The sequence below is a fragment of the Sminthopsis crassicaudata genome, chromosome 3 (assembly GCF_048593235.1).
Source record: "Sminthopsis crassicaudata isolate SCR6 chromosome 3, ASM4859323v1, whole genome shotgun sequence".
NCBI classification, from domain to species: Eukaryota; Metazoa; Chordata; class Mammalia; order Dasyuromorphia; family Dasyuridae; genus Sminthopsis; species Sminthopsis crassicaudata.
The window spans coordinates 37,978,603-38,122,781 of record NC_133619.1 but is presented as its reverse complement, the minus strand read 5'-3'; the positions used below and the strand labels follow the sequence as shown (position 1 = coordinate 38,122,781).

At 36.7% G+C, this 144,179-nt stretch overlaps 2 protein-coding genes across 7 annotated transcripts; one reads left to right on the top strand and one right to left on the bottom strand.

Moving 5' to 3' along the window:
• Nucleotides 1-7,061: 7,061 nt before the first annotated feature.
• DNAJC19 (DnaJ heat shock protein family (Hsp40) member C19) lies at nt 7,062-17,718 on the top strand. Its single transcript, XM_074298279.1, has 6 exons — nt 7,062-7,198; nt 10,213-10,264; nt 10,353-10,426; nt 12,711-12,790; nt 14,309-14,379; nt 16,769-17,718. The coding sequence occupies exons 1-6, from the start codon at nt 7,196-7,198 to the stop codon at nt 16,837-16,839; spliced, it is 351 nt and encodes a 116-aa protein (XP_074154380.1). The 5' UTR covers nt 7,062-7,195; the 3' UTR covers nt 16,840-17,718.
• A 17,261-nt stretch (nt 17,719-34,979) lies between these two features.
• On the bottom strand, nt 34,980-94,495 carry FXR1 (FMR1 autosomal homolog 1). Of its 6 annotated transcripts, XM_074298274.1 has the most exons (18): nt 94,250-94,494; nt 66,319-66,371; nt 65,099-65,192; nt 61,986-62,057; nt 60,173-60,321; nt 59,821-59,914; nt 59,071-59,187; nt 58,172-58,342; nt 56,756-56,834; nt 52,559-52,668; nt 50,069-50,155; nt 48,882-48,939; nt 48,732-48,794; nt 43,789-43,992; nt 42,412-42,612; nt 41,613-41,693; nt 37,270-37,361; nt 34,980-35,996 (listed from the first exon to the last, which is right to left on the bottom strand). In XM_074298274.1, the coding sequence occupies exons 1-18, from the start codon at nt 94,298-94,300 to the stop codon at nt 35,820-35,822; spliced, it is 1,953 nt and encodes a 650-aa protein (XP_074154375.1). In that variant the 5' UTR covers nt 94,301-94,494; the 3' UTR covers nt 34,980-35,819. The 6 variants fall into 6 exon arrangements, with proteins under 6 accessions (XP_074154375.1, XP_074154378.1, XP_074154376.1 ...); XM_074298277.1 differs by having other exon boundaries at nt 48,732-48,939; nt 94,250-94,495; XM_074298275.1 differs by lacking the exon at nt 41,613-41,693.
• Between the last annotated feature and the right edge of the window lie 49,684 nt (nt 94,496-144,179).

The following is a 144,179-nucleotide window of genomic DNA, read 5'->3' as shown; positions in this document are numbered from 1 at the left end:
CCCTGCAACTAAGACAGACTTTTCCTGAAGTCCTTCTGAGATATCTTAAGCTGGAAAATTATTACACTCTGAATATTTATGGATTTTCTCATTCCAAAATCCATTCAAAGGCTTGATCTAGAATTGATTTTGAGGAAAGCTGGGGAGAGCTCTTGTCTACTCTCCTTCTTTGACATCACATTACTCTGGAACAAAAGGACTATATTTGTACTCAGACAACTTATAGTTTTGGGCAATCTTGATAGAGGATCTGCCTTAAACCATATTATTTAGAATAGAACACAAAAGGTAAGAATTCATTTTAGATTACAAGTTGATCCAGTTGAATGGATTAGCAATACCCAGAGAATTTTAATCTTATCTATCATCATCCTTGTCCTTGGGAGACTGGACTTTGGACAAGGAAATAAGACAGGGAAATTGGGTTTCACCAATTTTAATAATTGGCTATTAATAGGAGAGTGAAATGGAATGGAGGCATCCATTGATGATGATTTTAATCTGGCAGAGAGTTATCTAATTCTAATCTAATATCTAAGACAAGGTTCTCTATCCTAGGCTATCCAAGACTTCTTAAACCTTTTATAATGTGATCCCTTTTCACCCAAGAAATTTTCACATGATTCTAGATATATATATATATATATATATATATATATATATATATATATATATATAAAATACTTTATATATGTTAAGTAGATGCTTAATAAGTGCTTGGTTGATATTGATTGTCAGGGATGTTGCAGAACTTCAGCATCCTGTGATTCTATTAACCAAATACTTCCCTCTGGAACTCACAACAAAGAGACCCATTTAAGGGCCAAGATGGTTTCTTCAAGCCAACTGGACCGGTTTCCCTCAGACTGAGATGAGTCCCTGTTTCCTACTAGCCACCAATGTTGTTTCTGACCACAATGTTTGATCTCCCCAATTCCAGCTGATGCTGAGACAATTGCTCAAGAGCTTTTTGCCTCATCCCACTTCAGCATCCCTGCCATCCAGCCCCCATCCAGCATAACATGACATGGTACTTTAGACAAACCCTAGAGGACAGCTTTGTTTTATGTGACATGATGTTATTAATACATGACACGATATTATTAATATTTCTCACAAACAAGTTGCAGACCACCTATTTCACCCTCGTTAAGCTGCCATCACCAGCAATCAAGTCATCAAACTTGTCTGTCAGCCCCCATGCATCCCAGTCTCTCTGTTCGTGGTCAGTTCCACTTGGTGACAGCCCAGCAGGGAAGCCTCCATTTATGCAGAGTAGAAAACCAATGAATCTGAGGGGAATTGAAGCTGGGAAAAGAAAAGGACAGAGATGAAGGAGAGAGATGCTCAGAGAGGGGGAAAGAAGTGTTCACCGGCCAGATCAGAATTAAAGGAAGGAGAGATAAGCTCCCAGCTTGGACACTGTGTGACCCTAGGCAAGTTCCCTCTGCAAATCCTACTTTCCTCATTTATAAAGGGGACTAATAAGAGCAACTACCTGGTTTGTTGTAAGATTTAAATGAAATAATATACATAAAGCACTTTATAAATCTTGAAATGATAATGTGTCATCATTATTATTATCATTCTCATCAGAGTTGAGATAGAAATAGTGGTGAGATAAGTCACTAAACTTGATCATTCTCTTAAGCTGAACATTCAATGGATATTGAACAGGTGGCTCAAATGACTTGTTTATGTATGCAATTGAACAGAAGTGTTGGGATTTAAATCCATCTTCTCTACAATCACTGAAAGCATCTTTGGGTGCACCCCAGGGGCAGAGGACAACAGGGATACTTATTATATAGTAGGCACTGTGTTGGGATATGTCAGGATCCAAGACCACCCCTCTCTTTTGACTATTAGGAAACACCCTGATTTCTAGAGCCACAGCCCAGCAAGCAAATTGTGCCCTGAGGTTGACATAACAATAATCCTTTGCACTCAGTCTCAGCATGAACTTTGCCACAACTAAATCACAGAACTGAAAGTCCCTGAGCTCAAGCAAGCACCTAAAGACCCAGACATAAAGTCCTCTTACATATGGATTTTTTGTCATTAGACAATCTTTGACTATTGTCATTACACCTTACCACTATGTTGTAGTATACTGTTTGTATTTCCCTCCTCCAATGGAATAAATAAATCTTTTTGCTAAAAATCTGTGAGCACTTGCAAAATGTCTGTGATCTTTGGTCATTTGTTACCCAGAGTTGACAGATACAAAAACATAATGAGAAATAACTCTTGCTTTCAAGGACTATTGAAATTATTTGGTTATTCTTATTGTTGTTCATCCTTTGTTTTTAAAGATGGCCAATAATATCATGATGTTGGAGTAAAACAGAAGATGATGGATAATGTCTTGATTTGTCCATGAATTGGCTTTAAGTGAGGCAGAATTGCACAAAGTTTCTAGCCTCACTCTTTCTTTTAGAGACACTTTTGGAAAGATCTAATTGTTTGGAGGTTTATCCTGACATCAAACTGAAATTCGCCTCTTTGCCACTTCTCACTATTCCCATGTCTGCCCTCTGAGATTAAGCAGAATGTGTCTTATCCTTTTTCTAAATGATAACTATTCAAAAGCTTGAAAATAGATATGATATAGTATTTTCATCTTCTGTGGTTGTTTGCTTTTTTTTTTCTTTCTCATGTTTTTTTCCTCTTTTGATCTGATTTTTCTTGCATAGCATGACAAATAGGGAAATATATTTTTAAAAATTGCACACCTTTAACCTGTATCAGATTGCTTGCTCTCGCTTGGATAGAACAGTGAGAAATATTTGGGGAAAAAAAAAGTTTTACAAAAATGAATGTTGAATGTAAAGGGCTTGAACTGAGCAGATGTACTTGACCTAGATGCAAGGTATCTAGCACTTAGGGCTAATTACCAATTGGACAATTCTCTATTAGCATGTTTGGAGGACGACCTTACTGCTGGCTCGATCTGTGGATGTGGACAAAGAAGGAAAAGAGAGAGATGAGTGGGTGGAGTAGGACAGGCAATATCATTTTTCTCTTGGTGGTGGTGAGAGAGGAAGGAGGTGTGGAGATTGCCAGATCTAATCCCCTATGGTGACCCCAAAAGACCAGGAATAAAGATTTTTGCTTATCCTGACTCTGGCTGATTCTAAGATATCCAGGGTCTCAACAGTTGAAAACTATCTTTTACATATATTTAGAAAAATAAAAATACTATTTAAAATAAATAAATTCATAAATATAAGACAAAAAAAATAGCTATGAGATCATCTCCAAGTCTTCTCTAAGCTCAACATATCTGGTTCCTCCAACCAATCCTTAAATGGTATGACATCGACAACTTTTGTCATCTTGATATCCCTCCTCTTGACAAGCTCTGGCTTAGTGTCTTTCTTAAAATGTGGTACCTAGATGAAAAGATTCTGCTGGTCTATTGAAGGAATAAAAGGCTCAGTACTCTTAAATCTTCCTCTTGCTCCCACTTTTGGAATTTTGTCATCACTAAGTAGTTTTTGTTTGTTTTTGTTTGGTTTTTTTTTTGTTGTTTTTTCCCAGCCACTATCCTTTTCCTCCTGATTGTGACTTTCTCTCTAATCACCACTCTTGCTTCTATTTTTTGGAAAGAGTCTCCTTGATCATGAATTAGAGTAGAATATGGAAAATAACATAACCAGCTAGGGCAGATTTCTCTAACCCCACTACAAACAAGAAATTAGTGATAAGCTTACTTACTTACTAAGGGCAATTTGAACTAACAATTTTATCCCACTTTAAAGAAGTCATGAAACATAAATCAATAAAATTCTCTTTTATTTATTTCCTGAGCCCTCAGAAGAAATTGTTCAATGTTCAGTCTTGTCTGACTCTTTGGGACCCTGGATGGGGCTTTCTTGGCAAAGATACTGAAGGGATTTAACATTTCTCTAGCTCATTTTACAGATAAGGAAACTGAGACAAACAAGGAGAAATAACTTTTCAGGGTTACACAGCTGATAACTGTCTGAAGTCAGACCTGAACTCACAAAGATTAATCTTCCTGACTCTAGGTCTGGCATTCTACCTACTGTGTCACTTAATTGCTCATAAAGAAGAAAAGATCCTGGAATTCTTTAACAGAATCTAATTCTTTTATTTCACTGTGTGTGTATGTGTGTTTGTGATATACCAGTCATTGCCTCTCTCTCTGACATCTTACTTCCAATCATGAAACACATCCAAATCAGAAATAGATAATCAGCCATATTTGTATCTCATGCTAATTTTCAATATTAATTAAATGAAAATGGAAATGAACTTTTAAAAACACATAACCTTTGAACTTAATATGATCTCCTAAGCAGAAAAACAGAGAGAAGAAACAGGCAAATAATACAGATCAGTTCTTTTTGTTTTGGTCCATAGGTTAATCTGGGTTTGGCTGAGAGTGGGCAGCAAATGGCTGTGTCTTGTGTTCCATGGATACTCAAATGTTAGTTACATCACCTACCTCTTCTAGACATCTATATAGGATGGGCACTGGACTTGTGATGTCATTGATTTGGGTCTCTGGTGCAGTTCAGAATTTGCAACATATATAGAACAGTCTAACAGAGTACCTTGCAGCACTCAGAAGTTTCCTTACTTATACAGGGTCAAATAAATATGGGCTATATACCCAGAATTAGTATTTGAACCATGATCTTCTTGGATACATGCACACATACACACACACATTGTATAAATGTGTGTGTATGTATATCAGGTGGCATAGAGGATAGAGCACTAGGACTGGAGTCAGGAAGACCTGAGTTCAGATCCATCCTTGGACAATTACTTAGCTGCATGATTCTGGGCAAGTCTCTTAACTTGCACTGAAAAATGAAATCGCAAGCTACTTTGATATCTTTGCTAAGAAAATCCCATGAAATCACAGTCTATGGCAGTGGTCCTCAAACTTTTTAAATGGGGGGCCAGTTCACTGTCCCTCAGACTGTTGGAGGGCCAGACTATAGTAAAAACAAAGGCTCACACTCTGTCTCTGCCCCTCAGCCCATTTGCCATAACCTGGCGGGGGCATAAATGTCCTCAACGCGCCTCATCTGGCCCACGGCTGTAGTGTGAGAACCCCTGGTCTATGGGATCAGGAAGAGTTGGACATGTGAGAATAACTATATATAATATACATATATATATATGTAGTTTTTTTTCCCTTTCTTTTTCCTTTTTAATTTAAAACATTTTTTTTAAAATTAGATTTACAAGACTTCAGGTAAATATTTTCTTGCTAGTCATTATTAGTATACTCCATACCTGGCCAGCTAGCTGCCTGTCATTCTTACATTTTAAGTTATGGTTCAGAAATCTAAATCCCATTCTTAGATGCCATCTTCTTACCAGTTCTAAATCTGTTTTTCTCTTCCGAACACCTTTCCTTTGAGGAGCTGAGTAACAGTGATGAAAATAGTGCTCATTCCCCCTAGGCTCTTCACATAAAATTGAGCAATGGCTCCTCATACAGCAGGGAATGAGCCTGCTGGGATTCAGTCCTGGAAACTGAGGGATACGGTTTCCACCAAGTACCGGATACTTCCCAGCTGGCTGCAGTGACTTCACAGCCTAGATTGGCATTCACTTGTGGGAACGAGTCGAGGTGCTGGAGTAGGGCTTTTAAGGAGAGAAGGATAAGGTAACAGTAGCTGCCTGTACTGTACTCCCTTGCCCCATTCTGCTGGTCTGGCAGTGGATTCTAGTCGTTAGTATATTTGCACAGCGCCTCTTTAAGGTGCTGTATATGCAGGGATGACAGGTGCACAAGGCAGACACGGTGGAGTCTCTGGGCTCCTGAAACTAGAAATCCTGATGTCCTTTCTGTGCACACACTAGCTACCCAGATAATCCCTGAAGGCTCCTGTAGCACTCCCTGGTTCTTGGCCAGCAACCATTTGTGCTCTGAGATTTCATCTACCCTTTATAAAGAGACTCTTACTCTATACTCACAGCCATTCTATCCTGATTTCACAATGACTTCTCAACACTTTACAACTTCGGTTCTGAGCCCACTACTCATCCAGAACCATTTCCTCCAAGTTTACCAACCATCACTCAATTGCTGGCCTTTTCTGTCTTTATTTCCCACTTCACCCCACCCGGCCTTTGTCTGGACCGCCCCCCACCTTATACCTAGAATGCTTTTCCATCTTTTACAATCCCTAGCTTCCTCCAAAACCTACTTCAACATGTATTGGTCAACCTGCCATCTGGGGGAGGGGGGAGGGGAGGGAGGGGAAAATTGGAACAGAAGGTTTTGCAATTGTCAATGATGGAAAATTACCCATGGTTCCCAATCTGAGACCCCAGGGAACTCGATGCGGGAAGTTCGGTTTCCTCGGAGCGAAGTTAGGAAGGAACGAACGAAGTGAGCGCTTAGTGAGACAGACCTTGCTCTCCAAGAGCTCCCATCCTAACTCTTTCACATTTTATTTGATGCATTAAAAACCCTTATTCTGAAAGTTTCCAGACTGCCAAAGAGGGCCATGACCGAGCCCCAAGATAGGAAGTCACGGATAAGGCCCTGGGCTCCCCAACCCCCGGCTTACACAGACGCGCTCCTGTTTGGGGAGACCTGTGGGGATTTTAATTTGAATCCTATGGTTTTAATAACTGAAGAATCTCATTTTTGGTTCGCTGGCTGCTTTTAACATATAAACACCTATGCATATATAACGTATATGTATAATATACTTACGACATTTCACAATACCTGTGCATTATATAATGTTATTTGTTACACGGTATTGTGCAATTTGTGCGGTGATATATACAATCATATGTTACACTATGTATCATTACGTGTTACACATTAGCTACTTTGGCTCCCTAGTGCGGAAGCTCCCCCTCCCCCGGGAAGAGCCCGGCGTGGGGCGGGACAGCGGCCGCGGCGCGCCCCTCTCGCCCGCCCAATAGGAACCCGCGCTGCCCCGGCCGCAGCCAATCCGCAGCAGACGCCGCACCCCGTGTTCCCGGCCTAGCGCTCGGCTCCCTTTCACGACAGTTGGGTCCCGGCGCTTTACGGCAGCCGCTGTTGGTATTCGCGTGCTCCCTCTTCGCCGTGCCCGGCCTGAGGCGGCGCCTGCCGGGCGGGGGCTGGGCCTGGGGCTGAATCGGACGCGTGGTCTCTGGGCTGGGATGACCTGCGGCCTTGCAGGCTCAGGGCAGCGCCGGCCGAGCCATGGTGAGCGACCTAAGAGCCGGAGGGCAGACTGAGGCAGCGGCGGCGGGGTTTCATTCGAACCCAGGCCCTGTCGGTCCTCGAGGCGGGAGGGACTTCATGTCTGGCTGTGGGAAGGGGAGTGGGGGGAGGGGAGGCGTAAAAGGGAGCGTGATCAAGGTCACGCGGGCATGGGGGAAGGACAGAGCTGGGATTCGAACCCAGGTCTCCAACCCCCGGGTGAAGGGCATCCCCCGGTGTTTTACGGACGAGGAAACAGACCTAGTAGGGAAGGCGGCTTATTTTAAGTCATTTAGCCTGGCTCCTAGTAGTACTTCCTAAGGGCTTGTTCCCCCAAGATCTGAGGCTGCCGAGCCCAGTCCTCTCATTTTACAGATGAGGAAACTGAGACCCTCGAAGGTAAAGTGGGCAGAGGTCAAATGTTACCTCCGACCCCAGTTAGCAGGAGCACTCGTAGTCCTTTGCACCTTGGGGATGAAGAAGCCGCGGGAATCCAGGGCCTCGAGCTCTGCCCCTCCCCCTCCATTTAGCTCATCTGTGAAATGGGTTTGAACCAGATGAAAAAGGAATTGGGAAATATTTGGTGAAATTGACAAAAATTAACCTGAACTGGGACCGCTTGGAGCCAGGATCTCCTGCTTATGGGGTCCTAGCTGTGGCTGTCACTGGTTGCCTTGTTTGGCATGCTGTAGATGCTTAATAAATGCTTATTGAGTCTTCAGTTCTGGTTCTAAATCTCAGTCTGTTTATTATGGAGGTGTGTATGTATGCAGATATTGTGTGTGTACACATGGGTTATATATGTGTACATTTCTTTGTATAAATGCACATATATGTATTTGTGCATTACTGCATGGTATATGCACATGTGTGCATGTTTATGAGCCCGAATCTGAATATTTGTGTATGTACACATTACAGCATTGTGTATGCCCACCTGTATGCATGCCTGTGCACCTTTATCTGGGCTTGTTGCATTATGTGTATACACGTGTCTACATCTGTATCTGGATATGTATATGGATGTACATTACGGCATCGTGTGTCCACATGTATGCATGTGTGGGCACCACTATATAGGGGTATGTGTTTGTGCATATACACAGGTATGTACGTGTACACATATTCCTTTTGTGTGGTGGGTATATGTGTGTTACACATACATAGAATGGGCAAAACTTGGAGCAAAGTGAAGCAGTCGCAAAGTGAGGGATTGGGGCTCTAGAGTAAAAACTGACCGTTGCAAGTGTCCTTGGGGATGACAGTCTGTCTAGGGAGAGGGGTCTTTGAAGGAAGGCCAGCTGACCATCCCTCAACATTGTGGTCAGAGAATCCTTGTTCTGCCTTCATTCAGTGGCCCCTTCTGCTTCCTTTCACTTCTGGAATTCCAAAGCCTTCTTAACTTTGACATTTGAATTCTTCCCTTGTCTTTTTTTTTTTTTTTTTTTTTGGTTAATGAGCTCAGGTCCAGAGTCCTCTCAGTGCAGATGGAGTGGGAGGGGCTCCTATAGATGGAAACCTTCCATGCTTTGGCCTTTCAAGGACTTTCCCTTGGTGATAAATGTTTTCTCCTAGGGTTTGGAGAGGCTGCTGTTTGAGGAACTCTCCCTGCCTTAGGTTTTTGGTTTGTCCCTGGTGCCCTTGTTTCAACCTTGATGGTCTTTCCTTAGGCAAGGGCAAATTATTCTTCTAGCAAATGTCTCCATTGACTAGCCCCGTTCTTTTGCAGCTAATAACTGTCCCAATGATAAATTCTACCTGTAGCATTAAAACTACACTGATTTTACTTTTTTCTCAATAGTATTTTTTTAAAAATACACGTAAAGATAATTTTCAATATTGATTTTTCTAACACTTTGTTCCACATTTTTCTCCCTCCCTCATCCCCAAGACAACAAAAAATCTGATAGAAACTAAATATGTGTAGTCTTTGAAAACATAACTCTATATCTGTCATGTTGTACAAGAAAAATCAGATCAAGAGAAAGAAACAAGATAAAAATACTATGCTTTGATCCACATTCAATCTCCATAGTTCTCTCCATGGATGCGAATGGCATTTTCCTTCCCAAGTCTATTGGAAGTGTCTTGGATCAGTGTTTTGTTGAGAAGAGCCGAGTTCATTATAGTTGATCATCACATGATCTGGTTGTTGCTGTGTACAATGTTCTCTTGGCTTTATTCACTCAGAATCAGATCATAAAAGTTTTTTCAGGCTTTTCTGAAATCTCATCATTTCTTATAGAACAGTAATATTCTATTACATTTATAAACTATAACTTTTTCAGCAGTTCTCCAACTGATGGACATCCACTCAGGTTCCATCTCCTTGTTACTACGAAAAGAGCTGCTACAAACATTTTTGCACATGTGGGTCCTTTTCCCTCTTTTATGATCTCTTTGGGATACCGACCCAGTAGAGACACTGCTGGATCAAAGGGCATATACAGCTTGATAGCTTTTTAGACATAGTTCCAATTTGCTCTCCAGAATGGCTGGATCAATTGACAACTCCCCCAACAATGTATTAGTGTCCCAATTTTCCCACATCCCTCCATCATTTATCATTATCTTTTTCTGTCATCTTAGCCTATCTGAGAGATATATAGTGGTGCCTCAAGAATTGCCTTAGTTTGCATTTCTCTAATCAATAGTGATTCAGAGTATTTTTGACTAGAAATGGCTTTAATTTCTTCATCTGAAAATTATCTGTTCATATCCTTTAACCATTTATCGATTAGAAAACAAATCCTCATTTTAAAAGTCAAAAAGAAATAAGCATTTAAGTATCAGAGGCATAGATTTAGAATTGGAAGAATCATTAGGGAAGTTTTAGAAATGTTCATAACATTGTAGATTAAAGCTAAGACCATGTTATTACTTAAAAAAAAAAAAAGTTTTACTACTGAAATAAAAACTGACAATTGTGAAGAAAGATTGGGGATAGGAAGATGTGGAAGAAGTGAAGGATTAGGGAAAGGAATATGTGGAAGAAGTAACTCTTTTCTCCCTTCTAGGCCAGCACAATGGTAGCACTTGGACTGACAATTGCTGCTGCAGGATTTGCAGGTTTGTGGCTGATGGGAGAGTGTAAGGGACCTGGGGGGCCTGGGGTTTTATTATGTCAAGTTCTGTTCACTGTTTTGTTTGTTTTAAGGCCGATATGTTTTGCAAACAATGAAGCATATGGAGCCTCAAGTAAAGCAAGCTATTCGAAGTCTGCCAAAATGTGTAAGATTTCTTCTTTTATGCCTTTACTGCCTTTTCATTAAACTATTTCAGATTATGATTATTGAGAGGTGGGAGGGATATTTCTAGATGATTGTTGGATTCATTTAGGTCAAAAAATGCTATTATTTTTCTCCTTCGTTAAGAGACAATTTGGGTTCCTGAAAGGATCCTATGCCTCTAGAGCAATCAGACAAGGTGATATCTGTACCAAGCTGCAAGAACAGTACCTGAAAGCTCCTGATCTAGAACAGGGGTCCTTAATCTAGATTTCAACAGGTCTCTGAACCTGGATGGGGGAAAAAATTATTTTCTGTGCAATCCTCTGTATTTTGCTTTATGCATTTAAATACATGATTCTGAAGGGTGCATAGACTTTATCGTACTGCCAAAGGTGTGTGTGGGACAGAATTTTTTAATAATCTGATCTAGAAGATTCTCTAAAAGGTAGGTGGATTCCAACTGAAAGCATGTCTTTTTGATCAAAATTAATATTAGCAGCCTTTGTCCACACTTGTTTTCCTCATTTTCATTTCCAAAAAGGTTGGTAGCCCAAGCATAGGGTATTGTGGTCAGATAGCTTGTGCCCCCAGCTTTCAGATAAGTTATCATTTTTCTACCCACAGACTACTCTCTGTGTGACTGGGCTATATAAGCCATGTGGTAGATGCTAGTACAAGTAAAGTACCTGGTTCTAAACTCTTACATTCTAAAATGCAGAATAGTATAAAACACCTCTTCCCCCTAAGATGACTGGATTCTGAAAATCAATTATTAGAATAGAAGGATGTTAGCTTCCTACACATAGAAAGTGACACTGTTCTTTCCTAAAGGAAAGAGTCTATACAGAATCTGTCACTATGATAGTGTATTTTGTCAGGGTGTTTCACAAAGACAGTCTTTGTGATACAACTTGAATAACTAAATTTCCATTTTCCTCTTCTATAAAATGAGGGGTTGCATTAGATTCAAAGAATCTTCTCTGCTCCACCTTTATTGCTGTCATGACCAGTGCTCCTCCCATAGAAACCATACTCAGGTATACATGGCTGATAGTATGGGGAATGCACTTTAGAACTCAGCTACTTCCCAGGAGTCTTACCTTCAGAAGCATGTACTCTAAAATTACCATGGTCAATGTCCTACCGCAGGAGGTCGAGAAAACTTTCTTTTGAGATACCATGCTTTTCTGTCCGTGAGATTTGCCATCATCCCCAAAATTGGGTTTCTAAAGTTGCAAGGGGCATTCTTAAAGCTGTAGTCTAGACTTAATCCTTACTAGTACACACCTTCTCTGCTGGTTCTGAAAAGTGATCCTCTATATCTAATAATAGAAAATTCACTATTACCTCAGGCCTTCCTCAGTTCCTACCTTAGCTCTTAAAAGTCTTCTCATTAGAATAATTTGTAAAGGAGAGGTCTCCATACTTAGCCTCCCAGCCTCAGAACTCCCCGCTCTCCAAGCTTTTCTCTACATAGCTGCCAAAATGATGCTTTTCAAGCTGTTGCAGAAATGTGATCAGCACCTGTAACCTCCAGGAGAAGGCTCAGAACCCTGCATCTTTCAGTTCTCGATATCTCTCTCTTTTTCCCTCCTCTTCTTCTTCCTACCCTCTCTTCCCATCTCTCCATCCCTTCTTCTGATATCAAGATAAGTGAAGCTTTTCTCCCATGCTCTGCTTTTAGGAGAAAGCAGTGAATTGGAGTCTCAAATCAAAATAAAGCCAGTACATAGTACAGAGTATGTATGTGCTTACTAAATATAATTGCTTTCTTGACTGATAGCTGTTGTCCAAGTACAGTTTTGTGATTACCCTGAATTGATACAGACTGCAGCACACCCCTGTAGCATGCAATAATGTTTTCTTCTTATTGTCCTAGAGCTTCCTTCCTCCATCCCAGCCTCCTTGTGCCTGCTTGATTGTCTTTGTGTTTTCCATTTGAATTTCAGTTTGGCAGCATCTAGTTGAAGATGTTCCCGAAAGGATCCTATGCCTCACTTCCAATGTAGGTTCATTGGTTCTGTCAGTGTAGTGCTAGATGCAAGACTCATCAGGTTATCTTTTGGATTGGTTCTCATATCTTGAGTATCAGCTAAACTAGGATTTACTGCTGTTTGTAAAGCTAAGAAATTTCATTTCAATTTCTCTGAAACAAAAATAAGGTGTTTCAGTGAAATGCTATTTTTTGCTAATCTGTTTTAAAGATTCATTTGAAGACTTTCTACAGAGTCATTCTCCATTCTTCCTAGTTCATTTATTTTGCTACTGATGCTTTCCCCTTTCAGGCCTTCACTGGTGGCTATTACAGAGGTGGGTTTGAACCCAAAATGACAAAACGAGAAGCCGCACTAATATTAGGAGTAAGGTAAGTTCAGTACCTCCTATAAGTGTCTTGCTTGGAAGTCACTTGGGCCCACTGGGTTACTGAGCAAGTGAAACTTCCACCATTGAAAGAGAAGAGAGGTGAGAGTCTGATTGTTATAGCTTGGAAAAGTCAGGCTCATCAGTTCATTGATGCACTTGTTACCACCATGACCATTGTAACCATCTGGTTCCCTTCCTTACACAGTTTTAAAGCTGCTACAGCCTACAGGAAGCATTTATGTGTGGGCTGAGAAACATCTTATTCACCTAACTACTTCCACAGTCTTAGAACTGAACAGTTGGGATGAATGTAGGAGACAGCATGATTCACATCATTTTTATCATTAAATTCAGGATATATGAGTCTTATATTAGCCTTCTCTATTAATATAATTGTGCAGTAAAATTTAGTACAATTTTGTGATAGGCTTTTTTTTTTTTTTTTTTTTTTTATGGGGGAGGTGAGATGTCATTCTCCATTACAGTGTCATGGTGGGAATTGGACTAAAAGTATCAAACCAGGACTTTGGAAGAAAGAGTGTTGAATTTGGTGTCCAGGACCTGGTCAAATCCCAGCTGTCATTCATAATCTGTCTTTGGCCAATCTTACCTTACTGGGACTTAGTTTTCTTATCTAAATTGCCTCTCATATCCTTCATACCTCTAAATTTTTGATTCTGGGATCTGCAACTTTATGCTTTTGGTTCCAGCATGTTTTTTAATAGGGTCTTGTCATTTTGACAGCATAATGATTGTAATAGGTTTATGAAATGTAATTAGATTATATCTATGGTAATCTTATGAATACAATTTTATTGTCTTTATTTCATAAATAAGACTGCTGAAGTAAAAAAAAAAAAAAAAAAGTTATCTCTAACCAGAATTTAGTCTACAATTACAACATACAGCATTTTCATTTTGATCATGTCTGTATGTCAGAAGAACTATTTTATAAGATTACTCATTCTTTGTCATGAAAATTTTCTCCAAAGACATTCAAAATGTCTTTTCCCTTTTTCCAGGTCAGTGAGATAGTCTTAGTCTTGGCAAAAATCAATTGGGCGACATGACAAAGAACTAGATTATTTTTAGAATATAGTTGTTTTTAACAGTTCTTTATGTCATTATGCCAATTTCTGTATTAGGAAGTTTTCTATCGTGCAAACTTCCTTTCCTTTAATTTCCAAGGACTGAAATATTAAGCAGTTTTTTGAGAATATATATATTGCTAAAACATCCACTTGAATGAAATTCATCACTCTTCTAAGGAACTATTTGTTTTTCATATTCAAAAGATTCCTTTTGTTGACTTTGTCTAAGAAAATTACCATTTTGCTTGATTAATTTGAAGTTTTACTCATATTTTAATGAATCCCAGCAATTGGATTATATAAGACTATGCAGTTGACTCACAAACTACATTTTAATTATTTCTATATATACTTGATGTGACACGTATTCATTAGTAATGGTTTTAAAAGAGGTTGGTGGGTTTGTTTTTGTTTTTTGTTTTTTTAAGCCCTACAGCTAATAAAGGGAAAATTAGGGATGCTCACCGACGAATCATGCTTTTAAACCACCCAGACAAGGGTAAGTAGTCATTATACTCTTAATGTAAAATTTACTGTAAATTGTGATTTTTAAACTATAAAATGAAGAGCAGAATTCACTCTCTGTTCTTGGTGTGGTTTTTTTTTGTTGTTGTTTTTTGTTTTGTTTTTGTTTTGTTTTGTTTTGTTTTTGTTTTTGTTGGTTTTTTTGCAAGGCCAGGCTTTAATGATTTGTCCAGAGTCACACAGTGAGTATTAAGTTTCTGATTGAATTCAGATCTTCCCAATTCCATTGTACTCTTTGGTGCTTTTTCCAAGGGAAAAAGCTTTAAGTTAGTTATATCTTTCAGGTAGAATGTCATAAGTTGAGTATTTTTCAGAATGTGTTTTCAGTCATGTCCAGTGCTTCATGATCCATTTAGGGTTTTTTTGGCAAAGATTTTGGAGCAGTATACCATTTCTTTCTCCAGCTCATTTTACAGATGAGGAAACTAAGGCAAAAAGGGTAAAATGACTGGTGCAGGGTCACATAGCTAGTAAGTGTCTGCGGCCAGATTTGAACTTAGGAAGATAAGCATCTAACTCCAGGCCTGGCATTTTATCCACTGTGTCAGTATTTTCAGAATAATGTCTGGTTATTAAAATTCAAAATGCCTCAATAAACACTTAAAAATTGGTAACCAGCTGTCATTTTAAATTGTCCCTTTGTGGCCTCCTTGTCACATTAAACACTTCGTGCCTCTCCTTGTCTTGTTTGAAAAACATAATTTTTCAAATGGTCTTGATCAGATGTAGGTAAATGTTCCATGACCTCACTTCCTATCAAGCCTTCTGAGTTTTTTAAGTCATCTTTGTTTCAGGGAAGAGTTATTCCAGAATATCAACCTTTCTTTGGTTGCAGCATGGCAAGTCCTACACATAAAAACTCCTTCCTTTCAATCTCTCAGTGTTTCTTAAATGATCATTCAGAATGATGCTTGGGGAAAACTATTGAGGTGTGAAAAATAAACTCCTCCAGGGACCTTAAGTATCATTTAGTATTCTGGACCCCTCTAAAGTTAGGCAGCTGAGGACCTAAATGTTGTTTCATGTTTTTGCTCTTCGGCAAGCAACTTGGACCCTTGATTCTGAGCTTGTAACCTCGGCATATTAACCCATATTTAGAGTCTTCAGAAAACAGAAATATACACCTCATGAGGAGGCAATTCATTTGTGGACTAGTTACTTGTAAGCATAATTATTTTTAAATCTATATTTTCTAGATGGGAAGAAAACATCCCTCTGTATGATAATTCAGTAAATAGATTTGAGAGAAAACATTTCCGCTATTAGAAGTAACTTTTATATAAGTTTTCATATAAGTAACCAAGGGAATATAAATTGAGATAAGTTACAAATGAAATAATAACAGGTTTCTTTACATGTATTTGATAACAGTGACAAATCATTTCTCCATCACTTCAGTTGTAAAACCATAGGTCTAAATCAAAAAGATGTTTTCGTTTCTACCTTTTCTTCACATTTAGAATAATGACAAACATAAATCTTGTTTCTTTGAACAAGCAACTGAATATTAGGTAACAATATCAAACCTTGGAATTAAGATTAAACTTGAAACACAGGTAAGAATTCAGCAGTAGCAAAAAGGTTTCTCATCCATAAGAAAGGCTCAAAAGGAATTCCTTACTTTGCTTTTTTGCTGGTTACTTTAAGCACAGTAATATGGACTGGTTATCTAGTTTCCTAAACTGTAACATATTAGGAACCCCAAAAGAGTACACATTGGCTACTAGGAAATGAGGAATAATTTTAAAAAGCATACACAGGTACTCAGAAGACCTCTGAGATCTTTTTATATAGAGGCAGACAGATATTAGAGTTTATAATATGTAATAGCGATTAATGTTTGTAATGATGACCAAGTCATCAAGAATACCTCTAATGTATTCCCCAGATTGCATTTATCACAGTACATATGCAAGTGTACTGAATCACCTCATTGTTGAAAAGAGCCAAGTCTTTTCCAGTTAATCTTGTTGTTGTGTACTGTTCACTTTACTTAGCATCAGTTTATATAAGTCTTTTCAGGCTTTGTAAAGTCATCCTGTTTAAAGTCGGCTTTTTTTATAGGAAAATTTTCATCACTATTGCTAATGTGTTCTTAAAAGGACAGACTTTCTTTTATTTTGAAAATTCAGTTTTATGGAAAGTCTGGTTTTTTGTTTTGTTTTGTTTTTGCTAATGCTAGCTAAAAGGAATATTATATATAATTTTTGAAGTAAATATTTTGTGTTGCTATAATATATATGAGGATATATAATTTCAATGTTATATAGTGCCAAAAGAAAAAGGACATGTAATATTCTGTGGTCAGCTGAGACATGTGTTTGCCTAACCTCCCTAACTATTCTTTTTCTTTTCTCTTCTAGGAGGATCTCCTTATGTAGCAGCTAAAATCAATGAAGCTAAAGATTTATTAGAAAGTCAAGCTAAGAAGTAAAATTAATACAGATAGAATTTTAAATTTATATATACATCAATTTATATAATAGGAATCCTGATGTTTTCTAATAATTTCATAAAAGCTGTAATATTTCTTTACTGGTTGCATTAGTTGATATAATTTGTTTTTTTCTTTTTATTAATTTTGATTCTATTATAATTATTAGGTTACAAATATTATGGTCTTACAAGTTATGAATGTGCTTCCTATTGGGAATTGACTACAACTTGAAACATGATTCCTTAGTTAACTTAGCTATATTTAGAATCCTGCAGAAACAAATCATTATTCCTGTGACCTAACATTGGTACACATTTTCCTGCAAGTGCTTTATATTAATATACCATATTGATTCCCACAAGGCTTAAATAATTTAAAGTTTAATGAATCGTACATCAAAAATACAATCACTATAATAAGTCATTTAAGGGGAAGTGTCAATAGAGATCCTAGTTTATCATGACTTTTTTTTGCATTAAGTATACTGTCCCATAATTTTATAAACTTTTGTTCTTTAGAATTTTTTAAAGTTTCTGTAGAGCACTTTTAACTTAAAAACAAAAAATCAGTCTTATTTCATTGTTTAGTCATGCAAAATTCATTTATATGTAAAATTCCCCTTCCCAGGGATCCATAAGAGCTTGAACAATACTAGGGAAAACGAGAAAACAAAACTTGTCAAATTTATGCTACTGGAATCACAAAATTTATTGGTACTATCTTTTGGGATTTGTGATATTCAATGCATCTAATCTCCTCAATGTGAATATTCCCTCTGGTGATAAAGAGCCCACTCTGTGCAGCTCCTACATGTCATTCAACAGACATAGGTAACGGGTGAAAATAACTTGAGAAATTATAAAGCTTGGCCTCCCTCTCCCCCCATGTCAATTATTGTGAGTGTCTCTTACTGGATTCATGAGGAACCATTACAATCTGGTATTACTCCAATCTTTTGAAACTAGTGCCTCTCATGCAAGTGGATCTCTGCGATATGCAAAGGATAATGATGAACTTCTCCAATTGACCTGTACAAACATAGGTATTCGAATTTGGGTAGCAATATTTTCTGTGGTATATCTGAGTTATCTTTTACTTTCCAACACTTAAACATAATTAGCTATAGAATTTATTAAAACAGATTATCCAGAATTGGAAGAAACAATACTTGGAGAATGCACAGAAAAAGTCATTTTTGTTTTGCAAACTTTGAATTAGGATGTATCCGATCTGAGAATTCACAATATTTTATTGACTTAATTCTAAAAGGTTAGGAAAACTCTAGCTTTTCCATCTTGTTTCTATGTTCAGTTTGTACTTTGGAGACATACAGAACTTATAACCTATAACCTATGGTTATAGGTCCAAATCAAAAAGATGTTTTGGTTTCTACCTTTTCTTCACATCTAGGATAATGACAAACATAAATCTTGTTTCTTTGAACAAGCAACTGAATATTAGGTAACAATATCAAACCTTGGAATTAAGATTAAACTTAATATAGAAAAAACATAATAAATCAAAATTAAGGATTAGTTAATCCAAAATCTGATAATTAGGCAGTTCATGGAGACATATATACACTTATACTAGCAGGAGCAGGCTTAAAATAAAGGTGATTCAGCAGAGGTTAGTGAATGTGCATGTAATACCACAGAAAATCATGTTTCCTTTCACTGCAACATTTTTCAAGAAGAAATCCCATCTTCAACAAAAATATAGAGTAAATGGACAAAATGTCCGGGAAGATCTTGGGAAATCCCAAAGTCGTACTTAATGAATCACAGTATGTCAGGTTATTGGCTGTTGTGAGGAATAGTATGTACTTAAAGGATTAGTAAGTATCTGTGAGTTCAGGCATTGTTTCCACTGGTGCCAGCCTTTGATGATGAAACCAGAACATTTCATCTTTTCCTCATCCTGTAGCCAATCTCATGATGAACTTTTCTGAAATCTCAAGTCAGGCCATGATGAAGCATCAGATTATAACTTTAGTGGAGATTTCTGTAATAGTTATGATTATAAGATCATAGAATTTTTACTAGTGGAAAGAACTTACATAGAGATCAAGGCCATTTCAGTAGAGGTGGGGGTTCTTGTTTGTAGTTTTAAGCTTTTAAAATGCGACTGCCCGATGCCTTTGTAGAGGAGGCTCACTGTTAGCGCATATTGATTTGTATCCTTAGAAAGGATTTTTGTAGAAACCCAGATGAGGAGAGTCTCCAGGGTTGAGATGCTATCTCTGTGGGCAAAACGGAATCTGAATTTAACAGCATGAGCTGTTTCATAATTCCAACTCACTGTAAGTCTCAACCTCTGTTCCTCTTCCCTCCTTGCAGGGCTCTTACAAGGAGCCTAAATTTCCAGAACCCACAGCAGAAAATACTCTAGGCACAGCTATTGGCCAAGGCTCCCTACACTACACAAAAGCCAGTAGCTTCTTCATGGCATGCAAAATGCACTTCCTGCAAGCAGCCTTTATCTGCTGAGACTACATAGCTAGCCTGTCTATCCATTGAGGGGCCACCTGGGGACTTCAGGCATCTTAAGCATGGTAGAAATGTTGAACTAGGGAGCCCAAAGCCCTGGGTTCCTGAAAAACCTTCATCTCTGATTCCTCATTTTAAAAGAAGGGGCTTGGACTAGGTAAGGTCCATACCAATCAGCAAGCATGTTAGTGCAAGCTGAGCTGAGCTGAGCTGAACCTGAACGGAAGAAGGTAAGTGACCAGCCATTAAAAAGGTTTGTTGCTCAAACATTTCTGGCTTTAATGAATCAAGACAGTCATGTCTTCTCGTATGTTTCTATGAGTGCTTAAATAAAGATAGTAATATAATTATTGAGCAAATCCTGCTAGGAGATGGAGAGGGGAAGAAAGTGGTGATTTTGATCATTCAAAGGACCCTTGAAAATCAGCAAAAAGCAGAATGCTGTCCCAAAACCTAGTGTCAAGTGCCATATGAAAAATGAATGTTAACTGGTAACCCAACTGGAAATTACTGATGGCTCAAACTTCTTTGTTTGGCTTTTACTAACAGCCAAATCTAGCTGCTGCTAGCGGTCTGACCAGTGACAGTGGAAACAGAAAGCAAAGTAAGACTCATCTAGGAAGGGACAGCTATCTGAGATGTTTTAGTATGGGAGCAACGTCACTGTTCCCTCAGTAACCACAGTAGCCTCTTGGAACACACAGCAGCTGGTTGGTGTTCATGATGACCTGGGCAGTATACTGATTACGTCTTCAGAGAAACCCCCTCTGACACAGGGTCTTGTATCCTGGAGGTGATCTTATGCTCACAGAGGCCATGATGGCAGACAAACTCTACACGTCCTGCCATCAAGAGCTTCCTATGAGTCAGGCATTGTGCTGGGGCCTAAGGATACAGCTTTGAAAAAGAGCAAACCCTCAAGTCGTTTAACTGAGGAAAAGGCTCTGGTAAAGGAAGGCTCAAAATGGCCTGATCTAGAAGATGGAGTCAAGCTTTGAAGTAAATGAGGGCTTCTAAGGCAATAGAAAGAGCTTCATAGACCGAAGCAGTAAAGATGCTGCTATGTGTGGGAAATAGCAAAACAGGGCTAGAGTGCAGGAAGAGGAGGAAAAGTAGGCTGGGGGCAGGTTGTAAAAGGCCTCGAGGATCACGCAGGATTTTGTATTTGACCTCAGAGCTAGTAAGGAGCCACTGGGATTTGTTGAGTAGGAAGATGACAAGATCAAATCTGGGATTTAGGAAAAACTGCTTAGTAGCTATGTGAAGGACCGATTAGGCTGCTGGTGTGTGAGTGGACATGGCTTTGCCAGGGTGGTAGCCGCATGAGTGCAGAGACAGGATACATGATATGGAGGTAGCAAAGGTCAAGCTAGAAAGGAAGGGGTGGATTTCATTTCTGCCACGTAAGGATCAGTTTAGCAAAGCTGGAGAAGCCAGTTCAGGACCAGTTTGGTCACAAAGCCATCACTAGTTATGACTTGTCAGGGCCCAAAGTAGCCTAAGTTTGAGATTTGCACTGCTTGAGAACTTCCCCAGTGGGATTTTTATGTTTAAAAGTAAACATTTTGTAATGTTGGTGCTACAAAGGGCAAAACATATTTGGAAAAAAACAAAAAAAAAATCACTCTCCTGGAATACTAGAGTTAAAAGTTAACTCGTGTTTATTGTTTACTTTTAAATAGCATGGAACATCAAAGTATATTTCACTAGTTACAGTAACAATTATTCTGTAATTTTGTCAGTGAGCCTATAATTGAAACATTTCACTTTCTGATTCTCAAAGGCATGGTGTTCAGATGAAATTATCTGATACACCTTATTAATAAAATTTCAAGGTAAAATCAAGAAGAAATCTGGGGGTATATAAAGAATGGATTTTTTAGGGGGAGGGAAGCAAGGAATGAAGGAGATCAGGTAAAAAGAATACAAATTCAGGGCAAACAAAACAAAAACCTAATGGATGCTATAGTGAGTTCTTGGTTACCCAAGGAATTCTGGGCTGAGGGTAACCTTGGATACCAGGAACCTCAGATAACCTGAGCCCAGTTGTTCCTGTTTCTTGTTGCTAGGGTTACAGAATCTAGGCTGGATGGGGAGTGCTGTGCACCTGCCTAGGGTCTGTTACCCTAGCAACAGGACATAGGAAACCAGGGCTGGAGGCTTACATTATCCATTAGTCCTGACCCTGGGGTTTGAGCCCTCGTGTTTGAAGGGCCATTAGGAACATGTTAACAATTTGGCCCTTGCTGCCCCCTTAGCCAGAACTCTATAGAGTCAATGATATGGAGCCCTAATGTTGCCATGACATTTGCCTTAAAACTTCCAAACATTTCTTAAATTGCATCTCGCTAGCAAGTTCTAAAGGAAAACAGATTCGGGGCTTAAACAATTCCCTTCTAAGAATAACAGTAACTGACATTTATAGTACCTTGTCTCATCTGATCTTATAACAAGCTAGTGATGGTGTTGCAGGTATTTTTAATAATAGTCAATTTTTTAGTGTTTTTGGAGCTCCCAGGAGTCAATTCCCTCAACCAATGCAGATCAGCATTTGTTCTGAAATTTATAGCCCTATATATGTTGTCTAGGGAATTGAAAAGTTAAGTATTTTTTGTAAGATAGATACAAATTATTAACTCATGATAATATCCATTTGAGCATCAAGTCTGTTTTTGGTCAAGGCATATGAGATGGAAGAAAGCAGGTTTTTGCAAACAGTAATCTATAGCAACCTAGCTCTGTCCAGTTAGTCATATGATTGACTAAAAAGTCTAGGAAATGCAGCAGCTCACTGCACTTACTGTTTGTGAACCATTTAAAAAAAGGCATTTGATTACAAAATGCCAACTTGAAGGCATTCCTCTGACATAGTGTCTTCCATTGTTTCTTGAAAGATGTGAAAGAGAAAACTTTGTCTACCCCTGATTATTGTCGAGCAAGAAACAAAATGGAGATAGAGGCTCATCAAACATAATTACTGCCATTATAGAGGGTGTCTAACACAGAGTCCAAATAGAAAAGACATTCCCTAGTTCATGAAATCCTCCAGATGTTTTCTGTTTGTCAGTGACATTGTACTGATTGCATTAAGCCCCGGAACATTGTAGAGCTTCCTAAATGAGGACCAGAATTACTCCACAGAGTGACCTATCGGTACTAGAAGAATCCAGTGAGAATGAAAAACGTCTATTGTCCAGACCAACCTGGACAATTCATAAAACTCCCACCTGTAACACAGAATTGAACAGGACAAACTGGTTTGCCTTTGGGGAATTGGGCCTTGTTTTTAATGAGCCCAAAGGATTTCCTGAAACTTTTTTAACATCATTCTGGTGATACAATATAGCTACTTTATGGTACCCTGAAACTTGAGAAATGGAATTGCACATTGTCTGGAGCAAATGTGGTATGAGAAAGCTTCACACATTAAAAGGGAGGAATTGTGCAAAAGAAAGGGTATAAAGGATGTAATAAGGTATTTAGGAAAACAGAGAACTTCATGCTTTAGTGTTGAGAGGGAGATATGAGGATACTGGTAGACCTTCTCCTGTGGAAAATTCCCAGGAAAATATGAACAAGAGTTCTGTGGTACAAAAAGGTATAATTGGGCTATCATGTGCAGCACTGGAAATGGTTACCACATTGTTGAGAATACCAGTAAATATATAAGTGAATGTTGTTTCAAGTCTTCCATACTATAGCAAAACCTTAATACCACACACACACACACACAAACACACAAGCACTTTCTAAATTCAGCAAACTAGCAAAGAATGTAATTTGTGCAGTGAAACCTTCAGCAGTGATGTTTAGTTTTTTAACATTCATGTTTTAACTTGAGTAAATTATTGCAACTATCCATTAGATTTTATTTTTTTTTTTTGCTGCCACTTAAAGTTTTATTGATATTTAGATGAGTAAGCTGAGGCACAGAGGAGTTAAATGACATATGGGAATACTATTTACTTGTCAGTTTATACCCTTAAATATAAATGATATTGATCACCAACAGTCATAGTTGAATACATGAGAAAGGTAGAACTGGCTTGAATAGAGAGAACCAATTGTAAAATTTTCTGTGTGAGCACTTACACCTCAGAAATGAGAAAACACTACAAATCCAGGCTTAACCTATTTTGTTGATTTTTGGGATTTAAGAAAGTAATTGAAAAATGTTAACTTAGGTTCAATTTAAAAGTATGGTGCATTGTTTTTTTGTTTTTGTTTTTTTAAGAGCGCCAATTGTTAAACATTGGCCCCACTAGAAATACATAAGCTAGTGGATAGAGCATCAACCCTGAAGTCAGGAGGACCTGACTTCGAATCTGGCCTCAGACACTTAACACGTCTTATCTGTGTGACCCTAGGCAAGTCACTGAACCCCAATTGCCTCAACAAAAAAAAGAAAAAGTAAAGAAAAGAAATACATGAGCTTTGTATACAGGGGGTTTTGTTTGTTTTGCAGCAGACATCTTAATAATCACACATCTTACTGAGAGACTGCATAGTCCCTATGATCTGATAATTACAAAAAAGCAGTTGATAATGCAAATTTCCATATTTTCTTTGAAGAAGTATTACTCTTTTCTCTGGGAAGCATTTAAAGGTTATACAAGATTCCATACCAGATCTAATTCCAGAAATAAGTATTCAGGGATCTACTAGTAAAACCATTAAGATAGCCATAAAATAAAAACTGTAATATCCTGTGCTGCTTGCCACTGTAATGAAGGAGCTTTTATACCCAATTCAAAGAGAGACTTCTTTGTAGAGATTCTACGGATGCACTTGAGGGTGACTTGCATCAAAATCTGTTATCAATACAGAGCCTCTTCAAGGAAATCCATAGTCACTCAGACATCACCCTCCTGATTTCATTGGTCCTCTTCAAGAATGGAGGACAAACAAGAGTCACTCAAAAGATAGCAGACTACCCATTCACAAGAGAAAAATAAAGTGAATTTTTTAAAAATGAGTATTAACCAGATAATGACAGGCAGGTGGCTGGGCAACCCAATGAATTAATGTACTGGTACATCTATCTTAATCTTTGAAACCTGATATGAGTTAAGTCTAAGATTAAACAGGACAAACACACTTAGATTATACTGGCACACCTGCATGCTCCTATCTCCCCCCACATTGACACGTCTGAGTGCATGTTGGTTCTGTTCCTTTTGTGTTTATTGTTTTCAGAATTTAAGTGAATAGATATCCTGGTTAAACAAAAAGATAAAAACTATCAGATGATGGTCTCTCCAACCCTCATACCCATATCTGTAAGAGCAGCAGCTTAGCCTGGTGAGGCACCAGAGTAGCCACCAAGCAATCTGCTTGACCCAACCCAGAAGATCAACGGGTGACTCGCCTATTTATCACCAATGTTTCACTTCAAATTAATTTTGTGGGGACTCCCTTCAAAGTTTAAATTTGTGAGATTCTATGTGTTTGTACCTCACTACCTTTGTACTCTAAATTTGAGCCCACGTACCTTTGTACTCTAATTTTGAGCCCACGTACACTCCCAAGGGACTATATTATGTGCAGAGGGGGAAATGAGTCTCATCTGTGGGGACGTCAATCAGTCAACAACCATTTATTAAATTTTTAAGATGTGTCAGCACTAAGGATGGTCCCTCCCTTCAAGGAGCTTATTTTCCCAACTAGGGGGGTTTGTCACAGATCTGGATTTTGGGGAAATCACTTTGGCAGCTGAGAAGAGGATGAACTGGAGTGGGGAAACAAGAGGCAGGAAAACCAACCAGAAAGTTCCTGGTAATCATCCAGAGCCAATCCAAGATGATGGCTATGTGAGTAGAGAAAAGGGAACATACATGAGGCACATTGTGAATGCAGGAACGAGACTTGGCCATAGAATAGAGAGAAAGGCATTGGGGATGATGGTGAAAATGTGAAATCTGTTTAACTGAGATCAGGATGGTGTGTCCTCAGCAGTGATAGGGCATCAGTTACGGTGTTCTACTTTTACTAGAGAATAGTAAAAGTTTATAAAATGGGAGGCTTTGGGGCAGAGGGGATGAGTATATTTTGGATATGTTAATTTTAAGTTGCCTATAGGGCATCCAATTTGAGATGTCTAATAGGTGATTGGTGATAGGAGATTAGAGCTGAGGAGAAAAGATAAGGTTCTAAAATTACAACTGAGAATCATCTCCATAGGGGTGATCATTGAACCCATAAGAGCTTGATAAGATCGCTAAGTGATCTAGTATACAGGGAAAAGAGAAGAGATCCCAGGGCAGATCCTTAGAGGAAAGCCACAGTTAATCGCCATTGTATGGAATATCAAGCAAAGGCATCTGAAAAAGAGCAGTCAAATAGGTGGACAACCAGGAGAAAATAGTGTCAAAAATCTAGAGGTGAGAACTCTGGGAAAGAGCCCTATTAGGCTATACAGAAGTCATGAAAGATGAAGATAAAGCAAAAGATCAACAAATTTGGCAAATGAGAATTCATAGGAAACTTTAGAGAGAACAAGGCTAATTGCATGTTTTGTAACTTGTGTCCTTGCAATATTTTCCCAATCAACACCCTTTCATAGAAACAAAAAAATGACCAAACGTAAATAAGTATGTGGTTTTTCATTGATGTCACACCATTTCCTCTTGAAAAGATCAGTATTCTCTTGATGCTGCCATATTGGTATGAAACATAGAAAATCCTCAATCAGAAGAGTTGCAAAGGAAAGGTGTGTGCTGTTTGTAAAAGGCTGTAGATGATTAACAAGATCGACTTGCTTCAGAGAACTGTTATAAAATACTTGATATCAAGGACAAGTGTGGTCAAAAATGATGAGCCTCTATTACCAGAGCTAGGACTGAAATCATGGTCCATGCTCTTTTCTGTTATACTACAGTTGCCTAATTTACTTAAAGAAGTTGAAAACAGCAGATGAATAAATGAAAAAACATTTCTAAAATGCTTACAATGTGCCTAGGTCCTGTGCTCTCAAGGAGCTCACGTTCTATTGGGGAAGACTACAAGTAAACAACTACATACAAGCAAAATGTAGTTGAGATCAATTGGGAATCATTCAGAGGGAAGGTACTAAGATTTAGGAGGACTTGGAAAGGATTCTTGCAGAAGGTGGGTCTTCAATTAAGACTTGAAACCAACAAGTGATGGTAAGGGAGGAGAGGTTTCTGGGGGCATTGGGGAGATAGCCTGTGAAAATGCACAGATTGGGAGGTGATTGAGTTTTCTTGAATCAGAGTGGAAAGAAGTGAAGTGTAAGAAGGCTGGAAAATTAGGAAGGACTTTGAATGCCAAACAGAGCCTTTTGTGTTTGATTCTGGAAGTGAGGGGGAGCCATTTTTTTATGACTAGGAGGTGATAATGGTTTTAGGAATACTGGCTGACCCTGTTTGTTGATCACTCAGTTAGCCATCAAGGTGCAGAGAGCCAAAGTCATCTTCCTGATCTGTCAAGGAAGCTGTCACAGGCTCTGAAACTTGCTTTTTTTTTTTGGTAAACAAAGCGTATGATATCATCTGTCTTTTTGGTCACAAAGTAGAGGGTAAACTATGTTCATAACAAAACTGCCATTCTCTAAGTCTGACTTTCCACATTTGGAAAATAAAGTGTGGCCCTGGAAGGCCGGGCATCCAGACACTCCCGGTGCCACTTGGACATTGGCTCTGAGGGACCCGCTTGCGGGCCTCGGCATTCTGAGGACAGAGGTCAGAACTGGCCTTGACAAGTATCAGGTTCCTTGAGCCAGCTAGCTCCTGGCTGGGCCTCCCATCGGGTCACCTTTCATCTCTGCCTGCAGCTCAGCAAGCGGCATGCTCCTATCCGGGAGAGTGGTCCAAGTCACTTCCAGCGCTGCTCTGGTGGCATAACATTCCCAAAGTAGAATCCCCAGGTCTCCATGCTTGGGATCATGGCCTGTGTCTAGGCCCTGATGGCACCCATCAGCTATCCCTTGAAAAAAGGGCCTCAGCCCCTCAGATGAAAGGGCATAATGACTTCCAAGGCACTTGAAGGAGCCACGATTTCATGGAGGTGGGTAAGACCTCCCTACCCATGAACAGACCTCTAGTCACCTCTCTTTGGGCTTCTCCATATGCATTATATCCCTGAGCCTAGTGACGGCTTCCTTGCCAGAAGGCACTCCATCTCCTAATTCTAGCTTCTCTAATGGCTCCTCCCATGCCTGGAAGTCCAGCTTCTCTGGTGGTGTTCAGTCATTCAGTCCTACCTATCTCGCAACCCCATGGACCACACAGCAAACCAACACTGTCGGAGGGCTTTTCTGGACAAGGATCTTGGATTCTTTCTCTAGTAGATTAAGGCAAATGGAGATCTGACTTGTCCAAGATCACAGAGCTAGAGAGTATCTGAGATAGGGAACTCTTTCCCCCAAGCATGTGAAGACTTCCCCTGGTTGAGTGGGGATTGGGATCATGGCCAAACTCCTTCCCAATGGCCGCCTTGACAGCTTTGATGTCTGACCATGCTCTAAAGTGCTCCCAAGCACTTGCTTCAGTGGCCTTCGTGGCCATTAGACATCCCCTTGATTGAAGCATGATGTTCCATGACTTCTTATAGCCTCTGGGCTTAAACGGTCACAGACTCCCGTTTGACTTTTCTAAGTCTTCACCAACTGGCTCCAGTCTGCGTTACTCCAGATTTACTAAACATAAGTCCCTTTCACACATTCTGTGTCCAGTCACACTGGCTTCTCTGCTATCCCTTGTGAACATTGCATTTACCCTCTCACTACCTTAAGCAGGCCCGAAGGCCAGCTATGTCTGGATTCTGATGTTCTTTTACCTCTTATCTGTTAGAATCTCTAGCTTCACAAATCACTCGGCCAGTCCCACCTCTGACAATAAGGTCTTTTCTGACTCCTGTCAGTTGTTACACACTTCCCCTCCCATACTCCTTTGCATTTATTCTGCAGGAATTTTGCATTTCTCATCATACATGTTATTTTCTCCCAGAAGAGTGTTAGCACCTTGAGGGGAGGGTTTTAATATTTTGTTTGGTTTTGTCTTTATATCTGGAGCACTTAGCACAGTGCTTGGTGCTTAATACATTAGCAATGAGTGGTAAATGCTGGAAAGAAATCAGTGTCTTCGTTTTTTTTTTCAAGTAATTCCTGGAGGCGATTTACTGACTAAGTGTACAAAGAGCTCCTCACCTGAGAGGGTTTCCTTCTTTAAATTTTCCAAGAGCACTTTGAGCTCATTTCTTGGAATCCATCCAATCCAATGTGATTGGTGCCCTTTACAAATCCCTGTTACAACTCCAAGGTCATGGATAGTAGGCACTTTTTATTCTTCAGTTTTAGACCTCCTGGACCTTGCACAGGGGGATTCATATAATTAGGCCCCAGATGAGAGGGGGAGAAAAGTCTCATGTTGCTGGTTGGGAGTGGGTACTCGATTGATCAGAAGAAAAACTCCAGTTACTTCTCATCTCCAGGATCAAATATGAAATTGTGACTGGCTTTCCAAGCTCTTTATAAGCTGGCTCATTCAACATTTTTAGTCTTTTTATATTTTACATCCTACATGTAATTCTTTGATACAGGGATTAGATCCTGGCTTCCTTATAGTTCCTCAATTTTGATAGGCAGGCTACCAAATCCGTGCATTTTCAGTGATTGTTCCTCATACCTAGAATGTTCTTAACCTTCATCTCTGTCTCCTTTCAAGTCTGAGTTTAAATCTCACTTTCTGTGAGAGGCTTCTCCTGATCTCTTCCTCCTCCCCCACTCTCATCTCTCTTCTCTGAGATAATAATAATAATAATAATAATAATAATAAATAGCTAGCATTTATATATTGTGTTAAGGTTTCCAAAGTGCTTTGCAAATATCTCATTTTATCCTCATTAACTCTGGCAGATGTCTGATACCTAGAAAATGCTTAATAAACGCTTACTTAATAAACTGCTTAATTCAGTAGGCAATGGGCAGCTAGTCACAGCTTTTGACAGCCCATTCAGGTCACATTTAGGATGGATTATGGAGTCACAATTATTTCAAAGTTGAAAGACAGTAAGACCTCAAGACCTTCAGTGAAGGGGAACTTGATATATTATATATATATATCTTTTTCCCTGAGGCAATTAGGGTTAAGTGACTTGCCCAGGGTCACACTGCTAGGAAGTATTAAGTGTCTGAACTCAGATTTGAATTCAGGTCTTTATGAGAACCCGATACCTTTAATGCAGTCCATTCCACTTGGGGTCCTGCTCTTCCTCCAAAGGTTTCCCTCCCTTCGACTCTCAGTCTTCCACATTTCCTAGTTATGAAAAAATCCAGTAATTCTTCTACATATAGCAACCCTTTAAATGCTTGAAATAGCTCTTCCCTTTTCCAGGCTAGATGTGCCAGGTGCCTGAAAAGATCATTTGACACGGCCTCTGGGTCCCCGGGGCTTCCTTAGTCTTGGACTTCTGAGTCCCAAGGACAGATTTCTTTCTAAGCTGTGCCCGGTGTGGCCTGGGCCATCTGGTTCAGATGTCCAAGGACCCAGGTACTGTGACTGACTGTTGAAGGGAAGGCAGGAGCAGAGACTACCACAGAGGTAACATCCCTAGGCTGTGTGAACTATTTTGGTGAAAACCTGGCAAGGTCCCACATCAGGTCACAAAGAAAAGCTAGTTTGGGGGCGCATTAAGTTTGGATCGTGCCACGCCAGCCAGTATGGAGCAGCGAGCTGGCAGCCATGCCCGGCTCCCCAGAGGTGACTTAGGAGGGACCTCAGACATTGGACGCCTCCTCGACCCTAGGACAGTCACTTAGCCTAACACCTCGAAAACCAAACCAAAGCGAGCCTGTGGGTCACAATTGTGGAAATGATGGCTACAGTGAAGTACAGGAGTTAATGACCTGAAAGGAGCCAAACAAGTAAAGATGGTAACATACACCGTGACCACAACAGTGTAAAAGGAACCATCACCATAAAACAACTGCCTGTGATGGTTCGAGCTCACCAACAAGAAGCCTGGCCCCATTGAAGGGACAGGACAAAAGCCTAGCTCCTTTGCAGAGGTTGGGGCAGAGGAGGAGAGGTGGGTGGCCCAGATCCAGAACACTGCCCATGCTGTCAGATTTTTGGATGGGCTGGTTCTGCTGTTTCATTTTTTTTCCTTTTAAAAAGAAATTCCATTATATGGAAAAGATAGTTAGAATTATGGAAGATGAGGAAATGACCAGAAAATCTTCTCTCCAGGAAACAGAAAGAGAATTTCTGAGATTTCAGAGATGGAAGAATTTGAAATCGGAGCATTCAACTTGGCGACCAACTCTTTGGTTAACAGAGCAAACCCAATGTCAGCAGTGCTGGGTAGAGAAGCCAGAAAAATGCATGGGGGTGAAGAAACAGAGCAAAAGGTGGGGGACATTTTTCAGCATGTATCACCACAGAGAAACACGGCAAGACATGGGCCAACTTAGGACCACCATCAAGGAAATAAGCAGAAAGCAGAATAGAAAATGACCACATGATAAAGACCAGAACCTTTAACCTAAAAGAAGCTGTGGCAGAAATGATGACCCAACTCAAGGAGAGAAGGCCTTGCTAAAATGGACGGCTATGGGAATAGCACTGCTTTGGCCTTTTCTAACACACACCCCCTCCCCCACATATATAATTCTTTACTATAAAGGGATGATTTATTATAAAAGGGAGACAAGGAAAGGAAGACAAAAGATTCTGAGATGGAGAGTTCATATGATTTACAAAATGAGATAAGGCTCACTTTGGTCTAAGGTAAGGGCTTAGGAAGTCAAGAACGGGATAAAGGGATGGAATATAACTATCTGGAAGCGGACTTGGGGGGAAAGAAGGAAGGACTAAATAAAAAGGATTATGAAATAGCTGACCAAAAGCACACTTCAATTCTTCAAAGCGAAGACAGTCGACCTAGAGTGGGAGTGGCCCAGGGAGGGTGAAAGGCAGCAGGTAAAAGCAAAGAAGGGTCACTAGGACAAAGCTGATCTTGCTGATCAAGGGTTCTCTGGCTGGAGAGGGTTTGTAGAGCCATCAAATGATTTCAAATTCGTCTCTGAGTTTCAAGCCTAAAGTTTGAATCTTTGTAGGCACTGAATTAAAACCCTTTTTTTCCTTTTTTTGGGAAATGAGGAAATTGAAGGCTTGGAGAGATTGTGGAATCAACAATACGTATCACATAACAGAACCAGGATTTGAAACCGCATTCTCCAAAACCCATTTACTGTAATAAATACTACCGTTGTGAATGGGATAAATGGAAAATATTTGCTGTCAGGAGAATTTTCGAGATGTTTGTGGCTCCCAAGGAGGCAGTAGAGCCAAGAGAACTCCCAGAATTCAAGTCCCACTCCCGACATCTTGGCTTACACTTTCAATTCCTTAACCAACTACCAGAGCAGCAGCATTTGTGGAGGAAGGCTTCAGACAAATAAAGTTAATAGCTCAAGGAAATAAAACAAAGCTCCCACAAATATCAAGGTCCAAGGAAGATAGACTTCTCTCCCCCACTGCCCTGGATGCACCATTTCCTCTGGGTATTCATTAACTGTCCCTTTTCAGGGCAGTTTTCTCTGTTGGCCTTCTGTGAAGCTTCAGATCAGTGAAGGCCCTTTCTCTAAATCCTTCCTGGACCTCCTTCATTTTAGGGATTTCCTTCTGGGATATTATCTCATTTACCTTGTATAAATTTATAAATGTTCGCATGTTGTTTCTTCCATTTAACAATGGGATCTTATACGCAAAGTTTATTTTTTGCCTTTTATTGGGGGGAAGGGGATACCCCTTAATTGGAGTGAATTCCTTAGTGATCTTACAAACAATGCCAATAGATATTTAAGTCCCACCACCTATGATGTCCTGTCATTTGCTTCCTTGAAAGTTCAGAGAGGTGGGGGTCACCACAAAGATATGTCCTAAGCATATTTTTCCAGCGTAGGATTCCCGGACCCATCGATTCTAATTTAGGGATAGGAAATAACCAACCAATGGAACAAAGGGATATGGATGGCATTTGATGTGGGACATGAAGGAGACCAATCAGTTACTAGTCAACACCCCAAACTAACTAAATTATACTATTTCAGCACTGAAAAGCTAGGTAAAGACCTCCTGTGGGATAGCCACTCCAAGCCCTCCCCACACTCCACAATTTTTAAAAGACCACTCTCTCCAAAATACAAAACCAAGGAAATGCAGTCCTCTTTTGCACTGTAACAATTTTCACAAGTTTGATTTGAGGTTCAATATTTTAGCTCTGATTTCACTGAGTGCTACGTCAAGGCTTGTTAAGCTTTACTCAGATAGCCATCTGTAGCTGAAGCATTCATGTCTTACGTTTGACCATCCAAGGTGGATAATTTATTGGTTTAAAAGCTGTCCTACAATTTCCTTAATCCAATTTTTCACATTAGATACAAACCCCACCCCCTCACAATTTTTCCCAGGCTTGATACCCACGAGGTTAGACGATTCACAGCTAGAAGTAATCTTGGTGATATTCTAATCTCTCATTTTAGGCCGAAGGGAGGTTTTAATCTGGGGTTCACGGTAACATTTCAATAGGATGTTTCTTATGTATTTCGTATTCTGAATTTACCAACATTCTTTCTTTGAACTGAACTTCTTCATTTTGACAGGAGTATCCTATGAGGGAAAAAAAAAAAGCTGAGTGTGTTGTGGCAGAGATGGTGGTGTTCCCTGTTTGAGGTGATCTAAATGAGTTCTCTGAATCCAGATCTAACATACTATAAACCATGGAGAACTGAGGGGAGTGGGAGGGGGGAAAATTCAGTAATACTTTCTAATTAAGGACCCCCTATCCATTTTATAGCTCATTTATAACTTGGGAAGTGGAGAGCAAAGAGGGAGAATGGGAATAAAAACTAACAAGTAAAATGAACTTTGTCAAAATTTCAGTGGGAAAACTTAAGACAGATTACATATTTAGTTTTCCTCTTATCCATAACTGTAAAGAACTTCCCCTCCCCATTCCCAACCCTCCTGAAATCAAGTGCAGTCTTTGCAGTCAGTAGTAACCCAGTCTGTTTAAATAGTGTAAACATGTCTATCAATTGTTTTGTCAAGAAAATTGTGACTTTTTTTTTTCTTGAGGCAACTGGGATTGTGACTTGCCCAGGGTCACACAGCTAGGAAGTGTTAAGTGTCTGACACTACTACATTTGAACTTAGGTCCTTCTGACTTCAGGGCTGGTGCTCTATCCACTCTGCCAACTAGCTGCCCCATGACCATAAATTTTTAACTGGGACAAATTAAAGATTTATTTATTTTTTTTAAACCAAGTTAGTAGCCTTAGCTTTAAATAAATAACTGAAGCTTTTAAAGTCCAGCTTAAAGTCATCACGTTTTCCAAGCATGCAAAAAAGTGCAAATCACATAGCATCAATGATAGACCTCAAGAGCCCAGGAAAAAGTGACTTGAGTGATCCAAGCACAATAAGTAGCAAAGCCAGACATCAAGCCCTCATTTGATTGCCAGTGTGGTTTCCACTTTTGCAGCTACGTCATGTACCCTGGAAAACTTGCCTCTATAAAACCCTAACAATTTCCAAAGATCCATTTCATAAGTGCATTTTCTGATAGTTTTAGAAAGATTATCAAAGATTAAGTGGCTTAAGAGGTAGAAAGACTTTAAAAGTATATTTGGCAACTGAAAAATAAGTCAAAAATTCCTTTTTAATAAAAAGGAAAAATATGGGGCAGTTGAATAGAGAACCCAATATAAAGTCTCAAAATTCTCTGAAGTCTGATTAACTTGTTTTAAGACTATTTCTAGCATAATAATTCAAATATTCATGTGAAGAAACTGAAAAAGCATTAAACTGTCTACAGCTTAATCAGGTTATCTTCCTAACAGAGGATAGTGAAGGAAAAAAAAATTACATGAGATTAAGCTATTGATTTACAGATGGGTCATCTCCCAATCAATGATCTCAAAAATATCTGCTTCACTTATTAAATCAAATATAAACTTTTGTTTCAAAATAACTTTCACATACTTTCTAAAAAAAATTAAATTCTTTTATCCTAATATGAAATTTATTTCAGAAGAATAGGTGAAAGAGAATGGGGGTGGGAGAAAAAGCGACCCAAATCAGATTCAGCCCAATTAAAATGACTAATTTTCCAATTTAATCTAAAAGAAATGAAAATGGGATTTCTTCCATTAGGCTTGCAAAATGAATTTGAATTTGCTGGATTGCAATGCTACTATAAAAATAATTTTCACCAAGATGTAAATTATTTTCTGGGACTGAAAAGGGAAGAGTGTGAGGGAGGAGAAAGTCACAATTTCAATATAAATAGAATCTCTTTAAGGTTATGTCATACTCAAATCTTCAAATTTGCTCTTTGGAATAAAATTTTCAAGTCAATTTTTCATGGCACAAATTACATAACTATCTTGAGGGCACTCAAAAATCGTTTTTAAATTCAATAGAAAATTAAATCTGGATTTAAATTTATAATTCATGTCCATAATTGCATAAAAGGCATTGTATTTTAAGTTAAATTTAGAAATTAGTTTTTATGATTAGCAAAGGGGAAGCTTCTCTAGGCCTATTCAGTTTTTTTGTTTTGTTTTGTTTTTCTTTTTGACTTTGAACAACTGGGATAGAAAAGTAAAAGTTAAAATCCAGCAAATGGAAGATCAAAGTTTATTTTTTACTACCTGCATACAAAAACATATTGCACATCAAACAACCAAAACAAAAATAAAAATACTCTACTAAGGACTAACATATGTAGTTTATACAGAATAAACCTTCTGGAAATTGATCTTTTCAGTAGTTCAGGTTATGTCTGAATGGACATGACTAATTCAGCTTAGTGTTTTAACTAAAGCTATGTTTGATTTTTAAATACTGTACAGTTTAATAAATAAACCAAACAAAGCCTCAATGTAGAACAGTCACTGCCAATATCACCCAGTGTCCCTGCAGTTTGAGAATTTAACAAATGTATTCCAGTGGTCTGCAGCTTTTCTTCTACATACAGCATTTAAAAAACATGTATTAAAACAGACCAGTTTCCAGACTAAACTAATGGAGAAATTACAATTCAGTGCAAAATATTTTAGACTGCATTTCGTTCTAGTTTTCCTCAGGTGAAGAAGTGGTTGCATATTATTAAAAATGTAACAAAAGCAGCTAATGCTTTCATAAAGAATATTACGTTAGGGATCCCCCCTCCCCCCATCTCTGCCATATTTCGAAAACAAAATAACATTTCCTATAGCCAGCAATTCTTTTTAATGTTACATATACTATCTCAAGGCACATCTGATGATATATTTATAACACAGTAGGTGTCAAAGAATGTTTTAACATATGATTTCTTCAGGATCCCTCCCCTTTCTGTATTCCAAATGGAGGAACTGAAAGTGCGGTGTCAAGACTGGCGATCCATATCCTATCTTTGGCAAGCTGTACGAGCACTATTGTAAAATGTAATGTAAAAGAACTGTAAACTAGCAACTTCAGTTTATGACACGCCGTTGAGCACAGCGGCTTCCTCAGGAGAATTCTCTTCTTCTTTCAAGATGCTGGACTTCTCTTCTTCAGGGCCGTGCTGCAGTTTAGATGCTTCATCACCAGATGCACTCGTTGGGCCATTGACGGCCTTTTCTGAAGGAGCATGTTCTTCAATCACGTCTTTTGCCTGCCAAAGGGAGACAACTTTTTCAGCTTTGTTATGTCATCTAGGGCGGTGGAGGAACAGAGCTACGTGAAAGTGTCCTAGGCACCAGGAAAAGCATAGAGGAGCTTCACTTCCCTGTCTCTACCTGATACCAAGCTTAATGAAAACCAAGAGACAATCTAGTCTGCTCTCCAAACAAAGTCTGTTTCAAATGCTTGTGATTTACACCACTTTCTCATAGCCTAATAGAACCTGGGACCGCCTCTTCACTAAGGAAGTCTAGGGCCAAGAAGCTCTCTCTGCCCAGCTCAGGCCCCCCCCTAAGCCACACCCTCCACTGGGGCAGTCACATCTGCTCAAACCCTCAATGATCCAATCTACCTCAGTACAAAGGCCTTTTTATCTTTCACAAGATTCGAAGTGACCATAACTTGTAAGTCTTAAGACTTATCACAATGCATATATAGTAAGGAACTCACTGTTAAAAGGAATCACAACTTTTATTAACTGGATAATCTTCCTCTCATTCATCTGGTTTGTAAATCCAAACTATGTTCAAATTCGGTTAATGCAGGATACACATATTTAAGATCTAAAATCTAAGATTTCAAGATTCCTAAGATTCATTATTTAAGAAAGTTGTACAGAAATACTTTGACGCATAGATCATTAAGAGCTAGAAGGGAATTTACAGATCACCTCCTCCAATGTCCTCACAAACAAGGAAACTGAGGCCCAGAGAGATCAAGTCACTTGTCCCAAGTAACACCATTAATTAGTGATGCAAATGAATCATGGCTCTGAATTATGCCCCTGAATACCATCAGTTCGGTGCTCTGTGACTCCAAAAAACTGCCTCCCCTTTTCATATAGCTTATTTCCCAAATCAAGGATGGGACATTTCCTCACTAAGAGGTTTTTTTGGTTTGTTTGTTGGTTTGGTTTGGTTTTGTTTTGGTAACCAAGTTGATAAATTAAATCAGGTTTTAACTCAATGACAAACACACAGTGCTTTAATAAAATTAACTGCACTTTTTTTCAAATTCTCACTTCATAAGTCATTAATTACCTGATGTTAAGCACAATAGCAAAGAATCCTTTCCTGAGGGAAAGGAAGTTATGTAGGCTTTAAATTATTAAATAAACTTCATGAGGGCACAGAATATATAACACATGTGGATTTGTAATCTCAGTGCCCAGCATATAGTAGGTGCTCATCAACCTATTGTTTCTAAGTTTACAACAAAGAATTAAAGAGGAAAGGGGGAGGGGCTACAGATTTAATTCTGCTTACCATTTCTTTCTTGTTTTTAGTCAAAGTTTCCCTTGGCAAGTTTCTTTGTCTGCTCTGAGACTCAGCTCTGGATATATAATCTGCAACTGTGACTGTTAGAGATGAGAGAGAAAAATTACAGGTACTGAAATATAACAGAACATCCCAAAATGTTCTGGATTTAAAGGGCAGTTCCACTACTGAAGGAGGACTAATAATAGATTTCCCATTTCTCTATGACTAAGTAGAATGGATCATATACCAACATTAATGGAATGTAAAACTTATCTACACTGGCTTATGGCAGTTGAAGAAAATGTGGGCAAGACATTCCTCAGCCAGAGTTTTGTTGCTGATGCTGCTCAGATAGGCAAGGGTTTGGGGACTGAGGACTATAGTATAAAAACAACCCTCACAACCTCAGATCCCACAGGGAAGAAGAAAAAATAGTTGACATAAGTGTGTGAAGGCAGTAGAAATTGCCAATCTCTTTTTGAACCTCCCCCACTAATTTCAACTGTTGAGCAGAACACAAAAATTAATAAACTAATAATTCACCTCCTACACCCTACAGCAAAATCAAAAGAACAAATTTCTATGAATACTAATTGATGAATTTAAAAAATGAGACATTTTTAAAAGCTGAAAACCTCCATTCAACTTTAAGGAATAAATTATATAGCTAAATCCTGCACAATGTTTTGCAAATTTACACTTGTCAAAAAATAATGATGCAGGAACAATATTCTTGTAAGTGGAGATATTTAATCAGAAAACTCAAATTGTCACAGATAGGAAAGTTTGTTTTTTTAAAATGGCTTTTGAAAAAGCACAAATGAAACATTTGCATGTATATTTTTACCATTTAATGCCAACATACTGTATCCAAATCAGGGAATATAGGAACACCAATGAAAAGCATCATGGGGAATTATGTAACTCACAAGCAGTTGCAGAACAACATGCTAATAAATGGGCCAACACTGGGCAAAGCACACATCCTTGAAGAGAAAGAAAGGTGCAAAAGGGAATCCTGGAATCACTCTCCTGGTCCTGTCACCTGTGGCTGGCGTGGGGATGATGGGAATAAAAAAGTACCAGCACTGTACATCCAGTGATCTCATATGAAGCAAACCTGAACTCTTGAGGAAGACGACCATGAAGGTCACCCTTGGTTCTGTGCACAGAGGGTAGCCTAGAAATACCGAGATATAACCAAAATAACTGAGCCAACTTCATAGGCAATGGTTTACCCACAACTGTTGACCCCTCAAAGGGGATGTGTACGTATGCTATGTATATGTAGGAAACTAGACACCAAAGCTCAGAAACTCTTATTTACCATGGCTGTTAAAACCTGGGGGGGGGGGGGGGGGGGGCATCAACTCTAAGTGAACAATGAAAACCAAAACCACATAAAAATCAGTTACAATCCTCTTAAATAAAACTGAATATGGGGCATATGTCAATAAATCTCAGGTTCAAACAATGTCCGGAGTGGATGATCCATTAGGAAGATTAGGGGTGTCTAGAACTGTTTTCGTCACTGCAAGGGAATGCCCAGGGCAAAAATCTGCCTTGGCTCATTTATGAGATTAGCAATCCTATCTTCTCTAATTTAAGATCAAGGCACAGAGATTAGGTGGCCTGTCCAATTAGAGACTGTTGTTACATGGTAGAAGTAAAAAAACCCATGTCTTCTGATACACATCAGTTTTTTCTATAAGCTGTGCCACAACGACTATCTCGAAAACACTAACTGAAGAAACACTTCCCAATTTCAAGGAAAATTTCCCCAAAATGTTAAATTTCTGGTTCACTTTCACAAAGTCTTCATTGTGATTACTTCAACCTAATTATTTACAAACTTTAACTGGCTAATTTCAAGTATTTTTTAAAAAAATTGTGTGTTGGTGTTTTTGTCGTTTATTCCAAACTCTGAAATAGGAATTTACAAATTAAAGATAGAGGAAAGGTCCCAAATATTTTTGCTCACAAATACCTTTGAAATCAAGATTTCTATTTTGAAATTATCTCCTTTTTCCATTTCAAATGTGCAACTAAAAAGAAGACTTTTGAGATATAATGCTTTCTGTTCTTAAAAGGGCTCCATATGTGCACACATGCATGTATTTACACATGCATTTCTTCACAAGTGCATCAATTGTAAAAAGATTCCCAAAATTATTTTAATCTTGCTTCTGAGTAAAACTAGTCAGCAGCTTAGGAGTTTTCACACTGGCTCCATTCTCGGCCATAGGAAAGGAACATTGCTCTCATATTACTAGGTTCAACAGCAAGTTTTTGGAATTATTTTTCCCTTTAAATGCATAGATAGGATATACATGAAGTTCTGATATTAGATCAGTTAGAGAAAGAGAGCCAGGCACTTTTCTGTTGATCATCCAAGGAAAGGGAGTCATGTGCAAAGAAGCTAAATATACTGTACTGGGTCCTCTCAAAAACAGCTAAAATCCAGTTTCCAAAGCCTAAGAAATAGATAATTATATCTCCTTATGATAATCTAACTCTGCTTGGTCTGAAGTACAATTTCAAAAGTGAGCTGATACACATTTTCGAGAAACCTTTGAGATGAGCTCTATCCCTAGTCCATCTTTTGCCTAGTTTAAAATCCATGCTGAAGGAGGAGGAGATAGGGAATTATGAATGAGGTAGGGAAAGCAGGAAATTGTTTCATTTTACTGTAAATGAGAGATGCGAACGTCCATGTCATTCTTAGTGTATTTTTCAACTAGGCCTGTGATTTGATAGTGAAAGAAGAGGAGGGAGGACCTCAGACTCTTAAGCCTGCCTGGGTCATGAGGAGACCGGCCCCAGGTCACACAAGCCAGGACCTCTCAGAGAGCATTAGAGCCCAGCTTGTCCATAAGGCCAGGCTGATTCAATCCACTACATCAAGCTGGCAAAACATTTCCAGACTATTTTCAATAAAATGCATGTCAGAGTTCAATGCCAACGGCTGTGTATCAATTTACTGGACTGCACTAGCAGGGAACTTCCTTCTCCCGGGGCTGGCTCCTGGGCCTGGAATTCAGGCCGCCAGGCGCTTCTCCTCTGTGGGGTGAGGTGGGGCCCAGAGAGTGAGGACAGGCCCTCAAGAGTGGGGGGAGGGGAGGAGGGAAGGGGAGGCCAGTGGGACCAAAGGGCAGGCCAGATAATAAAGCACCTGGACCAATGATCACAGATTTAACATAAATGGGGGTGGAAATGGTTTTAATAGTCTTCCCAAATTTGGGGACAGCTACAGAAGAATGGAGGACCTTGGAATAATACCCTGTGATTGATAAAAAGGATTTGCTGTAGGCGTGTAGTGTCCAATGCCCTTTAGTCTACCAAAACCCAACTGCATCACAAAATTAAAGGTTATTAAAAGGACCCGAATCCACATAAAACTTCTGATTTCATGAACTGCATTTAAGTCCTTCTTTTGATGTTTCAACTAATTTTAAAAGCTTTATCAGTTTTGCAATGGATTTTTATGCCCACGATATTTAGATTAAATAATAAGGGTACTGGCATTTTCAGGTTTTATTTGGGGAGAACCACGAAAGGCTGTTATGAAAAAAATCAAAAATTGCTGAATTTAAAAGGGTTTATTTCTGGCTTACACAATTTCTTCACTGGAACTATACATGTGATTTCTCTGAACATAAGAAATAGAAATGTGCTCAAAACAACAGACAGAGCAAATAATTTCCTTTAACGTACAAATCATGATCATTTCTTTTAAAATAAGTTAGCATTCTTTAAATTAGGTTAAGTATTATTAATTTGTAAAAGGTTAGTAAGTATAAAGGAAGGGAATCACACACACCATAATAACAGAACATGCATTTGCCTTGTTAGAAAAAAGGGACACTTTATATTTGGTTCAAAAAATTCATCATAATGGCCCATAAAAATGAGGTGTTGGATCCAGGTCCAATAAACAGGCACCACCATGCAAGCTGCCCACACGTCAGTCCATCTCAATCACAATCTAGAACACACTCCTGAGGACCAGAGCAGACTTCCTTCCATCTCAAATGTGAAGAGTCTGACAATTATGTCAAAATTGGAGGAAAGGGGTGATGGAGTGGGGAGAGATATTCTTCTTATAAAATTTATTTGTATAGGGCTGGGACATGGAGGAGAACAAGACAAAATATTAGTTCAATTAGACAGGTTATTAAACACTTATTGTGTCTTATTAGTTGAGTCAACAATTTATGCAATGCAAATCTTCAACGTATATGCACACACGTGTGCACTGTTAAGTAGAAAATAGATATTTTTAAAAAGCAGACATGACATTTTTTCATGCTTGTGACCTGATGTTATCAACAGGTCCACACTCAAGTTACCTGGCTGTCTATCTTCTGCCTGACCCCTGAAGCGACGCCTGCGGCTACGATTGCGTCGCTGGGGTTTTTTTTCACTATCATCTGCAATTGCAAAGTTTACCATGAACTATTCTGACAATAAAAAGTCTTTCCTTCAAAGATTTAAGGGGGAAAGAAAAATTGTTTAAACAAACACCAATGATAAACATTATACAGTACTTTTATGAAATACACTGCTATACAGTAAACACTCTACAAAGAGATGATAAATTGAATATAGTCTACAGATTATGGGATGCACAACATTTAAGAATCACATATATTCCTCAGACTAATGAGGAGGTAAGGCCATATCATCTAGGGGATTAGGGGCTGAGGAATATTTTCCTATAATACTGACATTTTAACCTGCTCTTACAACCACATACATAAATATGGACAGAGATCTATACACCTGCACAAGTGAGGTGTTAACAGAAATATCAATTAAAGTTCCAATTCTGAGGTTTTGCTCTCTACCTTGGGGTGGTATCTTACAAGAGCAATGAGAACAGGGTGTGCCTTATATTGCTTTAGTACTTCACTGTTTGAAGAGCAGCTCTGATAGGCACTCCAGCTACCCCCACCCACACTGACACAGCCATGGCATCTGGCTATAAAATGGGCTTTAAAAGCTGAGAACTAGAGTCACATGGGTTTCTACTTAGGTCAGACAAGTTACCAATGCTGCTTACAATAAGTTCTCAACTAAAATACAACTTGTAAATCACATTTGAAATGTCACATCTTAATGATAATATGTACCTAAGCGTTTACATACCTAGACCATTTTCATTAACAGAAGCAGTGTCTGACTCTGTCATCCCATCCATAAGGACAGCATCGTCATCAGTCCTCCGTCTGCGAGACCGCCGGCGGCGGTTAGTGCTGTGATGAGACTCACTGGCATCAGTGTCTGCAGTCTGGTCAGATTCTGTGTTGTCCAGCAGGCTGTAAGGATTGCTGTCCGGATCTTTAAGCACTATGTTGTTTTGAAGAAAAAAATTATGCTCCAGTTAGGACTTTTACTTGCACTATAAACAATTTCACCAAAGATAAAATATTTGAAAATAAAACGATGAAAGAAAAAAAAAAAAAAGACATCACACTATCCAGAAGTGCAAAATTCTAAAGTTCAGAATCCAAAATCCAACTATTACTGAAATAACTTTTTCTTTTGCCAATTACAGGCTCATGATGGCTACTATGATGTTGCTCTAAACAGAAACTATCAGAACTACAGACAAAAACAGAAAGAAGGCTGAAGCTGGGAAAAGTCTATTGCTACAGTAACTGGTAAACTACAAAACTAGTTCAAATCATCGCTATAACCAGGAAAGAAAATACCAATGAGTAATTGGACTATTTATAGCCCTTTTACATTTTTAAAGCAATTTACCTACAAATAAGGATTGCCTCCCAGAAATCTGGTGAAGTTGCTGCTCTATTATTCCTATTCCCATTCCAGAGACGAGAAAAAGAAGAAGCTCAGAGGTGTTAAGTGACTTGGTCATTCCACTTTGACTTGAGGTTGAAATTCAAATCTAGGTCTTTCCTAATTCTAAGTACAGCATTCATATGATGCTATCTTGAGATCACCACAATAATATATTCCAGTGAACTAAAGAAAAAACCTCATGAGCTAGGTCACAAGAGGAAAGATATTCAACACTTCTCTCACCCCAAATCAAAAACATCACAGACAAATTTTCTTATAGTAACTAAGAGTACACCGACACAACACTGAGTGGGCTAAAGGATACTGCTGAGGACCATCATGGAGAGTAAAAAAAGACTAGGGGACTTGGATATAAAAGGTCTGAATGGTGCTGAATTATCTTCATATTTAATATAGAAATTATACACCTTAAGCTCACTTTCTGGTTCATATCCTTCCAACAAAAAAGCTTGACACTCACTCACACTACTTAATTAACCTAGTGCAGACACGACTCTGCTAAATGGAGACGGTGTTAAGGTGTCTTATGAGCATCCCTTGCCTTTAAGAAACATACCCCTGGGGTGACCCTCACCTGGTATTTATGAGAATACAGCAGAAGCAGCTGTACAAAGTTACAGCTTTGTAACAAGAAACTAAAAAGTGCCAGGCTCACATAGCTTTTGAGAGAAATGACCCTAACGTCGCAGAGCATATTACCGGAGCTAATTGATGACTTTCCACCACGGGGCCCCCCACGCCCTCGACCCCCTGAAACACTTCGGCCTCTCCCTCCAGGGCGTCTCCGGCTGTCCCGCTGGTGCCTGCTCTCTCGGTCATCTTCTCCTGCCAGTGACCAATCACTCAGCTCATCTTTACGCTCGGATTCTGTTTCGGAGGGATTAGAGAGTTCGGAGTTTGTGCCTGAAGGAAAAAAACAAAACAAAGCAAAACAAAACACATAAACTAGTTGGATTAAGCCAATACATCCACAGCACAATCAATATTTGCTTAGATATCAATAGCTACCTCTGAACAAAATATAATAAGCTGTCCAACATATTGAAACAGCAACTAAACTCTGCCAAATTAAAAATGCCACCAACAGCAAATTCTGAAAAACTTACCTTTCTTGGGTGGCAAATCTGATATCAAAAGTCAAAATGTGCAAAAATGTCACATCACTAGAATGTGATATTTAAGAATTTTTAGATGTAAAAGTTCATAAAGATGTTGTATGATGGGAATTTTAATATTTTACATTCGTTTTATCATACCTATAAAAAGTCAATAATATTTTCTATATTATATTCTCATTGCCAAATTTTTCTCCAAAGTTCTCTCCATTAAGAAGAATGTGCCTAAAACCAAAACCCATTCTTTAATAGTTCATACATAGTTGTTCCTACTCTTAGCCCAGCACTATCCTAAAGAATATAGTGTATTCACATAGAAAAGTTAGTACTTAAATGTGTTATAATTCAGATTTATTTTATGGGCTAGAAATCCTGTCCCCTAAAATAGAACATAGACTCCAGGAGGATATGAACATCTCTATTTTCAAAATTGCTGGTGTTCCAAACTGCAAAGTGCCACACAAACATTTAAAATGGACCACAGGATATAAAGGGCTAATGAGTCTTATCAGCTGCATATATTTTTCAGACATCTTCTTTGAATAAGTCTAAGCCTCTTCAGCCATACAAAATGGACAATTTATAAATAATGAAGTTGCTTAGCAACTACTTTCAATTATGCATCTATTATATAAAAGGTTTAACTATTTTTAACAAGCTTTAGTAAAGATCCAAGAAAATCTCCTTTTCTACTTTCCCTTTTTAAACAAAATTCTCAAAAGATCCTTCTTTCCCTTCCCATCCCAAGCAGCTCAATGTTTGAGTAGAGCACAATTCAGCAGTAACACATCAAGAGAAGGTGGCCAAGGTTCTAAAGCACTATAAGAAAAACTGGAGATTATACCAATTTAAAAATAATTTTACTTGAGAATGACAATATGGACCTCAAAAACCCCAAATATTCCCAAATCTCAATGGTAGAGTAAATAGCTACATAACTTGAGAACTTTTATCATAAGGCTATCTGGTTAACAAACATAACAAAGGAAAGATAACCTGAAAAGGAAAAGATGAGTCTTGGAGGTTCTATAATACTTTACCCAGTATTAAGATAATTATTAGCATACAGCATATACAGGTGGCCTTCAATGCATTTCAATCAAGCCATTTCTTTGCTCCACCTTTTAGTCAAGAAAATACAGGGGAATCTATGTAGTTTTCAAAGGTATTCAAAAAACAAACAACAAAAAACAAGTGACATTTAAAGTGGAGTATAAGGGACACATACATCCCCCCCCATCACAGTGAATCACCTTCAGACGTCTCAGAAAAGCCTTCAAGTCACAGGTGGGGCAGAGAAGTGGTTAGTAAAGAAAGTCTATTGTGGAAAACATGAAACCATACTGGAAGGTAGAAGACTGGATACAAGGGAAAAGCGAAGCTATATAGCAAAGAAACTGAACAGATCTACAGGACAGAAATGTAGTGACTGGGATAAAGCTATGACAAATTCAAAATCTCACTTAGCCAATTAAGCTAACTGCAAAGTCTTATAGCTTTAACTACACTTACTGCTCCTCTCATTTAAACTGTGCCTCTAAACTTAACTCGGATTAACATTACTTTTAAAATTTGACTAGTTGAATTTGAAAACCTCTTTCTCAGCTAGAATAAAGAATAAATAAATAATTTTTGCATCGATTAACTCTGGTAAAATCTGATATGCAGCAGTATATAATAGTAAGAACCATTTCCCAACTGACATGATCAAGGATATATGATCAATTTTAAAACAAACCATAAATTGTCAGCCACAAGACTACTGCAAATTGTCAAAATACAAAATACAGGAAAGCATGACAACAAAACCCAATATACTATTATGACTACCAAGTACAGTAAACAATAAAATAAGTCTGATCATTGTCTTAGCTATCTGAATTTGCTTTGAAAAAAAAAATCTTTGTCACAAGGTATAACCTGAATAGGGAAGAGAAGTTGAAAGAAGGCCTATTGGCTAAATATAAAGCAGAACATTTTATTTTATTTTTTGTTAAAATTATGATTTGAAAATTCAAAGGAAAAGTACAGCTATAACAAACAACAAAGTTCAAATAAAAGATAATTTTGCTTTCACATTATTAGTCTAAAACCACTCTACCATAAATAATTATCAGAAAAACAATAGTACTTTTTTTTGGGAGGGGGGAAGTTTTAAAATAATTTCTTGTGAATATGTAAGGTTCAGTTGTCCATACTTTAAAATTCCTTAAAAATAAAATAAAATAAATCACAGGAACCTTTTTTTCTAATCTTCCACAAAAAGTAACAGCATAAAAATGTGCCCTGTCATAGGTATGCTAAGAAGCAAACTTTACAGACGAATTCAATTCAAAAATAACCAGACATGATAAGGCTATGAATTGTTTCTAAAGTGATTTAAATGAAAGAGTGCCACCTACTGAATAATCCAAAAAACTTTCTAGTTGTAGTAATTTCCCCAAATTATTAGAGGGGGAAAAAGACAAAGTGTGCATAAATAATGAGGAGGAGGTATTGAGGTTTGGGGGGGAAATTCAGCAACACTTCATGCCTATAGTAGGCTATTGAAAGCTCATGGGGTAAAGGTGGGATGGAAGTACAAATGAAAGCTCATGGGGTAGGGGTGGAGAAGGACATAGGCAACTGGGAATTAACTTGAAGAGGAGCTGGCAAAGGAGTGGCAAAAGCAATCCATTTGATTGGCATGTAGATGGTGGGTACAGGGGCAGTGAGGACTAAGTAGGAATCAGATGGGAATTCACTAGCCATCCAACAAATAAAAGGCCAACTACACTGTACCTAGGGATTCCTGCAGGCTGTATGTTGACTTATTAACACTACTTTATAAAACATTTCCAAATGACATTTTGATTTGCCTTAGACCTGCATGGACTCTGCACTAAGGAGTACTGGGTCAGGTTCAGAAAAGCATTTTGGCAGCTCTGTGGCGATTATAAAGAGGGAATATTTGAGAATGGTGGGGTCAATAATACAGGTGATAGATATGGAAGCTTCAACTCTGGTGATCAATGATTGAGACTGGAATTCACTCTGAACTTTTTTAGATTTCAGAAATAATTAAAAGGGCAAGAAGTGACTGGAGATAAGAAAAGCATCTCTCGTGAGAAAACGAACACCCCTAACTCATAATATTTTTCAAACTATGGTCTTGGGTTTAAATGGCTAGTAGATAAAAGTGTTCTATCACATGCATGGGCATTGTATGTGACCCAAAATAAATGTAAAATAGTTGAAAGAAGTTAACTCATTAGTGTCAATACATTTTTATGACAAAATAATAAAAATTTGGTAATAATTGTTATGTGAACACATGGTTCCTGATTTGTCAAAAACAAACAACTTATAATTGGGGGGCAGAAGGGGATGAGTCAAAGCATATTTGTGATAAATTTTGCATCACTTGAACAAAAGGCTAATAAAAACAATGTCCATGGTAACAACATTTCTTTTTTTTTTTTCTCTGCAAAAATATAACTAAAATACTTTCCCTTTGATGTGTGTTGGAAGGAAACAAGGAATCTATGGAAAAAATTTTTGTTTTATAGTCTTTGTAAACAGTCTATACAGAGTTCCATTTCTTTTCTTTTTTCAGAAAACAGCTACAAAAATAAGTTTTCTTTATGCCATGACCAGGAAAATATCAAACCAATTCGGTGCCAAGAAACAACCTAAGGTAATAGTGACTAAATTACCTTTAAAATATACATTTTTGACAATTAAAAAAAAAAAAAAAAAAAAAAAAAAAAAAAAAAAAAAAAAAACCAACAACTTTAAAATCATCTTTCTAAGTAAAACCTCCAGGTTATCTTCTACAAAGGAGAACTTGATGATAAACAAAGATACTCTGGGCTCCTAAGTAGTAAAGCATGAAGAGAGGGTCTACATCTAGTGTGATAGCTAGCTATGCAAGCACTAGAGAACCAGTAGTTGATAATAAATGCCTTTCCTGGCCAATTTTTATAAATGTAGATTAGGTTAATATAATGAAGTAGAAAGAAAAAGGAGAAGAATGAAATTGGTAATGAGCAAAAAGGACAGGAAAAGAAATCACCACCCCAAACCCCAAGTTCTCCTGTTTGGAATTCCCAGAAGCTCCAGGCACAAGACACCTTTGCAAGAGGGCAGAGGTCTTACCAACCTTGGCTGACCAGCGCTCCAGCAGTGATACATAGGGGAAGCCTGTCATACAGTCATATACTTCAGCCTGTACAATGTCTACATAAGCAATTAATCCAGAGGAGACTCCTTTCTCATAGAAATCCTGATGTATAGATTCTTCGTGTTTCCAATCTGCCCTCTGCAAATTACTATCAGTCATTATGCTGAACTATCCATTCAATTAGTTTTTCATAGTCACTCTACCTTTAAGACCAATTGGCAAATCACTTGCTATTTAAGGGAATATTTAAGATTTTCTGCCAAATATTGAAATTTTAAGTTTCGTGAAATATGTGACACAGACAGGTACATTTAATCCAAAAAACAGAACGGAGCACATCAATAAATACAAATCATTCTTTTTACCATAACCAGATGTATAATTAGGGCCCCGACGACCTCTGCCTCTTCCACTATAAGACCTAGAACCTTGTACAGAAGAAACGGTACTCTCATCAGTGGCATATCCTTTTTCCTTTTCAGGCCCTCGGGTGGAGGAGGGTCTGAAACCCATACCGATCTGCCGGAGCTGCTCGTCAATCTGGAGTCTCTCCATTCGTAGCTGCTCTACTTCCTGCAAAGAAAGGTGGAACCCCGTCAGTCCCTGGCCTCCAGAGCCTGCGCATCCATTCCATTCTTTCCTACCCTGAGAGAAGCTGGGCTACCAGAGTGTGAATGTATTCAGTCCTCAAAAAACCACTGGGTCTCATCCCTGCTATTTGGAATAGCTACTAAAAAGTTTTACTTTATGGAAAAATAATTCCAATACTTTTTTTTTTTTTTTTAAACAACTGACTTTAGCAGCTCAGTTTCCAAGCCATGTTATCAAGAATGAATTTCTAATAATGCATCTTAGAATATCTTAACAATGCTTTTGAACAGAATGACTAAAGCCAGAGAAAAAAACCTTTGGCTTTATTTAAAAAAATTTAAGGGTATATTTCCATTATCAAGTTCCTCAGATACTATATTCAACTCCTTAATCAGTTGATTATTGGCACAAAGATGACCTGGAAAAGTTATATGGAATTTAAAAGAAATTTTCAAGCAATGCCAGAAAATGTGAGAGCACAAAAGTATCCAGTTTATGTTGAACTCAGAAGCATCTGTATCTACGAATTTTCTACATTAAAGATACACGTTATTTTCAATTCTCTTTCTGTCATAGAGAGAAAGGAGCAGAACTCCTTTGGTACGGTATGGTAGCTAATACAAATGTTATAATATACAGACACTAAGATTATACTTTCCCCTAATTCTCTCAGCTTAGCACAGTACTAGATTTCCCCTGTAACCAGAACAAATTTTGATTGAAGGCACATGATTCAAGAACTTTAAGTGCCTGATAAAACGAGGTTTCAGAAGCTTTGAAACAAATACCTTACATAAAAGTCTGAAGTCAAGAATCAGAGATTAGAAATAAAAGCAAGTAAAATGTTCAAGAGGAAAGTACAGAATTACACAAGCCTATCTGTGTTCATTACACCTTAATTTTTATGTATCAAATCACTTTGCATTACTGCCAAAGAAGAGAGATGGTAGTGACAAAACAAATTCTTAATTAGGAGCAGAATTTCTACGTAATATGAAACAGATTAGACTCAACATGTCTCAACCCCCCCCCCCACAAAAAAAACTTATCAACAAAAAACAAAAACACACCTCAGTAAAATAAAATTGGTATTTTGATTTAGAGTACATACCTTTAGGTAAGCAATATGATATTCTAGAAGAACTTGCACATTTCCAATGCTTTCTTTAGTGCCAACAAACACAAATGGGACCATTCCCTGGAAAGAAAAGGGATAAAGGGAGTGTGTGGAAAAGAAAAAAAAAATCTTCATTATAAAAATTCCAAAGTGAAACTGGATAGCAATATTCAAATAAAATTAAATTAACAAAAACAAAACAAACACATTCACCTGTTTTTATAAATTGATGGAAACAAAATTAAAAGTTTTATAAAGAATCTAAAATGTAAAACATTTAGTTCCCTTTCTAACTTCTTAAAAATCCTATTTTTTGTATTCAAAGACTTAGAATACCAGTTGTTTCTCCCTCTTTAAAGCAAGACTTGTTTCCCCATTTGATTCAATTTTCAAAAGCTAGAAAACTTCCCTATTCCTTCAATAGCAGGAATTCATAGAACCAACAAAGATCTCTCCATAAAAAGTACTCAATTTGCCTACAGCAAGGTAGAGTCCTCCACTTTGGACTAGCTCAAATTGTTACAAAGGCTCAAGGTAGCAAGGACATCCATAAAACATATATACAAAATGGATGAAATTCAGGTTGACCTCAATGCATAACATATATACTATGGCATACAGTGTACTTAAGGGTATTTCTTAACTATTCTTCAATTTTAAAATATCTAAAAGGACCCAATAAATTTAAGAGCATTGGACATGCACTCTAGGGAGGGAGAGGAGAGAAATGGGTGAGTTGGTTCAGCATTACTGGTGGATGCCTCTGCCCTCCATTTTGCTCAATGGATGGGGTAAAGAAGTTGCATTTTGTTACTGAAACTTTTGAACCAATTTGAATTAATGCCTCAAATCTGAAAGGTAAAAAGCAGGGGAAAGGAGGGGAAAGAATGTAAAGTATTCTCCAATAATGGCAGAATAACCAAATGTTGCTACGAATGTTTTTTATATTACCTTTTAAAAAAATAGCATTTTTAATTTTCAATCCAACAATTCAAGAACTAAAATCACTGCCTAAAGCCTATAAAGGTTTTAAATAACTGTTCATCTCAAGAGAATCACTGAGCAATTTAACTCGTCAGTAGCCAATCACTATTTATAAAGCAATGACTATGATAGAAACTGATGTTTTTTACACTTAAAAAAGGATAAATACACTCACTGCCTGCAGGAAGGTTTATAATCTAGTTGAAATAACACACGATCAAGTAAAATACAAGACATAAATAATAATTAAATGCAGTTACATAAGCAATGCCACTAGATATATATTACTGTTTAATTAGGGAACAAATGAAAAGATAACTGCGATAGAAGTCAGAAGCGATAGGCTTGCCAAGCAGAGGAGCTCTGCAGGCCCTTGAATGACATAGGAGGAAGCCAAGAAGAGAGCTGGAGATGTGATATCATCGAGTTTGTTAAGTGGAAGGCACATAATTAAGGTGGAGTTATGTCCCTTTGACTTAATTTCAGACTGAGGGAAAAGCCAGGCTGAGGTTGGAGTGGAGAGGAACTTGAGGAAATGAGAGAAAGGACAATGGAGCTGGATGATGATTAAGAGAATGTCACTGGATTCCTGGGATGTGCATGATTTACTCCCAAAGAGGAATAAATGCAAGTTTGATGATTGGTGTGCATGGAGGATTGAAGGATAAAGAGCAGTCAAGCATTAAATTGTTGATTTTAATCAGTTACTAATAGATAGGCATCAACAGGCAAATGGGGGAGGTGAGGAACGGCTTGGGGAACATAAAGTTGTGTTTAAAGTGAGTGACCTGTATGTGTAGCAGGCAATTGAAAAAGAAGTATAGCTGCTCTGGGAACAAGTGAAAAGTTGAGGACAATAAACTATACAGAAAAGAGAGATGAAGCCACAGGAGCATAGGAGCTCTCCAAGGGAAAGAGGAGGAGAAAAACAGAAAGCTCATGACAACATTAGGGAATATTTATGTATATTATTGAAGCAAGCCAAAAAAAAAAAAAAAAAAAAAAAAAAAAAAAAAAAAAAGACACTGAAAAGCAAAAGGTATTATGCAAAAGCAATTTTCAAAGTGAAGGTAAAAAAATATTCCCAAATGAAATTCAGAGGCAAATAAATGCCTTAAGCAGAGAACCAGGACCCATGTTGTGCCATCAATTGTTACTTTCACCAATAAAGCATTTTTATTGACAGGTTTCTCAAAATCTCCTAAAAGAAAAATTTCATGTCAGTAGACAGACTTAGCTCTCCAAACCTAAAATACCACCAAATTCTCAAAGGGTCCACTCTTCTACTACTTAGTTAATTCTCTAAAATATTCTACCATTTCCTTAAATTTCAACATTGTTCAGTATAAGCAATACTAAGGCAGCCTTATTAGGGAAACACAACACATATAACAAATTAGAGTAATTGCAAATTTAAAAAATATATTTTTAAATTAGGAAAAGCATGTGAAAGTAAAGTTTCAAATAAAGAAATACTTAAAAAAAAAAAAATCAACTTACATCTTCTCTTGGGAGTTTATTTTCATTGTCTCCTTCAATTCTCACCCTAACTACTCCAGATTTGTCCACAATCTCTTGAATCACCTTGCCATTTTTCCCAATAACTTTTCCTTTAATGAGAAAACAAGGACATAACTTAATAAAATGCCATTTTTGTAACTGTACCAGCAACAAAAACAAATTATTACTAGCTCTAAGCTTGTAAACCAAACTAACCCTTGCTTCATTGCCAATTCACCAGAAATCAGAAGATTCGCCAACAAAACAAGAGGCAGTCCAAAGTCCTCAGTGAAAAAGGACATAAACTTCTACAATATTGTTATTACACAGAAATCAGTTGTGAGACCACATGGACATTCCTTACAAGTCACTACTAGAATAGACTTGTTTTTATTTAAAATATAAATTCCTATGGACTTAGCTTTCATAAAGCTTAAATAATATGCTTGGAAGGTCAGCAAGTGTCTGGCATTATCCAGCTAACAATTGAAGGATATACATTTACTTTATTTTTATTTAGAAGGTACCTGGATACCTGTAATTTCCTGTAATTTGATCAATGTGTAAACTCTAATCCTACATTGGTCAAAAAAATCTTTCGAATTAAGAATTTAAATTGCTTTGCACATATATCCAGTGTGAGAAATGCAGGAGCTTGGTACCAGGTCTTCCTGGAACTTACTGCACGTTATGACACAGATATATTTATGACATGTATATATTGACAATATTGGTGTGATTATTAGTAAATGATCACATTTCCTCAAGGCACTGGGAATCCTCCCATGCCAGTGCTTCATTAAAGGAATCTGGCTTTTCAAAGATTATATAACTATAATAATACAATAAAGGAATCTTCAAAAAGAAATTGTCTGTTGTCTATGGAATAGATAGGTTCATCACAAGAAGGCTGACCCTACCAGATGGAGCCCCACACCAATGTTCACTGCTATCCTTCAGTACAATCAAGTGTTCTATTTCGACAAATCTTGTGACTTACACCACGAAGGCAGCTTTCTACTTAAAGCAGCACAGAGAACATGAAGCATGATTAAGCTAACTGTTTTCCTGATTCATACATTGGCTGGTGGTGGAACACAAAAAACATCATGAATCCATTTCTGTGATTTTTCACATGTTTAATTTATATTTCAGTCATTTGTTGAAGACCCATTGTGAACAGGATACTATTCACAGTACTGTGGGGAAAACATAAAAAGAGGGTATCTCTCTGTCTTAAGATAACTCAAAAACTAGTTTGCTAACTAGACAAGCCTATGGAAAAAGGGAATATCACTTAGCATGCTCCCAACTTCAGTTGCCAGTGGTATCTTAACGGTTCACAAAACATTTCCTCACAACAACCCTGTGAGGTAGGTTGGGCAATGACCACTCCTCCCTCCCTTTAAAGATGGTTAAAAAAAATGTGGCCCAGAAATATTAAAGGATATGTCCCATGTTACACAACTACTGGTAGGTCAAAGAAATAGAAATCAAGTCAGGACTCCTCTCTCAAAGTCCAGCACAATTTCCACCATGCTATCCTCCAGCAAATCAAATCCGGAATTAGGAATTGTTTAATAAACCTATACAAAGAATATTATGCAAATTCCACTTCCCCCTTTAATAAATATAAATTAATAATAAATCATATTCATTCTCTCAGAATTATCATTGACCTGGATCCATGACTGTAGAAACCCCATCTTTTGCCACAGCATGCAGGGAAAGTTGGACCCAATACAAAAGGGTAAATAATAGGGCAGTGGCAGCACCAGGCCAGCCTGCAGCCAAGCGGTGAAAAGGTCCATCTCCTCCAGCTTCATCCCCCACCAGAATAATCAGAGAAGGCAACATCAACCCAAGAGTCGTCAGCAGCAGCAGTAGCAGCAGCAGCAGCCAGGCATTAAATCAAGGAGAAACGCTGATGGGACAGCTCCTCTCAGTCCTGAGTAGCATCCCCAACAGGAAGTCAGCAGGTTAATCCAATGGCAGCCTTTCTTTGCCAATTCTGTGGAGTCCTACCAGGGATTCCATCCTTGGCTCCAAGATGCAGGCAATTTATTGAGGAGAAAGCAAGCCCCTTTTTTGCAATCTCCCAGCCCCATTTTCTCCCCAAATCCTAAGGTCTCTGACCCTCCCTCCCCTCCCATGTGAGCTATAGCAGCAGTAGGTGAATTCAAATCACCATTCTTGGGGCCAGTGGCAGGAACCTACCTGCAAGTTTAATCAGCCCCACCACAGACTGAATCTGTACCTTAATTGATCATTTCCATAGGTATAAATTCCACAGAGCAGACTGACAAAGTGAAGCATACCTGCAGTACAAATTGAGCATAAGTGCTGGGGGGGACACAGAGTGGAGAGGTGAACTGGATGTAGGGAAATTGGGAAACATAAGGCTGTCATGGGGGAAATTCACAACCTAGATAATTTGAGCTATGATTTGCCAAACATCAGTGTTGGACTTAATTTCCTGGTGGTCATGACCAAGAAATAACAAAATCCATTTCTCATCTCACTACTCTGTTTCTTTTTCTCATGTGCCATGAATATTCAGAATTTAAAGAAAAATGGCTAAGGGCAATGCTGCATGCATGTCATAGAAAAGTCTCTTCTACAAGCCTGGGGGCAGTCTCTAGGTTCCACTATTTTCCAGTCCTGCTCAGGATCATGCAAAACAACACAAGGGTCAATCCAAGCTGAATGGGAGAAGAGACTTAAAAAACCGAGAGAGATAGGCACTCAAAAAAGCTATTTCTAAGCAAGAGGAATTCCCAGGCACTTGTCAATCCTGGAAACCTTTTAAGGAAGGTCAATACAGCAATTTAAAACAAGCTTAGAAGAACTCACTATGACGATGAGATTATTGAAGCTGCTATAGAGGAATACATGGCAGCTACTTCTTTAATTAGGCCCATTATCAAATGTCAAATATCAGCCTGTCAAACAAACTAGCAGGGAATAAAAATATATCCCATCAAGTTTTTTTGTTTTTGGATTGTATTTTTACCCTTCAATGCCTTTTGCTACAGAATAAATAGGCCATTCAACCAAAGATGGATATAGCATCACATGAAATGACTTTACTTTTTTAATTTAAAAAAAAAAAATGCTAAAATCCCAATACCATGGAATTCAAAGATATGTCCCAAATATCTGATTGTAAAAATAAAATATTCTAATATTTTAAAATAAATTATACAAAATTGAGCTACTGAGTACAGATCATGTAGTACAGCCTTGTCTTTTTTGCTGGTAAGGAAAGGAATTCCGGAAATGAAATATTTTGCTCAAAGCCCTAGGAGAGAACCAGAATCTGAAGCCAGCTTCTCTGACTCCAAATTCAATGTCCTTATTGCTGTTGCCTTTGAGATTCAGGCACCAGTTGCCTGTAGTAACTTTAGATTCCAAACTTAAATTCAGAAAGACTCCTTTAAATTCTATTTTTAAAATACCACCTTAAATCAATCATTTTTATTTCAAACAGTTCAATACACTATTGTTTATATCAAAATCAGAAATGGAGATCATTACAAAGGGAAAAGAAACTAAAGCACCAAGAAGGATTATGCCCTAAATGACGCTGTTACCCCAACTCTATTAATTATCTTCTTGATTCTAATCCAAACATCCCTTTGAAATCAGGGCTGCTTCAATAGTATCAAATGGGAGCTACAAGAGCCAAGTTTCTCTCCCCCAATTTCAATTTTTAAGTCTTCTCAGTTTTTCTCACTCTAAGCGAAAGAGCAAATTTATTTTCACATACTAAACAAAAATGAAATGTTACAACTTTTCAGAAACATGGGGGCAATGAGCTCAACATAAATGAAATCCTACAACAGGGGAAGAGGTATGGGGGAGGGGGGGAGGGGAGGGGCATGCCCCATTAGTAATCTGAAAGGATGAGGCAAGTACAGGAAGTAGTAGTAGTTCATTTCCAAAAACTGACTTCTGTAGTGCTTCATACACAATACAGAAAACAAATTTTTTACTTTTCTTTTTCACCGAGTAGATAACAAGAATTAGGGACAAAGTAGCAAGGTGCAAAATACAATTCTATAGATATTAAATTCTCACTATAGATGTGAACACAAGTGTTATCTCCAAAAGTTTATGCAGCCTAAATACAAGAAAAGTATCATCACATATTTGATTTAATATAAAATAAATTTAAGATTTAACAGAATTACATACCGACTAGATTTCTAGGAACCTGAATAAAATCCTCCACAAATTCCAAGAAACCTCTAGCCTTTTTTACAGCATCAGCACTCTAGGAAAGGGAAAAAAAACAAAGTTTTAGAGCTATTCAGCCACACCTGAAATGCTGTGTGAGAAAAAAGACCATTTTTTAAATGGCCTATTACCACTCCTCTAAAAGGTAAGCTAAACACTATTCTCAATGGGATTGTGATTAAGTATTAAATGACATTCTAAGATTAACATTAGATAAAACGTAACCCCAATGTTATATGCCTCTAAGAATCAAAAATTTGTGTTATAGACACAGCACAAATACCATCATCTATTCCAATTTAACAAATGAGATTAAGTCATTGTATCAGGACAAGGAAAGCATGACTTTGAATCCAAGACTAAAGACCGCAGATCTAAGTTTTTCTTCCAATAATAGTATAGAAATGGCTTTAAAATATACTATGCCTAAAATGCTTTTCCAAAGAGAGAGTAAAAGTATTTTAACCTGACAATATTAAGATTTTATTTAATTGAGATGACTTTAAAATTATTTAACCACTTGCTTTTCAACCTGAGTGCTCTAAATTTTAAGGGAAAGTTAAGAGTTGCAGAGTTGAAAGAAACAAAGCTAAGTGACACCAAGGTTTATCTAAAAGAGAACACTGCTTTCACTTCTGAAAAAAGTCTTAATAATCAGAGTAAAACCAATAATTAAAAAAAAAAAAAAATGGAGCACATTAATGAGCTTGTATCACTTAAAAGTACCAAAAATGAAATTTAAAAAATTGTCAATATGATTTCAACCATTCATGTTTGGAATAATGACTTGGGTAAAATTCAAATTTTAATTAGCATACCCTCTCTGGTATAGAAGGAAATAAATTGGCTAGTATGTTGTAACATCACTCATGCTTTTCATTAAAAGACTATAAGAATCAACACTATGAAGAAACCGGTTTGGCGCACGTACCCAAACACAGACAATCAAAGCATCATACATTTCTAGGAGGTGGAATATCATATCTGTATATACGTAATATTATTAGTTAATTATCAATATAAATTATTAATACTTATAATATACACATACATATAATAACATATTATATAAAGTAGAAGATACATTTCCAAATTACTTATAAAGTCTGCCTTCCAAAAAACCCTAATACTTAAAAATTTATATCTTATGTTAACATATTACTTACTCTCTACAACATTGACTTGAAAAATTCTTCCTTGGGTTATAATAAAATGATAAATATCCAAATTTGGGTTAAGATGAATAATCATTTAGCCATTATAAGGAAAAAGGATTTTTAAAGTTAGTAAATATGAATATTTACTATTAATATGAATAAATATAAATATAAAGGCTTAAGATGTAATCATTATGGAAAAACCGATAAAGTTCACCTCTCCGTAGATCCTAAATGTTCCAGTATCCTCATCCAGTTCAATTGCTGTGACTCCTGGAACCTTTCTAGCTTGCTGGATATTACTACCATGGGTTCCTATTGCTAGACCCATTAAGTCTTCTCTCACAATAAATTCTTCATGAAATGCTGCTGCCAATTGTTTTGTACACTAGAAGACATAAAAATAATAATAATAATAATAATTACTGTATAGCATCACAGAAAAAAGTCAAACAATTACAATCAGTAATTCTCAAGATAATCCAATAATTAGCAAAAGTAGCATTTTCTTCTACTCTATGGTACAGAGTCCCCAAAATCAAATGGATGTTAAAGTTTGATTATACATTGATTGGAATTTAGAAATCATTAAAAAAATAAATAAATAAATAAATTACAAATAGAAACCATTAGCAGAATGGCCCAAGCAAATGTCTCAGTTATGTTATGGGCTAATTTTGTTTGATGAAACCATGGTAATGTATTAACCCACATTTCAGCCATCACAGAAAACAAGGAACACTAAGAGGGAGAGATGAGATTTCTCTACTTTGTACAATCACGGAACAGTTTGGTTACTGTATGCTTAGAAGAAAAAGAAAACAACTACCATCAAAGGAAAACCCTGGTCCCATACGTCCTTTCTTCATGTACATGAAAATCATGTACCATATTCAAATAAGCAAAATAACATAGGAAAATTTATTTAGATTTAGGATGTTTTTCATATTTCTGTTAAACATTCCCCAGATACCTCTTAAGCTGTTTAGGGGGTTCTTAGACAGAATTTTTACAACTTTTGCTCTGGACTCACTAATCAGATAACCATTTCCCACAGTTGAGCAAATAACGATTTATGATATTGAAATAACTGGACATTAAATAAAACCTACTTACTTCTAAATGTTTGGTGGCTTCTTCATTTCTTGACATAAGCATCAGCTTGGTACGAATACTTCGCAAATGCATATCACTTAAAATATTGACCCTCTTCACAGTTGCTTCACTGGCAGACTACAAAATAAAAACATGCAAGTGGAAATGTTCACAACATATGTTCACATCATAAGTAAATATATTCAGAAATGAGATAATCATGTACTTAATGCCATTTTACTTAAGTGCTGGATATACAAAAAAGAAAAAGCTGGTCTTGCCCTAATATACACAAAGAAAAATGTACAAAATGCAGGGTTCTGTGATTCCATCATCAGGAAAATAGATTATAAAAACGTAATATATAATATGTAACAAAGTATAAAAAACTAAAAAAGATCATTATCAGATTTAAAAAAAACTCAGTTTTGCTCATCTTTTCCCCCTACTCTTTCTTTGGTTTTCTTCTCCCTTAGAAAAAGGAAAAAAAAAAAAGACAATATGAAATTTTCTTTCCTAAATATAATGTCAATGTTACAGGAATTAGAAAGTGGCCTGGATGAATCAGGTGAATCAGGAAGACTAAGAGTTCTTAAGAATGAAGGCGTGGAAGGTTAGGTAACATCTGCATTACTGCAAGTAGTATCCTTTCCCCCTCACTTCTCTCCACTTCCCAAAGGATCCTTGATGGAGAAGCATCACTGTTTACCATAGTTATAAAGACATTATTTAAATTGGAGATGTTCTGTTTAAAATATAGTAAGAGCTTACCAGTATCATTAACTGTGTGGTTTCAGCATGGTAAAAAATCCGGCATGCTCCCACCGCTTTTTTAAAATCTTTATGTGCATTTTCATTAGCACACCTAGCGAGGGAAAAAAAAAAAAAAGGATGTATAGGTTTTTATTAATAGGTAATATTACAAAGGCAGTAACTAAATATCACAAGGAAACCATAATGAATAGGATTCTAAATATTATATTTTTCACCATAATAATTCTGTTTCACAGAAATCTTTTCTTCTAAAGGATTCTAATGGGCATTTAGAGAAAGGGGATTTATGCAGCAAGAGGTAGTCATTTTAAACACTTAAAATGATTGAATAGTAAACAGAATTACTCACGCCTCCCTTAAATCCTCAGGAACATCTACTGTGCATTTAAAGAAGGTGTTTTTTTTGACAGTTTTGTTTTGATTGACAGGTCGAAGTCGTTCAAAGGTGACGATTTCATTGTAAGTAGCATCACAAGCAGCATATTCAATGACATAAAACTGGAAAAAAATAAGATAGACTAAAACACTCTCATATGAAAAGATACAAATATTCTCCTGCAAAACTTCCCTGAATGCTGTTCAACTTTTGTGTGTTGTAATTTGTGTACTCATGACCTAAGTGTAGCTCAACTGTTTTTGCTTAAGATTAAAAGATTAAAGTATCTACATTTGTATGCCTTATTGGATTTCCTCATGCTGTTTCTAATCCCTAGATTCCCAAAACTTGTGGCATTTCAGATTAGATTAGATGTGGGTGCTTTTCATGATTACCATTATCATCTCAATAATGATCTTGTGTTTAAGAGCAACAGACACAGCAATCAACACTTACATGTATTGTATGCTATGACATCAGACACAATTTCCTTATAACAATATATTAATGTCTACCTCTTTTTCAGGCCCAGAAAAGTCATTAGGGACCATGGTTACAACAGTAGCTGGCACAGAGGACCTAACACTTTTAATTCCAATTTCAGTGCTCTCTCCACTGTTTTGCAGTTTTACCTATATGAAGATTAGAAGCATTATACAGTTGAAGAGAAATCCTACTTGCAATTTAAATCTCTTTACAAACCATATTTAAAAAAAAAAATCCCTTCTACATTGGCATTTTTGCATATTAATAGATTAATTCTTAAGATTTTCTTATTTTTTAACTTACTCCCCCCTTTTCCCCCACTATATCACTAATTCCAAAGGTATGGAAAGGAAGTTTTAATTTGAAAATCAATGAGGTCATTCTGTCAGTCTAGAGAATTACCAGAGAATTGGAAATCAGAACCGTTATTCTTCCTCCTAAATATGGCTTTGTACATTTTATGTGAAATTATATGAATTATCAAATTAGTAGCCCCAATCCAACAAAGTAAGAAACACTTTTAACTAGTGGTATGCAATACAGATCCTGCAAGGAAGCAGACTTACTAGTGAAATTATTAACTTGTCGATGGTCACAAAAGTTCAAGAAGTCAGAACATAGAACCCAGATTGGTAGACTGACCACTGAAGTGCTGATGGAATGAGCCTAGGCCAGCTGATCCAAAGTGGACTATTCTGAGTACCTCTTGATACAGCAGTCCTTGGAACATTACACTTTTAAACAATTTTCTCTTTATCTCTTTCCCATTTCATGCACTGCCCCCTGCCAAGGATGCATCCACCCATCTTAAATTTAGATATTCCTGGTGGTTCTACTGTGAGTATACAGGGGTATTTTCATGGTGAAGCTGATAACTGATTGTATGTTAGCTAGTGGCAGTGCCCAACTATTCAAGAGCTCTTCTTGAGAAATCCTCATTTCTGTACATATCTCCAAAGTGTGATCTGCAGAACACTCAAATGGAACCCTCTTTCTAAAGGTACTTGGTTCTAGGTATATTATTACTTACTAAAGATTTCAACTATCTAAATGAATGACTGCAAAATACCTACTTCTTACTGCTACCTCTCTCATTCTTCATAAAACAGGATTTCTTAGAGACAGAATTTTGAAATCAAAAAAGATATTTAAAGTGTGTTACTACTATTACTTTCAGCAATGATTCTTTTCCTAAACAATTATTTGGTGACTAAGATTGTTCTGAATTCAATCTTCATTCACTAGTTGGGCTAGGGTGGAAGGTAGAAGGAATGCACCCTTTGGGGTGTTAATAACTTACTTCTCCTTTCATCATCCGAACTTTTGCAAGCCACCATCCACATGGTTCTTGGTCATTTGCTCTTGAATAAACCTGAAAGGACAGTTTATAAAATGTAAACACTCAGATCACATCACAAATTACCATCCATAGACATTTACATTATCCACAAGGAGATATGAGTCCTTTAGTTTAATCAGTAGGGTCTAAATTATTTTGGTAATTTTTATTGTTTAATTCTGCTTCAAGGAAATGCTTCCAATACATTTAAGATTTTAATATTAGAATATTTGCATTTAACAAACAGAAAAAAGGCCCTGAGCTTAAAGTCTAAATTCCTAGATTTACCACGTGAGTAATTACTTGTTTGAATTCCTCCTCAGCAAGCCTCCACCCAATCTAAGACAAGCATCTTCTTACAGTTTTGTTAAGATTTTGTTGTTGAGTCCTCTCAGACTCTCCCATGACCCCATTTGGGCAAAGATCCTGTAGTGGTTTGCCATTTCCTTCTCCAGCTCATTTTACAGATGAGGAAATTGAGGTAAACAGGGTTAAGTGACTTCTCTAGGCTCACATAACTAAATATCTGAGGTCAGATTAGGTCTGCCCGACTTCAAATGAGCCACCTATTTGCCTATTACAATGAATCAACTGTTTTCAAAGGTTAATGAACCTTCAAGCCAAACATTATGATATTTAGCTGCTTTGACAGGAATGTTAACTGATAACTACACTCATGGCTCTCAGAAAAATATTCACAGACTATATACATTACGTTTCTTAATTACTGTTAAATTCTGCTATAAGACCCTTCAAAATATTGGGGATGCGAAAGAAACCTGGCAAGCTCGTTAGTCTAATTTATCTATCTAATCAGTGTAGATAGCACCCAAAGCAGGTTTTTTTTTTTTGGATTACAGTATGTTCAGATGAAAAGTTATCTTATTGATAGAGAATGTAAACAAATAACTATCTTCTGGAAAAAAAATTTTTTTTTCCTTTGTACCATTAGAGGCTTAGAAAATTTTATCTTTTGTTTCCTTGAACTGTAAAGTATATGAGAGGCTCTAAAAAAAGTTATTCTTTTAAAAAACAAATCTTCAGCTTCATGTCTTGGACTGTCACAACTGCTGTCTAAAATAGCAAAATCTGTTTAAAATACTCCATTTTAAATTCATAATTCAAAACTTAAGTGTTGACATTTTATTTTAACAATTGGAGAAGAAAAAATAATATTACACATCAGGAAAAAATGTTCCATTGATGAAGAAAAATTAGTTATAGCAATCTGTCTTAAAAAATGTTTTTCCATTATTTTCCAATGATTAACATTTCTATGAAGACTGAATTGTATTCTTTTCCTTCTCAAATTTGTCTTAGAATGATTGTTGCCACTTTCCATGATAACCTTAAATATATATATATATATTTCACTAAGTTGTTTGGGTAGGTGGAATTACAAAATATTAAAACAATCTATCTTATGTTCTTGGTTTTACCTTAAAGACCTGGGGGTAAATCCAGAAGGACTCTATAAAGTGATTTAATGATCAAACAGAAGGAAGAGGTCCTGGAATAGAGTTTACCACTGATCAAGTGGAAAGGAGAATAAGGAAAAGGAAATAGGTCAAGGGAGACTGATAGTTTTAGAAAAATTATTTTCCAAAGGGCCAAGCTAAGTAGACAATTATTTCATTAAATAAAACTTTTATCTCTGTTAACTTTATTTGTATCTTACTCTGGAATTTTGCATTTTAGAATACAATAAAACTGAACAAAAATGGCTTGTAGAACTCTCTTTTTAGGGGTAGTAAGCTTAATACAAGTCTGTGAAAGAACTATGCTCCAAAGGCAGCAAAAGTTGTTAGTATTATTTTCCCCCTCATCTTCCATTTGTTTACCTTTTCACTTAATTTTGTCCCTAAAAATACACTCGTTTTTTTTGTGTGTGTCTAAGTCTGCTTTCAATTCTGATCCTTCATGTTCTTCTATTTACATTTTTATCACCTTGTGGGCTTTCCACCACTTCCTGATGATCTAGTTTTGATTTTACCCTGTGCTAAGTCTATTAAAAAAAAAAAAAAAAACAAACAAACCACAAACACAAGTAACCTCTAATTATAGACAATTAAAATCTCTTAGGCTATTTTTCTTGAGAGTTGTAATCATTTACTTTTTTGTGTTTTCTTTTTAGAATTGGAATTCTGAAAGAAGGTGGGCAGGGGATGAGGGAAGAAATAGATGGAATGCAATAGAAAATGTGTGTGGATGGGAGACTATGGAGGTGAAAACCTTAATGTCATCAACCTCAGCTACCATATGGCTAAATTTTCCTATTCTTTATAAAAAAGCATAACTCACTGAGGAAAGGGAAAAGAACATGGAAATGAATTTGCAAGTAAATACCCCAAGGAAATGGGAGTAGGAAGGGGATACAAAAATTTACTAAGAATTATTGGATAAGATGAATTGGTTGAAATCCCAGGTAATAATTCTCAATTTAACCACAACTGACTTTTATGCTTATTTAAATTCATTCTGTTATTTTTTTGGATTTAAAGATATAAAAGACTTACTATTCACAAACTGTTTCTAACCAGCAAGGCCTTTTCAAAATTCCTAAGAACACTGATATGTGTTCTATTGATATGAAATAATTTCAGTGTAATCATATAGATGAACAGAATGGTGAGAAGTCTTTCCAGTCTTTCTCTTCCTTCCTCTGGCTTCCCTTCATTTTTCTCTCTGATCCCTTTATACTTACCCTTGTTTCCCAGCCCTCAATTTCTTGCTATCCTTTGAAAAGACTATACTAACATAGAATTTGAGGTTTGTGGCTTTTGTTTTTGTTTTTTTCTTTTAAAAGCTCCCTTTGTCTTCTAAACATATTTGTAGGCCTAACCTTTTCTCAGTGTACTAGGCACTTCTTGACTTCAAAAAGGGAAAAACACATTTTCTAGAACCAAACAATACAATAATCTCTAAGAACATGAACTGTCTGAATCCTCTACAAATGACTTGCTGGTTACACTCATTTTATAGTAATGACAGCAAAGAAAAAAAAATCCAAAGAATCAACTTATTCCACTTTAAATAGAACCCAAATGTATATAATTAACCATGGAAATACTTACCTCTACTTCATCTCCTTCACTAATTTCTTTTTTTATATCAGGAGGAGGAGGTAATCTTACTTCATTAAATGGAACTTGGCGTTCAGGCTGCCAGCTGAAAAGTAAACATATTTTATGTAATACTTACATTATTACCTTTTTTTGGTAATTAACTTCATAGGTACCATCAACCCAAAGTGAAAAACAATATTTTAGATAACAGTAGGGTAACAACATAAAAGAAATTCAAGCATTTCATACATTGCTGCTTACCATAAAGATTTATGAACATACACTCAACTATACCTACCAGAAATGACCATAATTCATACATAATTTAGATAAACTATTGCTGTAAAAAACAAACTTTGGAAATGGCATAGGCATGTAATATTCGCGCTAGGGATTTTGTCCTTTTGTTTGAGAGGGAGAAGTAGGTAAAAAAAAAATAACTAAAAATTCTGAACTATGTCCCATCCAAACATCTTAGAAACTGAAAGTGCTGCTTCCAGTGCTGCTTGAAAAAATGGAAAATCTGTGCCTTGTTTACAAATGTAGATGGAGAAATCTCTGCTGCTAGTTTCTCCTGTCCCCAGTTGCTCTTCTATGTTAAAAACAGCAGCTCCTTGGGCAGAGGTCTGCTCAAAGTAGATAGGTTGTGGACTTTGGGGGGAGTGCTCACATGCACTCAGAGGGAGTCTGGCAGCTCTACCTGGTGCGAATGTAATTATGTAATCTATGTGCCTCCATCAAACCTTTCCAGACTGACAACTCAAAATAACCTTTGCCTTTCCCATTTTTTCAGTTTCCATGCCATCATCCATATTTGTTATAAGAGGACTCAGCACTTGACAATATAGCCTTGAATGTTTTATTTGTTATACAAAACTGATCAAAATATAGCTATAAATTTCAGAATATGTGCAAGCAGCACAAGTTTTTTCCTAAAGGGAAATTTAGAGCCCTTTACTTTCTTCTATATCCATGCTGTATGAATCCCAAGACTAGTAACTACTCTTGATTTCTCTCATTTTATCTTCCAGTTTCAAGCTCTGTTCAATTCATTCAGAAACAAACTTATCCCTTTTACTTATCTTTTTATATCTGTTGGTATGCATTCCTCTGGGAAGAATGTGTGTATAGATCAAAGAAAGGCAACTAAAATTCTTTCTAAACTAAAGGCTTAGAAACAAACCCTTAAAACTCCATGCTTTTAAAAATTAATTGTAAGAAAAACTTACTTATTTTCAAAAACAACTGTCAGGGAATCCTCATGAACATCTTTGATAAATCCCTATAAAAACAAAAAACAAGGCCATATTAAGTCAGTTAAAATGTTAGATATAAAAGTTTTAATAACTCTATACACAAAAAGATTGTTATTTTTATTATAAACATCAAGTCATTAGAATCACTTTTTTACCGAGCATCATATTAAAATCATGAAGTCTTAGAGAAAAAAGTTCAAAGGTCATACTGACATAGTAAGGAGTGAGGGGATGGAGAGGAAAAGACTGATATATCCTTCTCACTGCAATACTGCAAAGTAAGCAGTTTGCAAAGATCATAGAATATTCTGCATAAGATTGTTTCTTATACACAAAGCACCACAACTTCTTAAAATGACCAAAGATATTTTATCTGCCATCCTTTGTTTCTATCTATTACCAAAAAGAAAATCTAATTCTTCTCCACCATAAAAGTCCTTCAAATATTTTAGGATAAGAGAGACAAGAGACAAGCAAAGTACAAAGAAAGACTAGAGAGAGAATCCTTAAAGCACTTTCAAAGAACTGAAACTGAAAAGGTACTGCAAAGGCAAATAAATAGGTTAAGAAGTGAAACTAATTGGGGGGGAGGGGAGAAGCAGATGAAAGAGTTAGTGGTATTTTAATCTATGTAACATTTTATGTAAGATTCTGAAATTTAAGAAGTATAAAATGATTAAGGATTAAGAGTCTCCCTAGTGAGGGAAAGGACAGAAAGTTTTCTTTTTTGGGGGGGAAGGGAGAAACTACAAAAGAATTGTAAACTGATGTTTTCTTCTTCATTCTGAAAGAGGGCCAAGACATCAAGGAGATAGTAGTACCAGCTCATGCAAGTGAATTGAATTTGACTGAAATGAAGGCTGCATGAAGCCACCAAACTCACTTTCTCTTCTGGAGCCATTTAGGACCATGGCCAGATAAGAGATCAAGATGACTTGGGATAGCTCTGGATGAAGTTTTGTCAATTGTTATTAACAACTATATATCTGTTCCAATACTAGGAGAAATACAAATATAAAAATAACCAATAAAGAATAAGAATATTTATGATGAAAGGATTGTAAGAAAAGAATTGCAGGTGAATCAATCAAAAAACATTCATCACATTCCTAAGAGTGGAGAACACAAATATGATACTCCCTGTCCTCATGAAGTTTATACTTAGAAGATTTAGAGAAGATACTCAGCACAGGATATTGGTGCCATCTAGTCCAAGAAATGCAACTAGTAGAAGGAGAAAAAAATCCTGGCATACCTTACGGAGGCACCCACAATTAGCCGAGTTATAAAATGGAAATCCAAACCCTTTGTCTCATATACTAGTTACATAACTCAAGGAGATCAATACAAAAAAAATTTATAGCAGTACTTTTTGTACTACTATGTTTATATAAAAATACATATGCATTCATGTATGTATACGTGTAATAATAAGTAGTTTGTAACAAAGTAATTACCCATTTATTTACTTGAGAAACGGATAAGAAAATTTGGGCACACAAATATAATGGAATATTAACATACTTAAAAAAGTTATTTAAATGAATACAAGAGTAAGAAAGGGAATTGATGGAATGGGGAAAAAATGCTGTACCAAATTTCTCTAACAAGGGGTTGGTATCAAAGATATATAAGCAAATTCTGTATGTGTATATGTAAATGACCACAAATCATTACCCAATAATTAAGTGATCCAAAGATATGAAATACTGCAAAAATCACTGAGAAATGCAATGTAAAAAAGTCAATGAAAATCATAAATTTTCAATAACTCTCATGTTTTAATTATCCTGAACCAAATATATAATGTAGTTCACTAACTTTAGCTTTTTCCTTGTTTCTCTTGAAAGTGATTAAAAGTACCTTTAAAATAAAGGTAAACTTCTTAATCCTTCATTCCATACCTCCAAATTCTAACTTCAACTAGTAGGCTCTCTCTCCCAATCACTTCCTCTTATATGAAGTTATTCTACCATCAAATTGAACTATTTGATGTTGCCCAAATATAATATGCCATTTTCTACATCCCAGTTGGGTTCATAATGTTCTCTTTTCTCCAATGTGTTCACGTTCTACCAGTTTTATCCATGCAACTGTTTTTGATCCTTAAGTCAAGGTTGAACTAATGTCCTTTCTTAACTGATGTTAAGAACCTTCCTATCTCCCTTATTGTTCTTTCAAATTAGTTTGAAGACCAGGTCTTGTTCCTACTAGAGAAAATTTCTCATAGCCAGGGCCCACAGAAACTATTATGTTGATATCCTTTCATGGGTAATAAGGGGACAGGTTTTACCTGAAAGAGATAATATATGATTCAGCAAACATTTATCAAATGTCTACTGTGTGTCATGATCTAGGGGAAAAAACTTCCAAAGTCTCAATCCTCAAGGAGCTTGTATTTCTATAAGGGAAAAGCATGTGTGCAAAGATGCTTCTTTACTTCGCATACATATTTATTCTTCACTGTGATGAAATCATAGTTTCTGATTCTCAATTATCTAGTCTGTAACATCGACTATTTCTCTTTAAAAAAGAAACATCCCCCCCCCAAAAAAAATCTGCAAGTTTTTCATTAAAAGTGGATATTTAGTTAAATATATTAAAAATACAAAACACATAAAAAAACACAAAGCATATGTATCATTTAAAAAATGATTATATGTTTGGACTTTAGATATATTGTAGTGTGCTGATAAATAATTTTTGTAATAAATTGGAAGTACCTAAAAAAACCCATCTTTCATTATTTCTGATACCAAAAATCTAAAATTATTTTTAAAAATAAAATGCTAGTAAGAGCAAAAGCATTGAAGTATTTTCTGAAATCTAATGTAAAATACCAATTTGATGTGTAACACTCACTATAAACACTTAAAAAATTAGGATGAGGAAGATGAGACTTCCTGGAATAATACAGGAGTCAGAAAAGGTCTCCTAGTGTAGAAGATGTGACCTGAATACTCAAGGAATCTAGGGGATGAAGCATATTCTTAAGGGAAAGCCTAGCAGATGGGGAAGACTTAAGAAGGGAGATAGAATATTAATTCAGACAATCTAAAGAACCTAGAATGGTAGGTTGGAGCCTGGATTGTGAACAGAGTATTTAAATTCCAGGATCTCTTCTCCAATGGCTAAGAGTAGAATGAGGAATGTCAGGTTCAAAGTTGAGCTTTAGAATATAACTGGCAGGTTAGTTCCCTGGGAAATAGAGATGGAAAGATACTTGAAGCAAAGAAATCAAAGAATATGGGGACTTGCTGAAACAGGCCTTCACTAATGGAATAGTTTGATTTTGAAGATGTGGAAAGGGACAAAAACAGAGACCCAGCTAAATTATTATAATTACACAATTTGTTCTACACCCATCTCACAACCAAATCTGTAAAGCACTTAGTAAAGTTCATGGCACATGGTAGACACTTTAAAAACTTGTGCGCCCCACCCCCATATATCAAGAAATCAGAGTGGATTTAGAAGTGGAAGGGTCTACAGGGGTGTATCAACATTTCTATACAGTGGAGGTCCAACTTGGATAGTAGAAAGATGTGAAATTGCTTATAAGGTCACAGAAGAGCAGCGGAAATGAAATTTGAACCCAAACTTCCATAGGAAATAGCAGAGCTTGAATTTGAACCCAGGTCAAGTTTTCCCTTAAAGATTAGGGACTCTCATGTATATTATGGTAAAAGCAGCAATGAAGATTGACAACAACTACAGAAAAGTCTAAAGAAAAGAGAACAGGAACCCAAAGTAAATATTCACTTTTAATTAAAAACAAAAACAAAAACACTATGGAGTATGGAGACTAAAAGCAAATCGAAACATACTATTTTCATCTTTTGTTTTTTCTTCTGTTTTTTATTTGGTGGTTCCCCCCCCCCTTTTATTCTGATTTTTCTCTCCAACATGACTCGTATGGAAATATGTAAAAAATATATAAAGTTAAAAGTGTTTGCACAAAGCCAATGGAGCCAAAATTAGAAGGAAAGCAGAAAACTGGGAAACAAATTTTTACAGCCAGTGTTTCTGATAAAGATCTCATTTCCAAAATTATTACATAGAGACCTGACTTAAATGTATAAGAATACAAGTCATTCCTCAACAGATATGAACAATTTTCAGAGGAAAAAACTTCATTTCTAGTCACCACCCCTCAATACTTTGTATCACTATTGATTTAGACATGCAAATTAAAACAAGTGAAGTTGTTTTGCCTCACACCTATCAGATTGACTTACAGAAAAGGAAAATGATCAATGTTAGAGACAACGTGAGAAAACTGAAACACGAATAGCATTGATGATGGAGCTATGAATTGATCCAACCATTCTGGAAAGCAATTTGGAACTAGGTTCAAAGGGCTACAAAACTGTGCATACTCTTTGATTCAGCAAGTGCCATTACTGAATCTGTATCCCAGAGATGATAAAAAAGGAAAAAGGCTGCATAGGAGCAAAAATGTTTGAAGCAGCAAGGAATTGGAATGGAGTAAGATGCCCATCAGTTGAAGAATTCAGCCATTCTGAACAGGTTGTGATAAAATGGAATATTATTATTAGAAATGATAAGTAGGCTGATTTCAGAAAGGCTGAAAACTTACATGAACTGATGCTGAATGAAGTGAGTAGAACCAAGAGAACATTGTACACAGCAGCAAAATTATGTGATGATCAATTGTGATAGAATTGGCTTTTCTCAATAATGTGGTGATTCAAGGCAATTCCAATAGACTTGGAATGGAAAATGCCATTTGCATCCAGATAGAGAATTATGGAGACCAAATGTGGTCCAAAACATAGTATTTTCACCTTTTTGTTTTCTTTTATCTACTTTTTCTTGTGCAATATCACAAATTTGCAAATATGTTTAAAAGGACCGCACATATTTAAGCTTTAAAAAGATTGCCCGTATTTAATGTATCAAGATTGCTTGCTGTCTTGGAGAGGGACGGAGGTAAGGGAGAAAGGGACAAGAATTTAGAACACAAAAGATTTACAAAAATGAATGTTGAAAATTATTTTTACATGTATTTGGAAACATGAAATTATTATTTTAAAAGATGAATGTACATGTGTAACCTAAAGAGAAGGAGAAAAAAAAAAACTTAGCAATCACTAAAATCTTGAAATATTTTTTTTCCTGGGTTTTTATGCTTCCTGTACAGAAATCATCAAGTTCTATTCCCCGCTCCCCCCCCCCAAATTGAGAAAGGAGTTTTGAAATGAAACCAAGTTTCTTTAAGTCGGTCAGTATGGCAAACATAGAAGTGGTTATTTTAAATATAAATGACACCACTTTTTCTTTTAAATAAACAGTTGAGATTTGATATGGCAAAAAAATGAACCAGGAAAAGTTACACAAGCTAGGATCTATGATTAAGCAAGGAAGTCACAGATTTATCTAGCCTAGTTGATTTTCTTAGACTATTCATAACAAACGTGCTCTTTGGCAACACTTCTTACACTTTTGTCTTTGCATTTCAAAACCTAGCAGCAGCATAGAGTCTGGCACTTAGTTAATATTTATCGACTAAGTCACATGACCTCTAATTTTTTTGCCTGGGCCCAAAACTTTTGTTAATAATAACAGGTAGTCTCATTCCCGGAGAATCTATCAATGGACTCACAATGCTCCATCAAGAAAATAAGCCCTTGATTTCTCAAAGCTAGCTTGCTTTCTTGGACTTTTCTTGATTTCTGCCTTAGGGTTTTTCACGGAAAAACTCAGAAAAGGGAAAAAGAAGCTTTTAAAAGCTAGTTAATTATTTCTAATTTCCCACAGTTATAACCCAAATACATATTTTTCAAGCCATAACAGACCTACCAAGAGCAGGGTTAAGGGGTCAAACTTCCTTCCATCCTTCAAGTCCTAACAGGTCTTATTACGACTTTCCCCTTTCTAACCTGCATTTTTTGATGGAGAGGCAGGATAGTATAGGAAAAAAGAAAGAAAATGGGGCAAAATAGATTCTGCAGTACATAAATTAAAAATGACACATTTTTGCGTAAAGTTAATTAACTTTAATTGACTTTTGCTGTATTTTGAAGTAATCCAACTTTTTGGAAAACAATTTTATAAAAGTGAATTGTTCTTGAACTTCTGTCTTTGTAATACCACTGGGCATATATATTCCAAAGTCAAAAGTGTGAAAACAGGCTCATAAAAAGCAATATATTAATAGGGGAAAGAGGCAGGGGCTGGACCCGGGATTTCATTGGTATAGGGAATTCATGGGCGGGGAGATTACTCCTACCAATAGAAGTAGCAGACACTTATAGTCATGGTCTTCAACATAGCTGCATCTGTGAAGGGTTTTAAGTTTTGCAAGTGATTCACCATTTTATTTTCAAAACAACCCTGAAAGATAGTTGTTATTATCCCTAATTTTATAGATGAGAAAAATGAAGTGAACAGGTTATAATAATGTACCAAGAGTTGTACAATTTATAAGTGTCTGAGACTGGATATTAATTGAGATCATCTTGTTACACAAGTCCAATACATGTTACCTGCCTAAGATATGAAAAATTTGGAGAATTTAGAATAAGAGAGAAGAAAATCATGTTCACATTTTTCTTTTTTATCAAAGCTTTTTTATTTTCAAAACATATGCATATTTTTCAATTTTTATCCTTGCAAAACTTTGTTCCATTTCCCCCCCTCTCTTTCCTCCACCTCCATTCCCTAGACAGCAAGTCCTCCAATATGTTAAACAAGTGCGATTCTTCTATACACATTCCCATAATTACAGATCATATTAACAAAAGAAAACCACTCTAAAACACCAGAATTCAAAAAGAGCAACCTTGACTCCAGTTTGACGTCATTTAACTGGAAAAAATGAAATACCCTCATTGAGGATTAGTGGACAATTATGGACTAAGGTACTCTGCTCTAAAATCCAGCTTCTTAAAATCCCAGACAAGGTCTCGGTTTTATATAACAATCAGTAACTGTTTGATTTGTATAGTTTAGATGAAAGCAATTTCTATTTCACATTTCTCATATAGCATATTAGAACTAGAAGTGACTTTAAAGATGGTTTAGTCCAAACTCTACATTTTATAAATATTAAATAACTGAAGTTTGGAAGAATTGGATGCACATAGTTAATATCTAGTCAGAAGCGGATAAAGTACCTGAACTCAGCTATTCAATGGCTGACAGAAATTCTAATGGAAATTTAAGAACAAAAATGCTTTCAAACTTCTATGAACTAAAATTGCCCCTCATAACAATTTATAATTATCTGAAGCTTCTGATACCGAAGTTGTCCAAATGACCCTTCCCAAAGCCCTTCAAAATTCTAAAAATGAGACAAAACCACTTTCCAATGGATAAATTATAATTTAAAAAATCATTTTAGGGTGTTTCTTTTACCTCTATGGGAAGCACTTTAAATAACAAAATCAATATAACAGGTGAGTTAAATACTATGTGCTCTGTTAAGGTAGATGAAACAGCATACAAATCAAACATTTACTGAAAACACATTGTAATTTCATGATATCCACATTCAGTTATGAGACTCCATATGGGGTTGGTGATTCATATTCGAAATCCCAATTAAAGACAAGTGAAGTACACTGATGTACTAAGACTTATAAAGGGAAATAAACATTGTAATTGGAAAGCACTCATTAGTGGCTACAAAAATAGGTGCTGTTGAGTGGTTTCAGTTGTGTACAACTTTTCATGATCCCATTTGAAAGTTTTCTTGGCAAAATAGAATGGTTTGCCATTTCCTTCTCCAGGGTCACTGTATAGATGAGGAACTGAGGTATAAACAGGGTGAAGTGAATGACCCAGAGTTTTAGAACTAGTGACTGTCTAGAAATTGATCTAAACTCATAAAGATAAGTTTTTCTAAAAACAGATACACTTGTAAATTGCTGGTAGAAATAGCAAAAGGTTCAGCCACTCCAGAAGGCAATTTGGAACTATGCCTTAAGAATCACTCAAATGAGCATGTATATATCTTTGTCACTCAATTCAAAGAGTCAAAGAAAGAAGATTCATATAGATAAAACTCGAACTGATTTTGGCATATGAATGTAACGTATTGCTATGTGGCAAGAAATAAGATATTCTGCTATAACTGACCAAATCCACAGAAATCTCAAGGATTTAAGGCTGTAATAATTTATGATAATAATTCCACTTTCTAGGACACTTTCAAGCTGGATGTCCAGAGAGGCATCCAAGATGGCAAGAAACTTATTTCATACAAAGGACCACTTGAAGAAGTTAGGGAACTGAGCCTGGAGAAGATAAGATTTGGGAGAAAAAAAGAGAGCTTTTTAAGTATTTTAAGGACTTATAATATGAAAAAGGAACTAGTTTTGGTCTTTTCCCCCCCTATTGTTTAGGATTTGGTTTCCCCAGTTAACTTGTGGAGACTGTTTTTAACATTTGTTTTTGAAACTTTTGAGTTAAGGGTTAGTTTCTCGTGAATAGAGTCAGGAACAATTTATACAACACAAGAGGAAAACAGCTTTTAAATTTGAAAACTATATAAATTATAAACTCTATAAAAATCACTATAATTACACTATATTTTAGAGAAACATCTGATAGGTAATGAACTTAAGATGCAGAATAAGACTTTTTAGATGGGGTTAATTTTCTTTATTAAAGAAATTCCTGTTAACTGAAAATTATTTTTTAAAAAGCGCAACCTAGGCCAAATCACAGAATAAAAAAGTCAAGAAAATTAGAACCAATATACAATTGTGAAATACTTAAGTCAATTAGGCAATGTGAGGGATTCTGACGGTACTACAGAATAGATAAAGCAAACCCTGATCTCAATGAACTTACATTATAAGGAGGAAAACAAATTCGGTTGTGGTCATGTGTTTTAAACACCTATATAGTGCATTCTGTTTGAAATGTCCAATGAAATTGGTAATGGGGGACTGGCTTCACAACAAGAACTAAATTAGACCAAGGAACAAATTGCATTGCAAGTATAACTGGACCCACAAGAGATGAGAAAATGAAGAGTGTGTAGAAGAAAGGCTCCACACATACAGCCTTGGAATATATCTAAATGGACATGGATGATAAATCTGGCAAAAGTAAGAAGTTACACCAAGAATAAGCAACTATAATCTTTAAGTGAAGTAATACAGATATCCAGTATATATTGTAAAAAGATCATTCCCCCCCAAATATAGATTGGATCAGGTATGTGATAATTACCCAATTATAAAATTGAGACCTGGAAAGGGACACTCATCTATTCAATCTCTTTCAGAAATGGGGAAATAAGATTCCAGATAAGTTATCTGCCTCAAATCTCAAAAGCAAAAAAGCAAATGACTAGATTTGAACCCAGGTATTCGGAAGAACAAATCCAATGTTTTCTTAATTCTATATAAACCTTTTCTCTCTTCATTTGTGACAGAAGGACATGAGTAGCATAACAGTTCTTTAAATTATAGTGAATTTAATTTGGCAAAATTCTAGAGCTGTTATCAAAGGTATGGTTAGTTAATACCTAGATAACTCATCACAAAACCTCACAACATTTTTATCACTAGCAGGTAATGTCAGATTAACCTCATTTTCCTTTTTCTGAGATAAGTGGATCAAGACAATGACATAGATTTGGGGTGCATAAATTTTAGCCCAACTTGACTTTTTCTTTTGGAAAAAATATGATAATATAGATTGGTAATTTCAGTTAAGTGGATTTGATTAGTTTTACACCAGAGGCCTTCTGATCAAATGCTCTCACATTTTATAGTCAAGAAACTGGAACTCAGGTAGATGATGTGGTTCAAGCACCAAACTAGTACTGGTAAAGCTGGGATTTAAGCCTATTTCCTAATAGCAAATCCAGTACTTTTTCAATCATATCATTCAATAAATCAGATGTCGATTTGGTAAAGAAATCCTCACTACTAGTCTTTTGAACAGACCATTATTGTTTCAAGTTTTCTTAAACCAATGATTCCAATAAAAGCATTGACCAGATAAAACCAATAAGAACTGTTGATGTGCTTTGAGTCAAGCTCTAAAAAGATCGACAAACTAGAGCACTGGGTCACAGCCAAGAAGATGCTGTTTACACAATGACAAAACACCCAAATCTCATTTGGCTTAAAAAAAAAACAAAAACACCTTAACATAGGAAACCCAGTCTTAAGACAGCAATTTGTCCAGCTCCCTCCTAAAGAAAAGAAAAAGAAACTACTAGGTGAATTCTAGGGAATGTAAGTTCAAAGAGTCAACAATTGAGATAGTGACCTAAAAGCCAGAATGACCTTAGGCTACTCATTCGAAGTCATGGTGTTAAATTGGTCTTAAGTCATACCATATTGGGATTATTATTTTCAATGTCAATCTAACATTTTAGGAAGGACATTGACAGGCCAAAGGGAAATACAGAAAATGATGACCAAGATGGGAAAGAGATTTAAGGCCAAGAATCAGCTGAAGAAACCAAGTAATTTTACCCTGTAGACTATTTGAAAGGACATATTAGCCTTGTTCTATGCAGTTTGAAAAAAACGTTATTTTTAAAAGTTATTACAAAATTTGATGGGCAGCTTCAGGAGATAGTCTATTTCCACTCACTAGAAACCTTCAAACTAAGGCTTTATTGGTGACTAAAATGCTTTGTACATTGTTGGCCATGTTGTCAAGATTTGGGTTCAAGTTCTGCCTAAGAAACTGTTATCTATGTGTATGAAAACAAGTCATTTCAACATTTCTCAGGGGAGCACTATATATTTAGGCTATAATCTCCAGAAAAATGCTAAAACTGTATTGCTTAAAGAAATTCCTCACCAAAAGTGTTATAATGATGGATCAGTCTTGTTTAAAAAAACAAAAGCTTTTAACAACCAATGTTTAAGATGTTCTTATAATTTCCTGATCTTCTCAAAAAGGTCATCTCTGATTCTCTTTATGATCTAAGAAGATGCATTTTATTATAATGTATATTGCATGACAATTTTTATATGTGGCTGGGATCATGTTAAGAGTAATTTCAAGGTTTTAGGTCCTAGAAGATAGTAAGATAAAGTATAGCCAGGTCAAATCTGTAGTCCTACTAGACTATGAAAGCACCAGCTACTAATATGTCTCTCCTGGCTATTTTCACAATATTATAAACTTTTGATGAAGATAACTAGACCATAACATATTATTTACAAGAGCATCTTGTTATAAAAGTGAATTTTTTTAACCTAGAGATTTGTGAGCTGGGAAAAAGCACAGCAAATACTTCTCTGAGCTTGGGGGGGTATGGGAGGAAATCCACATTTTCCCAGCCCACCAGGTGAGGTATGGGTCAGGATTCCATGTAAAAGAAGCATTCCAATACAGGAAGAAGCTAAACACTGCAGCAAAAGGAGATCCACAAATGCAGCACAGAGGGGCCTGAATGTGTGGAGGGTACAGGAACATGTAGCAAGTGGAAGGTCTATCCCTCCCTACACCCAGTTTCACATCCAAGAACTAGGAAAGAATGAAGAGGAGACATGCACCAAGTAATGGAGTTCCAGGACAAGGGGCAAGTTCAGAAAGAAGCTGATGTGAGTTTCTGACTCAGAGTTGAGTAGTCTCATTTCCAATTCCCAGTTCAGTCTGAAGACTGAGTAGAATGACCATGGCAGGAATTCCAGGCCAAAAGGAAGCCCTGAAAATTTTCCAAATGTCTAAGAGCACACGTTCAACTGCAGTCTACTAGAAAATCCAACAAGACCACAAACTTGGTTCTCAAAACTCAGTGATCAAATAGGGTGCCCTATCCTTGCCATCCACCTGAGCAGGAAGTTTCACTTACTATTATGATTTTAATTGCTATGTTCAGGAACTGAGAAAATAGTGTTTTGAAACCAAATGATTTAAGAATTATCTTATAAAAAGTAGTAGTTGACTATCAAAAGCTGCAGAAGCAAGAGAGGATAAGGTATGAAAAAAGCTACTAGAGGTCTGGGGGAAATTCTCAACCAGACAGGAATAAAAATCACAAAGGATGGTATAAGATATTATTGGTTTATTGAAAAAGTCTGGGGGGCGGGGGAGGTTAAAAAAATAGAGAAAATGGGCAAAGGAAGAATCTTTTCAAATACACTGTTGGAGTCATGTACACCAAAAAATCTCAAAAACACCTGGTAATTTTGTTTTTAAAAGTGACTAAAATAAGCCAACTTTTCTGATCCTACTCCTGGACACATAATCCAAGTAGGTCAAAGACAGAAAGGCTTCATCTCATCTATACCAAAGATATTCAGAGCAGCAATTTCATGGTAGAATTTTTTTTTTTTTTAACAAGTAATTATCCTTTGAGAAAGGAGTATTGCTTGGACAAATGTAAAGAATTCCAGATAAGAACTGATGAAGAGTGAAGTAGGCATGAACAAATTAAAACAAAAACAAAAACAAACCACACACTGATAATGTAAAAAATAAAGGACAATAAAATATCATGATTATTAAGATCAAACTTCACCCTGACAAAGAGAGTTGTTATTCATGTTTTCCTGGGCCAATTTCTTCCTTCTTTTTGAATCCTTTCTCCCTATGTATGGAAATAGAGAAGAACATTCAGAAAAGACTGTCAAGCCAACAAAAGGTCCTAGTTAAAAACAACAACAACAAAGGTAATTTGAAAATAGCTGATTTGAAAGTCACAGGTGAACAGTTTTAGTAGCATGCTGGGATGTACTTCTCAGCCAAGGATTACATAAAGAGGGTAATGGCTAAAAAGGCAATGAAGGCATCAGGGGAAGATAATTTTTCCTCCAACAAATTTGCTAATAAAGGGGAGAAAGAGATGGAACAGTACTAAAGATAGGCTTAAAAAGCTATGTTTGGAGTGACGTGTCCCTGTTTCCTAAAAAGGAAACAAAATAATTTTTAAGTATGTACTTTACACCAGAAATAATGCTGAAGTCCTGTATGAATATTTAATTTGATCGTCAATTGGGGAAGAGAGCTAGCTGTTACTTTCTGATGCCCATTTTACACTTGAGGAAAGGCCTCATTAGGTGCTTTCACTCCATCCAGTCTAGCCTGGGGAAAAAAATCCATCTAGTCTGGGGGGAAAAAAAAAAAAAGATCTTGAAGGCTAGAGGATATTCCAACAAGGGAACCTCGGTAATTAGAAATAACTCAAGGGTGAAAAGAAAGCTGAAAAAGTTTAAGAAAAAACCAAGGAAGCTCAAGGTCTTATTCTCAGTGAAAAGAAGCTAGGTCACTGTGGGGTAAATGGAGAGGCCCAGCAGTAGAAGCTTAGAATCAGATAATGGATAATATAGATAAGGACCCACAGGCCAGGAGTTTTGAGGAATAAAGCAAACAAAAAAAAGCTCGTACCAGATGGCCTCAATCTTCTTAGTGAAGGACAAAGTTAGATCATCTGCTGGTCAAGGGATTCTAGAATAAGCAACTAGTGAAACATTAAAAAAGGCACACTAGACTTCAAGGCTAGATATAAAAGCAAACAAAAGTCTATGTGATAGAGGACATGAAAGTGATGGTTCAAGCAATCAAAGGTAAAGATGACAGGCTTAGAGCCAGTGAATGAACTGGGAGAGAATTCTATGTCATCGTGATCAGACAGAAAAATGCCCAAGAACTAGAAATCTTGTCGTGACTTAAGTGGGAGCAAAGTTGGTGTGAAGTAATGGAAGTCTAAAGGCCAGGAATTGAGGTGAAATTTTAAACTCTTCAATATGACTAAAATCTCAAGTTAATATTATCAATTACTCCACCTCAAACCTTTGGCTCTCTCCTGTTCCTTTTTGGAGCTGACCTTTATCCCCAGGACCCAGTGTCTTATACTTGTTGAAAGACTAAAAATAGGGATATCAATTTCAAACATTTTCCAAGTTATTCTGTGTAAGACAATGGCACACAAATTCAAAATAAAAATAGATCTGAGCCCTCAAGAAAGCTCACATGTGATTGGAGGGTGAAATATGCAAACAAAGATAAAAGTAATCTGAAAAGAGAACAGACCAGAGGGGAAGGTGTTATATAAATGAGAGCATGACACCAGAACTGAACTTAAAACAGAAAAATAGCTTCAAAGAAAATTGATACTACCAGCAAAAGTTTTGGGCAATAAGTGATAGATTGTTTTGTTCAACTTTATTTGTTAGGAGATGGAAGAAGAGAGAATCAGTGTAAAATATAACTTTATACTGGAAAAGACCTAAGTTCAAATACAGCTTCAGACACTAAGCACCTGCCAAGGTTGAGTGGAGTGAAGATGTGATTTGAATCAGAGAAACTAGAAGGAATCCCTAAATAGAGAATAGTCTTCATTTACTTGTCAAGTTATGTGCTAAATGAGTAAGGGTGGTTAGTATTGATTTTGGAGCTAAATTAGAAAAGTAGCTTGCAAGAGGGTTCTAGAGTAACAATTAGGAAAAGAAAAAACAAAAGAATTGCCTGGAAGCAGATGTAGAAACCTGAAATTTGATAAAAAATTTATTTGGAGTGGGGTCAGGGGATAGTTTTGAGTTTCTCTTCAAAGATTCAGGATTGAGGAATACATCAAAATTTTCTCACAATTTGAAGTTGAAAATTGAATCTAAGGTTCCTTAAGGCCAGTAGCTCCAAAAGATATTTAATGTTTTTTTGGTAGTGAAAATGAGTCCAATGCAACAAGGTGGATGGATAGGAGGCTGTAGTAATGCATAAATAGGTTTAAGAAAAGGAAGCTAGATGGACAGATGAAAATATAGGAGAGGTAGGGATTCTGCAGAGAAGGACTGCAAATACTAAACTCATCAAGTCTACTTCACAAGAGTAGAAGGTGATATTAGAAAGATCCGTGAAGGATGTTGGTAAACAAATTATCTAGTATTGAAAGAATCTTCATTGCCTCAAATTCTGAGAGGGACAAAAGTGGCCATGAAGAGAAGTTTGGTTGCCAGTGTGGGAAGTGAGTCCAACTTTCTCTTAAGTAGAAATAATACTATGTAAAGAAATATACTTCATAGTAAATCCATTGCCAATGACTTACGTGGAATTCCAACAAAACAATGTATGGCTCATTCAATAAATAACTCCAGGTTTTTGTTTTGTTTTGAGTTTCTGAAGAACTCTTCCCCTAAATTTGTAATAGCTCATCACCAGAAAGTGCAATATAATTTGTAATACTATGAATTTATCTAAATCTACCATAAGTAATAAAATGAGTACCTATAGCTATGAAATCACAGATCCAACCCTACCTTATATATAAGATGCAGTTATATCTAAGTCATAAATGAAATAAACAGCTCTGATCTAGAAAAGTGACTGCTTAACAAGTTTCTGTTGATGTTGACTCCAATCTATTAATGATCTGGTACCTGGAGATACAGACAAAAATGTGCCAAACATTCTGGCCCCAGAGTTTTACATTTTATTTACATTCTATGAAAAATAGGTACAGATTAGGAAGGAAATTGAGGATTCTAAAAAGGCACGGATGAGGAGTGACAACCAGATAACTAGGTAATATAAATGTATGGATTAAGGGGAAATATTTCATCTGTGAGGAAGGGCAAGAAGCCTTAGTGTATCCTTAAACGTACAAAGTACAAGTCTGAGAATGTAAATTCAGGTTAGAATGGGATAGATCCTGGAAAGCATTCCTTTGACTTATTTCACTGGCCTATTTTCCACTCCCAGACATGTAGAAGACAATGGGGAAAAAAGGGAATTATTTCAATAATTCCATCATTCCTACCTCCACACTGAAGCATTCTAGTGTGGTAAAGATAAAAATACTACAAAAATACAAAGGATTTCTTCTCTGCCTCCTTGGATTCCAAAAGGTGGAATGAATCTATTCTGTAAAGGATCTTTGGAACCATGCCCCAAAAGTATCAAACCATGGATAACTTTTGACCCAGCCATATCAATACTGGGCTATACCCCAAGTAAAAAAAAAAGAAAAGAAAAGAAAAGAAAAGAAAAGAAAAGAAAAGAAAAGAAAAGAAAAGAAAAGAAAAGAAAAGAAAAGAAAAGAAAAGAAAAGAAAAGAAAAGAAAAGAAAAGAAAAGAAAAGAAAAGAAAAGAAAAAACAAACATGTACAAAAACTACAACAGCTCTTTTTGTGGTGGCAAAGAACTGTATCCTAAGGGAGAACTTTTGGAATGACTCGACAAATTATAATGTAATTATAACAATACTATAGTACCATAAGAAATGATGGTTTCAGAGAAATTGGTCATATATGTATGAACTGATGCAGAATGAAGCAAGCAGAACCAGGAGAACAGTTTATACAATAACAATTTGGTAAAGGCAAAACTTTGAAAGATTTAAGAACTGCATGTAATGCAATGACCAATCTTCAGAGTTCCAGAAAACTACTAATGAAACATGCCATCCCCTTTCTGGAGACAAATAAAGGATTTAAGATAAAGAATGATATAATATAATAATTTGGGCATATAGCTACAGGGGAAATTTGTTTTGCTTAGCTATGCTTATGCATTTTCTCTTCTCTCCCCAAATGCAAAGGCTCCAGAGGGAGCCCTACAGGACAGCAGAAAATAAAGATGTTAATTCTAAAAATGTTAACAAAAAAGTTTGGCTCAGTAATTTTCTTCACTGAATTCTTAAATAGTATTAGGAGGAGATACCTATACTATTCCAACAAAAGATGGAATCATTTGATGGAAATAACTTTTGGCCCTTCATTTGTGATGGATAATTTTTGACTTCCTTGTTTATAGTATTGTCACTGCATGAAAATATTCAGAAGGCTTTCCAATAGGAATAACTGTAGATTTAGTCTCAAATTCGAACTCACTGAATATTAAATTCTTTAAATACAACTATTATTTAGCACACAGAACACTAAGGAAAACTCCTTTACTCTATACCCCAAATCTAAAAGAACATATATTTGCAAATGGAAGTTCAATTTATTACACTGAAATCAAAGCAAAAAGGAACTTTCCTTAAAATGCTAAACAGCATGGAACTAAAATCTAAGAGCCAGCAGCATTTGTGATGAGACAAAACTAAAGATCTTTCTAGTAAAATCAGGAAGTTAAAGCAAGTTATTTCCATCACTAATGGAGAGATCACCATCACCATTTGCTACTGTGCTAGAAATAAATGCCAACTATAACAGTAAGAAATTGAATAATAGGTTAGAATACACATAAAATAATCACTTTTTGCAGTTAACTTAGAGAACCTTAGAAATAACACACACACACACATCCAAACCCCCACACATACCCCTTACACCTGGGCTCCCAAAGAAATGCATAGAAATGCATATGTGAACAAAATTACAAAACATTCTTTATGTAAAGACAAACTAAAATACATAGGTAGGCTGAACTAGTATTTTCTTTGAAAATAACACTATCTAAATTGCTTTATTTACTCAGTGCAATAATCAAATTACAACAATTACTTCATAAAATTAGAGAAAAATATAATTCATCTGGAGAAGCAAAAAGGACAATATCAAAGGAATTACTATAATAAGAAAGCAATCATCAAAACTTTTTATTGGTTAAGAAATAGGTCAGTAGAACAGATTAGGTACACTGACCAGAAGTAAACAATCACAGTATCCTGGTGTCTGATAGATCCAAAGATCATAGCTGTTCTGGCAAGAACTCACTTGAAACTAGGCATACCCTTTCACCCAGTGATATTTCAAATATCAAAGAAAAAGAGGAGTCATGTAGAAAAATATCTACAGCAGCTCTTGTGGAAAATTGAAGAAATTATGGGAAAACCCATTAATTGGGGATGTGACCAAAAAAAATAAACAAAAACCAGAATATGTCAATGAGATCAAATATTACTGCGTTGTAAGAAATGATTCACAGAACAGATTCAGAAAAAAAACCTTTAGACTTGTATGAAGTGATGCCGAGTGAAGTTAGCTGTACCAAGAGAACAACTGTACCAAGAGAACAATTTACAGAGCAACAGAAATATCACAAAAGTAACTCAATAGGAAGACCTACTAGTTACAGGTCTTATTGTGAAACAAGCCACCCTGATGAACTCAGGGCAGTCTAAAGGTCCCCCACTCTTTTTGAGGCAGAAGGAGAATGATCAAGTGAGAATTTGTTACACTTTATGCCATATTTATAATGGCTCTTCCCCCCCCCCCCTATCAATGGGGTTAGGAGGGAGAAAATTCGTTACTGAAAATAAAATTGAAGCAATAGTCTCATATTAATAATATGTAATTGCTACTATTAATATGGAAGTATTGATTAAATAAAATTGATCATATACGTAGGTATATGAAATATTGTATATAATTCTATAAATTAAAATATGCAAATGTTATTAATTATTAATAGTTGCATAAGCTTTCAATTCCAGAATCAATAGTGGCCTTAATTTAATTATCTTGTCCATATAGCAACAAGCATTCATTTCATACGACTTACATGGAAATATATATCTGTGGCTACTCATAGTCACTATGCCACCTTCACGGAGGACAAACAATATAAAACAGTGTGAAAATCATGGCTGAAAGCAACACATTTCATGCAAGAAATTTGTAAATCAACTACCATTTAATTACTTATTCCATTAGGATTAGGCAAAGCAGTTCTTTACAATTTTCAGATAGATACTTATTAAAGCATTAGGGATTCAAAAAAGTCTAAAAAGAGTCCCAGCCCTCACAGAGTCCAGTCTAGTAAGAGAGACAAGTGAACTGTGTGAACAAACAGGATGTATATAGGGTAAATTGGAGGTAATCTCCAAGGGAAAGTACTGATAATTAAGGGCTACTGAGAAAGGGCTTCTAGCAAGCGAAATTTAGCTGAAGTTTCAAGGAAGCTGTCAAAGTTATTCCAGGCATGAAGGACAGCAGGGAGAGTTGGGCAATATATTTGGGGGTGGGGGGGGGAAGGAGAAGGGACAGACTAAAACAAATCTCTGAATAGGTTTCATGAGACCAAGGTATATAAGAAGATTGGAAAAATAGGAGGGAATCAGGTTTTAAAGGACTTTAAAAGCCAAACAGAGGATTATATATTTGATCCTGGAAATGATTAGGACCACTGGAAGTTTTTAATGGGAGACAGTGTGTAGTGTTTTTGTGTGTTATGATCAGACATTTTTTAGGGAAGTCACTGTGGCAAACTCAGTGGACAATGAATTGTAGTGGATAACTATGAGACAGGAAGACCAATTAGGAAGCTATTAAATTGATTCAGGGTTGAGATAAGGCCTGCATCAGACTGTTAAATGTTTACAAAACTGGTAAATGTTTTGAAGCTACAAACAAAATTTGGCACAGATAAGAATTTAACAGCTAGGTTACCAGTCTAAAGTGATTGAGAGGAGGGTTGGGGAAGGGGTGAAGAGATAATGAGTTTGGTCTTGAACATGTTGAATTTTAAATGTCTATAGGACTATTTGTTCAGAAAATCTGGAAAGTCTTGCACAACCCAGATTTTTATACAGACCAACATCTCACACCATATACTAAGACATGCTCCAAAAGGAGCAAATGGTTTAGATAATAAAAGCAGCATCCTAAAGAAATTAAGAGAAAGTAAGTTATTTGTTAGATCTATGGATAGGAAAACAACTTATAATCCAACAGGAGAATTCTAAGAAGATAAAATGGCCAATTTTCATCACAAAAATAAAATGATTTTGTACAAGTCAATTCAGGTACAATTGGAGAAATAGACAAAAATTGCAGCAAGTTACTCTCTTAAAATCTCATTCAATGACATATAGATGTTGGTATATGATAGATATCTATAGGTATATATAGCTATCTGGAACTGATTCTCTCTACACAATCACATACACAAGATACCAATACAGCATATATCTATCTGGAACTCAATCAGATCTAAAAGAATAGGAATCATTTCCCCCAACAATTGGGATTATCCAAAAATATGAACAGGGAATTTTCACACCAAGAACTCCAAGCTACCAAGCCATATGAAAACCACGCTCTGAATCTTTATTAGAGAAAAACCAAATTAAAAATAACTCTGATTCTACTATGAGACTGGCTAAGCTAACAACAATAACAAGTTGTGTTAGAAAGACTGTGGGAAAATGGGCACATGAAGGTACTATAGGAAAAGCTGCCAGCCAGTCTGGTAAAATCATGCAATACACACTTCTGCCTCTGTGTCCTAAAGAGATCAGAAAGAGGAAAAGAAAACATCCAGAATCAGTTTCAGAGAAACCTGGTAAAAGTTGGATGAACTGATACAGAGTAAGTTAACAGAAACCAGGAAACCAAGTTGTACAATAACACTATCATAAAGACAACTATGAAAGTTTTAAAAACTAAAAGCAGTAACCAGAGACTCAGAAAACTATACATATTGTCAAGCAACTACAGCTCTGGAAATATCTACATGAGGCTAAGGATCACTTAACTTTGGGGGGGGGGGGAGGGGAAGGAGGAGGAGAAGGTGTAGCCTCAGGAAGGAAAACCACCTCCAGTGAAAGGAGTGATCAGAGGGGAAAGGAATCTGACTATTTAGAAATGAGGAAGAGTAGAGAGAAAGAGAGAGGGGCCAAGGTTCTCAACTGAGAGTCAAAGCAGGAGGAACCATGGAAGGTTTGAGAAAGAATTAAAAAAAAAAAAAAAAAAAAAAAAAACTGAGAAAAACTGCTGTGACTGAATAAGATAATGAATGGATAATGAGATGTAAAAGTGTTTGTAACCTTGCTGTAAGTAGGGCCCATTTGAGATTACTTAACAAATCTGTAACAGTAAGTAGCAGAGTAGAAAGGAAGTGGATTATTAGGGGTAATCCAAAACTGAGGACTTGACAAAAATTGCTATCGGTTATGAATAGACAATTTTTTTCAGATGGAAATGACATTTAAAAAAAGAAAAAATGCTCTAAATCTACTGATCAGAGAAATGCAAAATAAGACAACTCTGAAATACCTTTCAGATTGGCTAAGATAATAGAAAAAGTTAATGATGAATTTGGAAGGAAAACTGGGATACTTAATACATTGTTTGTGGAGTTGTGAACAAATCCAATCATTCTAGAGAGCAATTTGGAACTATGCCCAAAGGGCTCTTTGATCCAGCAGTGTCTCTACTAGATCTGTATCCTAAAGAGATCATAAAAAAAGGAAAAGGATCCACATATGCAAAAGTTTGTAGCAGCCCTTTTTGTAGTGGCAAGGAACTGGAAAGTGAGTGGATGCCTGTCAGCTGGAGAATAGCTGATTAAGTTATGATATATGAAAACCTAATGGGATATTATTGTTCTGTAGAAATGATCAGCAGAATGATTTCAGAAAAGCCTGGAGAGACTTACATGAATTGATGCTTAGTGAAGTAAGCAGAACCAAAGAACTTGTGACAGCAACCTTATGATGAGCAACTATGATGGACATGTCTCTTTTCAACTGTGAGGCGAGATTCAGGCCAGTTCCAATGTGATGGAGAGAGCCATTTACACCCAAAGAGAGGACTGTGGGGACTGAGTGTGGATTACTTGAAGTCTAAGGGAGGGAGAAAAATTTGGAACACGAGGTTTTGCAAGGGGGAATGTTGAAAACTAACTTTACATATTTTGGAAATAAAAAGCTCTATTTTTAAAAATTGCTGTCCATTTCCTGACTGAATGATAGACTCAAGCATTCAGAGCAAGACACATTTTCAAGATATAGCACACTTAGGAATTTGTTTTGTGTGATTTTACTTTTTTGTTGCAAGGGACTTTAATTTCACTTGGGCAAAATTGTTTAATTTTACAAGCATCTAATTGGACATGCCCAATTCACAGATAGAGATTCTATATTAAAGAGTGAGATACAGATTTCATAAAGAGATTTGAATCTCAGCAGCCTATATAATCGAATCCTTGGGAACCAATAAGATAAGGAAGCTAAATAATATAGAAGAGGGTAAGGATACACCCTTGGAAAACCAACCAATTGATAGAAATGACCTGAATGAAGATCCAGTAAAAGTGACTAAAGGAGGAGTCAGAGTGGTAAAAGAACTAGGATATCTGGTTTCTTAAAAAAATCTAGCAAAGAAAGTAACCAGGAAAAAACCGTCAAAGAACTTATCAAAAGAACGTCAAAACTTGTGGAGAAGACAAGGTACTGAAGAAATGATTAATAATTTTGAAGTTTTTTCAATTGACTCAGAAGCCAGACTGCAGAGTTAAGAAAAGGAAGTGGGGGCAGCTAGGTGGTGCAGTGGATAGAGCACCAGCCCAGAATTCAGGAGGACCAGAGTTCAAATGTGGTCTCAAACACTTAACACTTCCTAGCTGTGCGACCCTGGGCAAGTCACTTAACCCCAGCCTCAAAAAAAAAAAAAAAAAAAAAAGGAAAGGGAGGCTAATTGTAGATAACCTTTAAGGAACTTAGCCACAAAAAATGATAGTTAGCAGGGATGAAGGGATGAAGAGAGTTTTATTAGGAACTGAGACTTAAGTAGAGCTGAAAAAATGGTTGGAAAAATTTGAATGGAATAATCAGTGGATTAGGCAGATGTAAAAAGGATTGCCTAAATACAGAGAGGGTCCCAGCTGAGGTTACCTAAGATAAATTTGTAGAAAACCCAGTCAGCATCTCCTAATCCACTAAATTTTACCATGATGACTAGCTACAACTGGAGAGTAAAATTTCTTGGAGAAAGGGACTATCTTACAGGCAGGTGCAGCAATTTACCCCTTCTATTTAGCTCCACTTGTTCACAAGTCCAGGAAGCTCTGGCAACACAAGAGCTACACTTTCTTCTTCCCTTCACTTATCTCTACACCCAAACTGACCAGATTTCTTGGAGATAATCATTTTGGATGAGATAAATACCAATTCTTCTTGTTGATAAGATGGAGGATCTCAAGGTCTTAATATTTATCCTCCCTGCCCAGACAAACCCTTGGAACCATCACCTAATCTGGAAATGTAACCACAAGAACCCATGGGCCTTGCCATCTTCCCAGCAGCCAAAATTTTCTTTTTATTTTGTTTCTCTCAATTATACCACTAAGTCAGTCCTGGAGAGCAGGGACTAACTAGTGTTTTCCTTTTTGTTATCACCAGCCTTTAGCATATCTTGGAACAATTGACTCTTAATAATTTATCCCTTCAACCATATACAACTGGTACTCAGTAAAATGGCCATTATCCTGGCCCTTTACAAGATAACTATTAATGTTTCTATTAACACAGTGAATAAAAAGGACAAAACTCTTTATCTGAAACTCAATTACCAGAGATAGAAACAACATTAAAAGCCTAGAGATACATTTTAGGACATCAACTGTAAAGCCATGGCACCAAAATAGTATTAAATATTAAACACAAAATGCATTGGAGGAAAATTACGTATTTTAAAAGTGATCAGTTTGTTTTGCTTAACCATACTTATTTGTGACAAGGGTGGATTTAATGGGGACAAGGAGATATACTGCTAAGTGTTAATGACTTGGGGGGGGAAGAGAACCCCCAACATCAACATATCCTCTGTAATGGAGAAAATGTAGCAAAAGATATGCGGTAAAACTAGCCATACAGCAAGCATTCAGCTGCCTCAATCTACTCCTAAAATGTGGCCAGCAATCCTTAAACTGAATTGCTTTATCAGATCAAATAGAGAACATCTAGAAGTTCTCAACCAAATAGCATGATACAAAGTAGTGATCAGACTGGAAAGGAGAAGGGGCAAGCCTATCCTTCTGTTACCTATTTGTAATTATGGTATTGTATTACAATATTTGTAAGGTGAAAGCAGATTGGCTATTTTGTATTAAAAGCTACCCTTTCTTTATTATTAAAATAAGAGATTGCTGATCCTCCTCAACAAAAGGAATGAAATGGACAATGGGAATGCCAAATTCTTTACAGATCTGTCCAGATCAAATCAATTTCCCCTTTCAACTGATGTCACTTAGAACAGTTAAAATCAATGCTTTTAACATTTTTAAAAATGACTTTGTTAAAATAAAATTTAAAAAAAGAAAAGGCAATTCCTATAAATTTTTCATTCCCAGAACTCATTTATCATCACTGTACATGTTAGCTTGACCTTAGATAAAGCAGTATCTATCTTTAAAGCGTATGGTATTTGTTAATACCTTCTAAAGGAAGGATTTTTTTTGGGGGGGAAGGGGAGACATGAATCACTTTTGGTAAATCTGCTGAAGACTAAAAACCTTCTCAAAATGTCTTTAAATTAAGAAAAATTGCACAGAAATACAAAGGAAACCAATTAATTGGGGTGAAATAGTTACCAGTAAAAAATCTTTTGATACAAATTTGTGATCCTTTTCGAAGTCCTGTTCTAGAGTGATTGATTACAAGGTGGAGAGGAAAACAATGTATAAACAAATGACCAGACTTTTCTGCTTCTTCAATTTACTTCACAGTAAAAATGGTAATCTTAAAACTTGCCAATGATAAGCCCAATAACTACATTTGCGAGTTGCATTAAAATTCAGAAAAGACTTTAAATAACTTGTTGGTTCTATGTAATAATCTTGTTAAGTACATAAAGAGGTACTACTTATCCCCACTTTATAAATAGAAAATTGAAGCTCAGAAGAGCCATAGCTATTAAGTATCTGGAAGAAAGATAAATTTTAGTAGGTAAACTTCAATCGAAGACTCAAGAAAAAGGCAACATTTACCCACCAAATTAAATCACAACTTACGAATTTTTACTTAAAAAGGTCAATCTTTGAGTCTCTAAGCATACAAAAATTTTGACCATTTGGTTTCAAATTTTTGTACTATTAACAGAACTCTCAGAATAATTTGTTAATGCAATATAAAAAATGCAAATATTCATTATTTAAGGTGACTACCTATAAGGCACTAAATTGATGTACAACATTAATGATTGGAAAGCTCTTCTGAAATAGGTACAAGAACAAAGATTGATGGGAATTTAGTAATAACTCCTAAATCTACTATCTGAAAGGTATTTAATTTAAAAATTAGTACTTAAAGTCTTTTTAGGGTCAGGAGCTACTCATTTAAGTTCCCTGGGGGCCCAATCTGTAAAACTGTACTACCTACCTTATATAGATGGTGAAAAAACAAAAACAAACAAAAAAAAACCCACAAAAGATTATCTTATTCTTAGAATTTAATAGTACATTTAAGTGAGACACTATATAGTGGGAAAAGCACCGGACAGAAAACTTGGTTAAATGCTGCTCTCTTGCATAAATCACTTAGGGATTTCAGCATTTCAAAAATACTTTTTAAATTGCCTATTTTTTCGAGAGTTACAATGCATTTTGTCGGATTATAAAATGTAATGCAAAAAATGTGTAATGACATGATTAGGGAACCTAAGTTTAATAAGTTTTACTAAACTTCAAGGCTTAGCAAAGGTATACAGTACTTATTAATGCCTTTCTCAATTAGGTCTAATTTTTTATATCAAAGGTACCAAAGGTGAATACAAATTTTAAAAAACAATCTTTACTACAGGTACCTGGGCTATCATAATGAATTGCAGAATCTTAAATTTTAACTTTAAATTTTCTGAATAGCAAATAAAGCTATAATTTAATATTTTTAAAACTAATTTTGCCAAGTAATCATGTATTCTAGATTTCTGATCTCAATTATTTAACTGAAATCCAAAGTCTTTATATATGTATAAGTATACACGTGTATACCTGTACACTACACATTTTATTATTTTTTAAATGGAGGTAATTAACAAGGAGGGCTTCAAATTTCATGCTACCAACCTGGCATTATTTTCCTTAGAAAGGACACCATGGAAACTTTTCCCTACATAAGCACAAGCATAGTATGACCTAATTTTCAACTTCTCCCTAAGCAAAGTGTATCTTCTGAAAATAGTTTAGTGTTAAAACCCTTAAACCTAATAAAAGGATACCTTGAGAATTTTTTAATTTATCAGGGTTAAGTTCTAAGGTTATTTCCTGGAGCTTCTCCAGATGTTAAGAACAGTTAAGTAATAATCAGGTCTATATTATTCCCCCTCACTACTTAGTTTTAAAAAAAACCCTCTCTCCTTACAACCCAATCAGTCAGGTAGGTAGAGCAATTATCATTCCCATTTAACAGACAAGTAAAAGGAAATAAAGAGGTTAGTTAACAAGACCAACATGAGATTACAGAAGAGCTGGAATTGGGACTTCAAGCCCAGTATTCCATCTACCACAGATAGTGCTCAAAATGTTCAAATCACATTTGTCCTAATGCATTCCACAATGTTTTAAAGTTACATCTGAAAAGTAAGTTTGAGACTATGGACAAAGAGTTTTCCTCTCTATTTCCACTTCTCATGCTTCATGATTGGTCTTTTAGTCCTTTCCAGTTTTTAACCAATTTTGTGAAAACATGAAAGAAAAGTTTCATCTCTCCTCTATCTTACACAGGCTTCTGAAAATGATATTCCCTACTTGCAAATTAAGAGCCCTAAAAACAACTTATAAAAACTACCTTGGAGAAGTCATTGTAAACAGCAATTTGGCCCAAATGTTAACACATTTTTCTTTCCACCGGCCGCGACAAAATAATGAACTACATTTAAATGAAATGTGGCCCCCTTCTCCATTGCCCACGTGGTGGTCTCCAGATGCAGTTAAATGTCTGGGAAAAATCATCTTCCCCACCGTCTCCTATAGCCAGAGGGTACCTTCCTAGATCCACTGGGGCCACATCGAACTTTCAGGGTTAAATACTTAATTACAGGCGGTGCTTCATACAAACAGAAAAGGGATTCTAAACTCCCCCTCTCCGGAGCCGACCCCAAGAGCCGTGATGCTACTATCCCTAGTGACTCGAGCCCCCAGGGTCCACACAAGCTCCACGCCCACAGGCGATCCCTCCAGGGGAAGCAGCCGGGCCGGTGCTGGGCTAGCCCCGGACCAGAACAAAGCTTCCTAAAGCACAAAGGCCACATGGAAAGGCAGGGTCGGGGGTTTCGGGGTTCCACCCTCGGGGCCCGCCGGGAGACTCCGAAGATCCCAGGCAGACCCGTGCTCTAACAAGGGTTGGGGGAGGGCACGCCACCCGGTCCCCTTTCTCTGGCCGAGCCCGCCCCCCCGAACACCCAAGGCCTCCACAAAAATAGCCCAGACTAGGAAACATCTGAGACCAGGCTTAGGCCGGATGACGGACAGCGACAGCTGGGGGGAGGGGAAAGCCTGGGGGGGGCTCGTATCGATCTAGTAGCATCCCAGCCAGAGTGGGGGCGGGGCGAGAGCACAAAACAAAGTGGGGGGGGGGAATGAGGGGCGGGGAGATGGGAGGCACAGCGGGAGTTTTCGGGGAGATTCTTGCACTTCTAGGCCTGACCACGTTCCCCGGACCTCCTCGCCTTTCTTCTCGTCTCCACCCCGCCCCCCATTAAACGCCCCCCCATAGGATCCGAGGTGTTCCAGGCGACACAACGCCCGAAATAAGGGCGGTCCCTCCACACACCCCCCCCCCCCCGCTCTGGGGATTCCGGAGATTTCCAAGCACCGGCAGGCGCCCCCGGGCGTGTCCCGGCCCCACGCTCCCACTTCCCGGAGGGGTAGAGCGAGGCCCCGCGTGGGGCCCGAGAGGCCGGCCCAAGGTCACCGGGCCGCGGGCGCCGCCGCCGGGGCCTCCCCGCCCCCTCGGCAGGCCTATGAACGCACAATCCCTGGGTATCCCGGACCCGCCCCACCCCGGCCTGGTGCAGCGCGGCGCGGCGCCCGGAGGCTCCTGGCTGGCCCCGGGCGACTTCAGAGCCTAACGGAGCCGCGGCCCGAGACCGTTAAACCGCGGCCGCCGGCGGCGCCAGGAGGCAGGGCCCGGCCCGGGCCGCCCGCCTGCCCGCCCGCGCCCCGGCCTGGGCCGCCCCCCCCCCCCGGCCACCCCTTCCGACCGGGTCCCGGCCTCAGGCCCGGCCTCGCATCCACCCCCGTCGCCGCCCCCCTCTCCGCCCAGTCCCGGCCTCGGCCCCAGTCCCGACCCAGCTACCTTGTAGAAAGCCCCGTTAGAGCCGCGAACCTCCACCGTCAGCTCCGCCATGTTGGAACCGCAAGGGCCGCCGGGAAGGGGTTCTAGAAACTTTCCAACCAGAGGGGAGGAGGGGGGAGGGGCGTGGAGGAGGTGGGGTGAGGGGCGGGGGGGGAAAACAGGGCGGGGACTGGGGATCCCCCGCCCCGCACCCCGGGGTCTCGCCGCGCCGCTGCGCCGCCGCGCCGCCGCCCCCCCGGACGCTCCCGCCCGCCCGCCGCCCAGCCGGATCCCTCCGCCCGCCGGGCCTCAGCACGCCGCGGCCGCAGCGTGACCCGCCGGCTGCCTCCGCCCTCCCGCTGCAGCCTGCGAGCCTGCGAGCCAGCCAGCCGGGAAGCGCCGCGGGGCCTGGGGGCGGGGCCAGCCCGGAGCGGTGGGGGAGGGGAGAGGGGAGGGGCGCCCCGCCCCCCCCCCTCGCCGCCGCCGTCTCCGTCGCCGCCGCCGCCACCGCTGCCTCGCTGCTTTCCCCTCCGGCGACTCTGCCCCGCCCGGGTCATTCTTTGGCCAACTTCCCCACCCCCACTTGGCCGAGAACCTGACCCCCTCCCCCGGGGTTCGAATCGTCCGCTCCCTTCCCCCAATCCTTTGTGCCCGGGACTTGGAGGGGCTTCCATCGCTGGGGGATTGGGAGACAGGGCCGAGCCCGTCTGTAGCCGAGCGAGGACCTTCTAGGTTGGGAAGGCCGGGCGCATCCTTAGAGGAGGGCTCGCAGTGGGCATCCGAAGACGGCTTCTGTCCCCATCACCCGGCAGTGTAATTGAGTTCCCCTATGAACGTGTTTTATGCACTCCTAAGCCCTGTTCCCTAGGCGGTCCGGCGGCTTCGAATGCCCACGGGGCGCCCGCAGCCACCTAGAGGGCAAGGCCCCAGGAGGAAGCGGACGCCGAGGGGAGGAGCTCTGCGGGCCCTTAGTGGGCTTGCTGGAGTGGGGAGGAGACCCTGGCCTCGGCCAGCGACCACCTCCCCTGTCCGGCTTGTCCCGAAGGGCCAGGAGGGTCGGGCCTCAGCTCGGGGTCCCCATCCACACTGTCGAATGCCCGACTGCCTCCTGTGTGGGGCACGAAGCATAAATCAGTAAATCGGGCGCAGCGACCCCGTCCGGAGCAGCCCCTCTCGGTCTCGAAAGGTTACCTAGGAACACCAAGGGGTTAAAGGGTACTACGCTGCGAGGGTGGGGTCTCCGGCAGCCACAGGCCCTCATCCTCGGCTTTTGGGCTGTTTAAAGGGCACCCGCCTTGGGTGGGTGAGGGGTGCCGATGGCTTTCCCTGGACCATCAACCCCACTTCTGGCAACATCCAGAACTGGAATTCGCCAGGAAGCTTTCTATGTCCCAGGCACCATGTGGAGTTTTGTTTCAAAATGGTAGACCCTCGAGGGGGTCAAATGTAGTCTTGGAAATACCTTCTTGGATGAAACCAATGGGGAAAACGCGCTTTTCCATCTCTCCTTTCTACTCTGGACAAAGAAAAAGTACCACTTCTATCCCCTTGCATCGAGACATTCTTAAAAATGTCTCACTGGGCGCGAGGCACAGATAGAATTTTAAGAAAGAAACATGAATCTCGGGAAGGAAAACAAGGTCAAGGTGGTAAAAACCTCTCTTCTAGCAAAGCACTGGAAGTGTGATTGGGACTCATTTTGTACAAAGAAAAACTTACTTTGGAAATTAAACCTCTTGTCACAGGCTATCTCAATTTGCAACAAAGGTGACAAAGATTTTTTTTTTCACTTATATTGATTTGTTGAAGATTATGTTGTTATTGTATAAATAAGATAAGCTTCTTTAAAGTCATATTTTAAAGATATTTCTCAGCTATGTTACTATTAATGTTGAATAAGAGACTCTCCCAGTGGATTTTATAATTTATCTCATTTTGTAAGACATCCCAAAATGAGGTCGCCAAAGGCAGAGCTAGGGAGTGACAAGGCTGAGATTCAAATAAAGGTTTTCTGTCTCAGAAGTATTGGGTAAATCATTCAAATAAGAATGGAGCCCAAGCATTTAAATAAATGACTTCATTCCATCCTTCCAGATCCTGGTGAGAGAAATGTTATAATCCCATTTTACAGATGAGGAAACAAGCTCAGAAGGTTAGGACTCCCCCAGAGTGACAATGACAATCTAAGTTGATTGGAAAGCCAAAGACACTAGCAGCCCTGGAAGACCTCTCCACCTCTTATCTAAAATCTGTTACTCTGAACCTCAAGCCCTTTCAAATGTGTTTTCCCACATTATCTATACTCTTTTAAGTAATCCTGTCTTTTTCATCCAAGAATTCTCTTCCATACCACAGTGACAGATCTGGATTTCATAAATGACTCAACAGGCATAAGGAAAGATGTTTCAACTGTTTCTCCAAGGGCTGTTTGGACATCTTTTATTTTTATCACAACCTATTAGTTTGTTACCATACCAGAAAATTAGCTGGAATGTGCACACAGATATTAAAGAAAATAACATTGGGTCTATTGAGTGAAGTCAGTTCAGCAAATTGAACAATATTGTCTAACAGCTTTGAAAACAGCTACTCCTTTAGTCTCCTCTGATGAGTAATGATTTATGACAGCTTTAAAAGGGTTGGAGTTGGGGGGGGGGCGTGTAGAAATGCTGATTTTATTGATTTTTTTTTTTCACTCAGAGTCCTTCAGGCCCTCAAGGCTAAAGGTCTGGCTCTATATTCCCTAAATCTGAAGTAACCTTCCCAAAAATGAGCCAGGCCAACTTAAGGAAATGACATAACCTTCCTGGACCTCTTTATCATCAATAAAATGTGAAGGTTGGAGCAAATAGCTTTTGAGGTTTCTTTTGCCTCAAGATTTATTAGGATGAAGACTGGCAAAGCTGAAACATGGGAGAGCTAGGGCCTTGTTCAGCATGAGGGCTTATGTCAACTGTTTCTTGGATTTCATTGAACTCAGAGTTCTAGTTCTTATACCAATTATTAATTTAGCTGTTTGACCCACTACAAATTCCTTAGTCTTTCCGTGCTAGAATTTTCAAAGGTATAAGATGAAGGATGATGCTAACTCCCAATGTTTCCTCTTTGGGTGGTTTAAAAGATTAAAATGACATGATTATAAGTTTGAAAGATTTATATGATATCTAAGAAAGATTATATGTATGTAGGTATATACACACACTCATATATAGTTAATATAATAAAAATTGTTCATGTGTCAAGTCCTATTCTATATGACTTTTTGGCAAAGATATTGGAATGGGTTGCCATTGTCTTGTCCAGGGTGACTCCATTTTACAGATGAGCAACTCATCCAAATAGGGATTAAGTGACTTGCCCTAAGTCATATATCTAATAAGTGTCTGAGGCCATATTTGTACTCAGATCTTCCTAACTCCAAGTCTGATGTTTTATTTGCTGCACTATCTAATTATCCCATAATGAAAGTTAAGATATCATTATTATTGCTCCAATAAAAAAAAAAGCATATTTTGAGGTCAGGGACTGTTTTTTGTTCCTTTGTTTCTCTGGAACCTAGTTCCATTGTCCTTCCTCTTAAGTAACTTTCATTTAAAGATTGCTTATAAACAGACCAAAAATTACCAAGAAAATACACAAAAATCTGAATTATCTGTCCCTGCACCCAAGTATATCCTTTTCTACTAAGGAGGTATTAAAGCTATAATAATGAGGTCTTACCTTCATGTTTCATCTTATATTTTTAAGACTTTTCCTCATTTAATTCTGACAGTCCCCACACTAAAGCATGTCAGACATCATCATCCTCATCATCTCACAAATGAAGTAAATTATGCATAAGACATTTAAGTGACTTGTTTGTTTAAACTGCTAAATCGGTAAATGTATAAGAAATTTAAGAGTTCAGGTATCCCAAATGAAGAATTTCAAAATTCAATTTTATATCAATGAAACGTGGGAGGGGGGAAGGGGGAAGGAGGGAGGAAAGAGGTGGAAAGTAAGGGTTACTGTACCAGTGGGTTAATATGGTTCTATCTTTTTGTTTAAAGGGCTAATTAAAAGGTAAATAGATCATTAGTCCAAAAAAACCCAAATGCACTAAAATATTCAGAAGACTTGTGGTAGAAAAAACTAGAAACAAAGCAAGATGTTCATTGAACAAATCACGATGCAGTAAATGTCACAATGACAAATTTAGAGAAGCTTAGAAAAACTTATATGAACCAATTCAGAATGGAGTCAATAGAACCAGGGAAATATATGGATGTTTGGAAGGATGTATACATAATACATACACACATAGATAGGTAGATGTATGGATGTATGGATATATGGATGGATGAATGGATAGATGGATGAATGGATAGACAGATACATAGATAAATGGATGGATAGATGGATGGATGTATTAATTAGGATAGAAAGATGATGGATAGATGGATGGATAGATGGATAGATACTTTCTTTACAGAAAGAATAACAAAATTATAAAACAGAAAATTATACCTTTTTCTCATCAAAAAAAATTTGTCACATACGATGGTTCCATAGGAAGAACAAGAATATGTGACATAAAGTGGTTGACAGAAAACATCCATAAAAACTTTTTAAAAACTGATTACAGTATTAATTATAATAGTTAAATTTGGCCACAGAAAGATGAGAAATCTGCCTCTCTTCTTTGCAAAGCTGAGAGGAATGTGATCATGGAACATTGTATATGCTGCTAAACTTAGTTTTTCTGAACTTTTTTTCTTTGTTACAGGAGATGGATTATTAAACGGGGAGGGATGGATTTCCTCATTGATAAAATGGGGATAATGGGTGATATTTATCTGATAATATTGTTGTGAGGAAAGCATTTTGCCCCTACCATAGGAACTTGAGTTAATGCTAATAAAATAAGAAACTTAAACTAGATTTTTCCCTGAGATCTTAGAAGTTCAATATTCTATGATCTATAAAACCTTCCTGAAACTATTCTACCTTTTAAGATTGTATAGTTAAATCAAGTCCTACAAAAATGCCTTTCCTATCCATCTTCCCACACTCCCCCAAGCAATAGCATAGTGACCATGACTGTCCTATTTAAGGGCCAGATTGAGTACAGAAATTAAACATACACACACACACACACACACACACACACACACACACACACTCAGTAGCTTGGAAGCTTCTTGAGGGCAAGAATTATTTCATTTTGGTCTTTGTGGCTGCAGCACCTTGTATATCTAAAAGGTACTTAATAAATGCTTATTGAATTGTGTTAGATGTCAAAATCTTTTGACTGTAACTTAAGAAATGAAGAACAATTTTAAAATGTCTCTTTAGTTCTCAGACTCATTTTGCTTTATTGAAAGTAGTGGAGCTGTAAAAGACAGGAAGAGGGCAGTAATAAATTTCATATTCTAGACTTGGCAGCCTTTAGCAGAATGACAGTTTAAGTATGACTTAAGACTTCCCTATTGGCATCAATATTGGAAAATATAAAGACAACAATAACTTTGATTGAATCATGAAATACTGCAGAAACCAAGGCAGTGTCTTGATTGACAACTAAAGGTCACAAATGGGATGGAGGAAAGAGTACATTTTTTTTAAATGAATACCTTTGTTTAATCATATGATGAAAGTAAAAACAGGGACAAAGAAAAGGAATTTTATTATTGTTGATATCACAAATAGTATCTGAGCAAGAGAAAAAAGTATGTGATCCAACATGACTAATATGGAAATATTTTAATGTGACTGTACAAGTGTAGCCTGTATTGGATTGGATTCCTTACTGTTTTGTAGAGGGAAGGAAGGAAGCAAGAAAATTTTGGAATTTAAAATCTTTAAGAACAAATGTTGAAAACTATATTTACATATAAGTGGGAAAAAAGAAAAGTATGTGATTCTAAAGCAAGAATCCTATTTATGAAAGACATAGGATGGACAAAGAAATTGAAACCATTATAAAATGATTAAAAGTAATTGTAGATTGTTATGATTCTTACAAGGTTCTAAGACAGTGGAATGGATAGAGACAATAATTATCTAATTTAGCATGATTCAGTATGATTGATCTGATCCGGTGATGTTATGGGCCAGAACTTGAAACAAGGTACTGATTGGAATTGAGGAGGCAATGGTTAAATATAGTTTAGCATTAATATAATCCTACAACAAATAATGGTTTCCTAGTGATATAATGATTGGTATATACTCAGTGTGGAACATATAAAGAGGAGCTGTCAGGGCCAGAGAGGAGAAGCCCACTAGAAGCTCTAGGAGCCTCAGCCAGGATTCAGTTGGAGAGATTCAGAAGCCAGAGAAGGCAGTCGGGCAGAACTAAGGAAGACAGAGAAGTGGTGGCAGGCTGTCCTGTGGAGAACACTGAAACCAAATCCGGAAGGCCTCCAGAAAACTTGCCGAGCCCCAAGTGAAGGAGACAAGACTTTGAAGGAGACAATAAGGGATTTGGACTTTAATACCTGGCTGCATTTGGGGTGATTACACTGAACTAAAACAAAGGCTGCCTCCAGAAACCCCCCAAGACACCTGCTCCCAGAGAACATATTTTAGAGAACATTACAGTAGATGACTATGTATATGTGATGATTGGGACCAAACTAATATGATAGACAAAAATTTAACACATCACTGAAAATAAATGGATTGAATACCTCTGTGAAGCAGAAGGGGTACAAAAATGGGTTAAATGATAAGATCCAACAAAATGTTTAATGTTAGATCTATACTTATAACTGATGACTGAATATGAAAAGTGAGAATAACAAAAATGAAATGGTTCCTGTCCTCAAGAAATTTACATTGTGTTGAGAAGACAACAGAAGCATAGAAAAAAAAATATACAGACAAGTACAAAATAATTTTTGAGGGGTAAAGCACTAGTGGCTGGAGTGATGAGGGAAGATGTTCCAATGAAAATTAAATGGAATCTGGAGTGATTGTTGAAGCTGACTTCAGAAAAGCAGAAGTTGGAGCAGCTAGGGGGTCCAGTGGTTAGAGCACCAGCCCTGAAGTCAGGAGGACCTGAGTTCAATGTGACCTTCAAACACTTAAAACTTCCTAGCTGTGGGATCCTGGGCAAGTCACTTAACTCCAATTGCCTCAGCAAAAAACAAACAAACAAACCAAAAAACAGATATATCAAACAAAAGTGAATTCAAGGTAGAAAGTTTAGAGAGTAATAAAACAGCAGAACTATATTAATGCTCAAAAGTTTCATTGACAAGGAAATTAAACCAATTAAATCATTGTTAAATGAAACTAACTGAATTGAAAAAAAAAAAAAAAAGTTGAGAGAAAAGCATTAGTAGTGAAAATTACTAATGGAGCCTAAGAAATTAAACATGATCATAAAGAACAAAGTTAAACTTATACAAGTTTTTCAAAAAATTGGATTTGCTTAGCAGCTCAGTTTTATTTAATGTTTTGAAATTTCAAACTGCTTTATAGGTATTAGCTTATTGAGTCTCATGATGATTTTTATTTTATCCTCACAAGAATTCTATGGGCAAGGTACTTTTATTTTTTCCATTTTACAATCAAGAAAATTAAAGATTTGAGAAGTTAAATGATTTTGTGGTCACAACTAGCAAATTTTATCTGTCATCATTCAAAAAGCCGTTCTTCCTCACTCTGTCCATAATTCTGTGCACTATACTATGTTGCCATCATTTGTACTTCTTGGCTAGCTGGAGAAAGTTGAGAGTATTAAGGAATTTACTTACATAAATACTCATAAAAACTGGCAGATGCAAAAAGGAAATTGTGTAGGTGATAATGCAATAAAAATAGCAAGGGAAATTATTGTCAAAAAATAAAAACATTGAAATTTTTAGAAAAAAGATTTGCTTAAACACAATTGAGTCTAAAATTATAAATAAAATTAAATGCTTATAATAACAATGTCTGTATAATACATAAAACTTATGAGAAGTCAAACAGCTCTCAGAAGAAAATTCATCTCTAAGATCACATATTAACAAAAGAATATTAATAATGAGTTTCTAATTTAACATAGAAAGCAAATATATTTCAAAAAAGCACAAAAAACAAAAAATTAAAAATAAGAAATTACAAGATTAAAAGCCTAAGTTTAACAAAAAGAAAAAAACAAGGTTTCATACTCTCAATATAAGTTTTGGAAATAATTTTTGAAATGTTAGCTATTATAGTATATGATAAAGGAATATATGTTAGTAATAAAGCTAAAATATGAAATGGCAGTGTGATACTAGAAAAATAATTTCAGATTTGGGGAGTCAGAGGATCTAGATAGGGTTAAATCATGAGTCTACAATTTATTACCTGTGTGACTTTGAGCAATTTTATAATCTGCATGGGTCTCAGTTTTTCTTCCATCAATAAATGTCCAGACCAGATAGACTCTAGATCCCTTCCAATTCCAAAACTATGATCTTATTGTATCTAATTTTTGGATGATTCAGTATATTTTAAGAACCAAGGAGAATCAGTGAAAAATTAAGAATAACTTGAGCAAAGTAATAGGATGGAAGAAAAACCTGAGTTAATTGTAGCAATAAAAATAACAGATTTATAAAACATATTAATATTATTGCAAAGAATTATATATGTATGTATATATACATCTTGTGTATAAATACATACATATACATATTTTTATATGTATACTATTTTTTTTCAATTATTTAAGACATATTAGACTCTGTGACCTCTTTTGGGGTTTTAATTGGCAAAGATACTGGGGTAGTTGACCATTTCCTTCTCCAGGTCATTCTACAGATGAGGAAACTGAGGTAAACAGGATTAAATTACTTGCTCAGGATCTGGGTTAACCTATAGCTAGTAAACATCTCAGGTTGAATTTGAACTCAGATTTTCCTGTCTTCAGGCCTTGAGCTCTATTCACTGTGCCACTAGCTGCACCAAATGCAGATATGTATGTATGTTATCTCTTTTCATGCTTACAACAGACCTGTCATGTTCATGCTGTTTCTATCTCCATTTTCTAATAAGATAACTGAGACTGAGAGACCATACATAGCTAATAAATATCTAAGGCATAACTTTCCTTATGAGAAGTATCTTTTAATTTCATGGTTGCAATGATCTTTGAGTCCAAGAAAAAAAAATTGACATTGCTTCTATTTTTTGTCCCTCTATTTGCTAGGAAGTGATGGGACCAGTTGCCAAAGCCTTAGGTTTTTGTTGTTGTTGTTGTTGTTTTAATACTATTAAGCTTCAAGTCAGTTTTTATTCTTCACTTTTTACTATCAGAGTGGTATCATTAGAATATTGTTGCTATTTCTACTGGTAACCTTAATTCCAGTTTTTGTTTCATCCAGCCTGACATTTTACACGATATACTCCGCATGTAAGTTTAAATAAATAAGATGACAATATACATCTTGTCATATTCTTTTTCCAATCTTAAATCAATTGTTTGGTTCTTTCTGTTGCTTATTGATCCACAAACATTCCTCAGGAGGTAAGTAAGATGATCTGGTACTCCTCTATCTTGGAGGATTTGCCACATTTTGTTGTGTCAAAAACTTTGTTGTAATCAATGAAGCAGAAGTAGTTATTTTTCCGGAACTCTCTTGCTTTCTTCATAATTTGGTGAATCTTGGCAATTTGGTCTCTAGTTTTTCTGCTTCTTTTAAAACCAGCTTGCACTTCTAGTGAATCTTTGTTCACATATTGCTGAAGCCTACTTTGCAGAATGTTAAACATAACTTTGCTGGTATGTGTAATAAGCACAATTGTCCAGTAATATGAACAAATAATACTTCATTAGGATCGGGATATGAACTGATCTTTTCCAATTAATGACCATTGTTGAATTTCCAAATATGCTAATATACAGTACTTTAACAACATCATCTTTACGATTTTAAATAGGTGATCTAGAATTCCATCATCTTCACTCATTGTTAGAAATGCTTCCTTTGGTTCACTTGACTTCATTTTCTAGATGCATGTCTCTGGATCAGTAACCACATCATTGTGGTTATTGGTGATGATAAGATCTTTCTTGTATGGTTCTTCTGTATACTCTTATCACCTCTTCTTATTCTCTTTTACTTGTGTTAAGTCTCTACCATTTTTGTCTTTTATCTTGTCTGGTTTTTTTTTCATGAAATATTCTCTTGATATTTCTAAATTATGTGAAGAGATTTCTTGTCTTTCCCCATTCTAGGGCAAACCATTCAATATCACAGTAATATAAATCTATGCTCTAATCACTGATGCTAAACAGGTTAGAGTTGTTTAATTCCATGAAGACCCACATCTTCTAGAAATAACAATTGTTTGTTTGCTTGTTTTTGTTCTGTATTTTTTACCTTTTGATCTCATTTTTTTTGTGTGTTTGCAGCATAATAAATGTGGAAATATATTTAGAAGAATTGTCCATTTAACCTATATCAGATTGATTGCTATCTTGGGGAGGTGGGAAAGGGAGAAAAATTTGGAACATAAGGTTTTGCAAAAGTGAAAAGTTATTTTGTGTGTATTTGAAAAAATTAAATATTATATAAAAAGATAAAACAACAATAAACTTATATTAGTCATTGAAGATTGAAATACTAAAGTAAAAAATCGAAAGAAAAGGCAAATTTGACTGTGGGGTATAAGATGAAGCAGGGCAGAGATTAATAGAGTTTTGTTAAGATAACTCACTTGTGAAAAGTAAAATTGCAAGGTTTTGTTTCCACAGTTGAAAAGTTTTAGAGTCTCACAACCTCTCTCTCCATTGCCAAGGTTAAAAAGAATGGGATGTAGGCTTTAGGGGCAGTACATCCTGGCTGAAGAGAATTCAAGAATGTCTTAAGTCAACAGAAGTAACTGCAGGTGCTGGTTGAGTGCAAATGACCTGGGTTTATGACCTTGGCAAAGAAAATTTTTAATTGAGCATGCTTAATAAGCTTTATTTACATAAGCCAACATACCCTATATAAAATTAGAGCCTCATTAACAGAACATATGATGATGAGGTAGGGGGAAGGGGGAACATGGAAACATATCAAGGAGTGTTTATAATGGAAGTGTCATGAAATATTAGATTTTGGAAGGATTTCCTCTAATGGAAATTCTGAGAAGAGGAGGAGGAGACAGGGTGAGATTATGGACTATAACTGCTGGTTTTGGCTTCTGTAAGTTGCATTTATGCCCCCCTCAAAGGGATATTGCTCCCGTTTTTTTAAAAGAAACATAAGAAAGCCTTCCTCCACTCACTCCGAGAACTTGGGTCTGATGTTTTCATTTTTAATATCATTGGTCACTCTTTTTCAACAACCCAAAAGATGACTCTACACATGGGCAGTAGTAGATGTTTAAAATAAAAATAAAAATCAGATTGATCTTATACATTGCAGACAAAGATGGAGAAGCTGTATATGTCAATTAAAGCAAGACGTGGAACTGACTATGGCATAGATCTTGAGCAAAATTCAGACTTTAGTGAAAGACAGTAGGAAAATCATCAGACTACAATGGTATGACCTAAATAACATCTCTTATGAATAGGAAGGGGAGGTTATAAGTAGATTTAAGGGATTAGATCTTGTACATTGAGTGCCTGAAGAACTATGGACAGAGGTTTGCAACATTGTACAGTGGACAACAAAAAGCATCCCAAAGTGTAAAAAAGGCAAAAAGGTAAAATGGCTGTTTGATGAGATTTTACAAATAGCTGAGGAAAGAAGGAATGAGAAAGGGAAAGATCAGATCCTTGCTGTTTGTCCTTGGTTCTCCAAGAGGATCAGGGCATCAGAGAGGTGCTGCCATGACATGCAATGAATTAGATTGAAGTGGGCAAAGTCACCCGCCTAATTTTCTCCTCCATAGACATCTGGGTCAGTGGCCATACATAGATCAGGATGACCAGAGATGGCCTGGATATTATTGGACACTTTGGCCTTTATAAGCTAAGATCTTCAACAAGTCTCAGTTTGGCTGAAGCTGCACCTATTCAGTGATTAAGATAAATTTTTTTTAAACTAATCAAAAATAAATAATAATCTAAATAAACCTGGGAGGGAAAGACCCTCAGGATTTCTGACTAAAGCAGAAATGATTGCTATGTACAATAGTCTGACTTAGGACCTAAACAATAATCAAGTAGGATTTGATCTGGGCCCTTTTAGTGACCAATCAATGAGAATCAGATTGATTTTGTTTTAAGGCCTGGTTTGTAAGAAAGAAATCTAGCCAGAAAACCTCAAGATATATTGGGAGCGTTCAGATATTCCTCCAAAAAAGCTTTTAAGAGCATTTGTAGGTTACAGTGTGATACCCTATTTGACAGAAGGAGGGAAAGAAGGAAGGAAGGAGGGAGAGAAGGAGGAAGAGAAGGAAGGAAGGAAGGAAGGAAGGAAGGAAGGAAGGAAGGAAGGAAGGAGGGAAGAAAGGAGGGAGGAAGGAAGGAAGGAAGGAAGGAAGGAAGGAAGGAAGGAAAGAAAGGAGGGAGGGAGGGAAGGAGGAAGAAGGAAAGGGAGGAAGAGTTTTCCAACTGGTCAGTTCTAGTTTTGAGTTCAGTCAGAGAAGTTGTCTTTTATTCTTGAAGAGGACCATGATAACCAAATGAATTGGATTTAAGATTAATATACCCAACTGAGTGCAGAATTCCAAAGAATAGCAAGGAGAGATATAAGGTTTTCTTAAATGAGCAATGCAAAGAAGAAATCATGCAAACCAAAATAAAATTGACACTGATAAAAACTAGAAAAAAATAGATTTTGCTACAGTGGAAGTCAACTGATTTGGAGTCAGTGGACCTTGGTTGAAATGCCAGCTCCTACAATTACTACTTGGGACCTTTGGCAAGTGGTTTCTCTGCTCTGCCCTTCAGTTTTTCCTGTGAAATGAAGGGATTAAAGTGATGGCTCTGAATTCCTTTTAGTTCTTAATCCATAGCTCCATAATTTATAGCAATCTTTACTGGGCCTTAAGATCTGTTTTTGACCTTGTGGGAGATATATAGTAGTAATGAGACTGGTGGGACCAAGCGTAGGAAGTTATTAGCTACTCTTCTCTCATAAATCCAAATTGTTTTCCAGAATAGTTGGAACAATTTACACCTACATCTGACTTCCCACGGTTCTTCCCACATCGACTATTTCTGGGCTGCTTAAAAAAAAAACACCTTTGACAATTTTCTTATGTGAAGGTGAAAGAAACTTCAGTTATTTTAATTTACACATTTCTTACGAGGTATTTGAAAAATGTTGTGTTTCAAAAGAAGAAACATTTTGAAAATTATTCATGTCCTTATCTATTATGTAGTGCTCTTGGTGTTATATATGTTAGACATGAGATTTCTATCAATAATAGTTAATATAAGTATTTTCTCCCATTCAGTGATTTCTTTTCTATCTATATTGATGTTGTTTAAGAGGTTTTTAATTTTAAATAATCAAGATGACTTATTCTAGAGTTTGTTATCATTTCTAATCCCTGTTTGGTTAAGAATTCCCCATTAGCCAACTGCTAGAGGTTTACCTCTTTACATATGATAATATTTTTATCATATGATCTTTGACATTCAAATCAGATATTCTTTTGAAATTGAGTGTGTTTATCATAGAAAACACTGGTCAAAAACCTAATCAAGTCAACATATAGCTTGTTTAGCACCCTCTACAGAGTATTCTCCTAAACTTTTATTTATTTGTAGGTTAGGACAATTTTATTATTTTAGGGATAATCCTATAGAGGTTTTTCCTATTACTGAAATTCTTGTCCTGGAAAATTAAAAATCTATTTTAAAATGGCATCATCTTCACTTGCTTACAACACTGACAAAATGCAATGTTGTTTACTCCTTTACCTCTACAATGGTGAATGGGATTCTCCCCATCTAGGAGGTCCCTACACAATCTAAGTCATTAAATCTTCTAATCCTCCTAACCAGAGAGTCTTTCCATACAACAAAGATTTATTTTTTTTAATTTTTAAAATTAATTTTATAATTATAATTTTTTGACAATACATATGCATGGGTAATTTTTTTTGTTTTTACATTATCCCTTGTATTCACTTTTTTTCAAAATTTTCCCCTCCCTCGCTCTACCCCCCTCTCCTAGATGACAGGCAATCCCATACATATTAAATGTGTTACCGTATATCCTAGATACAATATATATGTGTAAAACCATATTTCTTTACAACAAAGATTTAAATAAGAAAGAAAGGGAAGGGGAAGGGGGAAGCATTTCAGTAAAACTAATCAAAAATAAGCTTCCTTATGGAAATGTTATTTCCATGTCACCTTAGGATTACTTCCTCTTTCCATTCCATTTTCTTTGCCCAGACCTTGCTCTTTTGTTTTCTCATATTTATTTAATCAATTTGTCTCTTTCCTCCTCCCTCCCCTTCTCAAATTATATACACCATTTATTAATCTGAGTGAAAGAGGTGGTTTTTTTCATACCTCCAACCCCAATTAATATAAAATATATGATGTCATATCATATATTTCTCTAATCTGATACCTTTCTCAGGTAGTTACTGTCTTTGATTGACTACTCTATCTCAAGTATAAAATAGATACAAACAACTTAAATCAATTTGTGAAGAAGTGAAATTCTTTGAAATTAGTTAAGTTTGAAATTAAATGGGTATTCCATAGGGACCACATTAGGAAATGGTGGATAATCAGTCAAGCCCTATGGCTTGCCATTGTGGAATCTGGCATTCCAACGATAGGAAGCAATTCCAGTCACTCATGGGAGGGGTACCCCGGTCATGTTGAAGTTGGGAAGGAGAGACCCCAAAAGTCCCAGATTGGTGTCGCAAGGTGCCTCACAAGAATTTGCAGCCTTGAACCCATCTCTTAGTCAAGAGGAAAAGTTTTATTGAACATATTGGTGCACCATTACAAAGCAGACTGAATTGTAAGGAGATTCAGTAAAGAAGCAGAAGCAAAGGAGATATTTTTATGCAGCTTTCAATCATAGATAAGCTAATGCTATGGCTCATAGTAGAAAGAAGTAGTCTCCAGAAGGAGTGGTTCTTGGTTGATCAGATTATTACTGACAAGATAACCAGTCAGCAATGAATGGAGAAATAGTCTATTAAGAATCAGATAGATTGTGTGAGTTTCCTGAGGCAGATTCCAAAGGCAGAAGACCCAGGACCACTGACCCATTAGAACAGAAGCCCCCACAAAATCACATTACATCAGTCAGAGGGAAAGGAGAGAGCCTTTGTGTTCTTCTTTCCTTCCCCTTAAAGTATGACTTCATGAACTTCAGCAGGTCAGAAGATGGAAACTTCCCAGAGCACTGGGGAGCATGTTCTCTGAAGAGTAATGGCATTGCTCTTCAATGGCTGGGTAAGCTACTTTGGGAACTAATGGAACCTTTTTTTTTTTTTTTTATTTTTGAGAGGCAATTGTGCCCGAGGTCACATAGCTAAGTAAGTGCCCAAGGTGGGCCAGTGCTCTATCCACTGTGCCACTTAACTGCCTCTACCTCTAGAACCTTGAGGATAAAAATATTCAGCCATTTTCTGGAGATTCAATCATCCAATGTGTATGAAAGTTGGGGAAATAGCCAGAATCTTCCCTTTTTAAACAAAACTATTCTTTTTTTGTTATCCTACTTGCATGATTATATTGAACAATCAGTTGTAACTATAAGGTACCTTCTTTTTTTAGATTTTATTTTAGTAATAAAATGTGATATGGAAGCCACCTGCCAGTGGCTGCTGGAGGTCTAACTCACACCTGTAGAATGGATCTCTTCATGTGAGAGGATGATGATGATTACTAGGAGGCAGTTGCATTCTCTGACCTCTCTCCTCCTCCCTCTGTCTCCAATTTATCTCATTTCCAATCCACAAGCAACACCTGTGTCAGTAAAGGCTGCCCTGCAACTCCTTCAGATGTTATGATCCACAACTGTGGAGGCTCTTGGAGAGATGACCTGCCCCTTCACGTAGACATGGTCCTTAGCAATAAAACTATTTCCTTAAGAGTTTACATAAAGATACTGTAATGTTTCCTCCAACTTCTATAATTATTCACATATCTCCAAAGTCTTAAATGTCTTGATAAAGAGGCCTGCTTATCTATTGGATATATGCAAATATATGCTGATAGACGTTTAACAATCAGCTTTTTTTGGGGGAAATGTAATTACAGCACACTTTAAATTTTAAACATTAAAATTTAATAAGCATAGTAGATAGAGCATTGGCTGTGAAGTCCAGAGGACCTGAGTTTAAATCCAGCCTTAGACAATTAACACTTACTATTGCGTGACCCTGGACAACTTAACTCCAATTAACTTGCAAAAAAAAAAAAAAAATCTAATCTCCATTATTAACATTTTCTCTGTCACTTTTAGAAATCTAGGCAATTAATAAAACAATCAAGTCCCAATTTATAATTTGCAAGCGCCCTATAAATGCTTGCATTGAAAACTTAATTATTGGCTCTGTTTGAACTGGCTCTAGCACCTCTGGCTGACCCAGACTCTTTTCTGGGTTCTATTTTCTGTCTCTCTAAACTATCTTTCTTGATGATGTTGTTTCCATTGGATTAAGATTAGATAGATAGATAGATAGATAGATAGATAGATAGATAGATAGATAGATAGATAGATAGATAGATAGATACATAGACAGACTTCCAGATCTATATAATCAACTTTTATATCTCTACTGAGCCCTAGTCCTACCTCTTCAACTGCTTGCCATATTTTTTCTTTGTAGATGCTTTATGAGCATTTTAAACTCAACAATCCAAAACAGAAGTCATTATTCATCTCCCTAAACACACTCTTCCTCAATATTCCCCAACTCTGACACCACCAGCCTTCCAGTCACTCAGGTTCATTGTCTAGGAGTCATCCTCCATTCTTTCTCTTCCTTATTCTCCATATCTAGCCAGTTGACAAGTCTCACACTTTCTACTTCTTCATCATCACTCTCACTGAAATAAATTCTACTCCAGACTCTCATCATCTTGTTCATTCTCAACAATCTCAAAAACCTTTAACATTAATCTCTCTAGATCTAGACTCTTCCTCTAAGAGCCCTCCTCCATACAGTTACCAAAGTGATATTCCTAAAGTATGTCTGATCACTTTACTCTTTTGTTGAGAAGCTTCATTGGTTCCTGACTGACTTCAGGATAAAGTAGGAATTTTTGGGGGGTTGATATTTTTTTTAGTGTGATTCCAGTCTCTCTCTCCATTGTTACATTCTCTTACGTCCAACCTCGTTGGTTTATTTGTTGTTGCTTATAAAAGACATTCCAACTTCCTGAATAATTCTGCACAAATCATTTGCCATTCCTGGACTCTGCATGGAACACTTCCCATGCCAGGAATGATCTTCTCACTCATAGAAGAATTACTAGCTGTGAGAGTTCAGGGTAAGTATCACCTCTTCTACCAGGCGTTTTCTGATTGCCCCTGGATATTTGTTACCTTATCACAGAAGTCTCAAGAATTCTGGATTAGCAATCAGAAAGCCTTGGGTTCAAATCCTAGCTCTGACACTTAATTGCTATGGGACCATCGAGATTAGTTGATTTAGAGATGAAGCCCAATAGCTCTTAATTTTCATTTGATTCCAGTGCTGTCATTTTTTGGGATATAACTGTAATTGAATTTTTACTTATATAAAGAGAATCCCAGAATTTGAGATTTGGAAGGGACTTTAGAAGCTTTCTAGTCTAATTCATACATGAAAAGAATCTTCATATAAGATACCAACAAGTGGTCATTCAATCTGTGCTTAAGGATCAACAAAGAGGAGAAACTCAGCTTTTCTTTAGGCATTGAATTCTACTTTTGGATAATTCTAATAAGAATTTTTTCTTGACATCAACCCTAAGTTGGCTTTTTTACAACTTCCCTATGGCTTACAGGTTCAGTCCTGTGGGCCCCAAAAGAACAAGTCCAATCCCACTTCATTATGCCAGTCCTTCAATTATTTGAAGTCAGCCTTCATTTTTCCTCTGAACCTTCTTCAGGCTAAACATTCTCAGTTCCTTCAAACAATCTTCAAATGAAGAGCTGAATTATTGACTTATTATGACCTTTACAATCTTACTTCCTATTATTGCTACTTTATACTAGCTGCTTATTTCCTCACTAAACTACCTGGGGTGAGGTGAGGATGGGGAAGTGGGGAATAAGGAGTAGGGTTAGGAAGATCAGAACAAGATACATTTTCAACACAGGGCCCTGAGTCCATATCATCACCCTGGCTACCCTTTTCAGGATATTCTCCAGGTTAATAATATCCTTCTTAAGCCAAGGTGGATAGAACTGAATATATACTCAAGATGAGGTATGATAAGGACAAAATGTAGCAAACCTATCACCTCCTCCTTCTTAAAAGTTATGTCTCCTAATTACAGGCATTTCCATTTTTTGGCCACCATATTTCACTGAAGACTCTTGGATCCTGCATCCCATTAAACCTTTCCAGAGCTTCCTTAACACAACTGCAATCCAATGGAGCACCTCCCATCTTGTAATTGTGAAGTTGATTTTTTTTTTTTTGTTCTCAAGTGTTAGATTTTACTTTTATCCCTATTAAAATTCCTCTTAATTGAGTGAGCTTAATACTCTACCTATCAAGATCCTTTTGGAGGCTGACTTTCATCTGGAGTCCTTTGGCCCTCACTCCCACCTTGGTGACATCTTCAGATTGCCAGAGATGCTCTTTATGCTCTTTATGTTATTATCCAAGTCACGGATAAGAATGTTAAACATAAGGCCTACCATATCATTTAATACTTCTAAAATTGCACACTCTCACTTTAGATGGTTTAACTACTTTATCTAAACAATTCAATTCAGTTAAATCGTTTCAAACTAATTCCAATTTTGCTTATTTGGTAGTAGCTTGAAATCTCTTCTACAGAACATTCCTATTCTTCCGTTAGAGTAGTGGTTCTCAAACACCTTTACATTCGTAATAATTGTTAAGGTTCCTTTGCAAAGAGCTTTTATTTATGTGACTTATATCTGCTTATAGATTTAATTATTATATCTTTTGGAGCTAGAATGACCTGGGTCTATATCCAGCTTCAGACATTTATTACTGTATGATTTTGGGCAAGTCACCTGACTTCTATTTGTCTTAGTTCCCTTAAATATAAATAGACACTATAAATTATAAAGATGATAATAATAGCAACTACTTCCCAGTGTTGTTGTGAGGATAAAAGGAGATAATATTTTTATAGTGCTTAGCACACTTCCCAGCACATAGTAGGTGGTATATAAATGCTAGTTATTATTATTAGTAGTAGTAGTAGTAATAGTAGTAACTGTACTTAGTATTATTATTAGAATAATTGTTATATTAGCATCATTACTTAATTTTTTAACTTGTATATGCCTAAACCATTTATTATTATTATAAACTTAAAAGGATTAAGAGTTTTTGTCTTGAATACTTTTTATTATTATCATTAACTATATTTGAATTTAATGCTTACTTTTATTATTGAGGTAGTTTTGATTTTGGGCATCCCATAAATGGGAGGATTTCTGGGCCACACTTTTTTGAACTACACTGGGAGACCTGTTGGCACATTGATACTGTACCATTAACAACTATTCTTTAAGTCTGTCCATCCCCCTATCTTCTAAATCCTCTCCTTAAATTCTCATTGAATCTTTACCTCTCCATCTTCCCACAAGTACAGTATGAGATATTTTATCAAAACTTCTTTTAAAATCTCAGTAGATTCTACAGCATTTCTCTCATCTATTAGTTTAATGACCATCAGTGGTGAGTCGCTGGTCTTGCCTTTTATTGGATTGCCTAGTGACACAATGGAAAGGAATACTGGTTTTATTATAGGTTGACTGAATAAGCCTTTTGCTGATTCCCCATTGGGCAATCTGTTAAAAGACTGGGACAAGAAAGTTCAATTGGGAATATCAAAAACTCAAGCAGTGGAGCTCAATTCATATTGGCTTAATTATTTAGATAACCATGGAAAACAAATTTGGCCAGATAAATATGGAAGTGTTGACTGTTAGTTGAATAATGTCAAAAATTTGCAAGCAACGTCTGTGTTTTGTGTCTTGGTAAATCCAAACTGATCAGCCAAAGGAAAAAGACTAGAAAGAGTGGAAACTTTTCTGTGGAACTTTAAAAACCTTCAGAAAGAATCTTTGTCTCTGTCTCTTCTGTCTCTGAATCTCTCTGTCCATTTCTAACTCTAGCCAAGTTGGGAAGGCAAATCAAAGACTCAGAAAAAAAGGAAGGGAATTTTTTTTTGTTTTCAGTCTGTAAAAATTTATAGCATTATAAACCAAAGATAATAATTTGTAATTAAATGTAATACTTTGACTGTAAAATTCTAAATTATGGTGACTCTAAAAGATCTTAGTGGATTTGGGAGGTTTACTGATTAAGGATAAATGTATACAACCTCTTTACCCTTCCTAGAGGGCAATAAGGATATTCTGTAGAAGGGATTTCAAGCTACTACCAAATAAGCAAAAATGGAATTAGTTTGAAATGATTTAACTGAATTTATTGTTTAGATAAAGTAGTAGTTAAACCACCTAAAGTGAGAGTATGCAATTTTGGAAGTATTAAGTGATATTGTATCAAGAAATCTGAGAGAGATTCAGTGGAATATTAGACTAGCCTAACATTGAGAAATAAGATGAGATAGATTTATGTAAAGAGAAGTGAGGAATCAAGATTGTTAACTGAAAGGATAATTTAAAGATCTGGAGTTTTGAGAGGTTTGAGAAGGATTTGGCTTGATTGAGACAGGAAAGATTTAAGAAACTTGTAGAGAAGTACTTATTAGTAATTTTTAGAAAGGTAGTGCTCATTCATTAAAAGATTATTCCAAAGGCACATCCCTCAATCTTTAGGATCTTTTGAAGTCCAAAGGGAGGGGAATGGAAATATGAGCCTGACACATGAAACCCTCCTATTCTTCTTGGACTCTCTGCCACTTCCACCCTTTATGATTTTTTGACCGGTACTAAATGTCTTCTCTAGCACCACCTTTCCCTCAAATCAATTTAAGATTACAAAAGAAAACTCCTGGGTCTCTGAATATTTTGTATGACCTTAGCCCTTTTTCTTTATTTGATTGGTAGGAGTGTAATAAATGCTAATTAACTGATTGGTAAGGAAGACATTATTTTCTTTGGTATAGTGTAAATAGTTATTTTAAAGGTCTTTGTAAAATTTTTAGGCATCTTCTTTCTTCTTTTAAGATGATTCTATTCTTTTTGACCTTCCTGAGATAAAATGAGCCCTAGTCTTAAAGTATCCTGAGGGGTTAGATTAAAAATACACACACAAAATTGATTTGGCTCATTGGGTGATTTTCAAAGAGGTAGAAATAGAAGAAAAAGTTCTGGGGAGCTAGGAGTGACACAAACTTTTATACTTAGTGTTAACTAAAAACAGGCTACCCTTGGGGAAACTGATATTTTGAATATTGTCATCAGTGGTTCTAAATCCAGATTTAATATGATTAAAATTTGTTCTGCCACCAAAATCATTAATGTAGTCTCATTTACAATGAGATACATTCTCCTATTAGGACAACTGTGGTAAATCATAACTTATTGCAAATTACATTTGCCATTTGGCATTAAGGAAATACTATGAAAAAATTCATGGGTCAGAAAAACCTGAGTTAAAATCCAGTCTCAGAAATTTACTAGTTGATGATCTTAAACAAATTACTTCACCTCTGGTTACCTCAGTTTCCTAATCTCTAAAGGGGATAAAAAACAGCATCCATCTCCCAGGGTTGTTGGTGGGAGACTCAAATGATATAGTTGTAAAATGTTTAGTATAGTGCCTGAAATATGGTGACTACTCTATAAATGGTAGTAAGTGTAAGTCTCTATGTTGGTCTTGAGTCCAATCAGTATAGAAAATAACAAAGGTAGTAAAACGAATAATTTTCTATATAAAATCATTTGGAAATGCATCCAACTGAATTGATGTCATCTGATGACTAGTAATAAGTTCATGATTTAAATGCATAAAATTGTGAATTTTTTTCTTATATTGTGAAACTTGGAAATGAGAAAAATTATTATTTTCCTATCATTTATGAACTAATTATTAATTTGGGATCCAGGCTTTTCTCTTCTTTATTTTCTTATTTAAGGTCAAACCTGGAAGATCAGTCATTCTCTATAGGATATGGCTAATTGATAAGACTGGCCTAATCCTTGGGGAACATTCCCCTTTATACTGAGCCAGACCCCACCCAGCTATGAGAACCAACTTCTATTTAGGAGGTAAAACAGAATCCAGTCTAGTTAAGAAAATGAGTCCTTATCCCTATAACCCTCCACTAGAATTTAGGGTGACCCAACTCATGAAGGAGAAAAACAACCAGAGTGATCTGAGTAGAAATAAATTCTACAATCCAGAGGGTCAAAAGTAGTTGAACCTTATGATCAAGCCTCATTTGGAAGAGCTGAAGACTACTTCCTCATGAAATGTCCACCAGTCAGAGTTGATTTTCATTTCACAGGGATATCCCCTACCCCCCCCCTTTTTTTTGATAGTATATTAAGACTTTCAATCTCTCCACAATTTTATCTTTGGTTTTCCAAGAGAAACTACTGATCATCAATTTAAAGATTATTAACTCACCTAATTAATAAATTGATTATTAATTACCCAGAAACTCTCTCTCTGAGATTTTTCTTTCATCACAGGAAACCAAAACATCAAAAATGCTGTTTTAAAAATAACTTCTCCTTTAATCTAAACACTATTATGAATTGAGCTACTAAGAGAATGTGGTACGATTTTTTGAAAACTTAAATATTGAAAGAGAAAAATGGATAATATTGGTAACTTGTTTTTTGGGAGAAAAAGTAGTAAAGGCCTCTTTAAGGCATCCTTCTCTTCGAGTTTCCTCACACTTGGGCAAGGTTACAAGATCTTAGCAGCCCAGCTGGCAACATGTTATAAAATTTGAAAGTATTCACATTTGAGAAACTGGGAAAATATTTAGGGGAGACATGAAGAAAAATAATAATAATCTATTCCCAAACTGCAATTAGTAAAAATTTGTTATTTGAGGTAAAATATGAGACTAATGTGATAATATTCTGAATTTTGATTTTAGGTATGATTATATGAATTGTCATGAAGTCAAAAGTCCACCTTTCAAGGAATTCCCCGCGCTATCCAAAAGGAGTACAGTCTCAAAAATGTGACAGGTAATTGTCCCTGTGAAAAATCAAGAGGATGATTGTGTAGGTCTTGACTCAGTTTCCCCATAGTGCTATTTCCTTTCTACCTGGTTAACTCAGAGCTTTACCCTTTGAATAATGTGGAATTTCCCTATGTAATTAGCCATTTAATTTGGCTCTTGCCTAGAATCAAACAGAACTAAGGAAAATTTTCACTGTTATGATTTTTGTCAAATCAATTTGTGCCCTTGAAAAGATAATTTTGATAACCATGTCCCTCCTTTTTCCTTTAATAGCAGATTTCTATAATCAGGACAGGTAAACAGTAGAAGTTTTATCATTAAAATACTATCTCTAATAATCAATAGATTAATATTGAAATATCTGAATTACTATAATAGGATCTAAGCATAAAAGATCTTATCATTTTAATCTGAATGTGTAATCAAATTCATAGACTAAGCAACTAAATAAATGAGTTCCCAGACTTACCATCTTTTGGTAATAGTTTTATATTCATATATAAGATAAGTTCTTAAAAGTATCTCATTCCTTCAATTTGATATGAGAATACACACACACATACACTATATCCTCAGGGAGAGAAGATAAAGATGTAAAATTTTAAAATTTAATGGAGGAGGAAACTTTGAAAAAAAATATGATTAGACTGTTAGAAATCTAAGAACTAGAATATCCATACATATATACACACATACATATATATGCATAGGAGCATATACATACACATACTTACGTGCTTAAGATATAAAGTTTCACCACACATTCAGGTAAAAATGGAATATCTATTTAATTGGTTTTCAAGGGTGTCTAATGGAAAATATAGAGTTGAATATGTTCTAAGTTCTCAAAACCGATTAAAATTCCTATATTTAAAATTGCATTAATAATCACAAAGAATTTTAAATCATGATCTTTCTTTCTTCTTTTGAAGCATCTATGTGATAATATTAAAAGATGGGAGGAATCATTTTCCAAGTCAGGTTCTCTTCTTTAACCCATGGAAGACTGTCCATGTTGAGTATCAAGTTTGGGTAAATACAGAAAGAACAAGTGATATACAAACCACTGAAATTCCCTGAAGTTTAGGTGAATTATGGGTTCCCAGTTTGTTGTTCTTCTCAATAGGGTTAGATCCATATGGTTACATTATTTTTTACATTACTGAAAACTAGCAAATTAGTTAATGGAAAACCAAATTTAGAAGTTGTACTAAATTGAATTGAGTTTTATTACAGGTAAATTTTAGCAGAAGCATTTAGAAATCTCTGCAAGTGACTTTGGAACTAGAGAAGCATATCTCTTAAGAAAAGTCCCCTGAGAATGAGTCCCTTATACAGTGTCCAAAAGAGACATGAGACATCTAAGACTCAAAATTAAAATGTGCTGATTAAATAGACATTGGGAGTGGATTATCAGATGACAAGAAAAATTTGTTATTTAATATTGATCATTATTGTTTTATTTGGGGGTTTTGCTGTTATTTTTTATGGTGTTTATATTTACTGAATTTTCTCAGTGACCTTGATGAAATATACATCTTCCCTCTCAGATTAGTAGTACATGTGCCCTTTAAGTGGTTTGATTTAACAAAGGTTTGTCTCCTTGAGAGAGATGAGATTTTGACTGCTTAACTAAATTTGTTTAACTTTTTTGACATTGAAGGAAATATAGGACTATTATTTTTGTAATACTTATGGTCACAATACATTTATTTACTGTGCAAGTTTAAATCTCCTGGTTTATACCCACTAATGTTTATCCAATTGATTTGGCAGGAGCAGGAGAGATTAGGATGATGCAATTGAGGATAGAGGGGCAGTGCAGAAGATAAAGATGTTGCTACTCCATGAATATGATTAGCACCAATTTGGAGATTATGCAAAGTTAGACCACTGGAAAAAAATATAGATTGAAGAGCGATCCTCATAGTTTAACCTTACTCAACCTTTGAATACTGTGTTCAATCAGACTGTAGTAAAGTTCATCTGAGGTCTACTCCCACAGCCTGCAAACCAATCCAATCTCAGTACCATCCCCATCATTTGAGAACTAATCTCATTTCCTATCGAGGCTCAATGGGGCAGTGGGGAGGAGTTAAACTGATATTTACCCTAGCTCCTCCTTGAAGGGATTATTTTGCCCTTATGTGTAAATTGTTTTCTATTGAATATAAAAACAGATTAGAACTTGGATTTGGTGAAGATCTTACCCCAACTACCTGAGTGCCAATAAATTCCTTTTGTCTTATTTCCTAAATTTGTCTTTAATTGAGCAAGCTCAAAGCTCAATTTTTTCCCTAACATTTCAAATAGTTGCTCTTCTTTTCCTCTGTACTGTTGGGGGAGGGGGATTTTTAAAGACTGAACATTATTGTGAGGTTTTATTCATTTTTAAAAATTCATTACTTCTCCTAAAATAATTTTTAAAGATTTTTTATTATGGCTTTTTTATTTACAAGATATATGCATGGGTAATTTTTCAGCATTGACAATTGAAAAACTTTTTGTTCCAATTTTTCCCCTCCTTCACCCCACCCCCTCCCCCAGGTGGCAGGTAGACCAATACATGTTAAATATGTTAAAGTATATGTTAAATACAATATGTTTACATGTCCATATAGTTATAAAAAACTTTTTTAAAGTAATTTTTTCATTTGCATGTAAACTCAATGTTTAGAATTCATTTTTAAAAATTTTGAGTTTCTATTTCTCTCTTATCTTCCTCCTCTTCTCTCCCTGGGCAGTAAACAATTTAATATAGGCTATACATGTGTAATTATTCAAAGCATATTTTGATATTAACATGATGTGAAACAAAAAAAAAAACCAGACAAAAACCAAACCAAAACAAGCTCATGAACAAAATAAAGTGGAAAATTGCCTACTTAAATCTGCACTTGGAATCCATCAGTTCTTTCTCTGCAGTGGATAGCATTTTTCATCACGAATCCTTTGGAATTGTCTTGGATCATTGTCTTTTTGAGAATAAGTCATTCAGTGTTGATCATGTTTACAATATAGCTGTTACTGTGTATAATGTTCTCCTGGTTTACTTCTTTTCACTTTTCATTCTTGTAAAACTTTCCAGGTTTTTTCTGAAATCATCCTCCTTATCATTTCTTATAGCACAATAGTATTCCTACAATCCTATAATGCAACTTGTTCAACCCAATTGATGTACATCCCCCCAATTTCCAATTCTTTGCTACCATATAAAGAACTGCTATAAATATTTTTGCATAAATAAGTCTTTCTACTTGTTACTGATTCTTTGGGATATAGACCTAATAGAGATATGGTTGGGTGTAAGAGTATGTAACTTTGGACATAATTCCGAATGGTTCTCCAAAACTCAATTCATAACTCCACCAACAGAGTATTAATGTTCCAGTTTTTCCACATCCTTTGAAACATTTATCATTTTTTCTTTTCTGTTATATTAGCCAATCTTATAGGTATGAAGTAGTACCGAGTTGTTCTAATTTAATTTATTTAATCAATAGTGATTTAGAGCATTTTTATATGGTTACAGATAACTTTGATTTCTTTATCTAAAAAATATCTTTTCATATTTTTGATCATTAATCTTGTAGTGCTTTTAATCTCTTGTTTGGTCTTCCCATATACATATATCTGACATGTAAATTATTCCATGTTCCCCTAATTTGCTTATGGTGTCTAATTCATGGTGGAATTTGGTGGTGGTAGTATGGTAGTGCTGGTAGGCCCAAGGGATTGACATGCCAAGAACAAGGAATAGTATTAGTAAAAACTCAGAGGGAATTCCATTTTTCTGGAGAGTAAGATGTAGCATGGTAGGGTGATCCAGTTATGTATTTTAAACTTTATTCAAATTTCAAATAGGGAGTATCTGTGATAAGATTTTATTAGAGAAACCTAGAATTGTACCTGTAAGAACTCCATATTCTTGGGATATTGTTTTGCCTCAGGCTTCACAATTCCTTAAATTACCTCAGATATGGAAAATACTATAGCTTAAGAACTAACATATGTTATTTTGCTAAGAATAAGTTTGCCCTGATCTACTGAATCAATTAATTTTTATTTCTTTAACCCATGGCTTCAGAGGTGGGTGGTAAAGTGAATACATTTCCAGACCCAGTTGGATGTGTGATCATGAGCAAGCCACTTAATCTTTCTGAACCTTAGTTTTCTCACTGTAAAATTAAGATGGCATCTTTTGTGTTTACCTCATAGGGTTGTTGTAAAGATCAAATGAGGTTCATATATATTAAGCATTTATAAAAATTGACTAAGTCTTTCTATCTCCCCCTTAATTTTCTTTGACTGGTTGTGGACACTGCATCTTTGACTTTCCCTGTTTCCTATCAGAGCTGGTTTGTCCTCCTTAGGCAACTTGACATTCATGCTCCGAGGTGCTCCCTTTATTAACACCTAATGAATTTAGCCTCTGCAGCTCAGAGTTCCTGAGCTCAAGAAATCCACCACCTCAACTTCTCCAAAAGCAGGTATTATGGGCATGTTCTTCCATATCTGCATCATAAAGCACTTTGTAATCTCTAAATGGAGATACAAATATCAGTTATTATTATTAACAATAAATATGATTCATCATTGAGATACTCCTAATTCCCTGGACAAGTTTACTAGGAATAGCTACCCCAAGTTCAAAGTATTTTGGGGGTTCATATTCCTAATCTATAGAACTCATTGATAAATTTTCTTTCAGTAGTTATCCAGAAGTCACAATTAGCTCAAAGTAAAGGCATTTAATGCAATATAATTTGATGATTTACAATAGAAAATAAGTTTGATATTCTCTTCTGCAGATATAGCCACTATTAATGGGGAAAATGAGCAAGTAAAAATATTGTGCATGATGGATCCTTGCAAAGGAGAGCAATGTTACACAGGAGGATGAGTCAACTTAAATTGGATGTGATTCTCAAGCTTACAGGGCCTATTTTCTGCAGGGCACATTGCTCCACTAGGATCATAATAGCTCAGTGCTGGGCATGTTGTTCCATCAGATTTTTATCTAAGCTTAATTTCTTGGCTTGAGCTTTTTCAAAAAGAATTGGAATCTTTACCCTATGACCACTGGAAAGCCTTGCCAGTTCTGCTCCCTCACAATTTTGACTTTGAAGCATAGCATTGCCTGTGTACTAGGAATTCTAACATTTTAATAGTGAAAGATAACATGCAAATAGGTTTATATCAACAGGCTATGTACAAAATAGAAGGAAAATAAGAAGGAAAAATTTAAGTAACTAGGTCCCTGGGGGACCAAAATGGCATTTGAGCTAAGTCATAAAGTAACTCAGCGATTCTGATTCATCTTCTACTTCTTTAAATTTGATTTTAATAGTATATTATTTTTCCAATTACAAGTAAAGATAGTTTTCAACATACATTTTTGTAAGACTTGTAAGTTCCAAAATTTTGATAAATTTTTAAAATTTTTTTTTGCTTTTCAATTAACAAGCATCTATTTTCTCTTGTGCCCCACCAATTTATTTATTTTATTTTTAAATTTTCAATATTTTATTAAAATGTAAAGATAGTTTTCAATATTCATTTTTGTAAGATTTTGAGTTCCAAATTTTTTTCCTCCCTTCCTCCCTTGTTTCCTCCCTCCCCATGACAGGTTAACAATCTGTATAAGTTATACATATATACATTTTTAACATATTTCCACATTAGTCTTGTTGTAAAAGAAAAATCAGAACAAAAGGGAAAAGCTATGAGAAAGAAAAAGCAATCAGGTGAAAACAGTATCCTTTGCTTTGCATTCAGTCACCATAGTTCTCTCTCTTACATCCTCCAATTTAAAAGGAAAAAAAAATTAAAACAATCCTTCTAATTCATTGTCCAAACAAAGTTCTTCCTGCACTGGTTCATGGAATTCATGTTCTGAAAACATCCCTTTCACTATTTCTTTTGGTGGCACAAAAGTATTGCATTGCATTCACCTGTTGTAATTTGTTTAGTCATTCCCTAAATGATGGACACCCCACCTTAGTTTCCAGTTCTTTACCACTACCTGTGGAAAAGCTTAAATGCCAAACAGTCATTTATGTTTGATCTTTGAAGTAATAGAAAGCCACAGGATCTTATTAAATAATGTGGATGCATAGTCAGACCTACTCGTTAGAAAAATTACTTCTGTAGTTAGCTAGTTTGGGATTAAAGTGGGAGAGAGGTGAGACCAATTAGAAAGAAAAATGAAAGAGGGGAACGAGGTCATAGCAGCATGGTTTGGAAGTGGGGTGGGAAGTGATGTGGAGGTTTGATTCTTGGCAAGATACAGTGAATACTGCCCTATGAGAGCCTAGAGTGCCAGCAACAGAATCCATCGTTTTCAGGTGTCCTTCCAAAGCAGGCTGTGCTCAGACTAATGCAACATTTGTCTAATACAGGTGATGAGGGAAAGGAAACTATCTTAAAATAAACCTTCGAACTAGTAATCACTTTCTCTTTTGTCTGAGAGGACTGAATTAAAAAAGTGAATAGTATAAAAGTTGGGAAGACATAAAAATTCTGAATCTCCCCTTCCTACTTCATTGAATACTCCTAACTGTTAATAAGAAGACAGGAAAGTGTTTTACTTTTAGGGGAATTTTTTTTTTCCTAAACCAACTGTTACATTTTACAAAAATATGAAATGTGCACCAAAGAAAATTATTCTAAAACTGTGTATAAAGCCCTGGAATGTTACAGTTCTGGTCAATTATGATAAGAGCAGTTGGCCAGCTCCCATATAATCTGCATGTGAATTTGATCAAAATTGTTTTTCTTTGGAAGTGTTTAGAGGAAGAAGCTTCTGTTTAAAAGGAGCAGCATCCTTCTCTAAGGAACATCAAGGTAGATGCTCAGGCAGCTGGGTAAAAATGAGATGGGAGACATCTACCCAGGTAGATAGCTCAGAGAGAGGATTTGAGAAAAGTACAGAGGGAAAATTTTATTTATTTTTCTTTCCTTCCGCTTCCTCTCTTTCTCATTGTCTTCCCTCCTTCCTTCCTTCCTTCCTTCCTTCCTTCCTTCCTTCCTTCCTTCCTTCCTTCCTTCCTTCCTTCCTTCCTTCCTTCCTTCCTTCCTTCCTTCCCTCTCTCCCTCTCTTCTTCCCTCTCTTCCTCCCTTCTTCCCTCCCTCCCTCCCTTCCTTCCTTCCTTCCTTCTTTCCTTCCTTCCTTCCTTCCCTCCCTCCTTCCTTCCTTCCCTCCCTCCTTCCTTCCTTCCTTCTTTCCTTCCTTCCTTCCTTCCTTCCTTCCTTCCTTCCTTCCTTCCTTTCTTCCTTCCTTCCTTCCTTCCTTCCTTCCTTCCTTCCTTCCTTCCTTCCTTCCTTCCTTTCTTCCTTCCTTCCTTCCTTCCTTCCTTCCTTCCTTCCTTCCTTCCTTCCTTCCTTCCTTCCTTCCTTCCTTCCTTCCTTCCTTCCTTCCTTCCTTCCTTCCTTCCTCCTTTTCTTTCTCATTCTTTCTTTCCTTCCTTTCTCTCTTTTTTCCTTTCCCTCTCCCTCCCCACTCTCCTTTTCTCTTTCCTTTTTTCCTCCTTTTCTTTTCCAGAAATATGAAGACCTAGAGGTTCTTCAGGAAGGCCACTTGCATAAAGCCAGACTCATGCTGTTCAGTAAGTTGATTAAAAGAGGCAACATAGTATAGTATAAGAATGAGGGATTTGGAGTAAGGAGGAATCTAGGATCAAATCTTGTCCTTATTGTTTTCCTTATATGACCTTGGTCAAGTCACAACTTCTATGTGATCATAAATGGGGATTACACCTGCATAGTGAGGATTCTGTTTACTCCTTCAAAGAAAAACCAGGAACATCTCAGGATTCTGGGAAGTGGCTCCTTTTTGAGTGAGTTTGACCCAATTTCCCATTCAGATGTGATTCCTTCCTTTGTCAGCCACCAGTGCCAAATCTCCCAAATTCCATTTAACTAATTAACCTTAATTAACTTGTAGTCTTCCCAACCTCTCTTCCCCTGCTAATAATTTTATATTATAATATAAATATTATTATGCATTTTGTACATTATATATGTACATTATGTATTTGTATACATAATCTACAACATGGATATTATGTACATATTATTCTGTAAATAGCATGTTGTGTCCCCATTAGAGAGACTATCTTTTGCTTCTCTCTGTATCTTAGCTGTTAGCATAGCGCCAGATACGTAATTGATATTTAAAAAGCCTTTTCCAGGTCAGCTGGTAAGAGTCAGGTATCTGAAGATGTATTTGAACTCAGGTCCTCCTACCTCCAAGGCTGGCACTTTATCTACTGTACCATTTAGCTGTCACTCTCCCCTATATTGTCACTGTCTATAGAGAGAGTGGGCTTAAATTTAACACAGTTATGACCCAGTTTTAGGTGACACTATAAGGTGGCTTGGTAGAAAAGGCATCAGATCTGGAGTCAGAAAGATTCATCTTCCTGAGTTCAAATAAGCCCTCAGATACTGTCTAGTAGTGTGGTCTTTGGCAAGTCACTTAACTCTTTTTGCCTCAGTTTCCTCATCTGTAAAATGACCTGGAGAAGGACATGGTAAGCTACTTCAGTATCATTGTAAAGAAAACCCCAAATGGGGTCATAAAGAATCAATGGCTGAATGATAGCAACACATTCTCCAAAGTCCAGATGGGAATTGCATTAAAGGAATACATACTGGGCTCATTGATTAATCCTCCATTACCTCTGTAATGTTTCCCTTAAAAGGGTTGTTGTAGAATCAAATGAGATGATGTATGTATAGCACATTGTCAGCCATAAAAATACCTCATGAATATCCCTTGCTACTATTTCTTTAGCATTTCCTAGGCAAAGACATAATGCATTTGGACTCTCAATTCATTCTCCTCTCCATCTTGAATTCTGTATAATTGTGAGAAACAAAATGTTCTCTTCCTACCTCTTCTTTTTGTATGTTGTTCCCCTTCCTCCCATTTGATTGTAAGCTCCTTGAGGGCAGGGACTGTCTATCCTTTTAAAATGTATCACCAGGGCCCAGCACAATGCCTGACCCATAGCAATTGGTCAATAAGTATTTATTGAACTTTGTTTTGTTTTTGTTTTTTTACATTTTATATATACATTTATTTTTCACATATTTCCATGAGTCAGGTTGAGAGCGAAAAATCAGAACAAAAGGAAAAACATAAGAAAAAAAAAGAATTAAAAAAAAGTGAAAAAGGTGTGCTTTTCAGTCTCTCTGTGGATGCAGATGGCATTTTCCATCCAAAGTTTATTGGGATTGCTTTGAATCACTGAAATGCTGAAAAGAACTAAGTCTATTATAGTTAATCACACAATCTTGTCGCTGTGTACAATGTGCATTTATATGCACATTCCTGGTTCTGTTTGCTTCACTCAGCATCAGCTCATGTAAATCTTTCCAGGTTTTTCTAAAACCACCTGTTCATCAGTTTTTATAGAACAATAATATTCCATAACATTCATATACCACAATTTATTCAGCCATTCTCCAACTGATGGGCATCCACTCAGTTTCCAGTTTCTGGCCACTACAGTTTCTTGCTGCTACAAACATTTTAGCACATACAGGTCCCTTTCCATTCTTTAAGATCTCTTTGGGATATAAGTCCAGTAAAAACACTGCTGGATCAAAGGATATGCACAGTCTGATAACTTTTGAGCATAGTTCCAGATTGCTCTCCAGAGTGGTTGGCTCAATTCACAACTCCACCAACAATGCATCAGTGTCCCAATTTTCCCCTCATCCCCTCCAATATTTATCACTATCTTTTCCCGTCATCTTAGCCAGTCTGATAGACATGAGGTAACTGAATTGAATTTAATAAGTTCTTCCTCTATCTGCTACAGCACAATACAATTTTTACCTCATACAGGGGTTTTCGCCTCATTTCCACCAATACCTATTCTCCCCTGTAGTTAATACTGTCTCTTGAAATAATGTTTCTTCTTAACTGCATCTGTATTGTTTCTCTCCCAACAGTAGATTAGCTCCTGGGGGCTTTTATCTTTCTGTTTATCTTTATATTCCCAGTGTCTTACATACTAGATATAAGTATTAATTGGATTGAGTTCTTTGTGCACAAACTTTTAGAAAATGCAATCATAACTCAAACATTCAAGAATGTAAAATAATCTTCTTTCCTTTTTATTTTTGATGCACTTAGACATAGACAAATTTTGTTAATATTTTATTCAGTCCTGTAAACTATACCTTTAATAGTTTGATAGTTTGGTAAATGGGCATGGCAATAAAACTATAAATGAATTTTGGTAATATTATAATTTTTATTTTTCTGGCCCAGACCAACCATGAGCACGGATTTCTCCAGGAAGATCATTGGCAAGTTAGAAAGTTTCCAGAAAAGAGTAACCAAAATGGTGAAAGAGGAAGCCACATTATACAAGGATCATTTGGAAAAATTAGAGAAGATTGAGGTGGGAAAGGGTTGGTCTTGAGCTATCGTAGCTGTCTTTGTTATGAGAAAATGAATTCTGGGAAGCATTTATAATTTTTCTTAGGAATCTAAATTATAGGATGACATATATAGAGATGGAAGAGATCTTATACATCATCTGGTCCAGCCTTCTCATTTGAGGAAACCTAGGCCTAAGGATAGTGACAGAACTGATTTTTGAATCAAGACTCCCTGATGTGGGGCAGCTAGGTGGCGCAGTGGATAGAGCACCAGCCCTGAATTCAGGAGGACTGGAGTTCAAATCTGGTCTCAGACGCTTAACATTTCTTAGCTATGTGACCCTGGGCAAGTCACTTAACCCCAGCCTCAGGAAAAAAAAAAGAAAAAAAAAAAGATCTGATTTGATGATCTGTGATTTTTCTATGTATTATGTTGATATAATAATAATATTATAAACATACTAGATAATAAAATAAGATAAATAAAATAAGATAATAAATATAATAACTTCAACTTATTTTTAAAAAATAAATTATATTTAAGTATATGTATAACCCTGTATATGTAATAATATAGATATTATATTGACATAGATGATTTTAATTAGACCTCTATTTTGCTCCAATCAGTATTAATCAGATTAATGTAATTCCTATTATACTTATCTAGTAATAGTAATATACATTTAAATAGTCTACTCAATTAACCTTAGTAAAGGAATTACATATAAGTACATATTTTACATCTGTTACATATGAGGATAGAATTTTTCTTATAGAACTCAAACTTTAAAAACTTGGTTCAAACCAAGATCCTGACTGTCAAACTTTAAACTATAAGCTATAAGTTCACTAGCTTATTATTTTGAAGTTTACTTGCCTACTCAGAAGAGTTCTGACCAGAAGACCTCTGCCTTTTTGAGTGATGAATGTGTAACCAAATCTATGTTACCTATTTTTTGACTAAGCAAATTTTAGGTTAACTTCTCCACTATGCAAATCAGCATAGGATTTCTTCCCAATCCTTTACTAATTTTTTACAATACCAGAATAAACAGAAGAACAACATTGTATGTTTTTAGATACTAACCAGTACAATGGTAACACAGTTAAAATTAAGTGTATTTGGGAAGCTTAAGAAATGTGAATCTAACAGAAGGCAAGTTTCACTTCTTTCATGATTCTTTAAAGAAGAAACCCAAGAAAAATTATTTTAATTTCCAATATTTGGCACATTAAAGAATTGTGAGCTGAAGTTTTTTCTATATTAATTTAAGGCATGAAAGTTTGACAATTTAAAAGAGTGATTCAAAAGGAACATTAAAAGTTAGGAAAAGATAACAATATGCTTTTAAAAAATTGATTAATGACATCAACATTCATCAAATTCAACATTTTCTCAACAATTTTTCTTCCCAATATACTGAAGCTCACATTTCATATGCATGTTATCCATCATAGTCTAATAAAAGGAAATGCCAATGTCAAGACTTTTAGTTTTTTAATACCAATAATCAATATTTTTCTTCAACAAAAAAAATCCTAATTTTAAGATCTTCTAGTGTTCTTTTCCTCAAACCCTTTTCAGTAAAAACAAAACACAGTGTTCTTTTCATTCCACATAGAAAAGAAGTTAAAACATTTTACATGATTAAATTTAAAGTGTGTGGGACGTCTTGATGTGATATGTGATGTGATTTTAAAGTCCCCCAACTAATTTTTGTATCTCCAGAATACCCTCTCTTGCCCAACATGAACACTTTGTCAGTGGAGATGACCACTGCCTTGTCCATACTGTGACCACCCATGCTGGTGCATTATATTTTCAAAATCAAGCTCAATCAGCCACTGAGACTTTATATTTTACTTTGCCCCTTTTGTATGTTTGAATACCTTGTGCTACAAAAGTAAGGCCCCAGAGAGAGATGGCATCTCAGATTAAGAGGAATATCTGAATCCCATAATAAACCTTTATTGGTTTGGAGCTCTGTCTCCTTCAGTTTCTTTTATTTCTTTTATTCAGTATTCTTTTCTTTTTTTTTCTTTTATTTATAAGACCCCACAGTATATAGTGTGACAAATTGTCAATAAAGTCTAAAGTAGAACTGGATATATACTTCAGTCACAAAGGATTCGTAGCTGCCCATGGTTATAATTACCCTTTAGGCTATAAACGGTTAGACAGGGTCTTCTATATCTAAAGACTGATGGTTATTGGAATAGGTGATGCTGGCTGTGTGAAGTCAGTTTGAACAGGGAACAGATACCGGAGCAGTCTGAATGAAACGAGAAGTATCAGTACCAGAGTAGCAAATATTTTCTATGGGGCTGCACGTTTAATATTTACACAATTATTGGATTCCGAGATTAATCGTGCAGACTGCTCTGATGCATGACATAAAACCCTCTTCCTGGACAGAAAATAAAAATGTCACCTGGACAGTTGGTATGGCATTTACATCCATGGCCTCATTTATTAATTCAGTGGTACACCTAGTGTCGTCGTGGATGAACACCCACGAATTAGTGATTACTGCAGCATGACTGACAAAATATACCATCTATAATGCTTCTGAAAAATGTTAGCCATCCAAAAGAGAAACTCATCTACAGTGAGTCCCGTCAGGCTGAAGAGCCTCAAGAACAAGTGTTAGAATGCTGTGAAATGATACTTGACGGAGAGTACATGATGGGTATGGTGTTCATGTAGATAGCTAAATGTATTTACAGCCATCCCTATCTTTCTAAAAAAGGGGGAAAAAACATGTCAAATTTCTCAAGCAATCATGTGCCAGAGGATAAGCTCAAGTATTTTAAAAATGTCAAATGTAAGAGCCTTTATATAATTTCTACATGGCAGGTGTTGGGTTTGCTGTGGTCTGCCCTATTCTTGTGGGTGCCCCTTTCATAAAAATGATGTCTCAGCCTGAGTCAAATACCTCTGCAGTTGTGAATGTTAATTCTGCTTGAACCTGTTGTCAAACTGCTATGTGAGTGTGGTCAGGTTTCTAAGCCCCTCCATGCCTCAGATTCCTACTTTGTAAAACCGAGCCAAGAGATCAGGTGGCCATATCTGGGGGAACCTTTGCTGCAGGAATGGAATGGTAAGTAGAATTTCCCTTTCTTATCCTTGCATGGTTGTGGAAGAGCAAGAATCAAATCATTTCCAGAGCTGAAAACCGAGGAGGACTAAGTTATTTTTGCTAGGATGACAGGCACATCGTTGCAAGGTCACATTTCAAAGATATGAATATTCAGGACTGGAATTCTAGTTCATGATCTGTTGAAAACAAGTACAAATTGACTACGCCCAAGGAGTTATAGGAGCATTTACAATTTTAAAAATGAGACTGGAAAAAATACTTGTACTGATTACTTCAGTATATTTGGATATTTATTGGAATCGATTCAAAGCATAACTTTGAGTTCTGCTAATTCGCTTTTCATCCTCTGTAATTTTTCAAGTGACTCTAAGGTCGTCAAATCAAACCTGGCGCTATCATTCAAATAGTCAAAGATCCTTCAATCATCAGTTCACAGACTTAGCCTGAAGGGGCTTTTCAGGGCATCTAATCCAGCTGTCTCATTTTACACATGAGGAAACTGAGGCTCAGAACATGCCCAATGTCGCACAAGTAGTAAGTGGCAAAGCTGGGATTTGAACTCAGATCCTTGGACTCCAACTTAGCATTCTTTCCAATGTAACCTGCTGCTGTTAGGACTGTCCTAGATATCAGTGCCAAGGAAAATCTTGACAAGACCAAGCAAATTGGATATTAAAGATGAAAGCAACAGAATCAACCATAGACTTTATCCAGGAAATCCATTTATTTCTAAATTCCTTAATAATTCTTGATTCCTAGCAGTTAACGACTCCAATCTGTTAGCGAGCTTTGTAGTAAATAGCGTGACAGACACATACCAGAAATGGCGTCCATGTGTCACTTACAGCTGACACCCAACTTGGCCTTTTTACTCCCTAAAAAAGCACAACTCAGTCCTTAACATGCCCAGATGGTCTCAATTTATAAATTATTTTTTTCCTTAACCACCTGCTAAGAAAGTACCAGGACACCACTGAAACAAGTTGTCCTAAGCATTTCTGAAAACTGTTTCATGATTAAAATAAAGCTTTGTCACACAGAAGAGCCCTTAAGGCATTCTGGATTAGACCCTTAAGGCGTGTTGTACGGGGAGGATTTGGAAAAGACAGTTGCTGAATTTCATGCATGAAATTCATACCTAGGAAGAACAGATCATGATTACATATCTGTCTAAAAATATTTTCTGATGCCTCTGAAGGTTGGTTTTGTTACAACATTCTTCATGGTGTGCTGAACCAAGAGCAACTGGCATTATGAAGGGTGACGGTCAAAAGAATCTGCACCTAAGTTGTCACTTGTTCTGTTGACTCATGAAAAACCAAGTGTATTCTCATGTGTAAGCCTTATCTAAAGTCTATTTCCTTTTTGATGAATGAAAAAGTCTATTTATAAAGCTAGGTGATACCACCAAAAAGCATGGGCCTATTTGATTTCATGATATAAAAATGTAAGACAAGTTTGGCTTTAGAATGAAAATTGAATAAATAGCTTGTCTTTAAAAACCCTTCAGCCTTATTATTTAATTTTTATTATTTTCAGCCTGATATTATTCTAAAATTCTTATCATTGATATTTAAGAATATTACTCACTGAAGATTAAAGTTTGTAGTAATTAGGCACAAATGGACAGTTACGTGGGTTCATGGGTAACATAAGGATCAGGATTGAGAGCTAGAGTCTAAGAAGATAATCCGTGGCTAATGGCACCCACAGGTGTTATGATTGAAATAAGTTGTGCTCATCAAAGAGAGGTCAGAGCCAAAAGTATGTCCAGGCCTTGTGCCTGCATTTCCATTCTGATTAGTCAGCTGGTATATGGCTCTTCCATTTTGAGATGGAAGGCAAATGTTCTCAAGGATACCATTTAAGGTAAAGTCAATGTATATATTGGAGGGGTCTATTTCAACAGGCATTTACAGCTCTTAACTGGCATTTTTAACCTCAGTTTTCATTTCTGGGTGTTTAAGAAGATAGCTTGAATTAATTGAAATAGGATTATTCTTCAGAAATACTTTTATGTTTTGGCAGAATCATTAAAAACAACAACAACAAAAAAAACTATAAATCTTGAATTAAATTCAGAGTGTTGAATGGGGCCTTTGAAGGATGGTATTTCTTTGTATTGAAGTCGAGTACAAAAATGGTATTTTGATTTCATTTGGTTCAAGATTTGGCAAATAAATATTATGATTTCCAGTTTAGAAGTTTGTGATTTAGTCCGTTTATAATCCCTGATTTTTCTTTTAATATGACAGATTGTAGAAGCAATCTGCCTAACTTCAGAAGCACAACAATCTGGTAATATCCAAATTCAAGCATCGGTTTTTATGACTATTAAGAGAAAGAACTTTTGAATATGTCCTTGGTATAGGGAAAGAATCTTGGAAATAGACTGAAGAGAGACCCATGCAAACGGTGGCCCAAGGCTTCCTTCACCCTGATTTTACTGGAACATGGTCAGCCTCAGGGACTTCCCTAAACTAACTCCTTTGATCATTCTTAACAGGCAGATTGGGATTTTGGACATGATGTTTATTAGTTGTGCAATAATGGGCAAATAAGTACCTGATCTCTCTGAAATTCAGCTTCCTCCCCTACAAAATGAAAATAAGGATATTAGTGGTTACTATCTTTCTAATAGTAAAGATCAAATGAAATAATTTATATATGTCTAAGTATTATAGAAATATCAGCAATTCTTATCATCTCTGTTCTTTAAAAACCATTTATTACCATTTTAAAAAAAGAAATGACCTTTCTTGTATATATAATTTGTATATAGTATCTTTATTCCAAGAATTTCAAGACATTTGGTATAAAACACTGTGTGACTACTAAACATTTCTCAAACAGAAAGATCGCCCCTTCTTGAACTTCTCCCTCAAAATTCACCCAAAAATGCCTACAAAGGGAACAGAAGAAATAGGATTACCCTCAGGAAAGGAAAACAAAGAGTCAAATATAGAAATGAAAGGGAGGAGAGAAATGAAACATCAAGACGTTGTCAGCTTGCTCAATCCATCCTCCTGCCATTCAAAATCACTTTATTTTGTGGAGGAGAAAAGCAAGAATCCTCACTGAGATCTTTTTCTAGCTATTCTCTGTTTCACAGACCTAGACTTTAAAGTGTGTGTGCACTCACATGCACATGTGCATATACCTTTTTTTTTTTTTTTTCCTTTCCTATTTTGGGTTCTAATGATGGAGGAACAACAAGGGAAAATGTTCAGTTAAACTGAGAGGAAGGAATTGCTTTGTCTTACTTTACTTCCTTTGTTTCCTTTTGGGATGTACTGAAATGTAGAAAATAAAGCTTGCTTCCTTTAAAAAAAGCAGTCAGGTACAATGAAGAGCATCAGTTTTGGAGGCAGACGATGTAGGTTTCAGATCTCACCTGAAATGCTTTCTACCTGTATAACCTTAAGCAAGAAACCTCTCCTCTCAGTTTCCTTATCTACAAAATTAGGGTACTTAGAAAATAGCCCCTGAAATTCCTCTTAGTCAGTGCTTTACCGGTATGAATAGGACTTGAGTTGATGGTGGGAATGAGGATAAAGAGTTGCCATTATTCACTAGCTGTTGAAAACCTTTAACATATGGAAAAATCCCACAGTTGGTGAATTCCCCATCTTCCCCCTCTCATGTAGAAGAACCAGTTGTCAGTTAGGATGAGTATGTATCAGCTTTCACTCATTACTCACTGTCTATCAGGACAGCTGCTATTTGCACTCAGTAAAACTCTGAGGGTCTTCCCCTCCCAGACTGATTTTTTTTTACACTAGGTAAAAGAGGCCATTCTTTGTCCCATTTCTTACCTAGTCTTAAATCACTGAATGGGTGTTGCCTCAGTCAAACAAGGGAAAGATGTTAGCTTAAAAAGCCCAAGGTCTCCTCCTTCATCTTAGTCTATCTCAAGTCATTCTGATCTATATCTTGCCACTGGACCCTGTGGAGAAAATGAGATTAGTGACTTTGGACTGCCCTCCTGCACTTAAATCCAAATCACTCTCAAATCAGGGCACGACTTTCCTGATGTCATGGTCCTCTTTGAAAATGGACAAATGACAATTAGGACAGCTGATGTTCTCTCTCAATTCTTTCAAAGAAATCTCTAGTTTGAATTATTTCAAAATCCATTTTTATGATGCTTATTTAAAATATATATTGTATTAAAAAGTTATATTGCAAAGAAACATTTATAATTGAATTTAACCTCTTCCCCCACCTCATTTCTTCTTTTCTATTTCAAAATTTTAAAACATACATTGGGAGGTTAAAGATAAAAAAAAATCCCATGCACTTCAAGATAGTTTTAGCAATCCTATTTGTGGCAGCAAAGAACTAGAAATAAAATAGAGTCTTGTCAACAAGGATATGGCAAAAAATGATGGTGCATGAATATATTGTACTGTAAGATAGAATGAATACACAAAAACTTGGCAAGCCTTAGAGGAAGTGATGGAAATGAAATGAAGTAAGCAGAGCCAGGAAAACAGTACACCTAATTACAATGATGTAAATAGAAAGAACAAGAAATTATGGGGGAAAAAACTTGTAGAATTATAATGTGAACTAGACTAGTCTTCAGTGATTTTGTGATCCTATAAATTCCATATCATGCACTCTGCAAGCATGGTACAGTATTCTCTGGGAGTTCTGGGAGTTAAGGGGATATTTGTCACATGTTGACAAGGATGAATTTAATGATTTACCATTCATTTCAATCATACTCATACCAACCTTGCCAACAGTGACAGCTTGGTCTGAAGTGATATCTAAGTATATTATATATTGTATAAATAACAAGGGACAAGACAGATCTTGACCAGGGATCTCATAAGATCATAAAGTAGAGGTTCAAAGATGATCTGATCCAATTGCCCTCATTTTAAAACATGAGGAAGCTGAAGTTTAGAGAGGTTAACCTCCATTGGACTGAAAGCTCTTTGAGAATGAAGACGGTTTTTTTTCTGTGTATTCCCAGCTCTTAGTGATGTCTGGCACTAGACAAGCCTAATATATCCCTTCATTTATAACGTAACATAATGTCATATAATCTCATATAATACAATATAATTCATTATTTGGGGCATTTAGATAGTAGAGAACATAGAATGCTAGATCATGGAGTCAGGAAGTTGTTCAGTTCTGTTCAATTCTTCATGACACCATTTGGGATTTTCTTAGCAAAGATATTGAAGCAGTTTGCCATTTCCTTCTCCAGATCATATTTTTTTTTTTCACAAATGAGGAACTGAGGGAAACAATGTTGAGTGATTTGCTCAGGATCATATAGCTAGTAAGTGAAGAATAATCTTCTTGACTCCAAGTTTGGCAGCCTATCCATTGCACTATCTAGCTGCTCCTGATAAAGATCTGAGATCAAATTCTGCCTCAAAGACTTAATAGTTGTATGACCATGGGCAAATCACATAATCATCTATCTCCTGGACTGATATGAGGATGAAACAAGTTTTAATATTTGTAAAATGCTTTGTATACCTTAAAGCATGATATAAATGCTAGCTATTATTGTTATGATTAATAACTGATTATTGTCTGATTTATCTGGATGCTCTTCAGCTTTAATGTTATTTAAAGAATAAACTTTAAAGAAAAATACTTCCTAGTGAATAAACTCGGTTTGGAGTCAAACTTAATACTTCATAAATGTACCGAACTACGACAAAAACATCATCAAAATAATTGAATTAGAGTCTACTGAGTTATTTTTTGTGAAGCATTTGTCCTAAAAATGCATTAAGTGCACTTAATGGCCATTATAGACAGTTGCAATATGTTGTGACTGGGTGACTTTGGTGCAAAGGACTTAGGTCTGAGGTTGACTTTGTCTGTTACAATGTGTGTAACTGGGTAAACCACTTGGACCTTCTTTAAGAGTTTCTTCACCTGTAAAATGAGGTAGTTCAGGTTACATCAATTTGAAGGGTTTTTTCCAGCCATAAATCTCTGATCCTATAAATGTATGACGTACGAAATATACATGGAAACTGTAGGTTGCTGGGTCTGGAGTCAGAGGAGGACCTGGCTTGAATGGGACACTTTCATTTACTTGTGGGATTTGCCTCAGAAGTTATGAGTCACAAGTGGAAAAAGTCCTTTGTGAGAAATGAGGGGAGACAAGTGATTAATTTTTTTTTAATCTCTCTGAGCAGTGGATGCTTTTCTGGTAAGGGTTTGGGCAAGATGACTTAAAATCTGTCTCTTCCAGCTTTCCAATATACAATGAACATGAGTTCTTAATTTCTTCATATATAAAATTAGAAGGTTGAGACTCAGGGAAATGCTAGATCCAGAGTTCTGGGGCTCTGGAGATCAGAGTATTAGCTTTTCAGTGACAGCATTTACACCTTGGAAATTGGCAATTGGAGGCTTGATTAACTGTTTTGTTAAAAAGATGAAGAAAATGTTTATTAAAAAATTTAAAAGGGTGTTGTGAGTATACTTTTTCTTTTTCTTTTAATAGTATTTTCTTTTTCCAATTACATATAAAGACAGTTTTCAACATTCATTTTTTTATTAATTATAATTTTTATTTACCGGATATATGCATGGGAAATTTCACAACATTGACAATTGCCAAACCTTTTGCTCTAATTTTTCTCCTCCTTCCCCCTCCCCCAGATGGCAAGTTGACCAATACATGTTCAATATGTTAAAGTATAAATTAAATATAATATATGTACACATTCAAATTCATTTTTGTAAGATTTTGAGTTCTAAATTTTTTTTCTCCCCTCCTCCATTACCTTCCCCCTTCCTAAGACAGCAAGCAATCTGATATAGGTCATACAAGTGTACATTTTTTCTTGAGATACAGCTGTTAAACATTTACCAGCAAATGCCTTGTTGGTCTAGACTCCCCCTTTTCCCAAGCCATTTTCAGCTCCTGCCTATAACTTATTAATTTTGTGTTTGTCTTTTGTCTAATTGATAAGATCCGAATAGACATAACTATTACAGTTCACTGGTACCATATTAATATTGCTAATACAGTTCTGACTAATTACTATCCCCAAAAAGTTTTAGTGGCTTCCTACTACCTCGAAGACAAAAAACAAATTCTCATTAAAGCCCTTCACCATCAGACATTTATTGACTTCTTGCTGCATCCCTGACAACGCACCTAGCCTTGGAGATTTAAGGAAAGAGTCAAAAACAATCCCTGTTCATGAGGAGTTCAAAATCTGGGATATAAGAATACTATATATAATATCCCCTTGAAGGGGAAGGTAACATGACCTCAAACAAGCTACTTAAGCTTTTTGGATTCCTCATCTGTAAAATGAAGCTTAATGGTTTCTGAGACCCTTCTGTCTTTAAATCTATAATCCTATAATGATAACAATAACATATAAATAAAATAAATCTATAATCCTTCCAATTCTGATATTCTATAATCTAACATTCCCTGTCTAGAGACCTTCTTGTTCTTCGCTCTCCTCATACAAATGATCTCTTGAGATTTCTTCTATCTCTAGATATCTGTGATCCCAGAATCTAAAATCCTTCATGTCATTAAAATTCTACTTTCAGCTTGGAACATCTGCTTCCTCAAGACAGGCTTCCCTGACCGGGACTTGTTTCCTTCTACCGACTGCTTTCTGTCCCCACTGGAAACATTCAAAGCTACATTTTCTGGGTCCCTGCATGCTGGACTGCTAGAGGACAACCTTGTTGACAAGGTTGCTATAGGAAACCTAAAAAATTGTGGGTGATAAAAATGGCCACTTTGACCATCCTCCCTAATTTTTCACGGTAGGCTCCGGACTGTCTCGATTGCATATTAGCACATTTTCCCCTGCTGAGCAGAATTGGCACTTGTAGGGGGATGCCCTCCTCTGAGATTGTGAAATGGGAGTTCAGACAGCGGGAGACAGATGGTCTGGTTTCAGAGACATAGTAATCAAGGTCCATTTAACTGCCAGGAGATGGGGGATGGGAAGCAGGATGCACAAAGACAAGGAAGGGAATAAAACCTAAGATGGACACTTGGGAGGCAGAAACACTAGCAACACGGAGAAAATCGTAGGATCCTATCAAATGAGAAGGTTTGTCAGGGCAGGAAAGGGATTTGTTCATGGTCACGCAGCTATCTATCTAGTGTTTGAGTGTGGATCTGAATCCATGTATCCGGGACTTCAGGCTCCCCACTGTATCATGATACCTCTCGGAACCGGACTGACGCCATGGATTTAAGTCTTACCTTTGCCATTTACTACTTGTCACAAATTCTTTGGGCTTCAGTTTTCTCATGTAGAACAAAGGGGCTGGATTAAATAATCTCTCGAGTCCCCCTCTTATTCTAAAGTTATGATGTGAACTCATTTAACCTCTTAGTACCCCTAAGTAACTGTAAATTGCATCCCCTCTCTTTCCTTTTGCAAGTAGCCTTCCCTCTTCTTTGTTGTTTAAAGATATATAAGCTTTTTCATTTTTGTTTTTTTTTTCAGGGATTTTCTGACCATGTGAATGATGCGCCTTTGCTGGAAAACTCAATAGACTCCAAGATGAGTTTGATATTCTGGGGTCTTGTTATTCCTGTCACCCACCATGTAATTCCATCCAGAGAAATCTGGGAAGACTTACAGGAACAAATGTTCCATTAAATAAGCAGAACCAAGAAAACAACATACTCAGGGACTAATAACCATGTAAAAGGAGTGAAACAGTTAGAAATGAACACTCTATAATTGTAGAAAGATTGAGAAAGATTGGCCTGAGACAAGAGTTGAGAAAATACACCTCCCTTCCTACCTTTGGGTATCTAATATGATATTATCTATTAGATTTAGTTGATATGTTCACTGATTTTACAAACGGGTTTTCTTTCTTTTTTCTCTAAGGCATAGCTCTGTAGATAAGGAAAGACTATGAGTGGGAGAAAAGGGAACCAACACGCAACATCAATAAAATATATATTTTTAAAGGTGAAACCAGACTTAGCAGGACATAGTAAAAAACATGTTGGATTTCATGTCAGAAACCTGTGTTTAAACTTTCGTTCTGCCATTTATGTATGTATGATTTTCACCTCTCTTTGCCTTAGTTTCTTCAACTATAAAATGAAAAGACTTGGACTGCATGATTTTAGTGATGTCATTTTAAAGAGGACTACCAAAGTAGCAACAATAAAAGTCTTTAATCTAGACAAGGGAATTGCAGTGTGGGATACTATCACAAATACTGAAGTACTGGAATTCTGGGAGGTTCAGAAAAGGCAGGGTTTAAATATACTTTAACTGGGAGAGAATATCATAAAAAGGCATAGCCTCTTGAAGCTGCTACATAAGTTGTTTTGCAAAGTAACTGAAAGTCTTTAGAGAAACCAGGGGAGGCTGAAGAGGACAGATAGGCTTTCTGATGACTGCAAACAACAATGATCCTTCCCAGCTCTAGATCTATGGGTTTATGACCTGAAGAGCCTTTCACTTTAACTGGTTATTTGGTATGATGCTCTCACAACCAGTTTCCAAAAGCATTCACATTTTCAATTTGAGGAAAGCTGAAACTAGGGAACAAGTAGCTGTTTCACATGGCATATTTAACAGAAAACTTTTAATAGCAGTCTTCTCCCTCTCTGGAGATGCTGGGGATGCTAGCAGATTGATGAGTTGTGATGACATATAAGGGAGAGACTGTAGAATATAAGCAAACAGTCTGTAACTGGTTTGAGAGACTCTGGACTTAGACTATTTTTTGCTATCTTTGTTCATCTCAGAACTTTTGGCTTACAAGACACATAGTAAGCATAATGATTTATCTAAACAAATTTATCTAATATTAAAAATAGATAAAAGGTTATTTTGGAGAAAGGGAATGATATGGGGAATAATATAGATAAAGCAGTCAGATGGGGCAATCATGTACGTAGAACACTGGACCTGGAATCAGAAAGTTTTTATGTAAAAGGTGGCTCAGGAAGTGAAGCTTGAAAAGATTAGAAGGTTCCAAGAAACAGGGAGTTATTGGCCATTAATGGAAAGGAATGATGATGCTGCTGAAATTGTAATTACAATTTCAAGGTTCTCATCTTACCTTTTAGCCCTTGCCCTGAGGCCATAGGAAAGGAAAACACCCTTTTTTCAGGATTTTTTTTTTTTATCATTACATTGGCTTAACTACTTTTTTGTCACTAGAACAAAAAACAAACAAAACAAAACAAAACAAAACAAAACTTCCCAAAAACTTGAGGAATGGATCTTTCCCTATGTCCTTCAACACTCTTTTCCCATCTTCTGAGGGTCCAGCACTACCTCTGCTAAATTAGGGAATGGGGAGTCCTGGGGCCTCAGATGATGAAACCCCTTGGGAAATGAATTTCCTAAAATTCAGATCTGACCATGTTACTCTCCTACTCGATAAACTCCTGTGGCTCACTAATCCTCCAGGATCAAATACAAAACCTTTGGTTGGACATTTAAAGCCCTTCGTAGCTATGTGTCAATTTGTTTTTCTTTTTTTTTTTAAATTTAATTTTTATTTAATTTTATAATTATAACTTTTTTTTTTTGACAGTACATATGCATGGGTAATTTTTTACAACATTATCCCTTGCACTTACTTCTATTCAGATTTTTTCCCTTCCTCCCCCAACCCCCTCCCCCAGATGGCAGGCAGTCTTATACATGTTAAATATATTACAGTATATTCTATATACAATATATGTGTGTAGAACTGAATTTTTTGTTGCACAGGAAGAATTGGATATAGAAGGTAAAAATAACAGTTTACACTCATTTGCCAGTGTTCCTTTTCTGGATGTAGCTGATTCTGTCCATCATCAATCAATTGGAATTGGATTAGCTCTTCTCTATGTTGAAGATATCCACTTCCATCAGCATACATCCTCATACAGTATCAAGTGTTGAAGTGGTTCTTCGTAGCTCGGTGTCAATTTGTTTTTCTTCCCAACTTTATTATATATTCCTTGCCTTCACATACGCTGTATTCCCAGCCAAACTGGCTTTCTTATTATTCTTCACACTTGGTACTCCATCTACTTCCTCTGTAAATTTAGATTGGCAGGTCCTGGGCCTGGAATCCTCTCTCTCATCTCCATTTTTTCCTAATGTCCTTTGGGGCTGAACTTTAGGTTCACCTTCTACAAAAGGCTTTTGTGGATCCTTCCTATTTGCTACTATTTCCTTCCCTACCATAAATTATTAATTACCCAGTGTATGCACTAGATTGTAAACTCCTTGAGGGCAAGGTTTACTTCAATTCTGTCTCTGTATCTATCCCCACAGCCAGAGAGGATTATGGCACATTTTTTCATTGCCCTGAGCTTCAGTTTCCTCCTCTGTGAAATGAGGGGATTGGACTGACTTATTTTTTGTCAGTATCTGATTCTGGACAGGGCATTTTCTGAAAGGTCCAAGTCCTTAGTGCCACCTGCTGGTAACAGTGTGGGTAGAAGGGTGATTTGGGAGGGGGGTTTGTAGCTTCCAAATTGGGCATGATAGAAAAAACTCCCAGTTCCACTGTTTGCCTTAATTAGTTTAAGGAAAGATGTTTGTAAATGTGCTGATTTCTGAGTTTGGACTTTTCATTGGTGCTGTGCTTGGGATAAATGTGTTAATTGAAAATCAGTCAGCATTATGTGCTGTGAGCCCTCCAAAAAGAGAATGTAACATAAACTAATCTCCTTTAGCATATGGTAGAAGGGTTTAGGTAATTGGACTGATGTTCTGAAAAAGAACGTGGGGCCTGAAGCAGAGAATGCTGTGGGCGACAAGCCTCATAGCAGACCTGGGAACGTGGCAGGCGCCCCTCCATGAGTTAGAGAAAGCCGACCTGGGATGGAATCCTAGGTCTGGGGCGGGCCCAGTGCCTGGCACATAGTCAGTGTTTAAGAGATGCTTGTTGACTGGGTGATTGACTAGGAGGAAGGGCATTCCAGGCAGGAAGGGGAGATGACAACTTGCCCAGATCCACAAAGGCAAAGGAGGGAATGAGGGGTTTCGTGCCCCATTTTGTTCCAGACTTGGGAGTGATAAAAGCAAATAATGCAAAATCAGACAGTGGAAGGTTGATATCTTGATTTGGGGGCTTTTTATATCCAGATAAAAGAAAGTCATGAGTAAGATAAACGTCCCATGATGAAGCTGACAGTTGGGATTTTAACTACTCTCCAAAAGATGACCGAGCATCCTGCCTTTTCCAAAGAATCCCAGTTCAGGGACAAAGCGAGCCCTCTGCAAAGGAGACTGGGTTCCCCAGTGGAACCTGCATCCTGCTGGAACACCAGCATAGCCCCTGACACTTCGCCTTTCAGTCTAGGTAATTTTCCCCCGTCAGATCACAACTTATTCATTTGGGAGACCATAAAGAAATTCCAATTTAAACTGCCTTGAATCCTTTTCATCCACATGGTTTTTCTCCCAGAGCCCAGATAGGAGAATGTGAAACTTTGCCCTGCTTCATTACTTTTGTTCTTTTTGGTCGTCTCCACCCTGAAAGCTCTGTGTGAAATTATTAGAAGACCTCGTTTTTCAGAGAGTTGTAAAAGTAGATGCATATATGGGGACTCACTCAAAGGACATTATTCAAAAAAGCCATTTGCTGGGTCCCCAGCCCTCAGGATGCTGATGCCCATTCAGGGATGGGGGAGCTATCCTCTGTATGATTATTTTTACATCTGAACTTTTTTTTAATGCACTGGATAGACTTGAAACTTTCAGGGTCACGGGCCCAGCAGGCCTCTCAACGGCCTATGCAAGGGATTCCAATTAACCAGACTAGGTTCAAGGGCACTACACCACCAAGGCTGTTCACCTGCTTTCCACCTGGCTTTGTGTGGTGCTGCTTTGTTACAGCGACAACCAGGTCTCTCCACCCTTTGATAAAAATTTCAGTTACCCCAGGGAGAATCTTTCAACTTTATTAAGCATTGAAGCCTGAGCATTTGTTCTCCTTTTGGAAGAACAGTTCAAAAGCATGTTTTCTAAGGAAGTAGTTGGATATATTAGGATAAGACTGTGGACTTTGGTTGCCGGTATGTGTGTGTGTGTTTTTCTGTAACCGAAATTGAAGAGCCCATGTCAACCAGTAGGTTATTGTGAGATTCTTAATAAAAGTTTTCATTCTCTCATTCTCTCTCTCTCTCTCTCTCTCTCTCTCTCTCTCTCTCTCTCTCTCTCTCTCTGTCTCTCTCTCTGTCTCTCTCTCTCTCTCTCTCTCTCTGTCTCTCTTTCTCTCTCTCTCTGTCTCTCTGTCTCTCTCTCTGTCTCTCTCTGTC

What these genes read in the sequence shown, in the direction of transcription:
- DNAJC19 (XM_074298279.1), top strand. An exon ending in TGCTGCTGCAGGATTTGCAG is followed by an intron (nt 10,265 to 10,352) that starts GTTTGTGGCTGA and finishes GTTTGTTTTAAG; the next exon opens with GCCGATATGTTTTGCAAACA. An exon ending in GCACTAATATTAGGAGTAAG is followed by an intron (nt 12,791 to 14,308) that starts GTAAGTTCAGTA and finishes TGTTTTTTTAAG; the next exon opens with CCCTACAGCTAATAAAGGGA.
- FXR1 (XM_074298277.1), bottom strand. Translation starts at nt 94,300, where the DNA reads ATGGCGGAGCTGACGGTGGAGGTTCGCGGCTCTAACGGGGCTTTCTAC. An exon ending in CTAACGGGGCTTTCTACAAG is followed by an intron (nt 66,372 to 94,249) that starts GTAGCTGGGTCG and finishes TTGTTTTTATAG; the next exon opens with GGATTTATCAAAGATGTTCA. An exon ending in AAGCCACCAAACATTTAGAA is followed by an intron (nt 58,343 to 59,070) that starts GTAAGTAGGTTT and finishes TATGTCTTCTAG; the next exon opens with TGTACAAAACAATTGGCAGC.